The 144,179-nt window shown below is 49.2% G+C and overlaps 3 protein-coding genes across 3 annotated transcripts in view; 2 read left to right on the top strand and 1 right to left on the bottom strand.

Moving 5' to 3' along the window:
• LOC144141131 (bone morphogenetic protein 2-like) overlaps positions 1–4,676 on the top strand; it is a gene marked incomplete in the record, with an annotated part of 400,398 nt that extends 395,722 nt beyond the window's left edge. The window contains 1 exon segment of the mRNA XM_077672664.1: positions 764–4,676. Within this exon segment, the coding sequence (XP_077528790.1) occupies positions 764–1,263 (500 nt within the window).
• Positions 4,677–56,253: 51,577 nt separating this feature from the next.
• Positions 56,254–87,141, top strand: LOC144156305 (uncharacterized). Its single transcript, XM_077688283.1, has 5 exons — positions 56,254–56,307; positions 71,568–71,732; positions 72,357–72,450; positions 75,077–75,246; positions 84,506–87,141. The coding sequence occupies exons 1-5, from the start codon at positions 56,254–56,256 to the stop codon at positions 84,590–84,592; spliced, it is 570 nt and encodes a 189-aa protein (XP_077544409.1). The 3' UTR covers positions 84,593–87,141.
• A 13,777-nt stretch (positions 87,142–100,918) lies between these two features.
• LOC144156301 (uncharacterized) lies at positions 100,919–111,216 on the bottom strand. Its single transcript, XM_077688269.1, has 6 exons — positions 111,147–111,216; positions 106,950–107,062; positions 105,508–105,531; positions 105,383–105,418; positions 103,616–104,008; positions 100,919–101,445 (listed from the first exon to the last, which is right to left on the bottom strand). The coding sequence occupies exons 1-6, from the start codon at positions 111,214–111,216 to the stop codon at positions 100,969–100,971; spliced, it is 1,113 nt and encodes a 370-aa protein (XP_077544395.1). The 3' UTR covers positions 100,919–100,968.
• Positions 111,217–144,179: the final 32,963 nt, after the last annotated feature.

Here is a 144,179-nt window from a genome sequence, read left to right as displayed (position 1 = left end):
TAGCGCTTCTTTTGTGGGTAGACGCGCGTGTGTGTTCGTGTTCAGCTATGGGATTTGAATCCGGGTCTGCACAATAGCAGCCGAATGCGGTACCGCTGCGATATCTCCGCATGTTACCAGCGGTAGAAGAATAGTTCTTGCCGTCTTTCGTTCCTTCGTGGCACATCCCCACTTTCGGTATTGCCCGAGAATGAGGAGCTTCGAGGGGCAATGTGCCCGCTCCACAAAATTCACAAAACAATGAATTGGACACCTAAGCATTGTAGAATAGTGCGAGCCGCCTGACACCTGAACGTGATGGCATGTGAGCACAACAGGTACACACCAGCTGCATAGAACCCCGCATTCTAGGGAAGCTGTAGCGCCTCCCAGTCTGCTTGCTGACGTAATTCGCGCGGTTAGACGAAGAAACGCTAGCGGTAGAAAGGGACGCAAAACACAGTGTAGCAGGGAAAAAAACGCGGTCGAAGGAATTCGCGGCTAAAGATAAAGAAATTCATGCGAGGTAGAAAACACAAATGCGATGTAGCAGTGAAGAAGCTGTTAGTAAGCATCGCCAGGCATTCGCCTTCAAAGCACGTAAGCAGACTTAAGTGCTCCGAGAAATTTTTGGAACATGGGCGCTATAAAGAGTTTCGCAACTCACTGTAATTAGTTACTCTGGCTGGAATTGGTTACAGGAAAATTGGAGTTGTAAAGTTATGTGTAATTGGTTGCTATGCCTATTTATTCCCTTCTGACGAACTCTGTTATTGGTTCACAGGCGCAACCGGAGGATCGCTTCCAGCGCAAGCCACGAGCGCGAGCCTGCCTGGCGCGGTCAGCACCAGCGATGAGTTACCCACGCCGACAACGAACCCGCGCAGTGTGCGCGCGGCTCCCCAGGGCTCGTCACCTGGCCCCGGGGGCAAGCCTTCATCGGGAGGCAAGGTTCATGACGAGCCGTTCGGTTGCACACGACACGAGATGTACGTGGACTTCGAGCAGATCGGCTGGTCCAGCTGGATCATCTCGCCCAAAGGGTACAACGCGTACCACTGCAAAGGCCAGTGCTACTTCCCACTGGGCCAGAACCAGTGGCCCACCAACCACGCCACCGTGCAGAGCATCGTGAACGAGCTGAGCCTCACGGCCGGCGTGGGCGCGCCCTGCTGCGTGCCCAACAAGCTCTACTCGATCAGCCTCCTGTACTTCGACGAGAACGAGAACGTGGTGCTGAAGCAGTACGACGACATGGTGGCCGCTAGCTGCGGATGCCACTGAACGCACGCTCGACCCACGCACATGCACAGACAGGGCCATCGCAGCCGGTGTTAAGAACACCCAATCCTTTTTCCGACCCTGACTTTGAGACATGCTAAGCGCTGATGAATGGACTGAAAACAGGCTGTTTCAGCGCTTGACCGTGAGAAGGTTCGTTAATTTGGCAGTCTCTTCTTTCGGTTTTTACACCAGACAGGTAGCTCGTGCGTGTTAAGTGATGCGAGCCCCAGTGGACTTTTCTGGATACCCTTCTGTCCTTGTGTGTGACTCAACCCCTGCGTGATTTTGTGTCATCAAGTGTGTGCACGACGTGAGCTGGACGTTTGTTTCAATCTTTGTGCCGGACGGACAGCCCCTTACAAGTCTGATGTTCTGGGTGTCTTCTAGAAAACTGATCTGGGTGACGACTCTATAGTCGCCGTACTCCTCAACCGGCATGGACGTGCGAGTTCCTTTTTCGCTGTTTGGTTCTAGGGCGCTTGGAACAAGTCGTGTCCCGATCAGGAATGTCGTCACATTTGTGGCGGTCTGCGTGCAGTCGGTGTAGCAAAGGCCCGATATTTGAGCTGACTTTTTCGGTGGTTTGCTTCACTGAAAAAAAAAAGCCAGGCTGTGATGCGTTTAGACACTGTTCGCGTTGCTTTCGTTAACACCGCTTTGTCCGTGTGCAGCGGTGTCGAGCTGTGGTAGTTGCATTTCAAAAATCAACTACTAACGGCTGAACCCTTGAATCCTTGCACTGATAGGCAGTGTCAAGAGAAGTTGGTCGACCGGGAAAAAGGCGTGAATAGCATGATTATCATTGAGGCCCTTAGTGAGTGAGCTCTTAACGCGAAGTCTTTGTGCGGTTGTGACGACAAATGTTTGAGCACTTGCAGGTTGCCTGTCTAGCTTGGTTTTGCGCAGGTTAACTGCACCAGCCTGAGATATCTGCAAAGTAAAGACGAATACTTACTGTTTTTAGACGTTCTTATATACGAAAGTGTCGGATAATTATTGGCGCTGTTGCGCTACGCTATGCAGCTAAGAGGGCATCTCGACACTTTACAGTGTTTCTTGTTTAATGGTATGTGTTTTAAATAGTTACGTATCCTCCCCTCTTGCGCAAGTCGGAAAGCACCGATATTCGAAAACAAAGTTCATATAGATCCTCGAATAACTCGCTATAGTGTTCGTAACAGTTACTTAATTTAAATGATCGCCATGTAGAGAAACCTGGTTCTTAAACTCGGGTTAAGAGTGGCTCTCAACCCGCGTTACACGTCCAGGACAAGTTTTGCGGACGCGTCTCTTCCAGAGCAAGGTTCGCCAAAATCTTTTTCCTTCTGTAGAACAGCGACTCCTCATTTTGTGTCCGCATTGCGTCGCCTTAATTACCGGCGCCTGTGTGACTCTTATGACCGGCGCTACCAGTAAATGAGGACTCGTAGAGTCAGTCCGCTGGATGCCAAGGTACGAACATTGATTCTTTGCTGCATGCTTCGGCTCTCATCAAGTTTCCCGTCGGTGTTCGAGACGGGGCTTCATGTCGGCTTTGCCATCATGTTCTTGCATCTCCTGCGGTTCGTGTCTGGTTTTGCAGTAGGGTACTTAAATATTTTATGGGCATCCAGGCTACCCTACCAAACAAATGGAAAATCCGGGAATTGGCGTTAGATAAAAGAAAAAAATATGTATTGCTTAGTTTCCTATCACTGTTTTGACGCCATTATGGTTTTCGTGGTAACCAGCTTTCATCCGGGTAGAAATATCGCTAACGTTTGCGGAACCTATTTTGGCATTTTAAGGAGAAAGTGGAGAACCACACACAAGTAGTAGTGCTTATACACCCACTTCCCAGAGTGAAAATGTGTTTACGTTTGTTCACGTGTCAGGCAGTGTGCAAAAAAACAAAAAAGAAATCCTTTTATTTCTACTGCCCTGAGGGATACTGTGCTCCCTGAATGTCGTTTATTTTTCCCTGACCCATCGAGCAGGACTTGCACTGCAGTGGGTTTTGTGCCATAAAGCTGTTAACAAACTCACTTTTGTATACATGTATAAACGAAGAAATATTCTTTTCTTTTTTTTTTTGCTCCAGTGGCGGAAAGCAGTTACGATAGCATGAAAGCTAGTGAACATCGCTTGACCTGATGTACCTGCCTCTGGAGAGGTGCCACGAGTCACCGATTGCGCGTGTGATGTTGAGTTCGAAATACGAGTCGTGGAAGCAAGCTGAGGCGGTTCAAGCTTCCTTCTCGGTTATACAGTGTTTAGTACATCATGAACGGGGCGATTTCATTTACTTTGTGGACATGGGATGAAGCCCGCTAGAACGCTTGGGCGGCACTCGTGTCTTAAGAATCCATAGATACGTCAACTTCACACTTTTTTTTTACCGCTTTAGAAGTGTACAGAGTTCGCTGAATATTTGTTGAAGAATTCAACAGCAGGAAGATAAATTAGGTAACCTCGGCTTCTACTCTGGGGCTCACTGATGCTTTTTTAAGTCAGTTTTTTCTATGAACAGTTGTGGCGTGGAATCCAAACCTAGCACTAGCAATGCCTCCGTTACAATGACAGACTAGAAGCAAAATCCTGTATACAATGCGTATCTTGTGAATTGGTGCAGGAGGCGGTTACGCGGCCTCCCGATTCTGCTCTACGCTAAAGCTCTCACGCTTAACGGTAGGTTCGAACGAGGCATTTTCGTGACTTTCGATGCTCGTTTCTCAAATAACATGCAAGCGGTGTACAAGTGTATATTCTGCCTTGAATCTGACCCGTTAGCCTTTATAGCTCGGGTAAAGACTGGACATGGCTCAGTGCAGAATTCCGGCATGTCGACAGGCCCCAACTGAATACAGGGCCCAACTTTCTGAGAATATCGCGCGGTTTTTTCGTGGCACACAGAACTGATTGAGAAAGAATTCAGCACCCTCTCGTTGCGTCATAATTCGTGGGGGCTCCACCATGCTGACCCCAAGGAGCCAGGTTTGCCAAAATCTCGGGTCTTTCTACCCAAGAGGTCCAACGTGCGAGAGTTGCGCGAAATTGTATTATTGCCTATACAGACGTATAGAAAAGCTTCTTCGAAGAATGTCGTCGTAAGCTGAAGGTGGCCATGTAATTTTGTTGGGCACGGAACATGTTCCTGCATAGGGAGACAAGGGTCGTTCAACCTTAGGAGAAACCTAACAAATACCAAAGTGCGTAATGGGGCTGTGAAGACAACAAAAACAGTTTTATTCAAGATATTTAGCATTTTATAGCTACCTCGAAGCTCGTCAGGCAGCAAAACGATGCTTTATTCACTGAGAAGTGTAACAACTGAAGCCAAAATTTCTAGTTTCCCGCTGCATCGGATCTTTTGTGACGTAAGCAGTGATGTATTGTAGGTATGTACCGAAAACGGATAGTTAATAGACATCTTTAGCATAGCGTCTAGCGTACGCTAACGCTACGGCGGCGGGTGCCGAGACCCGACTGGGCAGGGGCGCATTCGTTCCGCGGGTGCGGGCGCCCATGCCTCACCGAACCCGCGCATTCGTTCCGGTGAGAGGCGACCTCCTCGCCGTCCCTGCGAGCGCATGCGCAGTCGCGTCCCGGAAACCCGCCGCCGTAGCGTTAGTTTACGCTAGCCGCTATGCTAAAAACTCCCTAATAGCTTGACTCCACGGGGCATCCAGACGTTGCAATTCAACAGGAACCGGAACTCAGCTTTCCTTCGGGCAAGAACTTTTTTAAGCCGGAGGGCATGCGATAATGCGCTCGGTCGCCACCGGCCTTCCTAAATGGTGCAGCGATGCCTCTCGGCGATGGTTGTTGCTCAGTTTACTTCTACTTCTGGTCGGACCTGTGCATCCCGCATCTCGTTACGGTGCATATAAAAATCGTTTCATAAACATTGGGTATTTCTGGACAAATAGGGTAACGTAAGGGGCAGTGTCGCTTATGCCAGTCGGCTGGTGTAGTGCCAGACATGCCGAGTCCAAAAAATTGTCTTCACCACGGATGTGTTTCGCACGTAGGCCGGTGGTAGTTCCGTATACGGGGTGGGCTTACGTCTTCGTTTAGAACTTCTATTGTTTGCCCACCATTCTTACGGAAATAAAAAGAATATGCACTCAATTTCAAGCAAAAACATTTCTTCTTGCAAGCTTATAATCCCTGTTTTATTTGCATTTTATTTTGTCGGCTCAGCCAGTCGCAGAGTCGGCTGTATTGCACCGTAACTATAGTGGGGGAAAATAGCTGGGGATTACCGCGCGTAGTCTCCTTTTTCGTCATTTTGTAGCTTATTTGAGTGAAGTTTAGGTTAAAAGTTGTATCAGGTATATTTTAAAGAGACGATCTTTCGAATGCAGAAAAACGTATTTCGGCCTCATGGCCCCTTTTTATACTTTGAGCCGATGGATGGAATTTTGCACTATGCACGACACGCAACGAGCAAAGAAAGCTTATTATATTCCTTTTTAGGCAACATTGGCTCAAAGCCACGACGGTGAATGAAGAAGGGTGGCAGTAAAGCGCTTTTTTCCCATTGCCACCCCCTATGCCCCTTACGGGTGTCATGATGGGCGTAATGGGCTGTTGTCGGGAACTGCAAATGGCCACCTTAACTCTTCCTTCCTCTGTTGCGAGGCTGACTTCTCTCTATCACTAAAGTTCTCTCTGTCTCTTTCTCCCTCTCGCTTTCTTTAAGTTTTAATGCAGAAGCTCGTCGGAAATATTTTATTTTCTGACAATACAGAGCGTTAATCCACCCAGCGCTTGCTTGACTACCTTCTTAAAACAAAAATCTTGTTCAGATTAGCCCCAGGACAACCAAGTACGATTGCGTGCATAACTGAAGTTTTTTTTTTTTTTTTTTTTTTTTTTTTCCCGCGCACTACTGGTGGGGTCGCACGAAATTTGTAATCTTCTATGGACAGTGGTGACATCACTTTGTATTTCCGGGCGCTCAAAATGCCGGAAGAACTGATAGAAAAGCGCTACGTCATTCGGCGCTGATAGTGTGTGTAAAAAGTGTTCTTAGTGATTACTGTCAAGCCTTTTGAAGCGCTGTAATATATATGTCCTTGCGCGTCCTTGGTTAAACCTGTACATGGGAATGCATGTACTTCCAACCTCCATTGGTCTACTTTGGCTTCTTGCCTCTCATCTTACATGGGAGTCGAAATACTGTCATACGGACGGACTTAAGGTACTGAACCCTGAATTTACTCGAATATACTGTTCTGAACAGCCTCCCAATATGCTTCTATAGATCCATGAGAGCGAAACAGCGTGTCAACGTGTTGTAAGAATTAATGTTTTTTGCTAACAATATCTGCACACAAAGGGAATTGCTGCAGTATGAGTCTGCATCGTTCTGCAGGCCGTTAAAGAACATTGTTGTCCGATGCACATTCCCTTTATTTCCCTCGAACAGTTCTGTGCCTGCAAAATGGAGTTTTTTTTTTGTTTGTTTTTTTTTTTATGGTCAGTCGTTTCTGAGTGCGGGTCCTGCCATCAGTGACAAGATGTGACAAGTTGTTTGATCGGGCTTTTGAAAATGCTTTCCTATTAGAAGTGAAATATGCATGATACCCTTTAGCAACAGTAATACTGCACCTAAGCCCCGGTTAGCAGCACTCTGTTAACCACGTGTAAGTTATTCGGATGGCAAAGGTTGGCAATGTAAGGTACGCCCACCAACTTCAGCTCTGAAAGAGTACGTCTTGCATAAAGATTATCATCACTACAATCTGGAAAGTTCCAGCCAGAGGTCAGGCCAGTTGCTAAGTGTAAGGTTCTTAAAATAAATCTGTGGCACTCTCTAACACTCACCCCTCTGTAGACAAGTGTGCATTGCTTTTGCGTGCTCTCAGAATTTTGAATTGTCAATCTTACTGGTTGACGTAGTGTACAGATAGCATGGCTTACGTGTACCGTGGCGTCTCTGTACCCGATGTGCGGTTCTTCCTTCACCTCTCAAGCACACGAAGACTCCGGTTTCTCCCGGAGATTGTGTATATTTCTATATAGCTGTCTAGAAACGTAGCGCCCACTGCAAAACGCTCGCCCAGTGCGACTTCTGCCTTCCATATTTGTGTGTGAGCGATCATTGAACATTTCGACTTCCTGCATGCACGTTCCCCAATCGACTCTGAGATCCAAATAAAGACCAACAAACATTCAGTGCTCGCTTGGTTTCTCTTTTCTTGCATAGTATGCCGGCTTGTGGTTCTTGATTTGAACTTCAATTTGTGCGTATACCTGCGTGTGTGCTTTGCTGCTTTTGCGACACTTGTGTTTGGCATCCCTAGAGCCACTAACTGCGCAATGTGGTTACTTTTACTGAGGTGGCCGGCACAACCAAAATACCCGGGCATCTAGAAAAACTAGCGTGTGTAATAATTGGTGTTTCTCTCGCTAACCTTAGTAAGGACTCCCTGAAACTTTGAGGAATCTTCTGGATGCAGCCGCCTTAACCCACAATTGAAACGCGGCCGTGCTGGCCTGTGGAGCCGATTCGCTGCTGGTTTGCCCGGGCACACCAGCACTGCTAGCTAGCGCATTACATTGCTCAATATACGCTCGCCTGGACACTTTCCTGCATTATCTGAAAGCTGGCAGATCAAAGGGGGAATCTGAGGCACTCAGTATACATATTTTGTCTTGCTTAGGCAAAGCTTGCAACGACCTGAAGGGATCTCAACATGTCAGGACGTAACAATCATACTAGGAATGGAAACTCGCGACATCAACATGTGAGTGTAAAATGCGCGGAACAGGAAGCCCTCAGAGAGTTATGGCAAAGTGGAGAACCGGTCAACGCCACAGCGCATGAACGAAGGCGGGGAAACTGGTTGTGCGCTTACGCACGTGCGCCGACCCTGTACCGGGCGCCCTATCAAGGTCGATTTTCCACTCTAGTTTAACTTTATATCAGACTGGCGCGAACTCCCCGGATCATGAAGATTCAGAATACGGGGTACCGAGTACAGGGACAAACAAAAAGTGAGAATCGGGTTCTGCTGCCCACCTGCAACACGTACTTAAATCACAAGGCTTCGCTTAATGGTGTCACAAAGCACACGTCTGGTGTTGAAGCTCATGGCGTACGTATCCCGAAGCGCACAAGCATCCAATCCCACGGACCAGCCCCCTTAATTCTACGAGCAAAAAAAGGTTACCAACACAGGACACACGTACAAGAAATGTAAGGCCGGGAACACAGAATCAGCATGGGATAGGGAAGGGAATTTATCCCTTCATTAAGCGTGCCATGTGACGTAAGTGGGTAAGGATATATGCGGGCGCCGCGGCACCTTTCCGAGTGTAACGAGATATGTACATACTTTATTATTGCATCCTGTGTGGAGTTAGATTACTTTTTTCGGCCTCCGAACCACGATTACAGCAGTTTTCTGCCCGACGGGGCGTACATCAGCTTAACACCTCTATTCTACAGTTCATATCACAAACTTCGTGCAGCGGGGCAGAAACTACAAGGCGAACCGAGCCAGTGCCATCTGCCCGGCAGTGGGCGGGACGGTTCTTTCGGGGCCACAACTCCCATCCTCGCTTTTCTTCAGCTTGCCTCCGTAGAATGTGGCGATGAGTCAGACGCGCTTATTCGCTGGATCTGTTTCGAGCCTTGTAGCCTCCACAGTGCTGGGCGTAGCTTGTTAAATGAACTACAGAATCGCTGTTGCGCCTGTTTACGAACATCGCGGCTATTCGATTCCCAGGATCGTATTCACTGCGCCTATTTCGTGGGGAGCCCGCGAACCCCACGGGAACCTCACGATAGCCCACGCCATAGAGGTGTATGGGGAAAACGAATGCCGGACTGCTTCTCGGGGAGTCCGCAGTGAGTCCGAGACTAAATCGAATAGCCGCAGTATCTGCTCGCTTCAGCACCACCGACACTGCTCCTAGAATTCCCCACACTGCGGTCAACAGTAACGACGCTGCTTAAGTGACCTTTTTAATCGAGTGACGTCACTGGCGTTAAATCAGACCGCATAAAATGTAGGGCGCCACGAGGTACGCCTGGCGCGACGGTACGCATGCATTCATAAGGAACCTATTAGAACAACTCATGCTAACGCGCTGAGCTCATTCTACTTCTGCTCAATTGTCCTGACTCACCAACACGCGTCACTAAAGATACGACCCCAGATCTATTTTTCTTGGGTACCCGCCGTGGTGGCTATATGGCTATTGTTGCAATAACGAGCCCAAGGGCGCGGGTTCGTTCCAGGCCACGGGAACTGTTTTTTTGGTGGAGGCGAAAAACGAAAACGCCAGTCTGTCGAGATTCGGCGCGCGTTGAGATCCCCAGATGGTCGAAATTAATCTCGAGCCCTTCACTACGGCGCGCCCAATCGCCCAGGTGTAGCCAGCCAAAACTTAAAAACGGCCAAAATTTGAAAAATTTTTGTTACTCCTCCTGGGATTCCCAGGTCCTTCTAGTTTTTCTGGTTCTCCTTGGTTCCTGGTTCCTCACGTAAGAAAACACTGGCTCTGATCACGGCCTTATCGTACTGAAATGAAAAATCACAACTACATTGCTAAGACGGGGGTAGCTTACCGACTTACCGAAAGGTGTTAAGACCGAAGAGCACTAGTACGGCCTCTGTCGTCGAACTGCCGTGACTGGCGAATGGCTTCAAGAGGAGAGTTGCTTGCGTTCCGACGGCGAGAAGATAGAGGCCAAATTTAAGCTTTTTAATCCATGGCAAGAAGAGACAAATTATAATACAGCACACTGGGTTGCGATAACATGAACACACAAACCGCCAGAGTAACGTTCTCAAACTCCCTCCCTAAAGCACTGCCATGAATCGCCGATGTTGGAGCTTCGCCAAGTCGCGGCAATGCGTTACCCTCCGTAACAGCGGTCTAATACGCCTCAAAATGGAGTTTTTAGAGCAGAGTCGAGCACAAACAAGCAAAAACAACTCCCAGTGGCTGAAAGAGTGATGAAGCATAAGCCCAGAGCAACGGTTCTGGGCCGACGTGCATGCACAGGAGGGTCCTTTCCATGCCGCAGAGACTTATTTGACCGCGCAACAAGCGGCACGTCCAAAGCCATGGATGAAAGAAAGCTTTGGAGAGGTCGCGGTGGCCACTGGCGCATTGGGAGAAGTGAGGAGGAACTCACTTGGTATTTACGCTCTCAGAAGGCCACTGGCAACGGTGTCGCAGCAACGGCGGTGAAGGCTGGCCAACCGAGGCCTTTACGGCACAGCGCGGCTCAGCCGATACCCAATGGTCGGCAGGCGCAGTCAGGGCCACGGTGTAAGGTATAGTTTAGGTGAGGACACAGCTTACAAAAAAAAAAACGTTTACTCGTTGTTTTAATAAACTCGCCAAACTGTCGCCGCTGAGACCGTCGACGGAAGCGCCCTCCAGCGGCAGAGAAAAGAGGCTGCCCGAGCGCCGCCCGCTCGGAGGTGTTCAGATCTCTTCGGCTCTTTGTAGGGCCTTCTCGGCAGTTTCCGTAACCCCTCGTCTGCCCGATGTCTGCTCGCCGCCGCTTGGCCGGTTTCGCCAGCCAAGACGATAATTAAAAAAAAAAAAAAAAGCCGTGCGAAAGCCTTTGCGTTCGCTCCAGTCTTTCAACGTGTTCTAGGCGCGTGTTTTGAGTCGGTAACAGTCAAAAGAAGGTATAAAACACTATAACGACAGGAATGTGTGCCGCGCAGCCGTTGAGCACTCGCACAAGTGAGATTTTATGCTTGCGCAACGAAAAAATTGGGTGCAAATGCCTTTTTGAGTACGTACTGCAACGGCGGGCAAGAAAACGTGACATTATTTAACGTTCCCTGCGATCCTAAACGAATGAATGCGTGCTCTGTAGCCATCCACAGCAGAAAATGATGTTACTTGCGGTCAGCATTTCTCTGAGAGTGCGGTTGCGCGAAAGGATATTGTTCGGGGCTTGAAGGGGAAGTACTACTGAAAGCCGAAGAGGTCAGCACTCGCAAACGATGCATTGCCGTCGATTTTACCCTTGTCTACAGCCCTCCAGCTACTCCGTAGAAGCAGCGGCAAAGAGGAAGCGTCCGCAGCCGGAACAACGCCCCGACATACAAGGAAAATGGCACAGTTTCTGAAATGGATTAAACTAGCGGCGAGTACGCTGATGTTTCTTCGTCGTAAATGACGTTGCACAACTGGGGTAAGTTCACGCACGAAGCAGCGGAGACCAATCGATGGTGTCAAACTAACTGCCAGTGTCTAATGTTCAGAGGAGCTGCGCGCGTGTCTAAAGGAACTTCGGACGCCCGAACTCTCGTAGACGTTTAAGCAATGCGATAAATTACGCTTTAAGATCGAGTTGTGTGAGCTCACATGGTAAGCTCACACAAACAACCTTGTTTTACACGCTTGCCGCTGGTGCCTGCGGACCACCTTGCTTCGGAGAGTCGTCGGTGAAGTCACTCGAAGCCTAGGAAGCTGCGAAGCTTATTTAAGAGTTCTGCCACCAGATGTCCTTTCAATCAAAGGTCCACGCGCGGTGCTGCGGTGCCACCAACTCTTACAGATTTTCGTGCTACTGTGTCCACACCTAAAAGTGTATCTTACACCGTGTTCAGGGATGATGACCTAGGGCAAGCAAAGGCGGTGAAGTTGGCGCGTGAGCGCTAAATGCAAGCAATAAAAGACGCAGCCTAAAATGTCGTTTCGGGCTTCAGTATAGGTGACGTCGCGGTGCTGGCAACGGTAGCTCGCAAACGCCCGTTACAGGGTCTCGTAACAGTTGTTTTGTAACAATGGTCATTTCCTCCAAGTTCATTAACCCCAGTCAACCCTTGTCGCCATGGATAGATGATCTCATCCATATTGCTAATTCAACAATAAAAACAGTAACTACCACATCCACACATGTGCGGCCGACCCGAAACTCTTAAGAGATTGGGAAAGTCGACGTAGCCGGACCAATCCTTGGAAGCAACGGTGGTACAAAACGAAACTTCACCTCATAGTCGCTGTTCTTAATCAAGAAGCAACGGAGTACGCCAACCACATTTCTAAAGAAAATTAATTGCATCAGTGTGAATGCCTACAAGGAACCTGGCACCCAAACGAATTCGGCTCCTGCTCCACTGACTCTCATACAAAAGGTGCGAATCTCTTCCCCCACTGACTCGAACTCCTCATTTGTTGGAGGGCTCTTCTCAAGACTCCATGCCTTTCTTAAAAACTAAATATCCCCACAAAGCTACAGATTTTACTCCCCCTCTCTACACGGGCCAACCAAATCCGGACCTTGAAAGAGATTTCCGACTTCACGAACTTCTCCCACCCCTTTCCGAATGCAACAAAACAGCACCCAGGCCCCGATCATGCAACCTATCGCCTCTTAGCCAACTGGGATGATGACTCTAAGTAGCATTTTTTTGCAGCGCATAAACACACATAAGAAATACAGCCACCTCCCACCCCAATAAAAAAAACCCCAAAGATTCTTTTTATCACGAGTCCCCTGATCTCGACAATTTTCGTCATATTTCTCTAACCTCTCCTCTGGGTGGAACGCATATAACTCGGACTTGTACAAACCTACCCAGAAGACGAAGATCTCAACTCCAAACCGTATATGGCTGTAGAAAACATCTGATATGCAGAATACCCTCGTTCGCCTAAAGGCAGACATTTTCATCGTAGACTCCCGAAATTCCCCTCATACTATTTTTGCATTGGACCCAAAAAGAGCATTCGATAGCGCCTTTCATTTTGTCATCATCTCCCGTCTCAATGGAAGGGGCTGTGACCTCCGTACTTACTCCTACTTTGCTGATTTCCCCACACATACCCTAGCATTCTGAGCCGTCCCTCCACTCGAACCTCCAGTGGAGGAGGCTCTTGAAATTGATTTGCCCATGCATTAGCATTGCGTAATCCTAACCTCAGCCGAGATGAAGAATCAAATGGAGTAGATGAGGAGCTAAGAATACGGCCCAAGGAGTGACAATACTAAATGCATAGATACTGTATACTAAAGGCCCCTTTCTTTCCTCGTTACTTTTTAAACCTCCCTCCTTAGCCCGCCTCGAGAGCTTCAAGCTATCCTGATATTTATCACTCTGTTTATGCGGATGACATTGCTATTGGGACCAACACAGGTTCCTCAGGGGAAATTAAAAGCATACATTAAAGAGCCACTGATGCTGTAGAACAATGCGGGCGATCGATTAGTCTTTGTTGAGCATGTCAGAAATCTTACCTCTACATAGTTCAAAAAATCTCGCCGCTACCAAAGAAGACTCAAATCAAATTACCGCCGATCGACATCTCATGTCTTAGTGTTTCACGAAAGATACTTCGTGCTAATATCCAGGCCAACATACGGAACAATCAGCCCATATCCATGCTCACCACCGCCTTTATCCAAGTCACGCAAATGCTCCACCGCATCTACAACCGACATCGCGGCGTGAAGGATCCCGATCGTCACCACCTTTGCGGGGCGTTGCTCATATCATGGATGACCTACATCGAACCCTACCTTACTCTCACAAAAGGTGACACTGAATCCACCGGTCGCCTCTCCCGCAACGCCGTCTAAATAGTTTTGAACACCCAAGTCTACTGCGATGACTACTGCGATGACTAAACTACTGCGTGAGGCATCCACAACTCGGTCTCAGTACTCTTAAAGATCGATCTTCCGAATCAAGGTCCTGGCCATACTCAAACATCATCAGAACTGGCACTTCTACAAGACCTTCGCATGTCAATCTCTCAAATCACGGGTACTAAACCCCCTTCCAATCGTTGCTGTCAATTTGTTCGTATCCACCCCTGCCCAAAAACAAGCATCCTACTTCACATCTCGGTCGTCGCCCGCTTGTAGCCAAGTCTATGGATGTATTGTAGCCAAGACTATGAATATGGATTACAGTACAAATCCCTATGCACCAAGGCCTGCCCTTAAGCCCGTACTACATGGAGCGATTTCGCCGGCGAATTCGCTGGTGCGGCGTTGCTCGTGCGGCAAAACCCCATTTTTTCGTTGCTGCGGCAAAGTGCCAAACATTTGAACCGGTGGAGCAAACGCCGCTCGTGCGGCATGTGCGGCGTAGAGGGGCCGGACCTGCGGCCAATAGGAGCACAGCTCGGCACCACTTGCACACTTGGAAACCAGATGGCGTTGCTTGTATGAGCGCGACAAAAGCGTTTGTCGCGCTCATACAAGCGTTTGTCAAAAAAACGTTTGTCTTTTCTGCTGTGTGTGCGTATATTGATAAAGAATTGGCGATTCTTATATAAAACCGCAAATAAATTTATATTTACCGCAAACCAGGCAGAAACAACTTGCCAAGAAAGTAAAATAAAACCACCCTTGTTAAAATCACAACAACCTTTCCTGGTGGCAAACTTAATTCAGTCTGCAAACAAGGCGCATCTGAAATGCGAAAATCGCGGCGTTCGCAGGCCCCATGTAGACGACAATTCCAGGCATTGCGAACTTCGCAAGTACGAATGTTCGTTCCAGCGGATTCGCAGGCGAAATTCGCTCCATGTAGAACGGGCTTCACTCTCATCCCTATACTCACGTGGCCATGATAACCACCGAGGACCATATTCTCACCTGCGCCTCACTCAAGCCGACATCTACTGAGCCGCGAAGACTTTGCCGTGGCCTTCACCATTATTCGAACTCCCACAGCGATCATAATGACGGACTGCCCAGCTAGCTGCCTGCCGTAGGTTCCTAGCGGGTAACGCATCCCCTGCCAACCAGAAGTTCCTCAGTCAACACGCTAACGTCTGGTATACAGACCTCCTGTGTACACCGGGACACTGCTCACTAACGGGCAATGACTTCGCCCATAAGAAAGCCTGAGAACTTTCCTCACAGGCTTTTGAGGGAACACCGAGTCTCATTCTTGTAATCACATTCCAAGATGTAATCCAACATTACCGCTTCTAAGACGTCATTTTTCTCTTGCCCAAAGTTTACCAAAAAAGAAGTCATATTCCGAGGACTTAAAACCATCAGCTGTTGCATACCCAACTTGGCCACATCGCTTGTAATTATTAGTTGTTGTAGTCAAAGGAAAAGGGAAGGAAATGAATTGGGGATATTATTCAACCAATCCGGGAAACAGCCAGAAAAGGGACACAATACCCGATCTCACCTAGACTCGTCACTGTCCTAATGGGACGTGGGTCTGCCGCTAAGAAAATCTCGGTAGTGACCATTACCTCATCACGCTTCAACGAGGGGTGGCCAAACTGACCGACTGGCCGTCCTTCCGGAAAGATAAAGCCGCGCCACCACCCATTCATAAAAATCTTTCCGCTTGGACAGAGGGCCTTGAACAAAAAGCTAGGCAACACATTAAAGACATAATACTAACTGATGACCATCCTACTGTCGACAGACACCTACTCTACATCTGAAGAGCTCGCAGAAGCATCACCGAACGGTGAAAGACCCACAGGCACAACAGTAAACTCCGCAAAAGTGTCGCGCATCTTTTCCTTCAGGCACGAGAGTACGCAGCCGCGCTGTACAAGCAAAACTGGCACTCAACCTGTGACCAACCCAAAGGCATTCTAGGCACCAACAAGGCTTGGCACCTGCTCCACCCCCTGCTCGACAGTACCAATTCGCGTTCTCAAAGCAATCGACAAATACAATGACTTATACACAGCAGCTCCCTCCATCCTCGAGATCGCCTTCCCACCATCCAAACCAACATTTGTTGCTCACCCACGACATTTCCTCCTCCCCCCATTCAAAATTATACCTCTCGCCCTAACTCTACCCTCGATGCCCGTTCAACATGGACGAGTTGCAATCCATCCATGCCAAGCTCAAACGTGCTCTGCACCAGGCAAGGACCGCATCCCGAACTCCATCCGCCGTAACCTAGTTGTAGCAATGATTCTAGCAAAGAGGTGTAGCAATGATTCTATATCTAGGATGTCCAGCTGCACATCCTATATCTAGAATCATTGCTACAACTCTTTAACCAACACTGGGAAACAGGAACCCTACCGGATCAAAGGCGACATTTGGAAGTACCACTTATTTCCAAACCACACAAACCCATTTCGAAAACATCCCTCCGTCCTATCGCATTGGCTTCACGCATCGGGAAGTTACTAAAACACCTGCTACACCAACGTTGTACTCGACAAAAGTTGTCCACGCAAAATGCCCTTCTATAACTCAAAGAACAGGTGCTTAAAGGGGCCATGCAGAGAAAATGCAAGTTTCGTTCATTCGAAAGATTTAGTGTTTATTAGTGCCGCTGGCGCTTGTCCGGCACCAAACGATGCTTTATTCACTGAGAAATTAAACAATTTCAGCATACATTTTGACGCTCTCGCTGAATCGTGTGTTTCGTGACTTCTGCGATTACGTATCCCGAGCAAGCACTGTGGCGAACGTATACGCAACGCCGCCTGTATCATAGAGTTTCTTACAATATACACTAGAGAGGAACCTGGCGGTATTGTCTATGCGGCTCACATCAAGGCCGTCTGTGTCATCATGGACCGCCATTAGATAATGCGCTCGCCTAAATTTCAACATTGGCTTGGATTGAAACGTTTTGGTGACCGCAAATTTAAACAAAGTTCCACGGAAACGCGAAAAATAGTGTGCAGTTATGTAAGTGGAAAATAAAACAGGCTGTTTTAAAACTAAAAAAAAGGAGGTAAAGCGTATTTTTGCCGAAACGTTTGTTCCTGCTATTTTGCAGCCCACGGTGGTAGTTACGAACAATGTTAATATTTGGGGGGGAGAGGGGGGGACTCATTATAGACTCTTTTTATTAACTTTACCATTATTTCAAATAATAAGTTGTTTGAAGAGTTTGGAAAGTTTCTGCAGCGTGCCTATGAAAACGTCACCTTCATGGTGAACCGGTGCACCGACCGTCAGCTGCAGTTTAACAAGAAAAAAGGAAACGTAGCGTCAAACAGTCATGGACGATGACAAGATAGGACGGATTCCGGCGCCCGTATCGTATCTGTTGTATCTTGTCTTCGTCGAAGTACCTTTTAAATGCAGAGCATTTCTTAGCCTCGCCTGTTCCTGCGTCGGATGGTGTCAACAGTTTCGCGTCCGCAGCAGGTGCGCCTCTCCTTCCCTCCTCTCTCTCAACAGCAGCTGGCGCGCGCATGCGTCGTAGTCAGCCCGTTCGCTCCGTCGCGGTCCCGGCGTAACAGGTGCGTGATAGCAGCGCGGTGGGGCGTGGAATGGCGCGCGCTGCTTGCGCATGCGCGCTCTCCCCCCCGTACTGCTCTCCCTCTACTGCGCGCGCTGCAAATATAGCGGCTAGCGGTCGCTCGTGTTTCAGTCACTGCGTTGCTCCTTCCTTCCTTGGTTGACGCTCGTGCCCACGTTTACTTGTGTCTGCTACTCCAGCATCACGGAAGAAGCGATGGAAGCAACACTGCCTTCAATCAGTACTGAGGCCCCAATGCTCTGCATTTACTCGTGTTCCCCTCGCGGGAAGGCGCGGGAATTTTTTTTTTATTTTTTTCGTCGTCTGCAAATTTTGCGGCGGCATATTACCCGCTCAGTCATACGTCCTTCGACTGCGGCATGACCAACGTCAGGTGCGATCACGCACTGCCTGCTGTTTCACCGAACACGGCTACCACAGAACAGGAACTGACAGGAAGGATTTCGGATTCCTCGTAGCTCGTAGACGTGTTAATGCATAGTAAAGAAAGCAAATCCCCAAAAACGCATAAGAATCCAATTGTCATGCCAAGCCCAAGCCATAAATCTCCACGACGACATGGATTACCAGGCGCAGTTTCCTCTCTAGTACACTTACTAAGAAACTCTATGGTATACGTATGCGGACTAGGTCCGCAGCGAACAGGTGACGCTTCGTTTCCTGTCAGCCTCCTAGCCGGCGCCAACATATCTCTCGGGACCACTGTCCAATCCCGTTTGTTTTAACAACGTGTGTGCTTAAATTATTACTTCCGAAGTGGAACATTACCAGAAAATTCAGCTCAGCTGTGCCCCACGTTGCCTAGCAACCGCCTACAAGAACACCGAACCGAACCACGTAACCTTATCGCACCCCACTCGCGCAGGGCGGAGTCTGCGGCATGTGTGCGCTCCGCTCTCCTCTCTCCGAGTCACGGTGCGTGTGGGCTTGCGCCACGTGAGGAGCGCTCAAAAATACCAGGGAAAATTAGCGCGTGCAGGTGAGCGTGCGCCTCATGAGGAGCGCCTGACATTGGCCATCTCGACCTTCGAGAACACTCTACCCAGCGTTCGTGGCGTGATCTCTCGGAAGCTCTACTTCTCGTCAGTTCACGTGAGTTCACGCCTGTTCGTGCGCACAGGAAAGGTCGCGCTACGGACGCCGAGGTTGCAAAGCCGGTTGCCGTCGGTTATAGTGCGTGCTAATGCGGTCCACTTCAGGAGAGATGTGAAAGCCGGCGGACAAAATGATTCTGGTCTGCCAGTCATGGAGAACTTTCAGCAGAAAGTTCAGAAAGCCATGTGAGGTGCAACATCCGGGTCCCCAACGAAGGGAGGTGCCTCCAGCTCTGCTGTTTCGCCTGCCTTTCACCACTAGTGCAAGCTGCGCCATTTTTTTTACCGGATTTGTGCCTGGATAATTTTTTTTTTCGTTGGCAGTACTCATTTCGTGAAACATTGGGTATGCTCGAGTGGCTGGAGAGAATGTCGCTTATGCCAGTTGCCGAGTGTATGCTGAACGTGCCGGACGGCTGTGCAGCAATAACCGTCATAGTGCGCGCAGTACGCACTGGTACTTCTATGTTTACCTCTGCATCCGTAACTTCCATTCTTTACCCCACCATTCTTACGGCTTTTAAAATAACATGCATTAATCTTAAGCGGAAACAGCTCGGTCTGCCAGCTTATAGCACCTGTGTTACTTGCGTTGGATTTTACCGGCCGCCGGTTCTAGTGCGGGAAATAAACCAGTGGGTCGCATGACCATTATAGCTTATTTGAGTTAAATTCGTGTTAAAAGTGGTGTCCGTGTTATAATAACGAAGCAATATTTCGAATGAACCAAGGTTGCATGTTGTCTGCATGGCCCCTTTAACTATCGCAGCCGTACAACGCCGTGGCCCTTCTTAGCCCTTGATGTAAAAGGTGCCTTTGACAACGTTACACACCAAGCAATTTTGGATAACCTCAGCAATACCAACTGCGACCCCCGAACCTAAATTAGGTCAAAGCATTTCTCAGCGATCGCACAGCAACCATGAAGCTCGGACCATTCATCTCACCAACACCACGTGGACGCCTCGGGGGTTAGTCGTCTCTTCCCTGCTCTTTAATATCACCCTAATACAGCTACCGGAAAAACGAGCCAAGATACCCAACCTCCGGCACGCATTATCGGTTATCGGTTATCGATTACCTAACCCTCTGGGCCACCTCTGGCTCCAGCGGTGAACAGGACGGTCTCCAACAGGCCGCAGACGAAACCACCTCCTCCCTTCGCCCCAGAGGCCTTACTTGCGAACCAGCTTAATGCGCCCTTGTCATCCTCAGGGCACGGTCTAGAGGACGCGCTCCCTTACCAACCCCTCATCCGAAAGAATCTCTGGGCAGCCAATGCCCTTAGCGCCTACTCTCCGGATCCTAAGAGTCCCCTTCCATCGCGACTGCATCGAAGCAGCACTCCTACAGATCTTCACTTCAGCGAATTCCTACCACAAAGCGGCCTTCAAGCTGGGAGGCATAAGTCACACCCCCTAAGGAGCTTGAAGAGCTCTATTGGGACACGCTAGTGAACCACATTAAAATACACAAGTCCCTGTGACCCTACCAAGAAACCAAGCAGTTTTTTGACAAAGGCTAAAAAATTCTCTCTCTCTCTCTCTAATCCCTAACACAACTGACTAGCCTCATACGCAGGATACGCAGTCCGAATCATGGCATAACGGAACGGAAAACACGCCGACAAGTACAAATTCTCTAACTTAGCAGGAAAACACTGTTCACACAGTACCTTAACCATCTTGCAACATGAAGTCACCAATCTTAATGCCCTAATCCGCAAGGACTACAAGATGGTACTCAGTCTTCCCACCTATGCGTCCAGCGAAAAATTGCTTCAACTGGACCTACACAACACCCTTGCTGAGCATATCGAGGCACAACTCACTTCTCAACTGCAAAGGCTAGCACAGATCCCAGCATGTCAGGCAGTGCTACAAGTGCTGGGATGTCCGCCACCAAATCTTGCGGAGTAGCCACAACGTCTCCCGCCCACCATCAGGCCAAGACTGGGCGTAGCTCCCATTCCACAGCATGTGCACCCCACCAACTATCGAGGCCGGCGGGAGGCACGAGTCCGCTACCTCAACAATAAATATGAGGTGGACCCTCAGGTTCGCTGTACGGACGTTGCCAATGACCTCACATCATCACACACCACCCTTGTCGCTCTCAGCTCTGCAGGGCAGATTGCAACTGCGGCTACATACCGCTTATGCAAGTTCCACACTGCCGAAGCACGAGTAATCGCCCACGCCGCCACAACCCACTAAAGCCTTCCCTCCATGGCCATCATCTGCGACTGTAGGCAGGCTCATCGCCTCTAGCAAGCAGGCCTAGCCCATTGTCAGGCCACCCCCCTCCTACACTGGCTGCCTGTAGATCTCACCATAACACTCATCTGGACACTTGGACACGCTCGGCTTGGCTCCCTGGGAACGAAGGGGCGCATGCTGCCGCCCGAGGCCTTCACTCCCGGGCATTACCTTCCCAGGATTCGGTTAGCCGGACGCTTCAGTTATTCCCCCAAACTGTTTCACACCCCTCTACACCAGCCCTAACGCCATTCTGTCGCACTTCGCCCACACACGCACATACCCTCCCGCTCATCACACCCTCATCAAGTGCCAATCTTACGTCTACCGCCGACTACAAACGGGCACATTCTTCAATCACGCCATCCTACATCACATTGCCTCCCCCCGACTCCCCTTCCTTCAATCAGTCGCAAGATGGGACGAGTTAAACAGCATCTTCGACCAGGAAGCCTATTTCAGAGTCATTCCTCCATGAGAACGTCCTTCTCTAGGAGTAATGCAACAACGACCCCGTCTACATGCCAATTGTAATGGCAGATAACTTTTGATTAAAAAGATTTGCCAAGACAAGGCAGATGATAGAATAGACATCTACACACGCTGCTGTACATGAAAACACAGCGGCCATCGTGTCCGACGCCCCCCTGCTAGGCAGATCACGTCAAATTGACAATGTGCATGGTCTTGTTGAAGAAGCTGAGCTCTTCGGTATCCTTGGAGCCTTGCAACACATACAAAACAATACATCTAATATTCTGTCTCAGAAATATTACATGGCCGCAAGTGTTACCTCATTTGAACTCCTGCGCAGGGTCATTCTCCCTGCTTCGGTATGTGCCTCTATCCGCACGCTGGGCAAGAGAAGAAGACAAGGTTGAGGTGCTAGCGCGGCAAATTGTTAGCATCACTGTACCCACTATTAACCCACTTCTATTTTCCCTTACTTTGAATTCATAAGCTTCTTCAACAATGAAACCACAATCAGACTTGGCCAATTTCCCAGAGTGAATACGAGGCATTCTTGGTGTGCTCCAAGCAAGCAAACAACCAGCTCTTGTTCGCTCTCACCGTCAGCTTCAGTGCTGTCTGTCGGTTTTCCTGGCGAAGTTAATACGTTTTCTTTGCCTTTTACTTGTGACAATATTATCACTGACTCATATGTTGCTCGTTGAGAACTAAATCCCCCCTTACCGCCAAATTCGACGTCAATGCGACACTTCGAACAATTCAAGAATTACGCTGCGAAAATGTTCGCTTCCGCATGGTCTAAATCCCGGCCCACACTGGGAACCACAGGTAACCACCAGCTGGCATGCACTACCGCCCGGGCGTGTATTTGTAACCCTCCTATGGTGGGTACCTTTTCTGTGTCAGCATGTGAAGAGCCTGACCCTCCACAAGCGAATGCATCTATTCCTTTTTAGACCCAGCGATATCGAAAGTAAAAGATGATGACTAGGAAGCGGCTTATTCACGAATCCCCACCCGGATCCATTTCCTTTCTGAATTGTTCGAGTAGGCAGGGAGAAATCTTCGCGAATAAGGTCTACGCAAACTCAGTATTTACTCCAGATGTCATCCATAAATGGACTCATCCGCATTTTGACACTCTCCCTAAATGTCCCTTTCGTCAATCGCACTGGGACCCTAACCTTTATCATCTATAGAGTATGAGAGAGAATAGACATTGTTGGAATCCAAGGGTCGCGATACACACACCTAGCCTCACCTCCAAGACGGGTAGCATGCTCAGGTATATATTCAGGGCTCCGAACCTCAGCGGAAGGGAAGAGGGGGAGGGTTGAGCGAGGGGCAATAAACTTCGTCTATACTATGCGTTTTTCAATAGTCATATCAATTATGTCACCTCGGTGTTCGACTGCTCCAAATCTGAGGAGGCTAGAATCAACACACTCATGCGTCGAAGCATCAAAACGTGTGCTGGGTGTGCCTGTCAGAACCAGCCCGGAAAATATCATGCAGCTGGGCATGAACAACACCCTCTCGGAGGTGGTAGAGGGTCAGCAGATGGCCGAGGAGGTGCGCCTCTCGTCCTAGTGGGCCGGCAGGTGCATCCTGGAATCAATTGGCTGCGGCCCAATGGTGGTAAATGAACGTAAGGTGTCAATTTCACCTTCAGTAAGGGATACATTTAAGCTCCACCCACAATACATTGTAGGGCGCAGCAAGTGTCGGGCTCGATCTTTATTAAACTCTGTCGCCGGCAGTCGGGAGCTCGCGATTTTCGTCGACGCGGCTCAGCACGGCCGCTCGGATTGCTTTGTAGCGGTATCCGTTTACCACCGGGGCAGGATGCTCAACTCCGCGGCGATGGTCTCCTCGGCGGTGGCTGAACAGGTCGCCATCGCCTTAGCCATAAAGGATCCATTGAGTCCGAATATCTTTACGGACTCGCTGGCTGTGGTTCGAGCTTTTGCCTCGGGGTCGATCTCGCGGGAGGCTGCGGCCATCCTCGGTTGCGAGGGGCGCTGGACATCACGCCATGAAATGGTACCCTGCCCATATGTGGGCCAGCGTTCATTCCGACGTTCCCAACGTCTAAGAGTTGGCCCATGATCATGCGCGTGCATTACCTCACTGTGGCGATGCCGGTTAATCCGCGGGCGGGGACGCCGAAAGATTCAGGGAACTGCTTGTAACATTTCACGAGGTCGTTGTTCACTATCTTCTCTCTCGGAGGGTCTACCCACCCCATCATCCAAAGCTGACTCGGTCTTAGTCGTCAGCATTAAGAATGCTCCATACTGAGTCCTTCCCTTCGCGGGGCAGGTTCAGTCCCTTTGGCCCCAAAATTTAACCGCACTGTCCGGGCTGCGGAGAAGCGTATTGCTCCTTAGATCACATGCTCTGGCAATGCCCTGCGTTACGCGACGCTGCGTTTAATAAAAAACTTGGCTCCAATCCACGCTGTGAAGGTGGTTGGACTGCGAAGAAAAAAACGACCACCACAACGATTGCCCATGCGACGTAACTTGAATTCACACACGTGGCTCTACAAAGAGTGAAACCAGAGATGACTTAGCGCAGCAGCGACGGCAGAAAGAAAACGGAGAGTAGCGTCTGGCGAAGGGTGAGGAGAATGGCGGCACGCGCGGCTATGGCGTCATCTCTCTCACTGCCTATCTCCACTCTTGTTTCATGTGTCACCGCCAAAAAGTGTCGTCCCCGCCCTCCCGCTCACCAGACGTTGTTCCGTTCGCGGCTAATCCAAACCACGTGAACTCTGTTATGACACATTATGCAGTCTGCACTTCACACGAGGGCTTTGAATGGGCGCAGGTGGTAGATCCTCCGCTGTGCTCGTTGAGTGCATCGCTCTCTCCCGTCTCCTCGTGTGGGCGTAGCTTATACGGTAAGACGACAGGCTGGGTTACTCTATTTGGGTCCAGATTCGATTACTGGCAGTGCCAGTCATTTCTTTTGTTTCTTCGCGGGAGTTTTCTGCTGACGCCGATGGTCGCGACATACCCCTTGGCTGGTAGAGTTATACTGTTTCGCAGTAAAATGTGGATTGGGAGGCAGCCCTCAAAAGCGGTGACCTCTCCGTCACGGCCTTCCTGTTCCTATACATGGGAGTGGCCCGCAACTTAATTCCTCAGCACCTAAATAAAAGTTCTTTGCTTGCCTGTCTATCTGTCTGTCTGTCTGTCTGTCTGTCTGTCTGTCTGTCTGTCTGTCTGTCTGTCTGTCTGTCTGCCTGCCTGTCTGTCTGTCTGTTTGTTTTATTAAGAACGCATTGAAGTCTTCGGGGTGGCTTCACTTTGCCGGGGGTCAAAATTAACTGCTCGTTTCCCACGTCCTCCCGGATAAGGTATAACACTTACCAAAAGTTCGCAGTGACACAACGCTACTCGAAGGAATTGTGCCATTTTTTTTAGAAAATGGTCTTTCTAAAGTATATACGTGAACAAAGACCCCTTCTTCAGTTCATCCTTTCGAATAACTCTAAGTGAAAGAGCGCAAACGGGACAACGTTTGTAGTGCCCCTCAGCATAATTTCATTGAAGTAATGGGCACAAACAGGACCACCGTTACAGGGTTCCCCAATGTGTTTATATGAACTCAAGCGCAGTATACAAAACCTGAATATGACTTTCCAATGGTCCATGTGCTATCCCCCCCCCCCTTCCTTTTAACAGCAGAGCTGCTCTAGAGCTGGCCTTGACGACAGTCTTTGCTGGTATCGTGTCCCGCTACTTCAGAAGCAGGTTTCTCCGTCCCAAAAAACCGCTCCCCAGTATAGAAAAATTAAAGCCGTTCCACTCAATGTGAAAGCCGCCCGAAGTGCAGAGCAGGGATTCGCCATAATGGGCTGTAGCGACGTTATCCGCTCACTGCTACCACCCAATGCAATTCATATTTCCCGCCTTTGCAGTGAAACTGCGCCAACAGGAGTTCTGTTCTTTTTGGGCTTGATTTTCCTCCCGCACGTGCCGGCGTTGCACTGCCACTTTTTTTCGCTTACTATCGTAAAAACCAACCCAACGAGCGTTTCGAACTAAATGAACGACGGCACTGCCGGGTAATTACGTATACTGTACCTACAGTTTTCTTTGCGCTAAACAACGGGGAGATGTATGACAAGCGCCAGCGGTTAATGAGTTTCGAACGCTTATGACTATATAAACCGCTTGGCTTTCGAAGCTTCTAGGTTACGCCGCGACGACGGATTACCGTGTGACTGTACTTGGGTCCAGCGAGCGAGCTGCGACGAGAAGGCGAGCCCCTGAAGGGGTCTGCGCTTAAAGATAAAAAATGGTCCTAGTGCCTTCATAATTCTCTATAAGACGGCTTGTATTGCCCCTAAGGAATGTCTTCCCTGCAGTGCATTGGTGTTTGGAGGTGAGGCTCACTTTAATTGCATCAGTGTATGCTTAGTCTTTGCAAGCTGACTTTCTCACACTGCCTGTTGCGCAGTGAAGCATGGCCACCTGCGGAGGGAGTATGATTACAGAAAACGACTCTAACTCTTGGGTTACCAAAAGTATCGCGGAAAAAATTATGTGACAATAAGCCGCAAAGACGACCGTATCATTATGCTGAGTTTCATTTACTTGTCTCAACAAGTTAGTTTCCAGTGAAGTTGTGAACGTTACTAAATTACAATTTGCTGTGAATACATGGCCATATTACATAAGAAATGTCGTTGCAGAGAACGGCAGGAGCTGTTGTTTTACCGGAACTGTCAGGAAACAAACTGTCTGACAATTAGCCGCCAAGACGACTTTAACATTAGGCACAAGAAAGAACTCGAAGCTAAATGGTATCTTCGTAAAGACAACGCACAGTTCTGCTGCTTAAGCATACTTCACACTGGGTGGAACTGGGTTTAATTTTTATTCCTGCTTTCTCACCTTTCCCACCTTTTCTCATTAATGTCAATCAATCAATCAATCAATCAATCAATCAATCAATCAATCAATCAATCAATCAATCAATCAATCAATCAATCAATCAATCAATCAATCAATTTAAAGCAGACTTTACTCCAATACACAAAAGCAATGTACGAAAGCCAACATTATTTATTGATCCAGCCAGTGAGTAGTGGAGTTAACTGCTGCAGTCAAACCCGGTTATAGGGAACTGCGATATGCGCCACGATTAGATTGATATATCTCATAGTTCGATATAGCCGATCCCACCTATAACGAGTTTATTCTCACGAGTTCGCAATACGCGGGAATCCCCTTGCCATCCGCGCATGCAGAAACGAACAGAATAAGGCAAGTCATTACCACACAGAAAACAATCTATTTATTGAAAATAATAAAGCTACTCTCTGCCTTAACGCCTTAACTGCCTACTTCCAAAAAAAAAAAGCGGTGATTTTTGTTTTCCTTTTCGTTTTGGCAGCGTCAACTAGCACAGCATTTTTTACACGACACATTGTTTGCACCAGTTCGAGTCTGTGTCCTTCAATATCGAAGAAGTATTGGCGGAGGACATCGCCTGCCCAAAGCACTTCATTAAGCGTTGGACGCCTTTCACTCGCGACATCCTCTGCCTCCTCGGTGCTTTTCATCAGCATTACGACGGTGCTGCTGACGGTGCCCGCATCCGAGGGGCTTACAGTGACGGCAACGTCGTCGTCGACACTCAGGAAACCTTCGAAGGACACTCCTTTCGGCACAGCATCGGGAAGGTTGGCGAGCTGCCGTCTTGGGCCGGACTCACTGACTGGACGGGTTCCGTCGTGAGTTCTGCGCGTCGGAAACAGTTACGGAAAGTGTCGGGCGTCGTGTCACTCCATACGAGGCACAATGTCTCAGTCGCGGCTTTTGCTCAGTGGTCGCGGCCAATAAACATCTCAATCACCGCAACGAGACCATGCATTTTGGCGGCCATTCTAGGCATGCCGAGTTCGATATATCAGATGTGAAGTTCGTTATAAGGAATATGTTTCGCGTGTATTTCCGTAACTAATTTATTTTTGTTCGATATATAGCATGATTCGCTCTATCCGGGTTCGTTATAATCGGGTTTGACTGTATACACTGAGCGGCTTTAGTGTTGGCCTCACTAATAAAACTAATGCATTGCTATGAAAACAGTTCCCCAGAGGAAGTCTTAGTAGTCATATCAAAATGTGATGGCCTCAAGGTCAATTATTGATTTTCCTCTGGACGTAGCCCTATAGTGCATACGCATGAAAGTCTGGCCCATACTTAACCTGATCAGAAGTTCTTAGTAGAGCGATAATTTTCACAGTAAGCGCTAAATTAGTGGACCTTTGCCGAAATTTTGCGTTCTTCGGGGATAGGGGACCAAAGCTTCTGTAGAGGAGAGTATCGCTTGTGTTAGCTTAAAGAGAATTTCTAAAACGCAGCAACGAGTATACAAAACGCGGTAGTGGTGGATAATATTTTGTTTACTATGAAAATAAAGGCCTAATTCTATAGAACTATTACTAGCAACGCAATTATACCGCCGCCCGTAACGTTCAAAATTATACGCGATTTTCACCCCCCTTATTAAGAAAACCTTGGCACGGTTCGTCCCAAATTCGTAATAGAAAATGAATTACAGATCTGTGTTTGGAGCCGTGCTGAGACACCTTGATTTGTAGTGATGCATGTAATATTCATCATTTAGTGAAACGCATTCGAATTTAATGAAAATGATAAGCCCATTTCAAATTTCATTCCCGCTGTTTTCTGCTACTGGGAAAGCTTTTAGCGTGTGAGGCGATCACAAGACCCTTGACAGAAATATCGTGACAGTAAACTAAGTTTGAAGAGTGCTTTCTATCAGCTCTCATCGAGAATTAATGCATCGCGGTGAGGAAACAAATGATTGCGCTGTTTTTCTCTGCTCTAGCGAGCCGTAGATAGAGGTGTGCGCCGAGACGTCGGCGCGCCGCCGCCGACTGTTCTGGCCGCGCCGCCGCCGCCGACACTAACTGATCGGCGCGCCGCCGCCGCCGCCGCCGACGTATTGTTTCGGCGTGATCGGCGCGGCATTTACGTATATAGAATAAAAATGACTTTTAAAAATTAATCCAGCTTTGTTTGAGATTTCGTGTTTTGTTCAAATTTTTTTTCATGCCTCGGGCATTTTTCAATGTCACGTAGGAGAATAATGAAGCAACAGAAAACAAAAGCAACCCTGCTCTCCGCTCATCTGCGCATGCGTGTCGTCTCTAGCCAGAGCAACGTGGGATTGCCTAACTACTCTTTCGCGCAAAATGGCGCAACGAGAAGCAGCGGCCTCTGCTACGGTAGCCACGGCCTCGAAACGCCGGAATGACGGCTTGAGGGTCGCGTGTACTGAGGTTGCGGATGGAATCGGCGACATATCTGCAACTTGTTGCGAGGAAGAAATTCCTGGCCCCGATGTGTTTAAGATGCCGATTGGAAGTTTTCGGATTGTTCCTTTGCATTCGAAGGGGAAGTCTAGTTTTGTTTGGAAACATTTTGGACGCCTAGCATACATCACGGGGGGAAAGCAGAAGACAGTTGGAACGGAGTACTACTGCAAGAGCTGCTTGACCAACTCCTCAAAGAAGGAAGACTCAAAGCCTTTCGAATCGTAAGTAGCGCTCCTTTGTTTCTCTAAGTAACTGAACCGTTGGCTGGCGCCTCGTAGGAATTGTGAAATTTGTGAGACTTAATACCGTGCAGTGCGCTCCTCAGCTGTTGTGCTCGCGAGACCGGCTGCCGTTTTCGCGACCGTACATCAGGACGCCCGTCTAGAGTTCAGAGTTCACATTTAGATTTCTTGATTTAGATTTCTTAGATCTTTTTCTGACCACGCTGTTTTAGGTTGTCATGGTTGCTGTTTTTATTTCAGAGAACTTCGAGCTCGTATCGTTGACCCTGAGCACGAGACACATGACCGAGAGGCATACAGGCGCTGCCATCATGAATGAGTTTCAAAGGTGCCTCGAAGAATTCAACATGGTGGGAAAGGAAGTTTGTGCAGTCACTGACGCCGGCTCGAACATGAAGCGCGCAGCGAGTCTCGCATGCACGGAACATCACCTGTGTGTTGGGCACGGCCTACACAACTTGGTCATCAAGGACGGATTTGGAAGCGTCCCAAGACTCCACGATTTGCTGGTCAACTGCCGTGACATTGTGAAGACTGTGCATTGTTGTGGGACCCGTCCATTGTTGTGGGCGGGTCCCACGCAGTACATGCATATTTCAATACCGTTCTCACGTAGGTTTGGGGGAACTCTTTGGTGTTTCTACGCAGAAATGAAAACTTGAAAGTGAACATTTCGACATACTTCTCAGTTCAGAATGAAATGAAAACATGCGACAGGCTTTTGAAGCTATAAAAATCAACATGCAGATGCCAGCACAGTGCCGGAGTAAGGAAAACACCTAGATACTTAAATTCACCAACAGTTTGCAACGAGTACCCGTCTATAGCGTAAAAATTTTTCGAGGCATTTCTTTTCTTCGTAAAACACATGTGTACATGTTTTTTTCAGGTTTAATGACATGTGCCGCTTGTGACACCACAGCTGAATGTTGTCCAAATCGCGTTGGATGTAGCGGAACGATTTTTTTAATGGCTGGCCTTTTTTTAATTTGCGGTTCCGGTTTCGGCGCCGCCGGCGCCGCCGCCGCCAACAAAAATTGGCCGTGCGCCGCCGCCGATGAATACCCGGCGCCGCGCCGCCGACGCCGCCGCCGCCGACAAAAAACGACCACCACGCCGCCGCCGGTCAAAACCGACACGGCGCACACCTCTAGCCGTAGAGTGCTAGCGCAATCTAGCGACGAGAAGGCAACGTCGCCGAAAACGTTGGCACCCGTATTGACTAGGGAGCGCTGCATGCATGCATGCCTGCCCAAGGGAGCCCACATGTCGCGCGCCTGCCAGGAGCGTCGTGTAGGCTGCATAACCTGCCCGAGGACATTTTTAGGGTGGCCCGGTGGCGTGTTAGTTTGAGGTATCCTGGTGGCAGGGGTACCGCAAGGGACGACGAAGGAAAGGTAAAAAGGAACGTGACCGACGGCATCTAAATAAAGCGCTTGCTACCTGCTGAACATTGAGTTTCATACGAATATATACTAGAGAGAAATCTGGCGCCACTGTCTAGGGGAGCCGCGCTTCAGCGAGCGTGCCGTCATGTACCGGCATCATGGAGGAAAAAAAAGCTTAGGAGAGGCCCCCAGCTATACGCCTCGAGCTTCGCGATCGCTGCGCCGCCTGCCGCCGCTTCTCCGCGGCGCTTGCGGGATGTCCGCAGCGCAGCTGATAGCGGCCCATGCAGTGTTTTGGTTCTCTTTCGCTTCTTTTTGCCTTTCCGTGCCCTAAACATCGTGTTATTCTGATGTCTGTAAGCAAATAGTACGTTTATGGCACTTTAAAAAACAGCTGCGTCCTGATTAGAGTTGTAAGAGTGCTCGAAAGCCGACAAGAGCTAACCGGGGACGCGGTACTGCGCGCTTCTTCGCCGCTCTTACGGGCGTCGGCGACGGCAGCGGCATATCACCACTGTCACCTCCGAATATCTCAGGCGCAAGTGAATTCTATTGACGCCTCGTTTAGTCCTGATATTGGCACAGTGAGAGGTAGGTTTCGTTTTGCAGCGCGGACAACAAATCCAGTCTTGTTTTGAATGTATACATCGTCCAAAAATATCATTCGGGGAGGTGATTACCTAATATACCTGGCAATAACTTGTGCGTTTTATAAAAATAGAGGCCATGCGAACATGTTAAGTATATTCCAAGTATATGGGTCGTTAAATATGTGCCCACTCCCGCCTGGATAATGGACCGAGGGGAGTTAATGAAACCACGGAGAAATAAATGGTCTGCCAAGTCTGGAAGCAATGTAATAGCTCGTGCGAGAATAAAAAAAAAACAGTGCAGCTTCGCAAATCCTACAGACATATTCGTCTTGCCTCAAGCAAGGTTGAACTCACTAGACCAACTAGATTCGAAATGTACTGATGTTTTCCAAGGCGGGGGAGGGGGGGGGGGAGGAGGAGGAGGGGCGCTTAAAGTTAACTATCGTTGTGTACAAATGCGGAGCGAAATCAAGGAAAGACCGTTTTAGAAAATCACACACAAGCTGCACGTTCACCTTTGTTTTGTTTTTCGACTTTAACGAGCAGGGGATCACTCGGCGGACACAATTTTTGAAGTACAGTAAGGAAGTTCACAGGCGATAAAAGCTGTCGTTGGATTGAGTAGGGTCCCCTGATTTCACTTTTGTGCTAAATTCAGCAGGCACCCTGTTTCATATGATGATGTTTCGAAAAAGCGTTTAGTCACGGCCGCAGATATAAGCGGAGGATATATGTAACCGATCACTGTTTGGGGAAGCTCACCTGGCGACAAGACGACCCAGCCGTAAATTCTTGGTGCTGACTCCCGCATGTAATTTTGCATTATCAATATTACTTATAATTATTGCGTGGAATGACCGTGATATTCATGACACATTGGCTTGTTCAGGGTAGTGATCAATATCCGAGCTATGAAGCGTAACTGGCGGGCTGTCAGGTATGAGTGCTCCGCTAGATTATGAAACCACACGAAACCGGTTTACATTGAAGTGTAAAGCCGTAGAATGAGCATTTGAACGAACGCTGCTTACGGAGTTACTGTTAGTAAATTTCAGGGAAGTGTAATTACAATCAGATCCATGATATATCCCGATTTCGTGACGCCAGCTTGTGACACACACCTGGCGCTTATGCGGACCGAATGTACCACAGTAAGATCGCGTCAGAAGCATTTACACTTCCGTAAATGCACCACATTTGTGAACAGAGTGACTGCTCCACATAAATATGTATTTCCAACGCATACAAACGGAAAATATCAGTCGCGAACGTGCCTCAAAAGCAACGGCGACAGTGGTGAGCGGGCCGGCAACTCCCGCGACTGCTTTCGAAACGGGCCGCTAGGGGGATTTCAGTGGCGCCCCTACAGGCAGCGCTCGAGGCGTATACCCGCGCATTGGTAAAAGTGTGGAGGAAGTCACGTGTTTTCGGCGGCCATTTGAAGTCGCGTTAGCAACGGCGTCCTAGCAACAGCCCGCCCGCTGTTCGCCAGTCATGGAGGAAAGGCAGCGCCTGCCTTGTCGTCCGATTGCGAAGATTGCTGCTTCGCTTTGCTGCGCTGTGGTCTTGCGGAACTCGAAAAGGATGCTGCGAGTTGCGACAGCTGCGCCGATGTGAATATGTCATTTAATTTCTACTTGCAAGTGCACCTTGTACCGCGTCAAGCTATTGCTCCGGTCGCGATCACGACGCGCCTATTGAAGTGCAGATATCGTGAACGCGCCGTCCCGTCGTACGCGCGGACACCCGTCAGGTAGATTTTCGGGAAGTGATACACGGTGTGCAGTACGTAGGCGACTTGCAACCGAACGATTCGCAACTCAATTTTTTGGTTATCGCCGCTGCAATATATAGTTTGCTAGGCCGGCAATGCGCGGCAGTGCCTTTGCAACTGTTACAGGTAGATTCCCAGTTGATATAATTCCATCGTCCTATTACCTTAGTAGGTGTCCGTCTGTTGACTGGAAGAGTGCTGGATCTGGAATCTGGATCTTTTTGTGGTCTCGCTCTGGATTTCGCTTTTCAACGCTTCATACTGCGAGGTTAGTGTATGAACGTTTTCAACTGATATCACCTTGAATTTATTGACACTGAGACAAGTTGAAACTTGGCGAAAAAAAGTTTATTGACGCCACCCACCCTCTCATTTTTTTTTACTCAATAAAACGTTTTGCCTCCTCCTCCTCCTCCTCCTCCTCCTTCGCAAAAAATTCTATCGAAGGCACGCGAACAACGGTAAAAACATTCCACAATTTTTTAGCGTGAAATCTGCATGAAGTACTGCTTACCTATATATATAGAACGGCCGTTTAATTGACTAGTCATCTCTGGGATTGCCAGTGAAACTGCAACGCAAACTTGGGCACTTTCCAGTCCGGTAGCCGCACGGCGTTCGCCCACTGTTTGCGGCGTTCTCCATCGCTTGGGAACCTATAAACGGCGGCGATTGCAAACAAACACTCTAAGAACTCGAGGAGTGCTGGGCACTCTGTCTAGGAGTAAAAACTTTTGTCCCATATTTCACTCTCTTTGGAAGCATTGGGCGACTCTTCCGAGGAGTAGCGCGTGGCGACCGAACGAGAGGCGAAACACTCCCCGTGGGATTTACTTTCTATTTCGAAGCGGAGTACTGGAACCCTGTGTGGGAATTGCAATGCCATCTCCAAGGCAGCGTTCCGTCACTCCCTTTAGGCGTAAATAAGCTCTATTGGCGGCGTTCCCGCATACTGCAGACGAGTACTACTACTCTCTCTTGGAAACCATCTCGTTACGCCTCAAGAGCGTTCTGCTATTCCCCGCGAGGCAGCGTGCTTTCGCTCCGCCTGCTACTAGACCCCCCCCCCCCCCTTCCCCACGATGGTACTATAGGCAGTTACAAGCAAACAAAACAGGACAAGCTATTTTGAAACATGCAAAAGAAGAAAAAACAAGCTCAGACTTTATTTTTCAAAATACCACAACAATCGGTTCATTCTGCAATTTAACACAAAATGCAATTTATTGGGAATTAAAATATCACGGCATAAAAACGGTTCCTACTCCACATGCACACAGGAGACGTAGCGCCTATTTAGGATACATCCAAGAAAAATTCACAAATAAAAATGCAGCAAAGCAATTGAAAACACTCAAATACAAACATTAAATTATGACGATAAAAATGACATTAACATCCACAAATAAAAAGGTACTGGCATTAGCACGAAAAGCGTCAGTAGAAATACAGCAGTGGGAGAATAGTTAACAGTATTAACATAAAACAAAATGGCCTTAGTACATCAGTGAGTGCTTCACATGGACTGGAAAAGCCAGCTCTTATTTAGCACACATAAAAAATATTTACAAATAAATTTTGCGAAAGAAAAATCTGGGACTAAAACAATTCAGCGTGGATTACTATTAACGCATTACAAGGTGCACTCAACACAAAGATACAAAGCCATTGACATGGCAACTTTGCAACGGATATATTTTGGTGGTACAATAGGAAACCGCAGGAAACATTCCCACTGGGTTTTTTAGGCGGGTGGTTCTAAAATGAGGATGCGCTAGTAAGATTTAAAAAGGCATAACTTGGTATTAAAAACAAACACGTTCGAGCTGACTGCTTCATAATGTTGGTGGCGGCCTTCAGAACAGTACCGACCAGGGCACCGTGCTTGAGCCAAAGTAACGTCTACAGAAGCAAGAAGGTGCGCTTCGCCTTTGAAGCGTATTACACAATGAACGGCCAAAACACAGACAGCAGCAATGGGAACCCATCCACGATGTCCAAGGGTGTGAGGAGAAGTGTCTTGAATGCGACGGCCACTCCTGCTGACGCCTCGGGGTTCTCTCTCTTTCTCTCAAAAAAAAAAAAGAATCTTCGGGCAAATAGCGTCTTCCCGTGGTTTCCTACATAGACAGAAAGAGGGGGACAGCAAAGATAAGTTCTACAATGAAAAAAATATTAACGAGTTTGACAACGTTAAATTAAGTTTATTGGGTGATAGATTAGTTTTTGCGCCGAGAGCACGCACTGAACCCGTATTGGAATGCCATACTGCTTGGCGCAGTAACCAGTCTAGATGCGGATGTGGTGACCTTGGATGCCACCACGCTCATTGTACCACTTGGCCAATGTCATGTCAGACAGCGCGCCCTACAGCTGTCTGCCTACGCACTGCGCCCCAAACCCATTAGTGCTTACGTGTCCGTAGCTTCAACTGTTTACCCCGCTATCGTTCCCGGTATAAAAACATTGCACACAATTTAAGGAAACATAACTCTTTTTGTAAGGTTATAATCCCTGAATAATTTGCATTGGATTTTGTCCTCAGCCGACTGCAACGTAGGGCCAATTATACGTTCACAAGACTAGCGTGGAAAAGTTGCTAATGGGTCACATAGCTACTGTTTTCTTCATTCTCGAGTACGCTTCGTTGCATGCACGCTGCAGATCGCAACATTTGATGAGAACCAATAGGCTCGTTATTGAACGATCAGAACGCTCGAACGCTCGAGCGACGGCGACAACCGACGCGAAAAAAGTAATGTAATGGGTACAACAAACAGTGTGGGCGACATAGACAAACGAAAAAAAGTAATGCATTGCTGCCAATGCCCTTCGTCGTCGTTGCTGCCGCTCGCTTGTGGGCTGCTTCTGTCCGGGAATAAACCCGCGACGGCGACGGCCCGTCGCCGCTGCCGCCGCCGTCAGCGGCCTGTGTAAAAAATTTTCGCTTGTCTGTGTCGCACACAATACCTGTTTGCCGTACACACTGAGTGAGGTTTCTCGCGTCGCTCATCGCCTTAGACGCTTGTAATTACCCCTTAACAGTGCGGTGAGTACGCCCCGAAAAGTCCCATTTCCGTCCATCCTGCCCTCAAGCAAAACGTAAAAAAACTTGTCTGAACAGCATTTCAGTCTGCTGCTGTACGCGCGGCGGTCACTAAAATTATTGTAATTTAGTGACTACCACGCGCTAGACGCGCTCCTATCACTCAGCCTATTGTACGCAATTCTTTGGAGCCGCGCAGGTAGCCACAGCTACTGCACGGCCGCCACTCTAACCCTAGCCGCCGAGCTAAGAGTACAGCGTAGCGCTACGACTACTCGCGCGACCATGCTTCCTACCTGCGAAAACATTCCGCAAGGATACCAACACTTCACGAATCAAAGGGATTGAAACGGTGCAAGAATCGACGCTGTTTGCACACGGGTACAAAAGCCGCCCTTCAAAACTAAGCAACGGTCAAAATCAGTCACGAAAACGTTAGGACTAACCGCTTCCGCGGACCGAAGTACCGAGAGTAACTTTGCTTCGTTAAATACACAAGACAAGAATACGAGGTTAACTAATGGCTTACCTCTACTTCCCGCCAGCGTTTCTTCGTCCGGTAGATAAATCCAAGGTCGTAATAGCTGCGAAAGATCACAAGCTCAAGGCGCGAAGCCTGCGACGGCCGCGGATACAGTCCGGCCATACCGCGCGCATCGCTACACAGTGCGCATAGTTCCGAAATCCGCCTCAGCGCTGTCGCCGCTGTGATGTTCGTCCGACAGAAAAACTAGTACCACGCTCGCACGCACGCACGCACGAATGAACGAATATACGATTTGCTCGCGTGTGCATGATGGCGCGTTGACGCACAAGCGGCCAGCAGTTAGCCAACACGCGTCGTATACTGTGTCGAAGCAAGTATGACGATAAGGGCAGTCCAACTTCCCATGTTGCACGAAGCGTCTGCTTGAAAGCCCACTTAGTTCGTAGCACATTGACATCACGGTCTGGCGCGGCCTGTAAGTCGCCCGTCCGGCCTTGGCCGGTTCACCGCCTGTGTAGGTTTTTGCAGAACACGCGCACTCCGTGGCTCGCTGAAGGTGCCTTTCTCACGCTTGCTCGGGCGGTTCGCGTTACCTGATCCCCCGGATGTATGACGCGTTACGTATAGTGGTCCACGCCTGCGCCGCCGCGGGGGGGGGTCATCATTTCTCTTTGCTTAATAAAGGCGCTTGAGTTCCAGCAACCGATCGGTGTGTACGCTTTTATCGTCGCTCGTCAGCCGACGAGATAGTTTTCACCGTAGAGGGTGTATTTGAGATGCCCTCGCAGTGATATCGCCTGTTCGTCACACTCTGATCTTGCAGATAGGCCCCGTATTGCTGTTAATACCAGTTATGTATACGGATTTCCTTTATTTAACCTAATAAAAGCTATCGTATGTACATGCCTATCTCGGCGACACTAGCCACGGTTGTTGGGTCGGGTTCGTGTTGCGCTTGCAGCTTGAGCTATCAGAAGAGCGCGGACTTCACTTCTTGCAACACCATTTTTATCAATCGATCTCAGATTTACAATCCGTTTTTTTTTAGCTCGACTAGGCGCGGGACAAGCGTACGTCTATCAAACTCTTTCAAAGCGACCGCCTGCAGCGGTCCGTAGATTAGTTCCTTCGGTTTGCCGCCTGCCGCCACTGAACGCTGCGAGCAATCGTTACACGAATTCATATTCTTGCACGTTTAGAATGCGCGGCAGAAGTAATCGGGCGCTTTTTACACAACCGCTTTATATAATCTATTCGTATGCAAATAAAACATCGCTGATGAGTTGGTGTGCGCAGATGGCAGGAGTGCATCTCCATGCTTACTCCCGCACTGGACAAGAATGAAATTGCAATTCTACTCTTCGTACTGGAGATGGGAGACGATGCGCAGGTTTACTCTTCACTGGTGCGGGAGCAGAACTGGGGCTGCACTCCGCCGCGCACGAGAAGAGTACGCGGTCAGTTTTGCTCTCCTCCTCATGGGGAGCGAGCATTGCATCCAACTTCCCGCAGCTTTCGAGGGGAGTCCACCAACGCTTGCAAGAGTACAATGACGGTTGGACTCTTCAACTGCTCCCCCGATTTCTTAGAGTGAAGGATGAATGCACACCCATGTACAGCAATACTTGTCAGCGGAATGATGCACTAACCGGTGGAAAGTGACGCCCAATTCCTTGGGTACCGATCGCGACTTGCAGCCTGGCACCGAGCATTGCGGCATTGTTAGAGCGAGCCGCTTCGCAAACCTGCTGCGGCCACACTGAAGACGTGTAACAGTGTAACCGCGCGTTTAGGTTCACGGTCACGCGCTGCAAAACGGCCTTCTACCTGCCTATCAGCTGATTTCCGCCGGCTCGGCGCTGGCAGATGCAGACGACAAGAGAGGCGATACAGGACGGAGGAGGCGGAGAAGGTGCACCGAGAGAGAGAGGCAAAAAGAATCCGCCAATGGCATGGAGGGCCGATGGTCCGCCATTCGACTTACAGAAATGGCGTTTCCGGCTGCGCTGGGTGTGACATCAGGGCATGGAGGAAAAAAAAGCTTAGGAGAGGCCCCCAGCCATGGAGGAAAGAAAAGGTTAGGAGAGGCCCTGACGTCACATTTGTGAAGCCGAGTGCCGCCATGACTTGAGCCCACGGAGCCCAGCACTCTATCCCATCATCCTTTGCTGTCTCCGGTTTGATTTGACTAACATGGCGTCGCCCTGCCCTCCCGCTTCGAAGCGAAAACAGCTTTGTCGCTAATTCCTCGGTGCGATGTCGTCTTCTAAGCTGTTGATTTCGCCTTCAATTTGCCCATTCTAACCCTTACCCAAAGTTTCAATCGAAAAATGGCCTTCGTTTTTGAGATAGAAGGACGATTTTTCAGCTCTTAAGCCTGGCAAAGTAGCGTTTGTCGTCGTCATAACAACAGGCTCGCGGGATGGCGAACGCAGACGCCTCCGACGGCAGAGTTTTCAAACTGGCCTAATTTAAAAACGTTTGTCGTAGCGACTGCGTCGGTTTGCAAGCGTAGCGAGGCAGCCACATACCAAGCGCCTTAAAAATTTGGCCGTTCTATTCGCCCAAATTTGGCCACCGCAGTTGTAAACAAGTAAGCAACATTGTCTATGGGCTCAAGAAAATTCACGTGACTTCCTCCACACTTTTCGCAATGCATTGGGATGCTAGGGGCCTCTCCTGAGTATTCTTTCCTCCATGCCCCCAGCTATCCCCGCGCATTGGCAAAAGTGTGGAGGAAGTCACGTGTTTTCGGCGGCCATTGGAAGTCGCGTTAGCAACGGCGTCCTAGCAACAGCCCGCCCGCCGTTCGCCAGTCATGGAGGAAAGGCAGCGCCTGCCTTGTCGTCCGATTGCGAAGATTGCTGCTTCGCTTTGCTGCGCTGTGGTCTTGCGGAACTCAAAAAGGATGCTGCGAGTTGCGACAGCTGCGCCGATGTGAATATGTCATGTAATTTCTACTTGCAAGTGCACCTTGTACCGCGTCAAGCTATTGCTCCGGTCGCGATCACGACGCGCCTATTGAAGTGCAGATATCGTGAACGCGCCGTCCCGTCGTACGCGCGGACACCCGTCTGGTAGATTTTCGGGAAGTGATACACGGTGTGCAGTACGTACGCGACTTGCAACCGAACGATTCGCAACTCGATTTTTTGGTTATCGCCGCTGCAATATATAGTTTGCTAGGCCGGCAATGCGCGGCAGTGCTTTTGCAACTGTTACAAGGTAGATTCCCAGTTGATATAATTCCATCGTCCTATTACCTTAGTAGGTGTCCGTCTGTTGACTAAAAGAGTGCTGGATCTGAAATCTGGATCTTTTTGTGGTCTCGCTCTGGATTTCGCTTTTCAACGCTTCATACTGCGAGAGTGTATGAACGTTTTCAACTGATATCACCTCGAATTTATTGACACTGAGACAAGTTGAAACTTGGCGAAAAAAAGTTTATTGTCGCCACCCACCCTCTCATTTTTTTTTTACTCAATAAAACGTTTTGCCTCCTCCTCCTGCTCCTCCTCCTCCTCCTTCGCAAAAAATTCTATCGAAGGCACGCGAACAACGGTAAAAACATTCCACAATTTTTTAGCGTGAAATCTGCATCAAGTACTGCTTACATATATATATAGAACGGCCGTTTAATTGACTAGTCATCTCTGGGATTGCCAGTGAAACTGCAACGCAAACTTGGGCACTTTCCAGTCCGGTAGCCGCACGGCGTTCGCCCACTGCTTGCGGCGTTCTCCATCGCTTGGGAACCTATAAACGGCGGCGATTGCAAACAAAGGATGAATGCACACCAATGTACAGCAATACTTGTCAGCGGAATGATGCACTAACCGGCGGAAAGTGACGCCCAATTCCTTGGGTACCGATCGCGACTTGCAGCCTGGCACCGAGCATTGCGGCATTGTTAGAGCGAGCCGCTTCGCAAACCTGCTGCGGCCACACTGAAGACGTGTAACAGGGTAACCGCGCGTTTAGGTTCACGGTCACGCGCTGCAAAACGGCCTTCTACCTGCCTATCAGCTGATTTCCGCCGGCTCGTCGCTGGCAGATGCAGACGACAAGAGAGGCGATACAGGACGGAGGAGGCGGAGAAGGTGCACCGAGAGAGAGAGGCAAAAAGAGTCCGCCAATGGCATGGAGGGCCAATGGTCCGCCATTCGACTTACAGAAATGGCGTTTCCGGCTGCGCTGGGTGTGACGTCAGGGCCTCTCCTAAGCTTTTCTTTCCTCCATGCATCAGGGCCTCTCCTAAGCTTTTCTTTCCTCCATGACCGGCATCCATGTGTACCGGGCAGGCACGTTCCACTTGTCCTTGGCATGGCTCACGAACAGGCTGAAAAGTTGGCTTTGGCTGCAAAAATGCAACAATATTACTGCAAAAAATTAAGCGAGTTTGTTCTGTTATTATGAAGCTCCAGAAAGATTTATTTGTCAGGGATTATTTAGAAGCTTCATAGAAGATGAACAAAATTACGCCCATCTTTCCGCGAGGGAACACTGATGTGATGCGACGCATCGGGGGGATCAATTGGTCGTAACGTTGCCTTGAGCGTTTGCGCTGACGCTGGTATTGGATTGTATCAGCCCACTCGCTGAAGGGACCATCGCTTCCATCACGTCTTCATCGGAAGAGTCAAGTCAAGCACGGAGTCGTCAAGAGAGAGAGAGACTAAACATGTTTATTGTTTCTTATTAAAGAGTCCTTAGGGTGGCCTCCTCATTCCAGGAGTCCATTGGCACGGGCCGCGTCTTCTGCCCTCTCCACCAACTTGCGCTGGACGTCGAGGGAAGAGCTGGCCAAGGCGCTCTCCCAAAGCTCATAGGTGTGGAAGGGATTGGGCGGGTCAAGTGGGCTTTGTGTACAGCCGCCGACCATGTGAAAAAGTGTTCCAAACTCCCCGCAGAAGCGGCACAAACGGGGATACAGGGTGGGGGCTATGTGGTGGTTTCTGCTAGGGTGGGGGTAAGTATTAGTTTGCAGGGCACGAAGTATTCTATCGTGACCCTTGGGTAGTTGCTTGTGCGGTGGGGCGTACGTTTGTCTTTGGAGCCGATAGTGCGTTGTAACCTCATGAAACGAGACTAGAGGAAGCGGACGCAGATCTTCTTCTTCAGGTGCTCGCCCGGTCAATTCTCGAGCTGTGAGATGGGCAATCTCGTTCCCTGAGAGTCCAATGTGCGCAGGCGCCCAGATTATCTTGGCGGGTCTTCTTAGTGGCTTCTGTTAAAGTATTTTAAGTGCAATTTTGTGTATTCTCCAGCTGGAAAAGTTGCGACAAGCCTGTTGAGAGTCAGTAATTACGGTCTCAACCTGAGTTTGGGTAAGCGCTAAGGCAATGGCCGCTTCCTCGGCGAGTAGAGGGTTGGCTCGGTCCAGTGATACGCTGGTGCGGTGCTCTTGGCCTATAATAACTGTTGCTACTGAGGCCCGCCTTCCGGGATAGAGGGCCGCGTCCGTGTACGCCACGGCAGGATGGCTTCCATACCGCTTTGAGATAGCACGGGCTCTTGCTTCTCTGCGGTCGGCGTGATGCACTGGGTGCATGTTTCGCGGTAGCACAGGTACTGTAATGTGGTGCCTGATATCATGCGGGATGTCTGTGACTTGGGGTGTTGGGTGTTGAAGCGGAATCGATAGTCCAAGTCTCGAAAGGATGGATCTGCCGGTTTCTGTAGTGCCTAATCTTGCCCTCTGATGGGATAGATGTGCCTCTATGAGTTCATCAGCTGTATTGTTGAGTCCGAGACGAAGCAGTTTGTCTGTCGAGGTGCTGACTGGTAGGCTCAGAGCCTGCTTGTAGGCTTTTCGTATAATGGTGTCCAGTTTCTTCAATTCCGTTGTTGAGAGCAGAGCATAGGGTATTGCGTAAGTGATCCGCGAGATGACGAACGCCTGCACGAGTCGGAGTCGTCAAGCAAAGGCACCCGGCGTCGAACGAGAGCGAGCGCTGACTGAGCGCTTTATATTCACAGCGCCTGAAGGAGAGGAGACAGCGGAGGAGAGTCGCGCATGCGCGCACTTGCGCGCCGGAGCAGACGCGAACGGAGCGAAGCGCGCGCACGCAGCTGTTGTTTATGATAATGAGACGGAGTGAGTGTTGCGCACAGCTGTCGGAGAGAAGAGCGGAGGAGAGGCGCGCATGCGCAGGTGGCGTGCGGACGCCGCCGACGCCGACGCCGATGCAGGAGGGACATGCCTCAGAGCAAGAGATGCGTCGCATCTAAAAAAACAATGTTACCCCTTTTGGCTTCGAGACGAAAAAGAAGCCATGTGGCTAACCAAGCCAAGGAGGCAAGGAACGTCGCTAGCTGCAATGGCGCCGCCCACGGCGGCCCGGGAATGCAGCGCCAGATTTCCCTGTAGTATATATTAGTCTTTCCCTGTAGTATATATTACCTCTGTCTTTGCAAGAGTGGTAGAACGTTATGTGTGACAGTTTACCTGATGCCAGTTTTTTTTTAACTTGTCTTTTACTTTGGTTCTAAATAGTGCTATCGTTGTGCACATGATATTGTCTTCTATTCTTGTGGGTTTCTGATCTAGCCCTTCAAGGGGCCATGCAGACAAAACACCACTTTGGTTGGTTCGAAAGATTGCCTTGTTAGAATCATCCTGACCCCCTTTTAACGTAAACTTCGCTGAAATAAACTACATAATTAGGAAAAAAGGAATCGCCATGCGACCCACTAGCTCATTTCCCGCGACAGAACATATGATGTCATATGCGACAGCACTGCGATTGGTTGAGGTCGGCAAAAGCAAATGCAAATTTGCAGGTCTTATAAGCTTGGCGAACGAGCTATTTGCGCTCACATTTAGGACAAATTCTTTTTCTAGCAGTAAGCATGATGGGGTAAGCAGGGAAGTTACAAAGTACACGTAGACATAGAAGTACCGATGCGTGCTGCTATTGGTACTGCGTGAACTATACTGGTTTAGCTGCACAGCACTGCGGCGCGTTGGGGTTGTCTCAGACGACACTGGCCGTTTGGCGTAAGGGACGGTGTCTTATGTGACCATATTTGTCGAGCGAACACCAAGTTTCCCGAAACGTTTATTTTCTACGCGAGCAAAAAGAAGCCAAGTACAAATACGGCCAAAAACAAAGGCAGAAAACCGCCCACCGCAGTATGGTGGCGCCATCTTGGTTGACTAACGGTAAACAAGGCTCCCCAGCACATATAAGATCATTGCATACGTCACGAAAACACATGATTTGGCAGGAGAATAAAAATTTCAACGTAAATTGATTAATTTGACAGTGAATAAATCATCGTTCGCTTCCGTAGAAGCGCCGGGGGCACGACAAAACATGAAATCTTGCGAATAAAACAAACTTGTATTTTGTCTGCTTGGCCCCTTTAATAGTGCCCCTTCAAACTCCGCATATCGACCAAGCTGCCTACAAGACGTCGCTGCTCAGCCTGTCCATGTGCAAGTAAGCAGAATAAAATATTTCCGATTCGCAGCAGTTAACTCGTTTCTGTGTGTAGCTAAAATACCAACTTGTATTATTTTCCTTGCAGTGTCATGCCATTTTGTAGTCATGAAAGTGAAAACCTGATTTGCCCGAGTGCTTTTAGATGCGATCGCATCTCATTCACTCGCCTTGTCCCTGCGAGAACTTACATCGAGGCGGGCACCTGGCCCATCGAGATGCGGGCCTTGCAGACGGGGCTGCGGCACATCCAGCGTCTGCTGGCCGTACGTGACGGGGCTCCGCTCCTGCAGAGGTTCCGTAGCCGGCCCAACTCGCACATGGGAGCGCTGCTCACTATCTTCGAGGAGGGCATCGAGGTTCCGAACCGACCCTGTCTGGAGCCGCCACAACCAGACACCGGGGAGGCCCTGCAGATCACCACGACCCTCCGTGGGGTCCGCAACAAGCGGACCACACCACCCCAGGCCATCCGCCAAGAGGCGGCCGTCCTGCTGCAGGACGAGCTGAGCAGCTACCTGCATCTCTTCACGGACGGCTCCGTCAAGCACAGCACGTGCGAGGGGGCGGCTGCGTGCGTGGTGCCTGAGCTGGGAGCCAGCCGGAGCTGCCGCCTGCCCTTCCCCACTTCCTCCACACGGGCGGAGCTGCCAGCACTGCACCTGGCCGCCGACCTCCTCCTCGAAAGGGGGCCTCATAACCACCCCGGGGCGGTCATCCTCACGGACTCCAGGACTGCCCTGCTGCGGCTGCACGCGGCCGATCAACCCACCAACAGCAGCGGCTACCCGGAGCGCTCCCTTGCAATCAAGCTGCGCACTGTGGCCTCCCGAGGCTGCGACCTGCGGCTCCACTGGCTGCCGGGCCACAGTTGCATCCGGGGCAACGAAGACGCCGACGCCCGCGCCAGGGAGGCCCACCAGGAGGGCACCCCAGTCTCCGAAGACGTCACCGCGTTCGACGAGGCCCGCACTGCCCTGGCCCGCATGGTGCAGACGATGCACCCCGACCCTCGGGTCGTGAGCGGCCTGGCGCACAGACCGTTGCCCGCACGCATCAGCAGGGACGCCCGCTGCCTGCTTCTCCGCATGCGGCTGAACTGCTGCAATGTGGCGGAGCGTCTGCACCGACACGGCCGCAAGGACTCCCCTACATGTGCGGACTGTTCCGAACTGGAGACGCTCGAGCACCTACTCTGCTTCTGCCCCCACCACGCGGGCCCGAGAGCAGAGCTCCACCGAGCGCTCCAGCGTCGAGGCCTTCCCAGCGCCGACATGGAGGACCTTCTGTTCCCGAAGGGACCGGCGGCAACCCAACGGGAAGTGTTCACTTATCTGCTTCACTTCCTGGAGACGACCGGCCTCACGCAGCGGCTGTAGCCCGGAGTGCAGTGATTGACTGGTGTGCCCGGACTGACAGCGTTCTAGGACTGACAGCTCTCTTTATACCTTTCTCTCCCTCTCTCTCTCTTTCTACTTTATCCTATCGCTCCCCCTCTACTTCCCTTCCCCTGCACTGGGTCGTATGCAGGTGAGCTCCCTGCCGAGCTCAAAATATCCCCAGTGAATTTCCTTTCATTTTCCCGTCGCAAACCACAACCACCACAACCACCCTGCATCCATCCGGCGTTGTCGGCGTCCACCCCTCCCCCATTCTCCTCGCCGCGCCAGCTGCGCTCTCCGCCGCTCCCCCCTCTCCTCTCCGATAGCGAACACTCTCGCGAGGGGCATTGGATTGGATTCGATTGGCTTGGCTTGGCTTGGCTTGGATTGGATTGGATTGGATTGGACTGGCTTGGCTTGGCTTGGATTGGATTTGGATTGGATTTGGATTGGATTAGATTAAAGTGGATTGTATTGGATTGTGTTGCGTCATAGCCACGGCAGACGCACTGGCGCCGGCGCATGTGCAGTACTCTCTCTCGCCGCGGTCTCCTCTCCTTCGGGCGCGCTGCGCATATAACCGGTGTGCCGCTCTCCGGCGGCCTTTCGGTCGACGGTTGCTCTCCGATTGCGCTTGAACCCCCTCAGCGTCGCATCACACCACGGTTCCCGCGAGGGGAGGTGGGCGTAATTTTCTTTCAATTTTCTCAAGATAACTAAAGGTTTTCCGAGAGCCACCGAATGTCAGGCGATTATTCTGTTTACACTACAAATAAGCTCCTAAGGTTATAAAGGGAAATACACGATAACAATGAATTGGCAGCCCTTTGCAGCCTTAAAGCTATATGACTGTGTTATGCCGGAAGCATAACACGGGTTTTCTGCGGGGAATCCAATCCATGGTTTGAGGCGCCGTGGCATCTCACTCCACTTTTTACTCGTGTGAGGACTGCGCTCATGATTGACTATGGTGGAGGGACTTCATGACGTTAATGCGTAATACCGTACGTCTTACGGGCTGACCAGCGCCGTAAGTGCGGAGATATGAAGTCGCACTGAAGAAGTGAAGACTTCATTCTTGCACACAACTGAGTCGGCAGGAACACTCCATGTATGACCTAATTACTGTGTGCTTACGCGCACTTTTTTACCAATTGGAAATGTGTTCATAGACCTTTCAATTGAGACGGAGAAATCGTTCAGCAGGAATGAAGCTGCATTTGGTGCCGAAATAAGACTCGGAAAGAAAAACGCGCCCTATTCATTCAAGCCGTTCAATAACGGGACCCTCGTTTGGCGGAAGCGCCCGACGTGGTGAACGTGCGGACATCCAGGATTGTCCGTGCTCTGTGGACAGGCAGCTCACGTACTCTCGGTCATCATGGTAACCCGAACACAACATCAGTGCCCAGTAGGCTCGCGGCGGTTTAACCCGTGCAATGGTAAGTGATTTGTTGCGAGATTGAGAGTGCTAAGTGGCCGTCCGGTCGCACCGGTATTTTCTTATTGTGCCTGTCTACTATTGTTCTGCAAAAATTGCGCAAAAATGAAAATAGCGACAGAAACGCACAGATATCGCTGGTGCGCAACGTCCAGAGTGTTTTTTGGAGGCTGTATCGTAGCAATAGGGGTCAAATTCTAGACAACGCAATAGTGGAATTTCGTTGCTCTTTTAAGAGAAAACGAAGGAGTTATTAGGAGACGTCACCTTCCGTTTACTATACCTTCGGCTTCTCTGTCATTTAGACGGTGATACCAAGCGTGATTTTCGGGCTAACGCTGCAACGGGAAAAGAAGGGCTTCAGATGGGCATGCAGTGAGGATTGGCATAAAGGACGCCGCGACACGTGTGTTTTAGCAGTAAGGACTGCATTCGGCTGAATGTGCCGGAATGCCAGCAATGTCACGAATAAGAGTGCAACGTGCGTTTTAAAACAAAATTGTAAGAAGTGTACATCAATTGCTTAACCCGGGAGTTTCGGCACAATAATTTCGTGGCGGCGAATTTACCGGGACCAGTAATAGAATATATGAATCCGTGCACACCAGCAAGATAGGACTGCTCAAAGTTGCACCGCCTCATGCCAGATGCCTTTCGCAATACATACGAATATTGGAAATGTGTAGAACATTTCAATTGCACCGAAGCACAGCCAAGGCGAATCAGGCATGCGTCAGTGGTGGGAACAGGCTTGAAGTATTCATCAACGAAAGTCGCTCGGGTTAGTTCACATCATTCGGCAATAGGTGCTATCGGAATGGAGAAATGATTTAGCAGATAGCTGTGATCTAATAACAACCATTATACATACGCCATTCTAACAATATATATTGTTCGAACGAGTAATACAATAAACCATGAGCATTACTGGCCATAAGTCCATGTCTGCCACTGTTCGCCTTATCGCATCTATATTTTAAAAAAAGTGTTTAACGCGCCGCAGCTACACCTGGCCTATAATGCGTGCTGTAGTGTAGGGCTCCAGATTAATATGGTAATCTGGGGATCTTTAACGTGCGCCGGTCTCGCATCTTCCCTTACGTTCAATAACAGCCTTAGTAAACGTTCTTGAGCAGCTGCATAAACATGAAGTATGTCTTCTATATGTGCCGTCTATGTGTAGTTCGCTAACGTACGCTGTCGGGCTAGTTGGTAAATCCTTTTCAACTTTGGTCAAGTTGCGAAGCATTGACACAAACAGACAAGGTAGGCGATCGAGCGCCTCTCTTCTGCTTTTTCTATTTGTGTGTCAACGCTCTGCGTCCCGGATAGTGTTGAAAATGTCTGCTTAGTACCAAAGCTTCAGAGGTGAACATGGCGAACTATTTTACTACTTTCACCCAAGCTTTCTTTGTTCTCCACGACAGAATTAGCCGATGGTTGTCATGTGCGGATAAAAAATAAAAATGAAGAGAGACTACACCAGGTGCCTGAACAATATACGCAGTTTTTTTTTTTGCATGCGTATATTTCGGGGGGGGGGGGGGCATGCATTCTTTTCATAACGATTTAAAACCTGGAAGCCCTTGAGCTCTATTCTCGCATACAAACATGTGGCTGTCTGTTTTCCTTCCCCCTCGTATGCATCTTACTGTGTGTGTAAGATGTCTGTGTAACACATCAACCCACACTCGAACCACTCGATTGAGGAGGATCGCCGACTAACCGCATTGAGCCATGTAATTTCGACAGCTAAATACCAGCACAACGGGCATTTCATCGGTAGCGGCATGAAGCCTAGCTGTGAGTGCACGCCCCCCTTTTTCTGCCAGCAAACCGTGCACGCATAAACCGGCAACCGGTGGTGCCGTATGCTTGGCGTGAAAGACACCGGTGAAAATGCCGCTCGGGAGGCCTTCCAAGCTGAAAAATAAATATGGGCTCAAGCCAGCGTTTCTACTGGGAAAGTTTCTCTTCTACCAGGAGGGATTCGCAGCTACTTGGAAGAGTGAATTTGAGTGGAAAAGGTGACGGCGGGTTTCGGTTGTTTTAGGGGCAGCCCTTTGGCCCCGTTACCTGGGGTTCGCGGGAGCGGCATCTGTTTATGTCCGCGTAACCGAGTGAGCGAACGCAGTAACGACAAAAGAAAAAATCCGGAGAGGAGCGTCTAGCGAAGGGTGAAGTGTAGTACGACACGTGCGGCTATGGCATCATCTCTCTCACTGCCTTTCCCTCACACTTTTCATGAGCCTCCACCAAGGAGCGCCCTCCCCCTGACACTTTTCCCAGACGCTGTTTCATTCTCCGCTAATCTAAACCACGTGACGTTTGCGCGGGAGGTTCAAACACGATTTGCAATATGCTGGCTGGCGGCGGCGGCGCACTGCGAGGTAGCAGCAGAGTAGCGCACGCCGCCGTACGTTCGCTGATCACGCGAACGCTTCCTGAGACGCAGCAGAAATGCTCCATGACCGAGAAGACTGCAGCTCGCACTGCGCACAATTTCGCGTTAGGGAGTGTAGTAATCGTCAGTGCATTTCTTTTACGTCCATCCGTACTTCTGTTCATTTTTCGCAATCATCTGATAACCGCACTACCGCCGTTAGCTGCCGACTGGGCAACTTTCCAAAGGGTCATCGGTGGAGGCGAAGGTGAAAATATTTGTGAAACAGGTGTCAGCGGTGGAGAGGAGGAGCGCCCCGGAGCGGCGCCGCGTAAATCGATGACACCAGAATGAAAACTGGGGGGGGGGGGGGGGGGTTAGACACACACTGCTTTGCAGTAAAAAAAGGCGAAAAACCGGTCTGCAGTGATCCTATTGACTGTCGACTGGTGGCGGTCGCTGGTGCGGTTGCTACCAACGCTTCCGCAGGAGACGCCCGTCACGTAAAACCTCAGCGCACACAAGTTTCTCCTCGGCGGTCATGGAACGAAAGCCGCCTCAAAGTTGTCGCCCGGGGGGTCGATCGCCAGATGACTGCACAGCCGAGGCACAGTACTTTTGGAGAGACGAAAACGAGGTAGAAATTCTTGATTGATTGTGGGGTTTAACGCGCCGACGCAACGCAGGCGATGAGGCGCGCCGTAGTGGAGGGCTCCGGATTAATTTTGACCACCTGGGGATCTTTATCGTGCGCCGAAATCTCGTACACACGGGCGTTTTTGCTTTTCGCCTCCATCAGAAAAGCGGCCGCCGCGGCCGGGAATCGAACCCGCGACCTCGTGCTCAACAGCGCAACGCCTTAGCCACTGAGCCACCGCGGCGGGTGAGGTAGAAATTCTTCCTCCGCTAAAGAAAAAGAGATCTTCCGGGAGAGAATTATGCCTGCTACGGTGACCGTGAACAATTAACCCCACCGCAGCAGCTGCCTTTAAGAGCCTCACGAGTTCAACACGGCCGTACAATATCAATTCCGCGTTTATTCCGAGTTCTCGTGTCAACCAAACACACCAAGCTCATTTGTGGGCGCGGCGTAGCGACCGAAGCCCCACCCAACGATGGCGTCGACTTCGCCCGTGGGGTAGTGTCGCAACAACGAAGTCACTTGCATTTGATGCTCCAGTAACAAAGCTTAAGTCCCCAGGCCACCATCAGTCAATATTGCCACAGTCGAGGGGGCCTTCGGTACGAATGAAGAGTTCGCTAGTCCGAACGATAGGAGCGGCCAAGACGACAAGACTACAACGCGTCTTCATACACAGTGAAAACACAATCGATGACAGATGACACGATTTCAACGTCTAAAATTTCCTCCTCAATGTCCATACACGCTCATTACATGCTACATTGGGGCGATTTCTGATACTACGCCCGTCGTCCGCACGCAATCAGTCGGCCACGTTTGACAGAGTCGGGAGAAGGGCGCGTTCCTCCTTTGCTTACTTGATTTGGGGGTGCACTGAAGCCACCCTCAAACTAAGTAGGAAACAGAATTTACTGGAAGAACAGAACACCGAAAAAATCGAAGCTGTCCCGCGCCGCTTTTAGAGGGCAAAGCTTTGAAAAAGGCTGTGGCCAGGCAGGAGTTTTAATGAAAATAGTGGGCTTATCTACTTTACCCAACGGAGTGCATATTGCAACTCGATTCGAGACGGCGCAGCACGCGGATGTTTGCACAAGTCGGGCTTTTTCACCGTGAGCGGCCTCAATTGGGCGCGCTGATAATGTCAAGCCTGCTCCGCGCGATTGCGCCGGTTTCGCTCGACGTATATCGGATGCTGCACGATCACTACTTTGTTAACTCGAGCAGCTGGAAACTGGGTAATGGGCCGGCTCGGGCCTTCTGGGATATCGCCGCAGATTCATGTGTAAAGCTTTGAAAGCGCCCCTGGCGAGCAGGGATGGCAGCAGCACGACTTCGTTTGAGTCGGCTATAGGGCGAGAGTTAGAACATCGAGATGGGCCCGGCGGATCTGCCCACATACCCTCGCTATCTTGATTGATTGATTGATTGTAGGGTTAACGAGCCGACGTAACGCAGGCAATGGGGTGCGCCGTAGTGGAGTGCTCCGGATTAATTTCGACCACCCGGTGACCTTTAACATGCGCCGAAATCTCGCACACACGGGCATTTTTAATTGATTGATTGTAGGGTTTAACGCGCCGACGCAACGCAGGCGATGAGGCGCGCCGTAGTTGAGGGCTCCGGAGTAATTTTGACCACCTGGGGGCCTTTAACGTGCGCCGAAATCTCGAACACACGGGCGTTTTTGCTTTTCGCCTCCATAAAAAAAGCGGCCGCTGCGGCCGGGAATCGAACCCGCGACCTCGTGCTCAGCAGCGCAACGCCTTAGGCACTGAGCCACCGTGACTTTTTTTTTTTTTTTCCCTTTATTGCCGGGTTTGGACATCAACTAAAACAAAAAGGCATGAACAACAAGGGTAAAACCGCTAACGCTATGGTCGCTAGCGTAGCTCAAATTAAAAACGCGGCATGTTCAATACTTTTTCCACCTCCAAAATCCAGTCCGGTACACACGGCTGTACCTTCCACACTTCTACTATCCGTCTGACGTTCTCGCAGAAGTACTGCCTCGCTGGCCTGGCATCGATATCACTGTTGCGGAAAGCCATGCGAGACCTCCATATGCCGTGCAAGACCAAAAGCATTAACACATCATAAGGTACACCATTACAGTCTTCTACACACAGGAACCGTATGCCGTGACAATCAAGAGGGAAATCCTTTTTCAGGGTACGCTGTAGCACGTCCCAAAGAAAGACCGCGTCCCAGCAATCCAGGAACACATGTTCAATTGTTTCGGGCTTCTTACACAGGGTACAGTCCACACCCCACGGGACAAATAGGCCCTTCTCCTGCATCCACGTTTTCACAGGTAAAACACCGGCGTGCAATTTAAAGAAAAAGGATTTGACACCAGGTGGAACCGCCATTGCTTTGACCCGTTTCAGTACATCTTGGCCAGTTCCTGCACGGTACAACGTTCTATACAGTGGAACTGGCAAACAAACATCAAGGAGATCTCTATACAACTTTTTCTTCTGTACATTGCACAAGTATTCCATGGAAAATCGTGCGCACAAAAATTGAGCCGCTTGGACAACTTCACGCAAATACCCATGAATACCGCCGGCTAATGGTTGGGTTGAACTAACAACATACTGTGGTAAGACCCTGCCCAAGCGTACCTGAATAACGGTGCGTAAGAAAGGATCTTGCACCTCGCGCAGAAAAAAAAAGGCGGTTTACAACTTGACGCAGAAAAAGATGTGCCAGTGACAGACCCCCGGAGCGGACACGTCGAAACAAGTTCGTGCGACTCGTCCGCTCCCAAGTAGACCCCCAAATAAATACGGCAAACACGCGGTGCAGCCTTTGCACATTTGCTCGCGCACAGTGGAGCACTTGCATCACGTACCACACTTTAGCCGCGAAAAACAGATTACACGCTGTCGCGCGAGCGAACATTGACAGCATTTTTCCTTTCCCTTCCCACTTTTCCGTCCTATTGCGCAGCTCTGTCACCTGCCTTCGCCAGTAAGGATCGCTATCGCGGTAGTTTTCTAGTGGCACACCGAGATACTTCGGAGGCGTCTGTTCCCAGCTTATACCTCCGTATATGCTTGGTGTCGCATCCCAGTTACCATGCCACAGGCCCAAGCATTTTTTCCAGTTGACAGAGCTTCCGGTACAATAACAGAATCTTTTAAGTATCTTAACGGCCTCCCCTATGCTGCTTCTGTCTTCAAAAAAAAGAGCGATGTCATCGGCGTACGCAAGCACGCGCACTTCGCATGACTGCAACCGAAAACCGCGTATACCGACACTGTTCTTAATGCTCAAACAAAAGGTCTCTATAAATAAACAGAAAAGTAAGGGCGAAAGAGGACACCCTTGACGTACCGAACGTGACACTTTTACTGGAGTGCTGAGTGCCTTGTTTATAACAAGACTTGTGGTGCACTCCTTATACGACATACGCACTCCATCAGTAATAACCTTTCCAACGTTGACGTGCTCTAGAATAGCAAGCAACAGTTCATGTGAGACCTGGTCAAAAGCTTTTTCCAGGTCGATCTGAAGGAGGGCCACAGCGGACTGCATGCAATCGCAGCATTCTAAAATGCTTCGAGTTACATGGATGTTGGTTGTAATTGAGCGACCTTTTATTCCACAGGTTTGGTGTTGCCCTACCAAGTCTTTCATCACAGTCTGTAGTCTTTTAGCGAGTACCTTCATTAATATCTTGTAGTCTACATTTGTTAAAGTTATGGGTCTATACGCGTTTACGCTCATCAACTCCCTTGCATCCTCCGTTTTTGGGATGAGCACAGTATGAGATTTCGAAAAGGATGGGGGCAAAGTTTTAAGTTCATAGGCCTCTGCATATAATGCACAAAGGATGGGGCTGAGTTCATCTACGAAAGCCTTGTAAAAGGCTCCACACAAACCATCAGGGCCTGGGGTTTTACCCGGACTTAGCTCAGAAATCGCTTGCTTTACCTCATCGATTGAAATAGAGGCCTCAAGATATGTCCTCATTTCATCTTCTACAACAGGCAGTAACGTCATGAAATCCTCCTTAAAAACATTCGGGTCTATGGGATGACGTGCAAACAACTTATTATAGAACTCGAAAAACGCGCGCTTAATTACTTGCTGGTCCTTAGACACCGCACCCTTATATTCAATATCAGTTATCATGTTTCTGTTTGCATATCGTTTCTCCGAACTGATGGCCCTCTTAGTGGGGGCTTCACCCAAAAGCAATTTCTCCGCCCTCGCTCGCACTAATGCGCCATGATACCTTTCTTCTTCCATGGCCTCCAACTGGGCTTTCAGTGATTTAATGTCCTCTTTAAAAAGCCCTGGTGATTCGCACTCCAATTCTGTAAGCTTTTTTAAATTTTCACGAATCACCTTTTCGTTTTTCATTTTATTATTTCTGAGGACACTAGACCTTTCTAGTGCCGTTATCTTAACGTTCTGCTTGAACATTTCCCACTGGAAAGTCAAGCTTGTCTCACTCCCATCTATTTTTTCCATCATCCCTTTTACATCTGCTACAAATTGTTCATCTTGTACTAGCTTACTATTCATCTTCCACAAATCCCAGTTAAACTTTGACGCTTTCTTCTCGGGCCTGCCGAGTGAAAACGAAACAAGGCAATGATCGCTAAAGGATATAGGAAGGACAGCGTACTGGCAGCACTCAGGCACAAGTTCTAGCGAGACGTATGCTCTATCCAGCCGGGCATGGCTGGCACCCTGGAAGTGTGTAAACTGCACCTGATGTGCGCCACTAATTAAGTTCCCCACATCCTCCAAGCCAAAATCAGCCATAATTTCATCCAGTACTACAGTACTTCCGTCACGAAAGGGGGTGGTGCTCGATTTATCGCGAGCGGCACACACACAATTGAAATCTCCCAGCACAATAAGAGCACGTTCTGTGCCGAGCCAAGCGCGACACTCTTCAAAAAACCCTTTTCGTTCATCGACCCTTATCGGCGCATACACACAAATGACCCGCCATTCTTTCGACGCAAAAACAAGATCACACACCACCATCCGCCCCCTCGTATCGGATGTGACGGCTTGAACCGTCGCCCCAATACTCTGGCGAATTAACAAGAGGCACCCAGCTGAAAAGCCCACTGCATGGCTTACACAAACTTGATAACGTGCACAAAAACTACGTACCATACGCTGAGTATTTTCTTCGCTTTCAACTTTCGTTTCTTGCAAAGCCACTATATCAAGGTCTTGCTCATTTATAATACGGTACAGCTGACTTTGTCGCTTGCGGTCGGCTAATCCACGCACGTTGAGAGTGGCAACACGCAACGTTAAGTGGGGTGTGACTGAAGACATTTTGTTCCTAAATGAAGAATATATTCAACTTACGGCGTTCACACACACACACACACCCACACACACACACACACACACACACACACACACGCAACCACACGCAAAAAAGAAAACCGTCGACTTATAAGATACTCAAAACGGAAAAAAAACCCTCCCTCCCTCTGCCCTAAACACCCAAAAAAGAAAAACCCAGCGAGCCGACGACCATCCCTAGAGCATAACCTGAACTTTTTTGTTTTAAGTGACACAAAGACTTTCGAACGGCATCTTAGCAGTCCAGAAAAAGTGGTGACAAGTAGCGTGTTCTTACGGGCTCTTTGATGCCGCTGGTCCTCTGTCGTAGGGCGTGCTCGGCTTTGGCTTGAAGCTCGAGCGCCTCGACGAAGTCCCCGTTGCAGACACCTTCACAGGTCCAGATCCGTCCCCACCTCCCTGCACCCCCACTTTCTCCTGGCGTGGCCTTTTCGGCAAAGCTTGGTCGTCGTCGTCTCCATTTGAGAAGTCCGCTCCCTGAAGGGGAAGGAAATTTTCTGCACCGGGCACCTTGTCCTCGACGTTCACCGGGCCTCCACCTTCGGCATCACCCGTCTGGATGTCGCTCTGCTCGGGTTGCACGGCACTGGCCAAGGCGGGAAACTCGACCAGGGCCTCCACTTTTTTATCAGAGTTCTCCTTTTGTTGCGGTGCAGCTGCCACCCCAGGGTCGTTGCCGCCCCCTGCTGCCACCTCCTCTGTCTCCCCCTCGTCCATAATATACTCGGTCTGTTCCGGGTCTCCTCGCGGTCCGGCCACCTTCGCGTACGTTCGCACGCACTCGCTCGCTTCATGCCCGAAACGGTGGCAGAGTGTGCAGCGCGGCACCTTACAGTCTCGCCTCATGTGCCCCGTGCCGGAGCAGCGCAGGCACTGCGGGGCCCTGCCAGGTACGACAACGAGCGCCTGCTCACCTGCAACACGGAGCTGGTGCGGCAAATCGTCGGCTCTCACGCCCGAGTTCAGCCTGAGCGTCACCGACCGCGTCGTCGAGCCTTTGTCCTGCACGCCCCTGACGCGCCAGCGCTCCCGGGACACGTCAATGACTCGGCCGTACGGTGCCAACGCCGCGCGAACGTCGTCGTCCGGAACATTGTGAAGGAGCCAGTGTATCTTGAGGCGCACGTCTTGATTTGCGGGGTCGATGACGATACACCGGCGCTCCTTGACCCTGACGTCGTCGCACGAGAGCATCCTCTTAACCCCGGCGTCGTCCTTGAAGGTGACGGCCCACACATGATTCATCTGATACGCCCCCCAGGCAACCACCTCGGGGAGCAGAGTCAGATGAGCCAACATGTCCCGGAATTCTTCCACTCGATAAGGCCGAGCACGTACGTCAGCATGAATAAAAACTGTGTTCAAAACACATCGTCCTGTAGGTAACGTAGGCAGTGAAACTGGGTAATCGTCAGCGTCCTGTTCAAAAAGCCTGTTTCCGCGACCAGTCATGGTCGCACTAACCGCTCCAGCGGAGCCAAGCATCCTGCGGCCGCTCACGAGCGTAACCGGAAGCAGAAATGCACTGAGCCACCGTGACGGGTACCCTCGCTATCTTCGGCGCATCTATTCATTGGTCGCGCTGTCATGCAATTTCACCCGGTCCGGCCATAGAGTTTCTTAGTGAGTATACTAAAGAGGAAACTGCACCTCGAGATACATGTCGTCGTGGGGGGTTATGGCTTGGACTTGGCATGACAATTGGATTCTTAAGCGGTTTTCTTTTTGCATTTGCTTGCTTCCCTATGCATTAACACGTCTACGAGCTACGAGATAGCTGAAATCCTCCCTGTTCTGTGGTAGCTGTGAGTTGTGGCAACTGCGTGTTCGGTGGAAGAGCAGGCAGTGCGTGATCATACCAAACGTTGGTCACGCCGAAGTCGAAATAACGTACGACTGAGCGGGTAATATGTCGCTGCGAACGTTGTAGCTGTCGAAAAGAAACCGCACGTAGTTTGACGAAGACCAGATGCGACAGATACGGGCGCCTGTATCCGTCCTATATATCTTGTCGTCGTCCACGAATGTTTAACGCCACGTTTTAGATGCGGAGTACTTAAGGACCGCACAATGTCCGTCCGGGCCCGTGCGTATAGCATTTACAATCACAAAAAATCACACAGGCACCCGCACCGGCACCGGCACCAGCACCAGCAGGATTCGAACATGTGTCTGGTAGACCAGACACAGTTACCGTTAGTCGTCTTACCCATTGGCCTACGACTGTGAGTAGTACCCGAGAGTCAAACGGCTTACTCCCTCGCCTGTAACGGTGTGGAGTACCTTAGTTAGGACCTCTCAATGTCTCTCCGCGTCCATCCGTGCACACACCACCATCAAGCGAAAATCAAGCGAAATTGGATTTTAGCCGTGAGTTGCAGTTTCATTTAGGTAGTAATCAAGGTGCAACTCACGGTTCAAATCGAATGACGGTCGGGGCGCAAATAGGATGTCACTCGGGGCGCAACTTCGATGTCATTTCGAGTCCCAGTACTCCGCATCCTCGCCATCATCCACGGAGCGGAGATGCTGCCATTATTTTTTTTTCAAGTAGGAACGAACTCGCTCAGCAACAAGTTTAAAATTTTTAAACTGTCCCTGACGGTCGGTGCACCGGTTCACCACAAAGTCGATGTTTTTATAGGAACTCTCAAAAACGTTTCCAAGCTCTTCAAAAACCTTATCATTACACATAACGGTAAAAATAATAACATAAGAGTCTCTAATCAGTTTTCCCCAAAATATCAACGTTGTTGTTAACTACCAGCTCGGCCGCAGATTAGTAGGCACAACAGTTTCGGGGAAAATACGCTTTACGTAATTCCATTTTTCTTAGCTTCAAAACAGCCTGTTTTATTTTTACTTATATAATAACACACTCTTCTTTGCGTTTTTGTGGCACTGTGTTCGAATATACGGCCACTTAAACGTTTCAATCCAAGCCAATTACGAAACTATGGCGAGCGCACGGTACAGTTAAACCTGGCTATAACGAAGTTGACAAAAGTTCGCAATTTTTTCGTTAAATCCAGGTTTTCGTTACATGCAGGTAACGATCGCGTGAATGAAGCAGAAACAAAACAAGAATGCTAGACATCAATGGAAATGCTTTGAAGGATTTATTTCACAGTGAAAACCGTGATTTACGCCTGCTGCTCTCGCTCGAGCTTAGGCACTGCACGGCGCTCCAAAAATGTGAGGTCACTGACTCCCGTTTCACAAACGTCACTTATGTATCACTTTTACCTTTTCACCATTTTTGGTTCCAAACGTGTTTCAAGAACCAAACTTATGCTGGATGCTCTAACTGAACTTGATGCTGTTTTTTGCACTCAATATTGTTGAGGGTGCTAGCTGGGATAGTGTGTCGGGCGGTGGCGGCATTTCAAAATGCGAGCTTCTCTTGAAAAGAGAATTTTGTTTTGTTTTTCTGGCAGCACAACTTATAAATGGCGAACCGACACCACCGATATCAGTGAACAGTAGACGCGCAACTACACGCCGACAGGCAGGACTAGCACTTCAAAACGTAGGTCTCTAACCGGCACCGCACACACACACACACACATGGAAACGCACGGTGGTTTGCGGTACGGGCGAAAAAAAAAATGACGTGCAGTTACTCTTGCCACCTGATGTCAAGCTATACAAGCAAAGGCTAAAGTTACCTATGGTATGGTGCCAGCCGCTCTGTTTATAACCACCATCATCATTATCATCATCATCAGCAGCAGCAGCATGACGAATTTTGTTTTTGACGATTCCAGACGTTTTCGTACCTTCTGGCTCCTTAAAGTAGGGCTACTAGTCGGTAAATTAGTTCATTTCTCCAGCCGATTTTCCGTAAAAGTGCAAAAACAATGACAGATCAGTTGAGGGAGTTCGTTAGATGAAGGTTAATCGCCGCAACGCCTTCGTTACATAGAGATCGCAAATGCATGGGCTGCTATGGGGGTAGCAACGGGGAATTGAAAAACTTTGTTATATCGAGGAACTCGTTACATAGAGGTTCGTTGCATTCAGGTTTTACTATATTATGGTGGCCCATGACGACACAGATGGCCTTGAAATGAGCCACACTGACGCTAGCGCCAGATTCCTCTCTAGTGTTTATTATAGGAAATTCTATTGCTTGTATTCACTGGGGAGGCGCGCATGCAGGCAACCATGTAAGTGCGCCGTCACTCGTTACGTCGGGCTCCGCGGGATGGCGGTACTTGTCCGTGCTAAGCATATGACTGTGTTGCACGTTACAAACTCTACCTCACCGAACGCAAAGTATTGCCTCGAGTACAATGTGAGTGCGATTAACAGCATCTCTGTTGACGCCACCGTTGAGAATCGGGTTGAAACGGAGCAGACGACGCACGGCGGTGTTTTTTTTTTTTTCTTCGGCGTGCGGGCTCCGTGGCGCACGCCGCGCCATGTCTGTGGCGCATCGGTCATGTCTGTGGCGGTTCCCAGTGTTACCAAGCGAAGAAATTGAGAGCTAAGCTTTTCATCTAATACCACCTATACGTCCGGCCACCGCTCTCGTGCTCCGTTTAACTTTTAGAGCATCTGTATTATCGGGCTAATTGTGACCCGGAACGCTCATTAGTATTCACCGCTTTATAAAACATTTGTCTGGTACTCTGGTTAAAGACAAACACGCATTAGGAGCACAATGTCCTAATAAATACAGCCTTGTACTAACGTTTATGCGAATAGTCCTTGTTTTGACGATATAATCGGCTGAATACTAATGAGTGTATCAGGTCATAGTGAGCGCGATAGCACACCCATCGATGCACCAGCTACGCTGTTTTTCCACCGTTAATCTACCTTAATCCTCTTAAATATGCCTTAGAATCACCTTAATACATCCTAATTTACCTTAATCCCTGCCATGATTCATTCTTACTCTAATTCATCTTACTCCGCGAAATTATATCTTCATCCGCCTTAATTCCATCTTACTACCCAGTATTATAAATCACTAATCGAACATTAACCTATTTTCATTTGTAATCATTATTCAACGATCATATTCAACATATTCCTTACCAATCCTTAGTATCAATTACTAATCAATGATTAATTAACTTCTCATCTGCAATCACGTGTCATTAGATGCAATTAATTGTGGCCTGACAGGTGTTAATTTCATGCACCAGGCTAACCCTTGAAAATGGAGGCATTATTAGCTTGAAAATGACGGCTGCTTTTGGGGCAAAAAATTTCCCCGACCTTCGGCGCCGCGAAATGTCGGTGAATTTGCAGCAGGCGCAGTTCATCGAAAATCTCCGGCGTAGTCTTGCTTGTCTTTCAGCTTCTGTGTAGGCAGCGTAGCAGCAGCATGAATAGTAATTCTAGAAAAAGTAGCTCCAGCGAGCCCGAGGCCGAGGTTGCAGTTTACCTGCCGCGGTCGCTCAGTGGCTAAGGCGTTGCGCTGCTGAGCACGAGGTCGCGGGTTCGATTCCCGGCCGTGGCGGCCGCTTTTCTGATGGAGGCGAAAAGCAAAAACGCCCGTGTGTACGAGATTTCGCCGCACGTTAAAGATCCCCAGGTGGTAAAAATTAATCCGGAGCCCTCCACTACGGCGCGCCTCATCGCCTGCGTTGCGTCGGCGCGTTAAACCCTAAAATCAATCAAGGTTGCAGCTTGTAGGTGACTTAGGCACGCGGCTCGGCAACAAACCTAACCAAAAGAGATACTTTCGCGAAAGAATTTGATGAGAGATGCTTGTACCTTCAGTGAACATATCGTTCGCAATGGTATTGGTTGCGTACAGCTGAGCAAGCCTGGCGGACGCACTGTTGTGGCAATTTCTTTTTATCGGGTTCCGAGCACTTCGGTACGGGGCAGTGGCTCAAAAAATATCCCAAAGATAACTGCTGTTCTCACCGCAAGCATTGACCGCGGACGGCTGCCATACCCAACTTCGCCTTTTGTGGGGCTTGTAAACCACTCCGACTGCGCACCTTCAAGCGTGGCGCTCCAGATTTGGTGAAAATACGCGGCCGCTGAATAGGCTGCCGTTGATTAGTGATCTCTTCGCTGGAAAAAGAATTACGCAAGAATGACGGCGCTTCCACGCACGGCATGACCCTGTTGGAGCTGCTTTATGCAAATTCGAGCCTTCTCTGTGAACGTTTGCACATCTAAAGGGGAGATTCATCACGTAATAAGAAAGCTCTCGATGTAAAGCGAAAGTCGACAGAATTTTCGCTTGTTTCCATAAAAGAAAAAAGCTCGAAAATGAACAATGCTAGTCTATAATCGCTATCTATAAAGCCGGTCGTGGTTTTTGATTGATTGATTGCTAGTAGTAAACCCTTTGAAACGGGATGATGACGTGGCATCTTGCCAAGAAAAAAAAACTAATATATCTATTTTTTATACTGTTCGTTTAATACTAGCGCTATTCTAATGGCAGGCACAAAATACTTTTTTTTTACTGGTTCAGGTGGCAGCTGTCCTAGGCATTATTCCCCTCTCTGCTTTTCGTCCGCCAGCATTCCAATCTTCTTGAAGTCGCCTCGACAGCCTTGAAGTTAACTTCCTCTGTGCTACTCTTAAATCCTAAGGCTTCTGGAAGCCGAATGTTTCCCTCATGTACATTTGGATGGATACCCTCGCATTTCTAACACTATGTGCCGCATAGTTTCTGTTTCTTTTCCGCAGTGCACGCACACCCCATCGTTTTGTGTATAGTTCCCCACAAAGCTGCAGATGGCATCTGCATCTGGGCCTCAGGCAAAAACCGCCGAAACATTCGTGCCGTACTTCAGAGAGCGATCCGGGCGATGCGAAAGTATCTGAGATGCTGCGGGTTGATCTTTTCCCCTCAGAAGTGTGCAGCGATTGCGTTTACTCGGCGTGACGTTCACGATATACGCTCAGTGTGGAAGGTACGCAGATACCCTATGTCAAATGCCACAAATTTCTCGGCGTCGTCTTTGACCGCTCGATGTCTTGGACTCCCCATATTCGGCAGTTGAAAGAAAGGCTTTTGTCTTTTGTGCGCATCTTGCGCATGCGGAGTGGACAATCTTGGGGATGCTCCGTGTCCTCTCTTCTTGGACTCTATCAAGCACTCTTTCTCGGCCTTTTACGCTACAGCCTGCCGGCCCTGGATCAACTGTCTTCTACAAATTTGAAGGTCATAGATTCAGTGCTGGCGAGAGCTCTACGCGTGTGCCTGGGTCTTCCCAAATGCACGTCGACAATTGGAACACTGTGGGAAGCTCGGTGCTTCTCTGCGTCAGTGCTTCAACATCAAGAGTGCCTTCGAACGTCACTACGCCACGTCACTCGGTGCCATGCGCATCATCTGGCAGCCACCACTGCATCCCATGTAAAAGACTTGCTTCCAGCAAATTTCCAGCGACCTGTGAAGCCAGCATTGCCACTGTGGATACTTGAATAACGACAATTCCCGGAATAAGCAAAAAGTCGTCCATGCCTGCACCTGCACTGAAGTTTTTCACACTTGAGTATTTATTTACAGCGTACGCAAGCCACACCCACGTTTATGCGGATGGCTCAGTGACCGAAGAATCATCTGCCATTGGCGTGTGGATTCCGTCGGTCAAGTGCACAATCAGGAAAAAACTGAGCCATAAAACATCATCCACCGCTACTGAGCTAGCGGCTGTAAGGGATGCCCTTCATTTCATTGGTGCACATCAAGCTCGACGATGGGTGATCTTCTTAGACTCACGGGGTGCTTTGAAAGCTCTAAGAAGGCTGTCCAACCACTGCAGTCAGCTTATGTGTGAAATCAGTGAAATCCACACAGCGGGAGTGCGCGCGGGCCATTACATTGTGCTTCAATGGCTTCCTGGTCATTCGGGAATAGAAGGAAATATAATATCTGATGCAGCCGCCAGCGCTGGCCACTCTCTGCGTAACACGACACAGCTCCCTTTCTCTCGAGAGGATGGTTGTGCCCTTATCTATCGAACTGGTTGGAGAGTGCAAATGTTGAAGGGGCAGCACCCTCGCTGCGGATATCCACCTCTACATGGAATTGACCCTTTCTGTAAATTCCGTGTTCCACCCGACCTAAGCAAAGCGTCTGAAGGTGTACTGCATCGTTTGCGTCTCAACGTGGCTTACACCCGAAGCTTCAAGTTCAAAATAGGGTGGGAGGATTCACCACTGTGCCCCACGTGCGCTGTGCGTGAGACTACCGAGCACCTGTTGTGTATATGCCCGCGATTTTCCGCTGCGCGACTTACAGCGGCGAGTCTCGTGTTTGACGCGGAGCAAGCCTTCAGTTGTGTCATTTTCTTGGACCCTGGGACAACAACAATGACTCATATTTAGGGACAAAAATTCTTCTGCGTTTTTTGCGAGATTCAGGACTACACAAAACTTCGTAATTCTTCCATTGTGCGCATGGCTACGTCTGTACGCGTTTGCGTCGTTGTGTACGCTTTGACTCCTTTTTCTTGTTAGGCGCTCTGCGCTTCCGGGGCTCCATTCGCTCAATTTTGCTTTTCTTTTCCTTAACTTTATTTCGAGTTTTTTCCTTGCACTACATTGCGTGCCATTTTTATTTAACTTTTTTTTCTCTCTATTGCTGCTTTCCCGATCTCTCACATTCACTTCACTTCATTGTAATCATCCCCATCTGGCGTAGGCTAGCAGAGCTGAGCTCTCCAGCCCACATTAAAGAGTTCTCTCTCTCTCTCTCTCTCCCCACAAAGCTCTTAGTTCCCAAGCAACCTGCTCTAGCCTCAAAAGGCAAAGCACAACCCTTGGAATAATCGTAGAAATTCTCCTTTGTGATGTCCGATTTCTCAGCACTTTACATCTCTAACGAGATATTAGTTTCAATTTTTTTCTCGCGAGGAATCCTGAGTTCTTTGGGCCTGGTACCACAAACACCACAATACACGTGACTTGTTGCCATTCCGTCGCCTCTGAGAAATGTCACCAGAGTGTCCACAATGCCTAGGCGAATTTACCCCATCTACAAGGAACGCCATGAGGCAAGAGCGAAGGCCCTTGCCAAACAACACCCGCCGGGGTCTCCTGTGGTATACACCGATGCCGCCCCATATCAAGACAGGAATGCATCGGTACAAGCGGTGGTCGACTCCAAGGGGAGCCCCATCGCTACAGCATCTGTAAGCTGCACTTCCTGCAGAGGGGCAGAGGAAATGACAATCGGTCTAGCCATAGCCCACAGCCGGTCTCCGCATCTTAACATCATAACCGATTCTAAATCGGTCGTACTACATTTTTTTTTAAACGGCAGGGTATCATCTAGAACCTTGGCAACCCTGTAGCAAGGGCCCACACCTCATAGCCGGACCTTCCGCATCATCTGGTCACCGGCACGTTCTGGCCTGATGGGAAATGAGAGAGCCAATGAGACTGCTCGATATATGGTTCGCCGAGAGCCTCATAGGACCCCTGAAGATATCCCGCAACCTTTCGGCTATAAGGACGGCCTCCATACTTTCGACGATATCCTTGACCATTTCCGCCAAGATAGGGCAGCTTTTCCACTACCGCATCCATCGCTCAGTCGAAGTCCTTCTCAGGCAGCTCCAAACATCATCATTCCCCACTCCACATCTCATGTCCATCATATATCCTGGCGAATATAAGGACGCTTGCCCCTTCTGTTCTGTGGAACGAGCATCACTTCACCACATCATTTGGTCATGTCCATTAATACCCGCATCATGTAGAAGAAATCAGCCCATCCTTCATAACATATCATCCTTAACAGAGTGGGGGGCTGCCATCTCTAGCCCGGCTCCCCACGTGCAAGAAGCCCTCGCTCAGTTGGCTGAAGACCTCGAGCTCCAAAACAATGGGAGCCCCGCTGTCTAGATGACTGGGTGAACAGCTCAGTGGTGCAATCACCACAACTTTTGGGCAAAATAAAGTTACTACTACTACTACTACTACTACTACTACTACTACTACTACTACTACTACTACTACTACTACTACTACTACTACTACTACTACTATCTGCCTTGCTTCTTTATTGGTTCCCTTGGCTGTCTTTGATTATCCACTGTTTTTTTATTTCATTGTTTCCCTTTTAGTTTTTTTTAACCACGGCGTGTCCACACTTTTCAAGTATAGGCACCTAAAAACTTTAGCTGCCCACCTAAGTTGATTCATTGCTATCAACCTGCTGTCAAAACATATTGTACTCTCAATTTCTCGAACTTCAAACGACGCCCAGCCCATATCTCCCTTGTTAGTTGTTTTACCACGCGCTCTTAAGGCCAAGGGGCCTACCGTTCTCTGGTTTACTTCTAGGCGTGCTACATCATCTGATTTTAAACAGAGTACTGAATTTGCAAATGTGAGACCCGGAACCATTACTCCTTTCCTCATTGCTCTCACTACTTCATTGTTTTTATGCCCCCACAGAGCTCTATGCTTCATTCTAGCTGCGTTTCGCTTTCCCTTACCCTTATGTTGCTCTTCGTGAGTTCTAAAGTAGTTATCCCCTTCGTTTATCCATACCCCCAAGTATTTATATTCCGTGACTCTGGGTAATTCGCCATGCTGAATTGACACTGAGACAGCGCTTGTGTCATTGAAAACCCATTCCCCATTTTTCAGGGATAAAACTTAACCCGAGGTCAGTGACTTCGTGGCCTCTAATATTTATAAGCCGTTGCATATCGGTTTGGTTATCAGCTAAAAGAACAACGCCGTCTGCGTATAACATTCCCAGAATACGCTGTTGTACCATTTCGCCTTGCAACATATGAACCCAAACACACCGCCCGCTACCACCACCGTGAAGCGAACGCACGCACCACAGAATGCGTCGGGAACAGTCTTGGTTGATCTTGCTGGTACATTCCTTCCTTGTATACCTTTAAAACGTCAAGGCCGTCACTTTTTGGAAAATGCACGCGACAGGCCACGTTTTATATATCAGAGCTCGCTGTCTCCCTGCTCGTCCACCGGGAGTAGCGGCCATTTTGACGACTGCCCTCTCGTTTGCGCCGAGGTCACTCGAGAGGCTTGCCCTCTAACTCCGCTCATAGACGGAGCGTCTCCCGGTATGATTCTCCTCAGCCGGAGTTTTCTTGCAGGTTATGGGCTTAAATCCGTCCTCGGTCGGAGCAATGGCATGTTATCGCTTCGTATTTACACCGTCATTTGGTTGGCGGAGCATTTAGGCGTATAGTGCCGTATACACTCCGCAGTACGGAGTACTTTGTACTACTGGAGGAATGACCGGAACATACACCCACTGAAACTCCCCATCCGCCTTGTTTTCATTTAGTGTGCACGGCGCAGCCGTGGCAGTTTGGCTGAACATGCCTCGAAGTATAGTCCTAGATATGAACTGATGTGTAGGAACTGCTGTGACTTTTACGTTGATTTCCGTGCCAGAACTCCGGTGACTGAACCTTGTGACGTGAACATCAGTATGGCGAGCTTTTGGTGCGTTGGACCTTGTTTTTCATGAACTTGTGTGCGGTCCACTTTCTTTCTTTAAGAGCACGTTGCCTATATCCAGTATCTTGCCGACCCGTGTAGTAGCTAACTACAGCGGGTCCAAGCTGTTACTCGATTTAATAAATTCTTTTTTCTGCGAAATCGTGGGGCCGCATGTCTTCGCGCCCGACCACAACGGGCGATGTTCCCACTGCTGTGGTGTGTACGGTTGATCATCATGCGTCACTTAGAGTACGAGTTGGCAGCTCTAGGTGAAGACGCCTTCCTGTTACGAGGGTCCACGTGGTTCATAGTGGTCAGGAACAACATTCTCAACATATATATATATATAGTACCGTATTGAGTTTCAGCTAATTTCTGAACTCTTTCTTTGAACGCCTGGGAAATTTCGGTGGATTGGTTTTTCAGTAGCTTGTTTCCCCACCACAAATCTTTGTGTATGTGTGTTGAATGCCCGGACTATTTGGAAAGTGGTTGTTTTTTTTTTTTTCTGTATTTAAAGCAGCACTGTAACCACTTATCGCTGCGCCCTGATATATGATTTGTAATAAATTCCCTTTTTACACGTTATGCCGCTACTTCGCCTGATTGCGGCCATGGCTAGACATCGTGACAGCGAACGAGCTACGACGACAAAGCAGGACCCTAAAGTGCTCTACACTTAAAATTGGGGCAGCTTCGCACTATCGGCGCAAAGACTGGGCAAACCGCGAAGCTGGCGGCCCCACTTAGCTTTATTTTTGGTTCGGCTAAGTTCATGCGTGGTTATGCTTCGAGACTCGGTCAAGTTTTCTGCGTGGTGTCATCGTTAGCCCCCAAAGAGCAATGAGAACTGGGCCAATTAAGTACAGTGCACGCGTGCCCACCGGCAATGCGTTGAAGTTCCTAGAGTAGCGGAGGGCGCAGCGGGACGAGCGTTTTCTTAAAATTTTGGTGCTCATTCTGTGGCCACCGTTCGGCTTGTGGGATCTGGCATGCGGGACGCTAATTAAGAATTTGATTAACGTTATCGCTTTTCGGCATTTTGGATTCTTTCCTTTTGGCATTAACTCTTCTATTTGCACCGTCAAAACTGCACCACTTGTCGCAACAAGCGATAGAGGGAGCCACCCTGCGACGCATTTCTAAAGCCGTGCTTACATCAGTTGTACCGCGCCTCCCCGCGCCCGCGACGCGTTTCCAAAGCCGTGCGTGCACCCATGGCCTCCGCGATCAGCTACCGGCGGCGCGCCACCGGCAGCAAATCGCGGAGGCCACGGTGCACCATTCGTATCGCGCGTCCGACAGGTGGCGAAACCAGCCCCGCCCGAGCGCAACAAGGCAAAGCTACGGTGAAGCGCTGCCGGCGTGCGTGATGAAGTCATCGCTCGGCGAGATTTTCTTGTGCACGCTCGCCGGCCCAAGCACCAGCTGAAACAGCATCGCGGTTAAAAAGCGATTCATAACAGCCCTCTGCTTCGCTGGTGGCAAGTGACGTACTCCTGCTTTGCAAATTTGAAGGAAGCCAAGGTTGTAAATTCGCCAAGCGTTCTTTTCAGTGAGCAGCTTTCTTCTATCAGGCTTGGTGAACATAATACAGACTAGCGCAGGTTTAATCCCCTAGGAACAGCTTCTGGGTGATAACACTAGCGCCTTGCTACTGGAGTGTTTTGCGTGAAAAAAAAAAAAACTCAGGAAAGCTCACACTAACGCGTAAGACTTGAAGGTAGCGAAGCTTTACGCAACCTTCACGACCATCACAAACGTTTAAGTCCATGATTTCAGACGATTTCCTTCTGCTTCGCTGCTGCAAGAACCTTTATTCCATCATTGCTGCTTTAAGTGTGAGCTTCCTTCATTTTTTCGGAAGTGATAATCATTGCACATCGTACGCTATGACGTGTCCTTCTCGTTCCGAACAAGTGTTGCCAGGATCACGACGAACGCTGGAGTCTTTATCGTTCCGAGCAAGTGTTGTCACGATTACGGCGAACGCTAAAGTTTTTTGGGGGAGGCCAATCTTGGCCAGTCTCCCTTAGTGGGTATTGCTTGGCTTGAGGAACGTGCGCAGGGGACGCTGGGCGGTCGTCGCGAGGCACGCACACACGAGCGCTAGGCATTTTCTCCGCGAGGCCCGTGCTCACGGGCGCGCGCTCGGCAATTTCTTGGTATTTTTAAATGCGAACACGAAAAACTACGATTTGCTAAGCAGGGGTACTATTCCAGAAGGCCCGAGTTTGAGCGAAACTCGGGCAAGGCGGAGCTGTGGTGATAATAATGAGGTCATGAAAAAATTTCGGGGAAGGGTTAAAACGCTTTAAAAACGCGATTCATGCTATTTGCTGATTATTGAGGTGACGTAATCGGTCCAGGGCAGCGCGCTCCAAGGATGCGCGATTAGGGCGTGGCACATCTTTCAGGGCTTTCTCTCGCTCCACTGCGGCACTGGTGGCTACTGGGGGCAAGCACATCAAACTCCTTTATTTTATTGTAGTTTTACTTTATTAATCTGTACTTCCCTACAATGTTCATTTTATTTTTTATTCCAGGCGTTCATATGAGCTTTTTGTTTGAAAATTTTCGTCCTAAGAAGTAGCTTCTGCCGTCGGTGGTAGACAGTGCCATCACGTGAGTATGGCCGACTGGCAAAAAAAGAAACCGGGTGATAGAAGCGCGCCACATTCAAAACAGTTGCTCATATTACGTTATCGAAACCGTCCGCTTTTCGACACAAAATTTCCTCGGAGCGGTCCAGTCTGCCTACGTGCTTTTGAGGCGTAAGCCTGGCGATACGTACTAGCAACTTTTTTCTAATACATTGTACTTGTGCCTTTTTTCTCGTTTTCGTTTCTTTGTCTTTTGGAACGGATTAATTTAAACGACGTGTTTTCGTCAGTTTCTTCTACTCCATTTGTTCGTCTTAGTGTGCAAGCAGACTGGAACACGCCACAGCCTCCCTGGAATCGGAATTCTGTGAGGGTGGTGTGCACCTGTCCTACTCCCGTGACATCACGTTCAGGCGTCCCTCTGCACGCATTATTCTACAACTGTTACTTTGCAAATTCACAGTGTTATGAATTTTGCGAACCAGGCACGTTAGTTCCTCGAAGCTCCCAATTTCGGGCCAATCCCACAAGTGGCCATGTTTTACGAAGAAGATTAGCAACAAGGGCAACTACTTTTCAGATTTGTTTTGCTCTTCACCGCTTTTGTTCGAAGAAGCTATCCACATTCGTTTTTTTTTTTTTTTCATAGAGTTCAATCTCCTCATAACCCTCTTTTCTTTCGGGCCCCTTCCACTCCCGCTTACCCTCCCTTTGGCGTCACGCGGTTACTTTAATTCTTAGCTCTCCCCTTTACCCGCTTTTCATGTTCTGCTTCCTGCCATACGGCGGTGACGCTGAACAAAACCCGTTGAAATGTGTAAAAATAACCTCTGACAATAAGCACGCGCCGTTGATTGTATTGCAGCGAGGATAATGAACAGATGTAACGGGCAATCGGGGTATGCGCCGCACCAGCATCAATCATGTGGAAGAGAAAGGTAGGATTATGTCCTATCCAGTCGCGAGGATATGCGCCAAAGACGTGTCAGGGGAATAAGATGAACCTCATCAGGTGCATGCGCGAGAAACGAGCTGTGTTATCTCAACGCTCGGACCTGCGTTCCTATGGGATTCACCCTTGCGAATAAACCACCTCAACCGGCTATTGGTGCGTCGACTATCTCCTTGACAGTATATGTACTACGTATAAGCTGTCGTGCCAGTAATATTTTCACAAGAATGTGGGTCACGCAACCCCTCGAGGGAATCTGTCTGCCGCGCTGATAAACAAAACGCACAGTCATGCAACGCTTCGTTCGAAACTGTTTTGCGAGCAGACGATAACTGAAGCGCACGCTCTAGCTGCAGACGGATAGACGCGCGGTAGGAACCTGCGAAAGGCATGTCCGCCAAATCACCTAAAAGAAAGGCGAGGTCTTCGAAACACGTCTCCACTGATCGTATTTCGCAAACACTGGTTGACGGTCGACTGGCGGTGGTCGATGCTACGGTCGCCACCAACGCTTCTGTAGAAGCTGCCCGCCGCGTTAAACCGCAGCGCACACTACACTTGCTTTTCGACGGTCATGGAGCGAAAGCCGCCTCTAAGTCGTCACAAACGGGGGTCTGTCGCCAGACGACTGCACAACCATGCAATGCACAGCCCTTTTCGAGAGCTAAAAATGAGCTCCTAATTCCTGCTTCGTTTAAAAGACCTGTCGGGGTAGAAATATGCCTGCTACGGCGACCATAAAAATACACCACGCCGCAGCAACGGCCACCACGGGCGCCCCGAGTTCAACTCGGCCGTGCAAAACCATGCCCGAGTTTCCTCCGAGTGCTAATGTCAGTCAAACACACCCAGCCCATTCGTGGAGGCGGGATAGCAACCGAAGCCACACCCACTCATGCGCCCACTTTGTGTGGACGTAGCGTCGTAGCCACGAAGTCGTCATTTGATGCCCGCTGGCAGCAACAAGAACTTAGCACAAAACAAAAATGAAGTCCCCAGGCTACCGTCAGCCAATGGTGCCACAGTCGCGGAGTTTTCGGTCCGAACTGGAGTTCACTATTGTATGAGCCGACAGGAGAGGTCAAGAGGACACGATTTTACCACGGGAGCCTTCTTCATACACCGTGAAAACGCAGTCGATGTGACACAACTTCAACGTCTAAAACGTGCTCAAGCAAGTGCTCAAAACGTGCGCAAACACTCAAACAAGCCGTAAACAAAAGCCATATTTGATGGTCTGCAGCAGGGTGCGTTCCGTTCGCTACAGTGGACCCCTTTGATTACTTGGGTTGTGCTTGCGCAGAGCTGCACTGGGACCACCCTCAAGCCAAGTAGGAAACATAATTCAGTGGAAGAACGGAACACCGAGAAAAGCAGACCGCCCCGCGCCGGGCTTGGCCAACAGCGAGGCTGGGGATTTCAAAGTAGCAGTGGGGTTATCTAGTTTATGCTAGGGAATGAGTATTGCATATCGATTTCAGATGGTGCTGCATGCGGAAGACAGCACAAACCGTACTTTATCAACGTAAGCGGCCCCAGTACAGGGTGTTGAATATACCAGGCGTGCTGCGCGCAATTCCGGCGGTTTCGCTCGAGGCGTTTCCAATGCTCCACTATCTATACTTTTATAACCGAAGAAGCTGGAAACTTGGTAGTAGACGAACCTCGGGCCTTCTGGAATAGCGCCCCAGCTTCGCTGTTAAAAATTAGGGTGATGCCGAACGGATGTAGCTTTTCTGGCTGTTGCAATTTTGAGCAAGGCCTGTTCGTGCCGCTGCTGAAACAACGCAGGACAAGGGATGGCTGTCGTTCCTGACGGTGTGCCTGGCGTGCGGGGCCGCGTTGTACCAGGCCGAGGTTGAGCGGGATCGTTGGGTGACCTCGCAGGCCATCACGCTCAAGGCGGGCGCCGGTGACGCCTTCCGCTTCGTCACCACATCGGAGTACATGAGCAAGGTGCGTAGACCGTAGCGCTCCCCAAAGCTCCCTGTCCACCTTAACTGGTGGAATGTTCTCGAAATAAAGGTAATCGTATTGTGGCTAGAACGGTGCTCTTCAATTTTGGAAGCATCTGATTCCAAAAGCTGATTTTGGAAGCAGCTGATGAGGCACAGTCTCGTATCCTACACACCAATAGAAAATTCTAGGTGCTTGTCGAAAGAATAAAGCATGCCATGCACAGAAATTTTACCACAGGGCCCTGAAACACCCTGTGCCATTTCTACTAGGTGAACTCCCACATAAAAGGGCTAGCCCAGTACGTCATTAGTTTTCTCCCTGAAGAAATTGGTGGAATAGTTTTGAGTGAAAAGCATGGTAAACATTCAAAAGTGCGTTTTCTCAAATTTTGTTTTTGTATTTAGAGTTACCAAGACAAGGCGCGAGCAGTGAGCCACGCTGAGCCCCATTCCAGACAGGAGGAGCCCGTGACCACTCGATGTTCCTGTGTCGTATATTACTCTTTTCTGCTACGCGTCAGTGCTCACTGGAAAACTCTCGCCTGAATGTCTTGTGAGCGTCACCACTGTTACCTCATTCAATATTTGCTGTGTTTATTTTTGTTTGTTTTTTTGTCTGCAGTGGCTACCGTTCGTAAGCTCCGTACGTGAGGCCGATGGGAGACGCATGTCAGTCGGAAAAGAGTACCGTGCGACGTACGATTTGCCCCTTCTCGGTGAGATTTTGTGCGCTCATGTATGTGTTATTCACATGAACATTTCTGCATTTGCGGCAACGTAAGGGGATAGGTTGACTAAAATTTACAATGTTAAGTCTAGACTGCCTTCGCCTTGCCCATACTTGACCACATAATAACTGATTTCAGAAAGAGTATACTTACCGCATTTTGCCGATTCTAGGTGCTTTCCTTCCGAACCTGTGATACTCGCAGTGGGGAAGGGTGCTTGTAGTCCAATCCAGTTCTGCCGTAGATTTAAACTTCCTGTTATTTTTCTCTTAGCCAAACGTGGACCAAAGTGTCGGTGTAAATGTTTGCGACCCTTCCAGGTCGCATAGCAATCATTGCTAGCGCATGAGTAAGGTGAGGGTGTCAGCGTTAATAGTTACTTTAGCAGCACACTTGGCAGCCATGGCGATCGCAGGTATCTATACCTTGCTGAATTTAATGTATGATGTATTGTATAATGTATTACCGTCATCATCGTCTTATAGTGGCCGTAGGCCGTATCGGAGGGCATACCTACGGCTGTGTGAATTATTACTCTTGGGCCATATGCCTGCAGTTTTTGCTAACCGGATTCACTGTAAAAGAAGAAAAGCTCAATTCACAATAAAAGAAAAAAAATTCCCTATAAAAGAATAAAAACTATGACAAGCGTCTGCTTGCCAGGGTTTTGAAATTATACCAGTTTTTGTTAGACCGATGTGCTCGCTCTTTGCTGTCTGTTAGTTTTTTAAAGACGCTAGTCTTTCTTGGGCTTCAATTTTGGTATGTCTGTATGTCTGTTTGTATGTCTGTCTGTCTGTCTGTCTGTATGTGACTCGATTCAGCCACCCGGCCAAAGTAAAATAGGTATTGCGCAATAGTCTTATATACTCACAGTCAAATGTAAACGTCTAAGCCCGGTTTATATGTTCATACTTGCCAACTTTGTTGGACAAGAACAAGACATAACGGAAATAAAAGACAGCAAATTAGTACACAAGGTATATTTACAGTGTTCCTTTATTACAAAATGCATGGATGCTGGGTTTTTCGATAGCAAGTGATATTCCACATCTACTGCAGAAAACCGCCGCCTGCTGTTGCCCGCGCCACCTTCTGAAGGCATATGAAAAATCACGCGGCAACAGCAAGGAAAGGTTCCACTAGCTAGGTTCAACGGTCTGCTTGGAACGCACGTGGAGCACGGCCACGCGGTTCTATAACCTTTGAAGTCGGCCGCCTCGATTAACGCGCGTCTCCGCCGTACTGCAGCGCTGGCATCGAGGAACCCGGCCGATAGCAGTGGAACGCGGTAAATTCAAATCGCCTTGAGCAAACCTTTAGTGTGTTTACCTTCGGATGAGCGCGACGGTACAGGAACAGCATAAGAGGTGAGCGGGAAAGCAAAGGGGGGCATTTCCTTGGCAAATGTCTACAAAGACTATCGCCTTTTGACGACATTTGCAACGAAAGGAGCAGATACGCGGCAAATTTTTTTTATATTCGGAATTTGTCTAACATTTGCACTCATTAAAGAAAAAAATGTAACTAAGTTATACTCTCTCTCCGTGTGCATCCCGTTGACTTTCTTGATTAATTTATTTGTTGTCTAAGTGTGATATGTCCGTGTTGATTGTGTCTCTATGTCGTGCTTCGCGCTCAGCCGATCCACATTGTCACGCGTAGCTTTTCACTAGGTTTTGCATGGCCAGTTAGTAAAAACACTAAGTATCTAGTGTTTTCTGTGACAAGTAACTGGTTAGGGTTGTGTTAGTAAATGTACCACCTTTTTTGTAGAGTGTGTCCTGCCGCTACGTTACATTTTTGGTGGAGTGTGCGGGTCGATCATCCCCATCCTGGCCACAGATTCGCGCCGTCTCGGCCTGGACGCGATTATCGATGGTGCATGGACCATGTCGGGCAGCCACAGCCCCGCCGCGACCACAGTTCGACCACGTCCCCCGCCGCGTGCCGCCATGCAGCCCGTGAGACTCCGATCAAGACCTGCCAAGACCAGCACTGACGATACGAAGAGCACATGCTTCCCCAACACTCTCGTGCGACGTGGCTTCAACAACCTTCGACGCTTCGTCGCCGCTGAAGACATCGGTGTTGCGGGGCCAGGCATCACCAAGCACGTCATCGTCATTTGTGGCGACAAGGGATTCCTCACTGTATATTGCCATCGCATTGCCCAACCGCATCCCAATCTTCACCTCGCGGCGGCTTCGACCTGGACGGTCGCCCTTGACCGGGGAGTGATGTCACGAGACACATAGGCGGGCAATGTCCCCTACTGTCGTGGCTTAAGACAGAAGACGATGAGGACGCCGAAGAAGTGACTGCGTCCTTGTGCCCGCTTTTTTATGGCTGCCATGTGTATACTGTAAATAGATAGTTAATCATTCTTCGCTATGGTTCGTGTCATCTGCCCTGCCGCCACATTACAATATGTGTAATTTCCGGATGGTACTGCCATTTCATCACATTGGGTACCCCACTTATGGGGAGCTCAAGTAGCTGCCTGGTCGGATCGTGTTGACAGCGCCCATTATATGAATAGGGAACGCTGCACCACAACCCCGATAGAATGGACTGGGCAAGCAAATTTGAACCCCTTTTCTCGTTGGTGCAGGCGAACGTGACATGATGTACAGGGTGGTCGAGTACGTGCCGCAGCGGCGAATAGCTGTGGAGAGCGACTCGTGGCTACAGCCCCGTGTTGAATTCCGCTTTGAGCCTGGCGAAGGACAGTGCCGAATGGAGGTGGTGGTATCCTTTCGCCGCTGCAGCTACCTCTTCCAGGTGAGCGGCTCATCAGCGGAGAAGCCAGCACGACGTAGTATGTCGCGTCTATACACCATTTTCCTTGCTAGAGATGGGCGCCGCCATTTGCTTTTTCTGACCGGACGCTAGCGCCGTCTATGAAGCGACCGCCGGAACTTCCGCGCTGGGCTGTTAAGTGCTCCGTTCTTTCCGTGCGTCTGCTCGGTACCCGTGCATTACCAAGTGAACCGTAGTGGTTTGGCGTTAAGTTAGCGGTTGCAGTGCTTGTGTGTGTGTGTTCTGTTTTGTTTTCATCATCTGCGGACGGATTTTAGGTCTTCATTTGCTGCCAGAGCGGAAAATGCCGCTCCCGGCTGTTGCGAGCAGCAGTAGCAGTGTAGTGGTGGTGCCGGTGGTTCTCCGCAGTTCCGTGATGCAAACGTACCGGTATGGCACCGACTGACATAGAAATCGATATCGGGGAGTAAATACGTGTTTTCAATGCCACCGTGCTCGTTATGTTCACCGATTAGTCATGTTTACGGCAGCGCGGACGTCGAATGCGAAGCGCGCACAGCATATGTGGGTCACGGTGATCCGTGGTCGCGATGGACTTTCGACGAGGCGATTGCTACGCTGTTGATATTGCAATGTAATATAATCTTACTTAACTAGACTTATGACGGTTACTGACGAAACGAAATTACCTGGGCGGAAAAATAACGCGACTGCACAACCAGACAAATTACTATTCGAAGGTTGAGCAGAAGGGTCGACGTTCGGGCGAGTTAATTCTGGTTGATCATGATCGTGATTATGATATCCTAACTCAGCGCAGCGCATGTGGCCTGTCGCTCGGAGCCCACATTTGTGAAACCGCTGCTTGCACCACAAATGCTTTACGCGACCAGCAGTAACTGTTTTGTAATTGTAATTAGATTCCGTGACAACGCAAAAGGATTAGAAGCTTTTCCTTTGGCCGCGTTGTGAACAGGTTGAGCTATTTTCCAAATGCAGCGTTCACGCGTATCTCGAGCTTCGTTTCCACATTGGGCTGCCTGCTTATCCTGCTATCGACCAGCAGTGTGCGAAGGAGAAAGTTATCCTTTCATATCGTTTGGCAGTGTAATGCGTTGGCCTGAAAAAAAGTAAACAAAACGCCGTGATTTTAAAGGTTAGATTCGATGAAAAGGGTATTGTTTAATGCCAATCGGCTGTAATGACCAAACAATATATGGTATTTTAAATTGACTACAAGGAACCAGAAGTTATTGTAATGTTGTATTGTATCGGCGCTCGTGAAAGATCCTCAGGTGGTCAAAATTAACCCGGAGCCCTCCACTACGGCGCGCCTCATCACCCAGAAGCGTCGGGGCTTTAAACACCATAATGAATCAATTAATCAATCAACCAATCAATCAATGCTGTATGGTAAAGGATAAAGTTGCTTCTAACATTTCAGGGGGTTCCGTTCCCTGTCGCAGCTTTGCGTGTGATAAATGGATTTTGCTCCGTCTGCTTGCCGTCCAAGTGCACCCAACAAACCCTGGAGTTGGTCGTTGGTACAAAGTCTTTGCGATTTATCAGCGGCATCCACCAATATCTCAACTCGGTGTGTGTTGGGAAGCGATGCAGCAAAAAAACGCCGCAACCGCACTGCATTTTCTCCAGGCAGTGTCGTGCACATGCGTGCTGTCAGCGACTGTTTCTCGCTTTCTCTGGTTGTTCAATAACCCACCACCGCGCAGTGCTGACCAAGTGACGTTTGCGCCTTGAACGGCATCGCAGCATTGGCTAAAACAGTTGAAAGTTCCGCAAAAACTAAGCACGCGGTGCAAAATACCCCCTGTATACGCAGCGGAGCATACCGCGCCGAGCGATGTTAACAGCCCAGCGCGCACAGGCAACACTGGTCGGCCGCCGAGAGAACTGGTTTGAGAGTATTTTCCTCCTTTCCCGGCTGCTTATGGAAAATGGTGTATAGACCAGTCCATCGGGCGAGGGGGAAACGTACTCTCGCACTCAGCGGTCGCAGCGCGCGGACCGCCTTTCCCCCCTCTCTGGAGTGTGCGCGCCGATCACGGCGGGCCCGCGCGGCTGCTCCTTCGCCTTGACTACGCGTTGTAGGCATCGCGCGTGTGGGTTTACCACTAATTTACGCATTATTTTAATAAAATGCTTCTAATAAATGAGCCGTACTAGCAGCTTCTGAGTCGAGCACGGTAACATTTTTGGCAATTTTGTTCTGCTGAGCTCTTTCTGTGCACCTACTTTGGAGTAGTGGCAGAAAATTCTACCTTCTTTCCAAACTAAAATGGGTCACTGAAACTTGCCTGTGCCGCAGATGGTGTTAGCTCAATCTCCACCGTTGCTGTGGTCACACTGCGGCATACCCAGCTCCGAAGTATTACATGGGTTGGCCTTGGGGATTTTCACAGTGTCTACTACCCCCCTAAGATGTCCTATTCTCCAGCCAATCTGGGGGAAGGGGGAGGGGGGTTATTGAAGGGGGATTCCGCCTTCTTTCTTCCCCCATTCCCGACTCTGAGAAACTAAAGTTGTTCACTCACTCACTCCAGCCAAGAGTTCAGTCTATTATCCAAATGTGATGTCTCTTTGTCAGCGACATGAAACTAAGCAACGCAAAAGCGAACGCTTGTCTGGTTGACCAACGGCGGAAGCTTAATAAGTCCTTATATGACGCTTTCAAGGAGCCGTGTTGCCTATTTTATTTATGTTGTACATTAGTTGCAGGGCTAAACTGTGCTGCAGAGCAGTTTGGAATTCTAGAGAGAGGAAGTTTTGTTTATAGTTGGCGGTAGTGGCGGCTGAGGGGGAGGTGTTGATATATCGATGAGATTGAATACAAACTGTATAATATGCCAAATACTTACTAAGTTCACCAAAAACTACCTGTATTACACCCTGCAGGGATATGAAGCCACAAGTCTGTTACACTGACACGCGCTTCCGCTTGTTGCCGATTAGCGCCGAGCGTATCACGGTTGGAGCGTGTTAACAAACATGAGTTTTTGCAGTAAAGCGATCGAAATACCAGCTATACGCGATCCCAGGCACACACACGCAAACAAAAAAAATGTGACGAAATATTGCAAACATATGTTCGACACGGCATCGTTACGCAGAGCGGACCACGCTATATCGAAGCGAATTTCAGCTCCACCGTGGCCTCAAAAGACGCCAATTTAAGCCAGATCGCTTAAACTGGTCCTATGCAACAACTTTCCTATTTAAAGTATCTTACGTAAAAGAACGCATAACGCGCTACAACGAAAAATTCACCAAGACGCCGCTGGCGACTATGCGCCGCGGAGCAAACGCTTAAGCCAGAAAATCGGCCAGCTACCAGACGGCGCTGCGCACGCAAGATGGCGGCGCCCTCGTTGGAATGGTCGATACGCCTCGAGCTTCGCGATCGCTGCGCCGCCTGCCGCCGCCTCTACGCGGTGTTTACGCGATGAGCGCTGCGTGGCTGATACGGGAGACAGAGAGAGAGAAAGCTCTTTATCAGAGGAAAGCAGAGAGGTCTGCCGGCATGTTAACCCCTACATGCTACTCTGCGGGGTGGGTAGGAGGGAATAAAGTTGCAATAGGAAGTAAGGCGGAAGGGAGAGAAGAAAGAAGGAAATAAGAGAAGTGAAAAAAAAAAAAAAAGGAGGTCGCGTGAAGAAGGGCTTGCGTTCGGGCTAGTTGGTATTCCATAACGTTCATCTTAAGCGCATAAAAAACACACGGTCCGTTTCCGTGAGTTTTTTATGCGCTTAAGATGAACGTTAAGGAGGTAGAGCGTGTGTTGGTTACCGTCAGTTCGGTGTTTTGGTTCTACTTTGCTCTTTTTTGCCTTTCCGCGCCCTAAACAACTTGCTGTGGTGACGTATCTAAGCAAATAGTACGTTTGGGACACTCCAAAAAACAGCTGCGTCTTGGTATACAGTGCTCGAACGCCAACAAGATCTATCCGGCAACGCGGTTCTATGCGCTTCTGGGCTGCTCTTACGGGCGTCGGCGACGGCAGCAGCATATCACCACTGTCACCTCCCAATACTTCAGGCAAAGTGAATTCTATTGTAGTCTCGGTTAGACCTGATACTGGCACAGTGAGGGGCTGATTTAGTTTTGCAGCACGGACAACAAATGCGGCTTGGTTTCGAATATATACGTTGTAGAAAAATTTGTTTCGGGGATGCGATTACCATAAACCTGACAAAATCTTGTGCCTTTTATCGGAATATAGGCCACACAAATATGTTAAGTATATTCCAAGGCTCTGCGTCGTCACGTATGTGCACACTCACGCCCTATAGGAAGAGCCAAGTAAAATTAATGAAGCCACGGAATAATTGCCTGCTGGTCGGAAGAAACAGAATAGGTCGTACGGGAATGCAAAACCCAGTGAAACTTCCGAAATGCTAAAGAAGTTCGCTTAAACGCAAGCCACGTAGGAATAACCAGACCCATTAGATGCGAAATGCACTGCTATACGGCGGACATGGGGGAGGGGGAGGGGAGACTTAACTCTCGTTGTGTACGAATGCGAAGCGAAATCGAGAAATGAACGTTTTAGTAGTCACACACAGAAGCTCCGCGTTCAATTCCCTTTTGTTTTTTGGCTTCAACGAACAGCTGATCACTCGGCGGGTGTATTTTTTGAAGGATAGGGTAGGCAGTTTACAAGCGATAAAATGTGTCGTTGGAAGAGTGCGGTATTAATCACAGGATTAACATGGTTGGCCACAGAATGTAGTAATGTCATACTTATTATACTAAACTATCTAGGAGACCCATAAGTGCACCCAAAGTGATATCATTAAGTATTCGACGTACTTGCTATAAAATTCGTAAAGAGACTACCGTAGTTCAACCGGCCGTGCCAGAAAAGGCTTTCGATAGCTGCGTACGTATGGCGTGATAACACGTAGCGCTTGAGGGCTTTGCCATCATTAAATTGATTGAGCGGAGATTATGTGTCAGTGCAAAAAATTATCCGTGGTCGACAGGTGTCACGGTGGTGGAATTACGATATTTCCAAAGCATGTGGTCTCCTTAGCTCGTAAGGAAGGAATTCCCAAATCGTATCTCCACGATCGCCCCCAATCACGTCTCATGGTTGCCTTCTTCTCCGTGACACGTACCTACTACGCCCGTTTCTGATGGCAGCCTCCCAACTGCGAAGCTGTGGATGTGCACGTGTGTAGAGATCTCTCGCCACCTCGTTGCGTGTCGCCGTGTTAAATGCACAGCTCTGCCCTCAGTGTTGCACCTGGTCAATGAGGCGCGGGTTTGTGCTAGATTCTACAGGCTCCCTGTGTCATAATACTATGTTTCGACGAAGCCTTGAGTCGCGGGCGCGGATTACTCTATAAGCCCGACTACGCGCTGCTCGCGGAGGATATACGTAGCAGATGATGAATGTTTGCCGACGCTCACCTCAGGACAACCGATCGACCCAGCATTAAATATTAGATGCGACTGCATCTCATTCACTCGCCTTGTCCCTCCCTACGGCGTTGTCCACACCCCTCCCCCGTACACTATAAAAAAATATTAGTTAGTGGCACCCGGTTTCGATCCCACGACCCTGTGGGCGGAACGCGAGGTACATGGTGCTCTTCCCACTGCGCCACAAAACTGAGAGAGAATCAAATGCTACGAACGCGCCTTATATCCTTGACTCATTCAAACTACGTCAAGATGCTACTGATACAACGCATGATGGGGCAATGATTAACACTTGCAATAAAAGAAAAGAAGCTCCCACTTACAGCAACAATGATGGAGTAAAGGTCGTTGCGACAGCGAAGCCCCAAGCATACCACTGAGAGAGATTGACCAAGATTGGCCAATAAAACATAATAATAATCATAAAACATAATAATCATACGCGTTCCCGACACGTTTCACGCGATTTCAGAATCAATCCAACGGAAACACCAAGTGAACCCCACGATGCGTCGCATCTACACAGGCTTCCCCTCGCGGGGAGGTGGGCGCAATTTTTTTTTATCGTGTGTGTATCCCCGAGTATAATTTTGCATCGTCCATCGCACTTACTTTGTAGAATGCTCGTGAAACTTATGCCACATTGCTTTTCCAGGGTAGTGATGAACATCTGAGGTATGACATTGGCAAGCGTAACTGCCACGCTGTCAGGTATGAGCGCTCCGCTAGATTATGTAAGCGCACAAAACCAATTTACATCATTGTGTATAGCCGTAGCATGACCATCTGAGGAATTCTGCTTAGGCCCACTGTTAGTAAATTTTAGGGCAGTGGAGTTACAATCAGCTCCGTGCATATGCCAGTTTCGCGACGCCGGCCTGTGGCACACAGCTGGCGCTTGTACAGACCGAATTAACCACACTAAGATCGCGTCAGAAATATTTATACTCCCGTAAATGCACCACATTTGCGAACAGAGTGACTGCTCCACATAAATATGTATTTCCAACGCATACAAACGGTAAATCTCACTCGTGAACGTGCCGCAAAAGCAGCTGCGACAGTGGGCAGCGAGCCGGAGTCTCCCGCGGCTGCTTTCGAAACAGGCTACTAGGGGGATTTCAGTGGCTTGCCAAATTATAGTCACCTGTCCAATTATCTTAATGGTGCTGAATGCTATTCTGGGAAGCTCCATGCTATTAGAAGAACGTTGCTGGCGCTAAACTAAAAGCGGGTTGGCGAAAAATTGGCGCAGCTTGCACTAGTGGTACAAGGCTGGAGAAAGTGACGCACCCCTCCGTCTAATGACGGCGATGCTGGAATGCGAAGCTTTCGCGTGAGGCATTCCTATGTTGATACGAAAACCTACAGCAGGCTTCACCTGTGAGACGGTATATTTTTTTTTTTTTATTGCGGAAGTTTGCTAATCAGCATAAGGGGAAACTGTATATTTGAGGCAGAGTACGCTTTACAGGCGGAAGTTGGCTTTGCTGCTAACTTCCGCCTGTGGACTACCGAAGCCATCAGTGAGACACAGGAAGCTTCGCTTTAAGAAGCTTCGACCGTGTCGGAATGGCGCATCGGATAAACGTCGGCCCCATAAGCGAGGGATACAGGTTCGACTCTGACCGCAGGTATCGTTTTTTTTTCCTTTTGCACTTCAACCACGGTCATCATCATAGTCCGAGAAATTTCGCTTTCTGCAGTGGGTTTTGAGGTGGACTGTAGACGCCATCAATGAGACATAGAAAACTTCGCTTTAAAACAGCAGAGCTGGCGACCCCTCACCCTTCGGCAGAGGCCCGGCTGTTGTACCTCAAATTTATTTCCGAGCTTGCCGCTGAAAGTTCTCTATGACTGGCAGGCCCGGATCGTTTCGTCCGCAAGCTTTCACATCTCTCCCAAAGTGGACCGCGTTAGCACGCGCTAGAACCCGCGGCCGAGTCCAAATCCAACACCTGCGCTACGAACCCAAAGGAAATGCTGTGCTGCCGAAATACGATAATAGCTCAATCGGATAGGCGCCGGTTTCATACCGCGAGGGACGCAGGCACGATTTCGAGCATGGGAAGCGCTTCTTTTTTTTCTTTCTGTAAACATTATTGTTCTCCGCAGGTGCTACGCCCGCACTCCTCGGACCTTTGGGATGGCCCGGTCGTTAGGTTGCCGGTGTCACGGCTTAGAGGCCCCGGGTTTGATTCCCGAAGCCACCCAAACCACATTTTTTGTCTCGAGGTCTCGAGGTGTTTTGGTGCTACGGACGGACACTCGGCCTAAACTGTTCTGCTGTTAAAAAAAGTTTGTGGCGCGCAAGCGCAATATTTTGCGTGTGATAAACGCTAGCTGGCGGTAAAATAAAACTCTCTATTAGAGTGTTTTAGAATAGCGGGTAGCGCACGCTACCCTATAGCGGCGGCAGGCGCCGGTACCCGACTGCGCATGCACGCGTTCGTTGCGGGGACGGACGGCCGCCACTTCGCGCCCCCACGCGGATTCTCAGTCGGGTCAAAGTACCCGGCGCTGCTAGCGTAACGCTACCCGTTATGCTGATGCACTCCATTGTCGCGAACGCGTGCACTAGCGATTGCGCACGTGAAATCACATCATTTGCAACCCTATTTAGGCCCTCTAAGAAGGAGCGATGACGACAACAAGTTTGGTTCATTGCGGAGGTTGCCTTACCCGATAACACTGATGGCAATTTTATTGCAATCTATAAGAAAACAGATGAAGCAGTGACTGCGCCCCAGCCATTTTTAGGAGACCTCTTTATGACGTCACAGAATTTTGTCTGCGTTTGGCGGCCCCCGACCAAAGTTAACGCCAGGAAACTCGAATGAGTAATTGTAGTGGGGTCTCTAGTTCTGTTTGATTGTATCGCGTACTTGAATGCTGACGTGCAATTCACACAGTAGTGACTACGTTTTTATTGCTGGCTTCTATTGCGTGATTGCTTGCTATATCGCGTCGCTGCAGCGCTAATTTCGGTAGTTTTTTAAAATACTTTGAGCGTTATTTCTTTTGTTAAAAAATGTCCTCCGCGTCTGGAATAAAGCATAATAAGATAGCAAAGGACAGTTCTTTCAAACAGTACCGCGTTGTGTTTGGTCTTCAGGGCCCCTTTGAGGACGCTTGTGATGCGCGCATTGTGGGAACTTGCCGAGGGCATGTTTTTTGTTTCTTATTTTCAAGCCGAGCCTGTTTGTACAGCATTTCCGCGCCCGCAAAACTATTCTTTAGCGCTGTACTAGATTCGCCTCATTGACCAGGTTCAACACTGAGGGCAGAGCTGTGCATTTAACACGGCGACACGCAACCAGGTGGCGAGCACACGTGCACATCCACAGCTTCGCAGTTGGGAGGCTGCCATCAGAAACGGGCGTAGTAGGTGTCACGGAGAAGAAGGCAACCATGAGACTTGATTGGGGGCGATCTTGGAGATACGATTTGGGAATTCCTTCCTTACGAGCTAAGGAGACCACATGCTTTCGAAATATCGTAAACCCACCACCGTGACACCTGTCGACCACGGATAATGTTTTGCACTGAACACATAATCTCCGCTAAATCAATTTTTAGATTCATAGCGGATTTCTTAATGATGCCAAAGCCCTTAAGCGCTACGTGTTATCACGCCATACGTACGCAGCTATCGAAAGCCTTTTCTGGCACGGCCGCTTGAACTACTGTAGTCTCTTCACGAAATACTGAATGATGTCACTTTGGGTGCACTTATGGGTCTCCTAGATAGTTTAGTATAATAAGTATGGCATTGCTACATTCTGTGGCCAGCCACGTCAATCCTGTGCCCCGTCGTTTGTCTTTTCTCTGCTCGCAGTACACGCTGAGTCCAGTGCTGCACTTCGTGAGCAACCAGCAGCTGCAGCGATCCCTGTTCCTGCTCAGAATGGTCTTCCCGCAATGACTAGGCGATGGGAGACCCCGCCGTCCCAGGAGCGAGTCCAAGTCGCATGTTGTGCACATGCCCGGGCTGGTGTTTCGGGCTTGAGAACGAGAACGTTTCCGACATAGCGCACGCAGCTGCGTCGTTGGAATGTACGCTTCGAACACTATACTCCCTATCTCGGTTGCGGCAGGCGCGTGCACGTTAAAGGCTTACTGCACTCAAATTTCACCTAGGCCAAACTTAATTTGAACGTACGGTACGTACCACAAACGAACTGAGACGTGATTGGTAGCCCCGCCTGCCCGCGGATCGCGCAAACAGCCATGAAGCGGAAGTGACATTGCAGCCGGCTGCGTGCTTTGTCCTCCGGACAGCCGGGAGGGCCAGTCGAACTCCCCTGAGCGCGCTTCTCCTACGGCTGCAGTGCGCGCAAAGCGTTTGCGCGCAGGTTGGCTCCGACCAGCCGGCCCCTCACTCGGCTAGCTCGCCAACTGCAACGTCACTTTAGCCTGGGCCGCGCTCTTCTCAATTTCGGTTTCAAAATGACTTATTTTTGCTGTTCCTTTTGCCGTGCATGCGCGTATTTCAGCGGTCATATCTTGTATCGTATAGTCTTTTCAGGCAGACTATACGAAAATGGGGTTTTCAAGAGGTCAAAATTTTCAGTACAGTTGGCCTTTACAGGACTACTGAAGTGCTTGTAAAATGGGATAAAAATCATTGTTTTGCAAATAATACAATGGCCAGGGGTTAGAAAATTTAGGGGATCGCAACTCTCTTTGTTCCCCAAACGTCTTGCCCATTTTCCCGATCAACATTGTGGGCTATGACGATAGCTTAGCTTAGTACGTAGATTTCGCGCGTTGTTAGAAAGAAATGAATTCAGCTGGACAGCATGAAGCGTTCTGTGCGCGCGGAAGCGCTCCGCACATACGCCGGCAGTGCATGCCGGTACGGCGCACGAATCGGCTCGAACCCGGCGCAGGCCATCGCCCTAACCGATCGGCGCTGCTGTCCAGAATGCAAGCAATCACGAAAAAGAAGGTACACATGCGAGGAACTCAAGGATAGTGTGGCGAAGAGTTGTGCTGGGGATTCTCATCTGGGGTGATTCTAAAAGCGGGGACCAAATTTGAGCGGAGATGCATTGCTAAGCCTACACTTCTCTGCGCCGACTGGCCGCGGAAGCTGGTGAGCGAGCCGGCACCATGCAGCACCAGCCCGAGCACGCGATGCCGCGAGGGGCCGACGGATGCCGCTACCGGCGCGCAAGAATCAACAGAGCACCGATCGCTACAATGAAAATCACCATTAAAATAAAGTTCCACATGCGAGACAGGGGGTTGATAGTGTGGTGAAAAACTCTGTAAGAGATTGTCATTCACAATAGTAGTGACAGCAGGGACCCAATATCTGCCTCAATGCTAAGCCTAAAGCTCCCAACATCCGAGCAACCGGGCAACCCAAGCCGGCCGCGAGCTGTTCGGTAAAATGCTCTTCTAAAACTCCTCGCGCGCGAGCGTGCTACGTTTGGTTCCGCTAACTTTTTGGAGGCCCTAACGCTCGGTTCCCCTATCGTAAAACTGCGTATATGCCCCAATGCCAAGCCTAACATTCTCTACGCTGAACTGCGTATATGCCGCAGCTCCAAACCTTACGTTCTCTACGCTGACCGTCCACGGAGCGACCCGGCCCCAGCACCTCCGCGCGACGCGGCGACCGGCGACCGCATCGTTGGTGACTGCGCGCATGAATCGACTCAGGCTTCTGCCCACAGCAGGATTTAGCAAGCGCGACGAAGTTTTACTAGACTGCGCTTGAATGTTGCATACACGGGACATTACCTCAACGAAATCCAGCAGGCATCTTCACCTTTTTGCGCCACATGCGACACACGAGAGGACATCCATCACGTTATATGCGTGCGTTTGGATCCAAGTACATCGTGCCCAGGCAGAATCTCATATTATGTTGGTGCACTCCGCTTGGGCTGTTTTGGGTCCTTGGTAGGGTGCTAGTCAGGTGCACGTTCAACCAAAGCTCTCTTGGAGTTTCTTGGAAGCACAGAACCAGACAGAGTTTTGCGAAAAAAAATTTTGTCTGACAAAATTTTTTGCGCACCTTCCGACATCTCTTCATTTTTATAATTCTTTTTTGCGTAGAAAGCCAGCGCGACGGGTCGACTAACATCGCCGTTAACCATTAAATCTAATCTCTCTCTCTCTCTCTCTCGTTGCCGCCTGTCCGAATGTACAAGAAAAGGAATGATGTTTTGAAAAATTGTGTTAGGAATTGCGATGAGCGCTAGTAGATAAAGCGACGATCGACAGTTGGCTGCATCGGGGTTGCCTGTACACATGAATCAATGCAGGCCGTGGACCATATCTCGTTGCCACTTGCCCCAATGCAAAAAACAAAGTTACACACGCGAGAAAGCGGTGAAAGTTCCCTTCTCTGCATCCAAGAATCCGAAGTCACCCGCGAGTCGTTGGGGGAAAACCCCTTTCTAAAGCGGTAGACACATGTGCTCCCGAGCAATCCGGTTCCCGACGCGGCGCGGCAAAACATCGACCAGATTGGACGCGTGCGAGAGTATCGAAAAAACTTCAAAGCGCACAAATAGACGGGGACAAAGAGGAGGGACACACACACGCGCTTTAAGCGCGTGTGTGTGTTCCTCCTCTTTGTCTCCGTCTATGTCTCCGTCTATTTGTGCGCTTTGAAGTTTTTTCGATATCATGCACCAACTAGCCCAACTTGCGGTATTGCGTGCGACAGTAGCCGATGCGGCGGTTCATCCGACAGCCAAACCGGTTCTCGGGACGGAGACGCGTAGGGGCACGCGTCCTTTACCGCTCATGTGTTCGAGTCTTAATGGGGCTATAAAGACAAAATGCAAGTTTGTTTTAAGTGTGAATACACTTTATAAGCGACCCCAAACCATCCACCGCCGGCGGCGGCGTCGGCGTCCGCAGTGCTCCTCTATACGCCTCGAGATTCGCGATCGCTGCGCCGCCTGCCGCCGCTTCTCCGCGGCGTTTGCGGGATTAGCGCTGGGTGGCTGATAGGTGGTCATGCAGTGTTTTGGTTCTCTTTCGCTTCTCTTTGCCTTTCCGCGCACTAAACAACTTGTTATGGTGACGTCTGTAAGCTAACTGCATGTTTAGGGCACTTAAAAAAAAACAGCTGCGTCTTGGTAGAGCGCTCTAACGCCAACAACCCGGGGAGGCGGTTCTGCGCGCGTCTTGGCCGCTCTTGCGGGCGTCGGCGACGGCAGCAGCATATCACCGCTGTCACCTTCGAACACGTCAGCACAAGTGAATTCTATTTATTGTCGCCTCGTTTAGACCTGATATTGGCACTGTAAGAGGTTGGTTCGTTTTGCAGCGCAGACAACAAATGCGGCTTTGCTTCGAATATGTACGTCGTAGAAAACTATGTTTCGGGCATGTGATAACCCAACAGCTGACAAAAACTTGTGCCTTTTATGGGAATAAGCCACGCGAAAATGTTAAGTACACTCAAAGGCTGTGCATTGTCAGATATGTGCCCACTCATGCCCTATAGTAAGAACCAAGGTATATGTTAATGAAACCACGCGAAAATGAATGGTCTGCAAGTCAGAAATAGAATAGTCGTGGGAATGAAAAAAAAACCGAGTGCAGCTTCTGAAATGCTAAAGACGTTTGTTTGAGCAAGGTAGTATTCACCAGACCAACTAGATGCGAAATGCACTATTTCGCTAGACATGGCGGGGGGGGGGGGGGGGGGGGGTGAGGAGGAGGACGGAGGACGCTCAACTATCCTTCAACGACTGAACGTTTCAACGACTGAACGTTTTAGTAATCACACACACAAGCTGCGTGTTCACTTTTCGTTTGTTTTTCGCCTTCAACGAACGGCTGATCTCTCGGCGGACGCATTTTTTTGAGGAATACAGGGTAGGCAGTTCACAAGCGATACGAAGTGTCGTTGGAAGAGTTGATTGATTGATTGATTGCAGGGTTTAACGCGCTGACGCAATGGAGACGATGAGGCACGCCGTAGTGGAGGGCTCCGGATTAATTTGGACCACCTGGAGATCCTTAACGTGCGCCGAAATCTCGTACACACGGGCTCGTTGGAAGAGTGTCGTATCTGATAAGGGTCTCTGATTTCGGTTTATGCTAGATTCTGCAGTCTCCCTGTGTCATATGACGATGTTTCGAAGAAGAGTTTGGTCACGGACGCGGATTACTCTATAAGCCCATCTTCGCGCTTCTCGTGGAGGATAAATGTAACAGATGAATCTTTGCGAGCGCTCACCTCGGAACAAGACGACCCATCATTAAATTTGTCGTCGTGTGCTGACTCCGGGGTGTAATTTTGCATTATCCATCGTACTTCTTTGGTACAATGTTTGTGAAATTTATGCCGCCACATTGGCTTGTTCATGGTACTGATCAATATCTGATATGTGATATTGGCAGGCGGAACTTACGTGCTGTCAGGTATGAGTGCTCCGCTGGATTTTGCAAGTGCACAAAGTCGATCTACATCATAGTGTGTATGGCCGCATACGGAGACACTGCCACTAAACTTCAGGGCAGCGTGATTGCAATCAGCTGCATGCAAATGCTGGCTTCGGGACGCCGGCCTGTGACACACGCCCGGCGCTCATATAGATCTCACTAAGATCGCGTCATAAACGTTTATACTCTCGTGAACAAACCACGCTTGCAAACAGAGTGCCTGCTCCACGTTATTCGATATTTAGAACGCGGACAAACGGTAAATCGCTATCTTGAACGAGCCAAAAAGCAACGGTGACAGGGCCGAACGGGCCGGAGACTCCCGCGCCTGCTTTCGAAACAGGCCGCTAGGGGGATTTCAGTGGCGCCCCTACAGGCCGCGCTCGAGGCGTATAAAGGAACAGCATCCGGCGCCAGGTTTCGATCCGCGGACTTTGCGGCCGCAGCGCGACGCTCTACCGATCAAGCCACGGACGCGACGGTGATATCAGTGTTGACGCGCCTTATATCTTTAACGCATTCAAACTACGTCGTCAGCGGCGTGCGTTGGCGACTCAGCGGCGTTATAGCGGCTTGATAACTGCGTGGTGTACACGTGATACTACAAACCCGATGGAAGAGATGGAAGAGAAGGCGGCGAGGCGGTGGGCTGCGGGGGCCGAGCGCAAGCGCCGCAAGCGGGCCGACAACCGTGCATTCGCACTTTCACATTCTCCCCCTCGGGGAAATGCGGGGGAATTTTTATTCGAAAGATTTCACGTTTTATAGTTTCCCCAGCGCTTGTCCAGATGCAAACGATGTTTTATTCACTGAGGAATTAATCTATTTAAGCTAAAATTTTGATTTTCCCGCTAAATCCTGTGTTTTCGTGGTCTGCAATGACATCATAGGAACCGACCCTCTGCAGCCGATTGCGAAGCCTCGTTTACCGTTAGTGAACCTAGATGGCGCCACAATACGTTGCAAGCCGTTTTCTGCCTCTGGTTTATTTTTGACCGTATTTGAAGCTTGCGGATTTTGTTCAGCCAGAAAATAATTGTTTCGTGAAACATAGTGCTCGCTCGAGAAATATGGTCACGTAAGACACCGTTGCTTGCGTCAGTCGGCCAGTGTCGTCTTAGACTACCCCAAAGCCCCGCAGTCCGGTACAGATAAAACAAGTATCGTGAGCGCAGTACCAACAGCAGTACGCATCGGTACTTCCATGTTTACGTGTGATTTCGTAACTTCCACTGTATGGCCCACGATTATTGCAGTTTTAAAAGAATGTGCTCTAAATGTAAGCGCAAATAGCTCGTTTGGCAAGATTATAATCTCTGCCTAATTTGCGTTTTCTTTTGCTGGCCTCCGCCAATCGCAGAGCTGGCCGGTATGACATGATAGGTTCTGTTGCGGGAAATGAGCGGGTGGGTCGCATGGCCATTCCCTTTTTTGCTAAGTACATAGCTTATCTGAGCGAAGTTTACGTTAAAAGTGAGGTCAGTATGATTCTAACAACGCAATCGTTTGAATGAACCAAACTTGTGTTTTGTCTTCATGGCCCCTTTAAAGCTTGTTGCGAGCGAACTTGTTGCGTTTGTTTCCGTCAGGCTCCCCTATTCTAAGGGTGTGCGTCTTCCATTCCCCAGAAGACTTTCTGGCCCGTATCTGAACGGGAACAAAATGCACTCATGAGGCCTAGCGGTCAACGCAGCATCGGGACTTCCAAATATGACGCCATCTACCACCGGCCAATTGCAAAAGGCATCCAGGGCATCCAGGCTCGCGCTCCACGGCAGAGGTTGTTTGTTTTGATGACAAAAGAGGGTTTGGGTGTTTTTACAGATGAAATGAACATGTTTTTCGAATTCAGCATGACGAAAACGAAAGTAATTCCCCCAACAAGTTTCTTTTAAAAGCTCTTCAGCAGCCCTTTAAGGCGTACTTCGCTGCCTTGTTCGCATTCTGAAGTATGAGAAACAAAGGAATTGCCATCAATGAGAAATATTCGGTGGCACCTTGACATAATGAAAATATAGAAATGCAGGAAGCTGAGCCGTACGCAGGACTACATTTCGAGGGGGGGAGTAGGGCTAACCCCGAAAAAAAAGGTGGGTGTAAGAAATGATAGAAGAAAAAAGAAAAAAAAAATTCTCCCACCTCTCCTCGCGGGAACCCCTGTGTAGATGCGACGCATAGGGGGTTCCGTTGTTGTTTCCGTTAGGCTGATTCTCCTATCGCGTGAAACGTGCCGTGAACCCCCTGCCGCGGCTATGACGCAACGTGGCGCGGCTATGACGCAACACAATCCAACACAATCCACTTTAATCCAATCCAATCCAAATCCAATCCAAGCCAAGCCAATCCAATCGAATCCAATCCAATGCCCCTCGCGAGAGAGTGTTCGCTATCGGAGAGGAGAGGGGGTGAGCGGTGGAGAGCGCAGCTCGCGCGGCGAGGAGAATGGGGGAGGGGTGTGGACGGACAACAACAACGCCGTATGGAGGGACAAGGCGAGTGAATGAGATGCAGTCGCATCTAAAACAAGACAACACAATAAAATTGGGAAACGTGGACACAGACCAAGTTCAAAATAAAAACAAAGAAAACGCTTCGGAATACCATGCGCGTGCACCGCATGACCTTCTCATTATTTGGTTAATTTATTTTCCCTTCAGGACATTGCATCAGCGTGGAAGACGCTTAAGCTTCGTCTTTGCAGTGAAACGCAATAGCGGAGCAGGAACAGATGTAGATTTGTCATCCGCTCTTGCAGAAGACGACTCCGAAGAGCGCCCCGCACGGGTAGGCGAAACCTCACCCATCAGACATTGGACTTTCTTGGGGCCTAGCGGTGGCCCCCATTTCCTTTAAACAAACGATAGATTTAGCATACCGTGTGCTCCGTGCATACAGTGCGTAACGTGCATACCATGCTCACCGGGACCCCACTGCGCTTACGCTCGCGGGCACGGCGACGGCGGCCACCTCTCACCGGAACCAATGCGCCGGCATGGCGAAGGCCGGCCGACGGAATTAAGCCGAATTGGTGACTGTTGTTGTGTGAGCACATCTCTAAGCCGGCTAAGGTTTTGCTTAGAATGCTACGGAGGAATAATAATTGGTAGGCAAATCATGATATTAATGACTTCATGTATTCACCCCTTCCCCACAGGCAAAAGTTTCGGAGGGCAGCGTCCACCCCACCCCCCTTACCGCCCCTGCGTGCGCCGTTGATAGGCAGAAACTCCATCAGTCAAGAATACCAGGAATGCAACAGAAGTACTGGTTTCTACATGTTTGTTATACAATAATGCTTTTAATTGCTTGAATAAGCAAAGTGAAGGGAAGGGGGAAGTGCATCCCTAGGAAAGTTTTTAACCCACAACCTGCGGGTTACACGTACAACGCTCTTACTGATGGAGTTATGAGGTGGCTGTATGTCCCTCCATTCGCTGGGGAACTTATGCTTGTGTAAATACTCCCTGCTTCCGAGGGTGGTAGCCAGTGCCGCTGTGACAACGCAGGGATAAAAGGATCTTTTGTTTAACCCCCTGTCGTGAGTAACCCATGGCACCATCACAGCCTTAACCAAGGCCCATGATTTGCATGCATCTTGTCATAGTTGGTAAACAGGGGCTCATGGAATGGATACGGGAAGGGAATATTACAGGGAACAATTTCAAATACCTGATTGAAAGAGGGACTTGTTTTCTCCTTCATACAGCTTAATAACTAAAATTTTGTGCTCAGTGATGTTTCAGTTTTTTGCTAAATGACCTATAATAGAACTTGCGTAGATTCCTTCAATGCATTTTTAATTTAAAAGGTAAAAGAGGCCGATCTGTAGAGAAACCTTCTCGAAAGTCGAAGTGACACGTGGAGAGTGTGAAAAAACGTCAGATCCAGGCTCGCCTTTCCGTAGTGATGGAGTGATGGGAAGAGAGAAAGAGGGGGATATGAGCTCTCTATCTATCCCTACAAGGGCGTGAGAACAACTTCTTAGATAAACGGGTATGTCCTATTAGGAGGTCCCGTTGCAGCCTGACATTAAGACTTCTTTCTGTATATAACCCCATGTATATTTTTCAGACACTAATAAAATTGATTGATTGATTAAAAGCGAATATACTTTTCGCACTGCGAATAAGCCAGGCACATGCTGTGTGTTGTACAAGCAATAATTTACTGGAATTGTGATACACTGCTGCGACTTTTTTGGGGGGTGGGGGTTGGGGGAGGGGGTGTATTTACTATTATTCTTGGCGATTCAGTGGTTTCGATACACAGCGGTACAGATTGCTCCGATATACAGCATGAGAAGAGCCTATTCGCAAACACTTTTACCTTCCTAGCTGAGTTTATCGGTGAAGATCGTACTTATCCGAGTGCTGGCGACCAATGCAGCACGAAAGCTTATCGTAGTCTTCCAACAATTCCTATCTTGCGTCTTCCGAAACCGAATTTTAGTATCACCTTCCACCACCAGAGTTTTCTGTCTTCTCCTGCGTCTTATCTTCGCCATCGGTAACACTTCGGTTACACGGGTGATCTGCCTATTTGCGGCTCAAACTTCATGGGGTAGTCTGACAACAATGGGAAGAACATTGCGTTTGAAATAGTGTTAAAGGGGCCCTGCAGTACCTACCATCGACTACTAGGAATGTATTTTGGGGTAAAGTCTATTGTCCCAGCAATCTCATCCCGCAATAATTATGAAAATCCGTTCATATATCACCGAAACTATGCGCGATGAGAAATCACGCATAATCGTTCCCTCTCAACTCGACCGTGGACAACGCAACGAAAGCTGCGCGCTCTCTCCCGGAGAGGGGGGCAACTCGCGGCGTTCTCTTCCGCGGCCTTCGATATATCACTGGCCGGTGAGTTTTCCCCTTTTCTCCGCAACGTGGAGGGGTCTATTTCCGGTCTGGTGCCACAAAATAGCAGGCATAGGAGCCTGCTCGCAAGCAAGCGCTCTGGCTGGCAGGGCGTTTTTGAAGCAATAAACGTTTGTCGTCGAGTGGTCTGGTTGAAAGGGAAATATTGAGCTCATCACTCAAGATCCGCGCGCACTCAAAACATAAAAGAAACGGCAAAACTGTGCCTACAGGTTCAGGCATAGAAGAGGTTGGTACACAGCACCGACGACGGCGGATCGTCACAGGAAATGCGAGAAATTAGCTGCGAAGTTGACCATGACAGCCGATCGGACAGCCATGGCCTCAATGACGTCGTTTCGGCCATGCCATGGGCGCATAATGAGGAGAACTGAAGAGAGCGCGGTTGATTTTTCCGCGTGTTTCACAGCGATTTGCGCGCTCACCGCTTCACGTGCACGTGAAATATTTGGCTCAGGTATCTCTAGTGTAAGCAAGCGTCGCGCAGGTTTACTTGCACTGCTCAAAGAGTGTTGCAGGGTCCCTTTAAACACTTGCGATCACTTTTGTGCTGCCCTCATGATCTGCTACAGGCAAGTCTATGTGCGGTTTCGACTCTCCACTAAGAATAAAAAATGGCTGCAAGTATGTTTCAATGCCGACTCAGTCAGAGCACAAAGTGCATGAAAAATACAAATTGGGTGCAAGAGAGTAAAGGCGGTGGACATTTTTCTTCCAGCGCGCCTTTTTTTTACATTATCGGTTCGCATGCAACCCCCGTGCATGAGTATTCCTACTGGAACGCCTGCCCGTCCTATGGGCACAGTACCCCTCCACAAAAAAAAAAAAAAAAAAAAACCGCTTTTACATGATTGTTTGCGAAAGGTCAAACATGGTGGGAATGCATTTTTCATGTTATCAGTGTGTTTTCTTCAGATCTGTATTCCAAAAAAAAATTTCTCGAATCGTCCTTCACACTGCAAACTGAATGAGAAATAAAGTCATTCATTCATTCACTCATTCATTCACTCATTGCATTATAATTACATTAATAATGCCACAGTGGTGGCTCAGTGGTATACTCGGTGACAACTTAAGAACCGCACCGGAAGTTGCCGCTGTGCCTTATCACGGATGTTTCTCCGCGCGGCGCAAGTACGGCGCTACTGGGAATATTTTGAACACGGCGTTAGCCGTTCCTGTGATTTTTTGGACTTAATATGCTTATAAACGACTCCAGTGACGACAAACAAACTGCATGAAACAAGGAAGACGATATCACGCATTCATAGCAAACCCCTTTCAAAACGCGCGCGCACTGACGTCACGGGTCCGGCGCATTGGCGGAGTGATACACTACATGAGGTAATGCCGTTCTTGAGTTGTAATCGAGTATAGTAGGGGCTGCTGGGCTGAGTACAGGTCGTAAGTCTGATTTGCGGCTTAATTTGAACTTCACAATTCCCTTTTGGCCAATATTTAGGCGCAAGTTAAACGAACATGTAGAAATTCGGTACGGCGCGACTAATTCCCGAGATCGTGTGCTCAGGTTCAACGGCGCGATAAAGCCAATTCAACATCTTGTATAAACGGCACCAGTACTTGCTAATTAACTACGGGAGCATCGGATCATTTAATTTGCACAGCGCATTCGAGGGCGAATGACTTAGCTAGCCGCTGGTACGATTCAACTCACCGCTACACTATAGTTCATACCACAAGCTATGTGCAGCACTGTTGAGGCTACATTGTTGTCAACAGACCGCCCTCTCAGGGCGCCTTTCCGCGAAGGGAGCGACAAAAGGCGCCGGGACCATGCAGTTCCACTTGCCGAGAGGGGAGAAGGGAATGTCCTTGCAGGACCCCCTTCACGGCGAGTTAGGCGCCCTTAGTGGGTGCACTGTTGAGAACAATGTAGCCTTCACAGTGCTGCACCTAGCTTGTGGAATGAACTATAGTGTCGCGTGCTGCAAGTGTTGCGTAGTGCTCCTTTGTTTTGTGGCAGCGCCAGCCTTCCTGGAACATGTTACTACGTGCGCCCGCCGCGCAGGCCCAATGGTGTTGACTCAAGTCGTCGGAGCTAGAAAATATAAAAACAAACTGTTCCTGCAGAGACATGCACCGGCGAAGCGGACGCTTTTCACCGAGATCTTCTCCCCCCCTATCTCAGACTGAACGCGCTCCACTACTACCGGCCCTCGCGAATTCTGGGAAGAGTGTTTCTGTGTGTTTGCACTGTTTTCGTGCCGCGTGCAAAAGCACTAGGAAAGCGTCGGAGCAGTTACTGCATGTGTGCTAATGGCCACAGAGAGCCGTTAGCACTTTCTGTGGCCGTTGGCAGACCGCATCGGGCTTCTGTTAGGAGCGCTGTCGTGTTTTAAGCTCGCCCGAAAGGGGGCTGTTCCTGTATCGCTGGTCTTCATCTTCTGTTCGTGCTTCTGCTGGTCGCTCGAGCACCACGCTACCACACATGACGGAGGCGACGGTGCCCGGTTCGGGGACGCCTTCCCAAATGTAATGCCGCACCTGCAGCTTCGTGCTGAAGAGAAACGAGAACGATTCCTCCGCGCGAGGAACAAACCTAGTTTTCCAGATCGCTCCGCGCTGATAGCTTGGCGAAACTAGCGCTTCGGACCCATGTGTCCAGGACGTATTATTACCGACTCTCGCTCACAGGCGCCCCTGCTCTTTCCCACGCGCAACAGTGACTTGTCGGATGAGGGCCTGCGCTCCCTTGCGTGAATCTCTCAGCAAACATCTTCCAGCAATTAGCACAAAAGGGAGGTCCAGTATTTGGTAGTAGAGAGAAAAAAAGTGTCAGGCGCATTAAATGCTCAAGGGCAAAGCGTACCAATAGCGTCACTTGCACAAATGTGCGCTGTGCATGATTGCAATGAAGAAATCAAGAAGTTCGTTTAAATATTTAATGCCAAGAAAATCACTGCAGATTACTGGGAGGTCGTAGTCAGCCAGGGCGAAGGGTAAACTACCGTGCTCTGCGCCACTTTTTCCCCTCCTCAAACTGTAGAACCATTGTCTCCTTCTCGCGGGAACTGGGGAAAGCGTATGCGCCAACTTCTGACTTCCCTCCTGTACGGCGCTTAAAGTGAACGCGACAACTCTCAGTAGGCGTCCACTTTACCGTCTCCGAGCCGTCATGCGGTGGCATTATATTAATTCTCATTTGAGAGGTTGCGAAATAAACGGGCGCGGCAAGCACAGCGCCAGGAGGGGAAAGCAACTGGACCCGATGCCTCAGCTGTTCGCGGTAGCAGCAAGGTAGGGAGCGCGAACTTGAACCATGACTTCATGTAGCGCAAAAAAAAAAACAAAAAAAAAAACGACAGAGGACACAGGGAGGCGACGGGCACACAGGGAGGCGACGGGCACTAGTGCTTGTGCCCGTCACCTCCCTGTGTCCTCTGTCTTTTTTTTTTTGCGCTACACGAACTCATGGATTACCGCTATCAACTAGTCCAAACCCAGACTCTGGTAAGCGAACTTGAAGTTGTGGATTGTCCGTCCCCCGCTCAACATGGTTGCCCCAGGTTCATTTTTGGTCACCGACTGAGATGTATGCCAGCCTACGACGAAAAATTCGTCAATATCTGCGTACCTACGCCCTAAGCGTTACATTTGTCTTCCGCCTTCCTATGCTCTTTAGGACGATCTGTCTTTTCAACCAAAACGCTCGATAGACCCCAGGTCTCTGCGTCATACCTCAGTACCAGAAGTAAGCGTTAATTGATTACCATTATCTCCAAGGACAGATGTGGCGTACACTATACTTTATTTGAAAGCGCTTGTTCAACGAACCCCAATCGACAGTCACTGTATGCTTTGAAAATATCCATATTGTGAGCATCCTTGGTCAATCTACCGGTACCGGTTGGCAGTCGCTCTTGGTGTGGACCTTCGCACTGCCTTCAGTGCTTCCTCTTCATCTGTACATTATCATCATCATTAGCGACGTGCTCCAGCACTTCGTCCTTATCTCTGTAAATACCCATCATGGCGTGTACTCGCTCGTTCCTCGCTCGAGCCTCGGAATAAACAGTCGCCCTGAACATCGACTTCTCCAGTGAACCCTGTCCTCTCAAGTGGTGGAGGGTGCGTCTCGGTGCCGCTTCGTACCTCTTCGGTCTCACTCCTGGAGCTGCGGTCCGGTCACTGGTGGATAGTGACGGCGGTCGATCACTTGACCAGATACGCTGAAACTGCACCTATACGCTCCGGGACCACTACAGAAGTCGCCGAATTCATCCTACATCACATAAGTTTGCGCCATGGTGCACCGCGCATACTTCTTAGCGACCGAGGGCGGACCTTCTTGGCAACCATTGTTGCGGAGCTCGTACGTGCCTCCAACATTGTGCACAAGGCTACTTCTGGTAGCCATCCCCAGGTAAACGGCTTAACCGAACGTTTCCACCGAACCCTTTCTGATATGATCTCTATGTATATAAGCCCCCACCATCGCAACTGGGACATTATCCTCCCCTTTGTCACCTTTGCTTATAACACTGCACTTCAGCGTACTACTGGCTACTCTCCGTTTTTTCTTATCTTCGGCCGCTGACCTTTTCCGCTCCTGTTGCCTCCGACGCACCATCTCATGAGATGGTGCGTCGCATACTGCCGAGAACAAGCACGCTTGCACACTTAAGCTCATCAGCAAGTCAGGAAGGCAAGATGCGACTCGACACATTCCTCCGTTCGTTTTTCACCCTGTTGATGATGTGCTCCTCTGGACCCCCGAACGGAAGCCCGGTCTTTGTTAGAAGTTCCTTCAGCGTTTCCTCGGCCCCTACGTCGTCCTGGAACAGACTACTCCAGGTAATTACCGCATAGCACCGATAGGCCCCGTCACAGACCGTCGTTGCCGTGGCGTCGAAATAGTCCATGTATCTCGTCTCAAGCCCTTCAGACAATGTACTCCAGAGTGACTCGCAGCCAGGCGGCCGACTCCGTAAGGGGGGGGGGGGGGGAGTGTGGGCATCCTTGCTCAATCTACCGGTACCGGTTGGCAGAGTCGCTCTTGGTGGGGGGCCTTCGCACTGCCTTCAGTGCTTCCTCTTCATCTGTACATTATCATCATCATTAGCGAACGTGCTCCAGCACTTCGTCCTTATCTCTGTAAATACTCATCATCATGGTATGTACTCGCTCGTTCCTCGCTCGAGCCTGGGAATAAATGGCCGCCCTGAACATCGACCTCTCCGGTGAACCCTGCCCTCTCAATATTTATTTTCCGTCACGACGCAACTGAATGACCGACCATTGGCCAAATCCGTCAATTACTAGTCTTAGAACATGATTAACGTCAAAAATGTACTTTGGGGTGTAGAATGCCGCAATGCAAGCTTGACGTTTTGTTTTCCGTGATACCACAGCGCAGTTCACAATTTTATTCAACGCGTCCCACAACTGTCCTCTTACGCCGCAATCAACACTGCAAGCGTCGGGAAAAGCTTTTCGTAGTCGCTGATTGAGAAAGTGAGTCTCGCCTACGCCGCGGATGCGATCGGAAAACAAAGTGAAAACAAGTATAGGCTTACACAGTGCCAAAAACCCTTCGTTTATAATACGTATCCAGGAAAGAGACAGTTTTTATGCGCGTCTTTATTTACAGTGATAACGATATTGGTGAGCTCCGCCGATTTGTGCATGCCAAAGTGTAGAACAAATCGCGCGGGGATGGGACGAAAAAGTAAGTGAAAATTTTCCTTTAAAAACTGCTCCTTGTATTGCCTCCCTTTCTTGATCGTACAGTCCTTTTGCCGTTCCTTCTACAACTTTACAATCATACCTTGGTTCACTTTTAATCCTGGGACACCGCCAATGTGGAGCATATTCATTGCTCCTAAACTTTGCAGCTTCACGCAGATGTCACATCCGCGTATTATGTGACCCTCTCCGGCTCTTGAACTGCCATTTTATGCACGTGTTAATGCTTACTTTCGGACTACATATACGCTCTAAGACACTCCGGTGGGACCGCTTAACCACAACGCAGACGTTTCGCTTATCACTTATGAAAGGCGAGCAAAGAGGGACAAAGGGGGCGGCCAGTAGAGCCTGTGACATTTCAGCTCTGCAATTTCACATTGTGTCTCTGAAAGAGGCGACGACGTTTCAAGCAAACCATCCACGCCTTCAGCAACAGCCCCGGCCAGCTGTGCACGCTGATGGGCCTGATTGAATGAAATGGCTCCTCGAACAACAGCTCCTAACGGTTTGACATGCTCCGATCTCACGGTGTATATGTGCAGCCAGGGGAGCATTTATTTTCCCCCTAAGGAACTGTGCAATTAACTAATCAGGGAGCTATACAGTCGAGAGAATAGCGACTTACGAAAGCGTGCGCCGTTAGACCGCTAGTATAATAGACCTGATCCTCGCTGGCGTTATATGGTCAACCTATTGACCTAATTGTGAATTCCTGTCACTATTGTAAGGCTTCCAAGGAGCCACAAAGACGTCAATAACGCAATGTTTCGGTTGACAAAGGGAGGGCCTAACTCGGAGGGTCCGGAGTTTGCCCGCACCAGCATAAGTCCCATTGGGAGTGTCTGAAAGAGCGCATGCAACTCAGAAACAAAAACAGAGTCACCGGCGTCCCATTCGGAAGTCACGGGAGCAGTTCGACGCTCTGATGAAGGACGGAGTGCTAAAAAATGAACTAGTCATTATGGTTACGTTCTTCTGATTCTATGCTTCACAGATGCACAGCACTGCCCTGAAGTATAGCCACGCGAGCTTGTCGACGTTTCCGAACATGATGAAGTCTTCCAGGAGGACGTAACACCGCCCCCACTCTCACGGGAATCACAAAAACGAGTTCTTCCGTCATAGTTCGTACAAAGCAATGGCTACCAGGAGTGGCGCGCACCTCCGAATGGTCACGTCAGATGAAGTAATGCTGAATTTCTTGCTTCTGAAGAGTTATGAGCTTAATTATGTCTGCTCCTGCCGATACACAAAGAATGCTCATCAGAGTAAAGGAAGTATACGGTAGGCTCGCCTAGCCCCTCCTCCTGAAGAGTTGTCCGATGAATTTGTTGATACCCACGGGTGGGGTTTGCCCTCCGAGGCCTCCCCGGACATTCCAGTTGGCCGGGTTGACCAGCTTCAGAGAACCGCGCACCAAGTCAGACATGGCGAGCATGCCGTTATTGACAGCTAACTGAAAACCGTCGTACGCCTGCAGCAGGTCCTGTCCCGCTATAGGAAGTGTGCCGTTGGTAGAATTGCCGGCACTGCCTGTAGAAGAGAGCGCGACTGAGGCGTTCCTCAGGTTTTGGGAGAGCGCAGTCACGAACTCTCTCAGTGGTCGGGTGCTCTCCGCTCCTTGTGTTGCGACCCGGCGCATCACTCCCGGCAGCGAGCCAGTCAGATTGCGCACCAGTAGGGTCAGGTTGCCCATCGTCTGCTCGGTCAGCCTCGCGACATCTGTCCTGGGAAGTGACCGGGTCACGTTCTGGATGTTCTTTAGATCCTCCTGCGGGCAGGGGGGAATTCACTTCAAAATTTATAATCAGCCTACAGAAGCGTCGTAAGGCTTCTGTGTACATTCATTCAAAGCAAAGCTCAAGAGTTTTATGCAGCAGAAATATATCCCCATATACGTACATTTTTTTTATTGCTTCCCCACCTTTATACGTGATCGCCCACTATTGTACACACCGCGGCTATTTAGACAAGGTATTAGGCACCTATTAGGCTCAGACAAGAAGACATCTAGGGTCCAACCTAAAACTACGTGGCATGGAACAGGTCACGGGCTACACCTATTTTGGGAGTGTCAACAAACTTATTTGGCGCTCTTTGGCCAAGTTGCCCTTGCACCAATAAACAACGCATACAACAACAAGTGTAACTAAATGAAGCTGCATAAGCAGGCCACATGAATACCCGCTAAGCTACCGAGACATGTGATTGATTATGATACATTGATCAGAAAACGAAGCAAAACTCCATGTACTTTTAGTCTACCAAACACAGCCTACACACTGAATGTTTTGCACCATAATTCTTTCAATACCATGTCGGATAGGTGGGGTTAAGGTGTTTGAAGGCGTGAACGCCCATTGAATCCAAAGGGCAAAGACCCTGTGGTAACAAACTGAACTGCGGTTTTTTTAAGTGTACCGGAAGGTTGTCAATGGGTGTAGATTAGATGATTCCGTTGGGCCATGGATTTTGTGTTAGTAATACGTGATCAGTAGAGCGACTGATCACGTAATACATATGATTTGTCGCATCACCAACCGACACCGAGGTATGAAATAAAAAGATACTTTTCGGCTCGATCAGGCCTTTGTCATCTCCCGCCTCGCTTACGTCACACCATGCATTGTCCTGACTCAAACCGACACCGACAAACTCAATAGACTCACCCGGAACGCAACCAAACAAGCTTTGTGTCTCCCGATGAGTAAGTCTATACTTCCAAACTACTCAGCATGATGCTCCACATAACATAGAGGAGCTCATCGACGGGCACCTTTCCAGTCAACGCCTTCGACTCGCCCAAAACCATAGCAAGCCGTGCGATCATTCAACATATCAAGGGCAGTCACCCGGGTCAGTTACCCAGATAAGCAAACTATGCTGGCAGTGACAACCCCTAGGAACGCCCTAATCACCAGTGCCTCAATTCGGAAAACCTCCTACCCGGACGCTGATGAATTTTTTATAGCTATTGCGCTTGCCCTTGCCTAACCAACCTCCAGGATTATACTGACTGATTCTCAAGCCGCCTGCAGCAGGCTCCTGTCGGGACGGGTGGCCCCCTCCACACTGCGACTTCTGAAGCAACATCCGCCTGCCCATCGGGTGGACATTGTTTGGGTCGACTCCCGCCCACTATGCATTGAGGGGCAATAATTTTGCTCATAAACCGGCTCGAGAACTCTCTCACCGAGCCGCTGAGACCGGGAGGGTTTCCGTACCTCTTCCTCGTCACCTACCAAGAAACCACCCAGTACAATCGAACCATGAGACAGACCTTCCCTAATCCTTCCAGATATCTATGCGAAATCCTAGAATTCACACTCAGACAGATTCAAAGAGGCACTTTTCCCCGCCCATGTCCGTATGCATTTACTACTTCCTACACAGTACACACCCCAATGTAAATTCTGCCAGGAACCTGGAACTCTGAACCAAAATATTCGACTGCGCAAAAAAATCTCAGTCCTTACGCCCCTGACCAGTACTTTTCCACTGAGCAGTGGGAGATACTGCTGCCCAGCTGTCGATCTGAGGACCAGCTCGTGCTTGTTAGCACTTCAACGGCATCCCGGACAGCAAATGGGCTCCTGGACCGTGGAAACATTCTCACGTTATTTCTTAATAAAGTGTTTCCTCCCTTCTCCCCTTTTTACACAAGGTTTATAAAGACTTGAAATGGTCGATAATGGCCCGTCTGAAGACGATTGTGTGGTCACGGGAAACTTTCAAAGTAGGTTTAAATCCTGCAGCATTCCATGTTTGCTGACTCACTTGTATATACTACGATTCGTACACCTATAGCAGGAAATTAGCGCTGAAATGTTTGATTTTTGCAACGAGCCGATCGGCACTGGGACATTATTTTCATCTTGTTGTTATAAAAGCAAGCAGCATACAGATTAGCGTTTACAGATTACAGTTCTTGTGCACCTTACCTGGAAGCGGTGCATGAGCTGGTTTGCCGTGGGTGTCATCGCATTGACACCGGCTGTGGCGAGCCCGTTGAACGTTTGTAGCGTGCGGTTGAAGTTGTGCACCACCGTTTGCAGGGCAGCGCCCGACGTCACCGTCTTCGACATGTTTCGGAAAGCTTCGCTAGCCGACTGTAGCGTGCGTTGCAAGGGTTCGATACTGGCGCCGGTGCCGGCAGGGGGAAGGCGCAGGCGCTGGAAACTGTTTTGCAATGCCTCCAGGTTTTTGACGATGTTCCCATTGAGCCGATGCAGCGAAGAAAGGTTTCGCAGGGCAGCACCCAGCTCACCAACATCCCGGATGCGAAAATGGTCCGTGATGTTCGTCTGGACTCGGTCGTAAAGGTCCCGGGCGCACTGCATATGCAGGATACTTGTTAGGTGGCAGTGTGTGCAAAAATGCGTCTGAAAACATGTGCGTGCATATTTCTGCGCGTGTGTGTGTGCGGTGTACCACTACTCCTCCCTGGTTAAGTAAATTAAGGTTATGCTATGTGCCATTGCCACGAAGAACTGCTTTCAGTCCCTTATTTTTCCGCAACAGCTCACCTCATAGCGCAACACCTTGTTAGCAGTTATAATTTGGTTTGTATTGCGAATGATTAGTAAGTGACAGCTTTGAGACATGTATTTGGTATTCACTATGGTTGAAGAGGCCTAAGCTGTATTCGTGCCGTGGATTGTGTAAAGTGGTGGTGATGACGATGCTTTTTCTGGAATGTCTAAAATTACAGTTTCAGTGCCTCCGTAAATACATCCCGTTTGATCAAAATGGCATTTTAGCCTTCAATGGATTTTGCTCAAAGCAAGTTCTTTCTATTTTGTATTTCCGTCGGGAAACCTAACGTCATGGTGTGGTTATGTGTCATTCTTTTCTGGGGAGGAGGAACTTACGCTTTCGCGCTTTTATTTTGTGCGCCATCATCTTAGATCAACTGTCGCGATAGTAGATTCCAGTATTGTGGGAGGCGGGGGGGTCATGAACCAGCCCACCAATCTCCGTGGGCTGCCCTTGACCGTTTCAGTGGAGTACGCAACCCCCAACTCATTAGCGGCTTTTGTGCACACCATGACTTGTGCACACTTGCCTTTATTCGACGGTGGTGCACATCTAGCTCGAAATATTAGCGTAGTATATGTCCAACGACATAGACGTTGATTTTTAATTTTATTAATGCAGATGATGCAAAACCAATGTGTCAAGTGCAGAGAATGACACCTTGGCTACCCCTTGAAATGTCTAAATTCAGTTTTCAACACGTGTATTGCATGTCACCATTAGAGGAAAAGCGGGGAAACCACCTGAGGAGCCCTGATTGAGCATTGACAAGTTTGGCAAATAGTGGACATATGTAATGCTTTATCTAAACGGCTATGCAGACAATAGATAATGTATAACAAAATTTTCTTAATTAATGTACATGCTTGCGCATGGTACATGACGAAGCAGTGCCTGCTTTTGGACGCTCATTCCAAGCCAACGTCATTGCTGTTGCCGAGATTCGGGTTGCGGGTGATGTGTGCGCATTCCTGAGCTTGTGGTTCAGGTTTACGGAACTTGAGGGGTGACAGTGTCAACTCACATTTATCAGTTGGTTGCAACTTATATGCTAGTACCGGTCCAGCAGCTGTACGCAAACTACCTAGCGTGACAACAAGGCGTCAGCAACGCCATAAATCCACGACAAAACCAGTGTGGTACACTCTAAGGAAGAAGCATTTGGCACTCACCTTATTGAATTGCACGATGTCGACGGAGTTGTTTCCCTGCGGTACAAGCGAGTGGCAAACAGTTGAGGCATGTGGCCCCACCGTGGCAGTGTATAAATGCACCATCGACAGCAGTTGCTACTTACCCGGGTCGCTCCTCCCTGGAGGCACTGTGTAATGAAAAAACAATTATTGGAGGCAGCGCCGTGGGCTTCCAGAAATGAAGACGCATGCGTGGGAACGAACTGTAATCAGCAAGCAGGAGTGGACACAGTTTAACTGTTTCATAATAGCGCAGAACGCCCGTACTGTTTGCATGCTGCGTAATCTTTGCTTAGAAAAGACGCCCTTCTCACTCAATAACCAAGACAAGAGCATTGTAAATTGCGTAATTGCTTATACTGAGGGTCAGAACATGCTGTACCGATCAACACTAACGCCTACCCCATGTGCAAACAGCTAGGGCTAAATCGGCCCCAATTCGTCGCCTGTTAGTCCGCCCGGAATTTATTACACGGTTTTAAGGTCGTTATAAACGCATAAAATAAATGAGCAAATAACAGGGTGTTGTTTTAGTTGCACCACTTTTTTATAAAGGGGTCGAAAGTTATATGCGTAGAGTGAACGCTGAAGTATCTGGCGTCGACTAGACAGCGCAACGATTTTCACAGTAACCTGTATGGCTGACAAAAATTTCTCCATAATTTTTAAATAAATGCTAAATAAGTAAGATTACTGGTTTGAAGGCACATACTACGACTTGCAAATTGGAGACAGCTAAGACGTGAAGCTCAGCTGAACCCCATTTTAAAGACGCCATGAAGACAAAATACAACTTTGTTCAGTATGAAGTAATTAACCTTTGGTAACTCACTAACCTCAGTTCTAGACACGAAAGACGTGTTTTAAAAGGGAGGAGCTTTGGGCCGGTATTCGCTGTCTACCACGCGTAATCATGCGACTGGCAATTAAAATTAGCAGTTCGATATCTCGGAGTACGCACGCGATAGAATTCTGCCAAATGCAACTGCGTAGAAACAAGATGGCGTCTTACTCTTCAATACAAATATGCCTGCTTACTGCAGCCGCTAAAAAAGTTAATTATTCAATTTTAATAATTGAGCCGCCAACATCAATAGTTACCCCCTCATTGTGTGTACCCCTGGACGCATAACATCCTTGTAGAGGTGGTCTTCAAGTAAAACTAAGCACCTAATTTAAAAAAATAAACCTGTCGATTTAATTTTTATCACCCTGTATATCCTATAGCCATTATTCTATGAACACATTTTAAACTAATAATGCTTTTGTCGTCTTCAGAACACGATAAAATTTGTACGGAAAAAAATATTCCAAGGCCAGAACAAAATAACTTGGACATCTGGCTGCCTTCAGGTTCATGCGCAATGAATCCAACTTCGTAGTGGAGTTAAAACTCCCTTCTGTGACGGGGGTGCTTGGGAGGGCTATGCGTCAAACAATGTGACGGTCACTTCAATTGTGGAACGTGTTCTGGGTTGGGACGTCCCTCGCTAACATACGCACTCGTTGGCAGCCCAGTGTGCCATTTTTGAAACAATTTCTGTACCTTTGAAAAGTTTTGGAAGCCGTTAGTGGTGATCTGGAAGCTCGTCCCGTTGGCGAGCCGAATGTTGTACTTGTGGGAGCCCGCATCTTCTTTCGCCTTCTCTGCAGGTGAGTCTGGAAAAAAAGAAATGATTAAAAACAAATAGATTACCCTCCGACAACTGGTGGCGAAGTGCTCCTGCTTACCAGCCAATATTTTGTTCTGTGCTAAAAAACTGCCTTCCCCCGCATTTTATCGAATATATACTGCTAGAAAAGGGCGCGTGTGTCGTTATTTTAGTTTTCAGCATCTGTAAAGAACAGGCACTGTTATGTATGTTGCTAGTTGTATCACAAGCAAGGAAATCTTTAAGCTCCTCATTAAACTCTAAAATCGCACTAAGTTAGCTCAATGTTCTGTTCTCTTGCCAATTATGAACAATTTTAGCACGAAAGAGGACAAGCGTAAAACGCTTTGTCGCTATTGCGTACAAGTGAAACTTGTTCGAAAAATGCACAGTAGTTTGTGTCATTGTTCTTTCACATATTTATAACGTTTCTCACGAAACTCTTTGCAATGTAACGTCTAAAATTTAGCAAGAAACACAAAATTGCAAGGAACTCTGTAATAAATAACAATGCTTTGCTCCATTAGTAAGAACGCGTTGTGTTGTTAGGATGCCAGCTGTAGAGAGCAACGACGATTTTGCTAGTAACGCTGGAAACTATCGCGTGCTTCGCAGGTTCTTGCCCACAAATTTCTTGATTTTTGCATGTCGATCAACCAAAGAGAGGTATGCCCAAGGTGAGGAATAGCGAAATACAAGGGCTTGCGGCCTGCTGATTCGGTTCCTAATGTTGAAGCCACATTTATTCTGCGTCGTAGGACGGCTACAGTATTTATTTAATAAATGATTCTCGCACATTTTCTTCACCCTCTATTCACTGAAATCGGCTGATATAAATTTCGAGTGAATTCGTTTTTTATCGGCATTTCAATGGTGTCAATATGTAGGATCTTGCACGAGTAATGTGACAGAAGTTACAGGCAGGTAATATTCTGGTGCACTAGTCGCTTTTACGATCAGGGAATGCTGTGACTACGACCTAGCTCTGGATTAGCTACGGTGAAACGCTAATCACGCAAAATATCAAATAAAAAACACCCATATATTTGGTAATTATCGGCTGTACACCTCTGAAGATACATAGAGTCGCGGCTAGAACTTGAATCACTAAACTTCAGTTTATTCTCTATCACTCCACAAAGAGCAGCGTTTTTTTTTTTCAGTTCTGTTCGATGAAAGTAGAACTGAATTACCAGTATTAGTGTGCTACTCCTGTAAGAGTAAACATATATGAGTTTGTATTTTGCAGCCAACAAAGTGAAGTTATAAGGGCTTTTTTAAACAAAACACTGCGGCACGCAAAAAGTCCACACAAAAAGAAGTGTTAACCTCTTCTTTCTTGACAGGCTTTTTTTTTCGTGGAATAAACTTAGCATGTGAAAGAAGTGCTTACACCAGAAAGCGCGGCACTTCTCGCAACCTAAATGTTGCACAACTTCCTTTTCCGAAATTCCTCGGGGCACTTTAAGCCATGCTTACGTTGTGTGAAGGTGAAATCATTGTGGCTGGAAAATAACGCATAAAGAGGGCAGAGAAAAGGAGCGCTTGTGTACGTCGCTTCTTCTCTCTGTCGTATTTTCGCGCTGTTATGGCATGGCACGTACCAACCAGCCCAAGTACAAACGCTGTTGCATCATGGATTCCTCTGGTGATAATGCTCCTTGTTTGCGTCTCTTTCTTCGCTTTCGATCCTCAGTCAATTGGCGGGAATAACTTCGACAGGCGCACTGGCGACAGTTCACGACTCAGCTTCCCCAGATTCAGTGTTCTCCGTCACTGGGGTTCCCCTGTTCTAATCATGGACTGTCACGTTCACTCGTCACGCGGTATCACGCCAGTGCCGCACGCACCTGCCGAGCTCTTGTTCCACCGCTGACAAGCTGGACACTGTTACACCACTGACAACCGAGTGCGCTACGACCGCGCTACAGCGCGGTCGTAGCGCACTCGGTTTCTTGGAGACTCGTATTCGAATCCAATACGAGCTCAAATGTGTTTTTACTATTTACAGCAGCGAACATACAATATGACTGGCAACAACAATGTCAATTTTTCGCACAATGGGGCGCTTAGGCCTTTCGCCTTAAAAATTATACCTTAAGACCCTGAAACACTATTTTCAGAGAGGGAGAATAAACTTTATTCAGTTTGCCAACTGTGTCGCTTAGTCGTTGGCCGGGGGCCCTTGGGCTCTGGCAGCGTCCTCAGCCAGCTGGACGACCTAAAGTTGATCTTGCGGGCAGGAGCTGAGCATCAGGGTTTCCCACTGCTCACTGGTAGTGATTGTGCGGCCATTTGTGATCGCCTGCGCACATTGCCATTACATGTGCGCCATGTCCTCTCGTTCCTGACATCTATGACACGCGGGGAAGTAGCGCCCTGGGTAGCAATAGTCAATAGCTATACACAAGTGGGTTTGGATACGAGTGGGTCTGTAGGAGTCGCCAGACCAGCAAATGCCGCTTACTGAGGGATGGGTGCGCGGGTGGGAAGCGGGCCCGGCCTAAACGGTAACGACCGGTGATGTCGCTGTATGACAATAGAGAGTTTTAGCAGTCCGTCTGTTCCGTCGTGTACGTGGTTACCGTGTTGACCGGGACCCGTCTGGGCCCTTGTGCATTCGTCGCGGTAGGGGGATTAGTTCCGCGGGCCGGCCTTCGCCATGTCCGCGCATTCGTTACGATGGGGTGCGCCCCCTCGCCCTTCCGTGCCTGCAGGAGCAGTCGGGTCCCGGTCAACACGGTAACTACGTACACGACGGAACAGACGGACTGCTAAAACTCTCTAATAGCCTGTCCCTGCCTGACATGGGGACTAGTTCCGCATCGGAGGGGCCGTCCGCTCGATCGGTAAAGCCTCGAGCGGCTTCGTGGGCAGACTCGTTGCCTGCAAGGCAGGAGTGGGCGGTGGTCCATATTAAGTTGACCCTCCCTGTCCGGTTTTCGAGGTGGAGACCAGAAATTAGGATTGCAGACGCCTCCCTTAATATGTATCCTCGTGAGAAATCTAGCATCGCTGATTTTGAGTCGCTGATGATTGTCTAGGTTTTTGTGGAGGCAACCATGGCTACAGCAATGGCTGCCTCTTCTCCAACAACCGAGTCTCTCGTGCGTATAGAGCAGGAGGCGATGGTGTTACCCTGATGGTTTACCACCGCTATGGTCATTGCTTCGCGACCAGCGTAATCGGCCACGTCCGCGCAAGCAACCTTCTCGACGTTCGCACTATTTTCAACTTTTTCTTTTGTAACCGTTAAATTATTTCATAATGTAGTCAACTAGCCGATCCAGTATTTAGAATAGGGGGTCAAAAATTACCGTTTTACGTCCATCAGATTACTTAGAAACCTGCTCAAAAGTTTTTGTTTTCTCTTTTTGGATCCTTGACTTGTTTGCGCGCTCGAATGACGTCATTCGAGCGATTGTCGTTCCTATTGGCCGGCTTCCATTCATTTGCAGCAATAAAAGAATTCGATAAGCAGTTTAAAGAAAATAGCAGCGGAAGCAAAGCCAAAATTAGAAAACGTATCTGCGGCGACCGCAAATCACGTAGTGCCGCCCTATGGTGGCTATAACTGGCAGTGCTTCCAGGCCCGATGGAAACAGTGAAAGCGCTTATCGGAAGGGTTGCAGAATTCTCTTAAATAGAACTTCCGTTATTGTTCATAAACCAGTGTGTAAAGTAGTAGGCGGTCACGAACGAATGCCTTTCCTTTTGCTGTACGCTAATTATAACTTAACTGAACGTCCAATAATTACAGAAAAACACCTGCAGCGCATGAACGTCACTTTGACTTGGGCACAAGACTATAGTTTCGTCTTACGCAAAAATGCGCCACGTGAATAAATTGAACTTTGTGAGGAGTTATTTCAAATGGATTTTTGGGAAGTCCTCTCACTAAAAGCGTACTGTCGCGCCGAGATAAGTGGGAGTGGGATAATGCAAGCAGCGTACCACAAACCAACAAAGAAAGGAACGAGTAAACAATAATGGTGAGGTAAACATATTTAAATCAGTAATGGAAGGGTACCGGGGGACATCCCCGGTGCACGATACAGAAAAATTGAATACTAAACACGATGGCCACTCACCAGCTGTGGACTGGACAATGAGGATGGCAGCTACGAAGCCGAACAGGATAATATGTGTGAACGCAGCCATGGTGCCGGTTTTATCTGCAAGCAGTATTGTCTAAAGTGAGTCCAGAGGGACAAGCTGACAGTTCGTGGGTTTCAACAGAGCAAAAACACACACTGAGTAAGAACTAAAGAGTAAGACATATCTGGACGAAGCACGGGGTTGTGGGTTCTGTTGGTGTCCTCTTCTTCCCTTAGTCTCAGTTTATTTTACAGCACAATCCTTTAGGGTCCAATTACCCAAATAAAGAGGCCCATGATCCGTTGAAAAAACGCAACCTCGTGTACGTACCTACAAAGTGACCGCCGGACGAGGGCAATTAGTAAAGGCGTGACACAGCTGGTCATCTCTAAAGCCACTTTCAAATCAATCAATCAATCAATCAATCAATCAATCAATCAATCAATAAATCAATCAATCAATCAATCAATCAATCAATCAATCAATCAATCAATCAATCAATCAATAGCGTGCCCAAGAACTGCCGAAGGGCCTTAAGGGGGGATCATAAATTTAAAAAAAAATGGGCCGCGTATCTGGTCACTTCGCCGCAAATGTCGTCGAAAGACGGCAGTCGTCTGCCGCCCCTGCCACGTAAATGCCTCCTTCTCACCCCCGCCCACCTATTATGCCCTTCCCCTCCTGTCGCGTTTCCTCACACGCTAAACACGGTGGAGGTTTGCTCAAGTCAATTCAATTTCGCCGCGTTTCACCGCTCGCGCTCCATTTATTGTAATCTTCCGTTGCTGTTGGACTTGAATGCCACCTTGAGGTCTAGGCTAGGGCGTGAGTCATTCGGAGTTCTGGGTGAGAAAATCGTTTTCAACGTGTTTTTTTTTTCAAGCGCAAAAATCAGCACACATCTATTGCAATCACAGAACACTGCTAGAACTAGTTATGTATTGATGTTTTGCCTCAAATATGCTCAATGTTTTCTTTTTGCTCAACAATGTTGCCAAGCATAGGCGTGCGCATAAAGGAGGAGGGGCCGGTGCCTCCACTCTTGATCATCTTGGGGGGAGGGCACCAAATTTCCCCCATACCTTTACTCAATCGAACCTGTCCCGTAGGGTTATGACCACGCTTGTGTTTTCATGATAACGGCAGCCGAAGCACAATCATGTTACCTTCCGAAAGCTGTTTCCCGCATGTAACTTGTACGACGAGGTGTACCTGGTGTTTGGAAGTCGATCTCAACTGTGTATTTTATACTCGGAAGGAAAACCTGATGTGTTGTAGCATCTATGTTTGGTAATAATTAAATATGCTATAGGTCTTTCCTGTACATTTTGTTTGTTCTATATTCTCGTGCTTGTAAGCGTTGAATATGTCTATGTGTTTTTAAATTGTGTTCACGTTCTTTGCGTGAATGTTGCGTACGCCTTATATGACTATTTTCACTGTGTGCAGGTGCGTTTTGCGTTTGCCTTGTTAGTCAACTACATTGTATCTAATAGCTGGGTCACTTTGAGACAACCTTCTCATTGTTCCGTTTTTAAGGTAATTTTTTTTTCTTGAATACATAAAGCTTTTTCAGTAAATAATCAGTTGGAATCAGCGTTCGTCCTGTGTCCCTGTTCTTCGTCCCCGTGTCTCGTCTCGCGCTGCTTATCATCAGTATGGACAACCAACTAACCCAGCCAGCCACCTTACTGAATAACATTTCAAGTTTTGTATTTTTTGCAGTTTACAACAGGCAGATGTGTCGTATGTTTTTGAGCTTTAGGGAGAACGGAAGTTCTTTCGTCTGCGCGTTGTGAAACTGATGCAGCATTCGCGCAGGGACTTGCTCCCCTTGCCGATGTTCCACATGAAAGTAAAAACTTCTGTTCAGAAATATTTTGTATGTGTTGCAATGCCATCTCATTGAGATAAAAATTTTATAACCATTCCTCCTATTTGCACTGCGTTCTCACGGTTAGGCCTTCAGTGGGGAAAGGTCGGGAGTTTCCGGCGGAGGGGGGGAGGGGGGGGGCGCTGCGGTAAGACTGCGCCCCCCCCCCTAATCTAGAACCTTGCGCACGCGTATGTTGACAAGTACCACGTATGGTACCGGATTTAGTGGTTTGCAAAGGTTCTGCCTATATAAACTTCTCGCTAAATGTTTTTATAACTTTTGGCCGCGTGGCTGAATCGACAGACAGACAGACAGACAGACAGACAGACAGACAGACAGACAGACAGACGGACAGACCGAAATTTCCACGTTCAAAAAGCCTAAGAAAACCTAACGTCTTTAAAAGCAAACAATATGTACGCGCGCGTGCACCGACACCAGCGCGCACAAGCGAGTTATTCTCCGAGCGCGAAGCTGATTTAAAGGGTGTTATCGGAGGTGAGGAGGAGGAGGAAAACTTTTATTCATATAAAATAAGAGCGCTGTGAGTGGAGTCCTCAGTCCAGGACCCCAGAAGAGCTTGCTGCCGCCTTCGCCCTCTCGATGAGCCGAAGCTCACGGTCAGGATCTGAGCTGGCCAGCTCTCACTCCCACTGCTCTAAAGTTGTATTTCGTATTCTGTCTATATTCTTGGTGACGTCGACAATGTTTCCGCCTCCCCCGTCTAAACTCTAACACCATACTCTTCTAGTTTGTTTCTATATCTCAATAAGTTGGGAGCGGGTTCACATTTTCCTCAATGTCAGTGGGGTCTTCTGTTATCTGTCCCGGAGTCACCGACCGCTCGCGCAGCGAGAAGTAGCCTTATTACGCATTCGCTTGCAAGGTCAGTGACATCTTGAAAGGTCATTCATCGCGTCGCAAGTGACCTTCAGCCGCTGGCACCCAAGGCACGCCTTTCTTTCTTTTCACTTAGCACGCTGGGAGCCTCCTTGCTGTGGTACGACCGACTAGGTGAGGGTATAACAGCTGCTTCGATCCGGGTGAGCTGTCCGTGCGTTGATTCAGCGCGAGCGAAAGGATGAATCCAATAATCAATCAGATATATCTAGGTGGCAGGCTGAGAAATCTCAAGCAAAAGCAAACTTTAACGAAACAGTGTGTGCATAGTCTTTGCTTTCACTTGTGATAGTTAGGTTTAGAACAGCTAAACCTGAGCAGTTTTTGTCGAAATAAATTCGAATGACGAGTGGAAAGGGGAATCTTTAGGTTACACGCGAACTATCCGTGGTGGGTTCGAGGCTGAATTGAAGCTGTACAGTTTGGTAAGGGTTTTCAGTCAAAATATTTCATCGGTAAGCCCCTTTCTCTATGAGGATTTCTTTATAGGAGTAATCGAGATGATCTATTAACTTCGCCTGGTATTCTTTGAGTATAATAACAGCGTCGCACTTTTAGCCTAAACTTCTTTAGGGGCTGTTCAAGCGTTGCAAGAAACCCAAAGCTGGATGTTTGATTTCAAGAATGCATTTTTCTTACCTTCACCGCACGGGCACAAAACTAGTGGAGATTGGAGTTTGTTCTATGTTAACGGTCCTAGCTTTGCAATATTAGGGTACAGAAAAGAAAATCGCTGCAGCTGCGAGAAAGCACAGCGAAGGTATTTTTCGTTATTTAATGACAATAACAACTGTTCTTTTCTTCCATAACTCAGATCCCTTGAAATTCCTCACATTATACATGCTTGAGCACGAGAACGCGCCAATTGAGTAAAACTCATCATTTAAAACATCAGAAATAAAATATATAAAACCACGAGTACGGATTCCTGGGCGAGTTGGTGTTGCTTTGCACAAACATTCGTAGCGCTTGCGGACAAGGACAAGAAAGGAGAGGCACCACGCAGCGCTCCGTGGTGTCTCTCCTGTCTTGTCCTTGTCCGCATGCGCTAATAATGTTTGTGCAATATAAAACTACGTTGCATTTTATTCATGCCAACTAAAGACACAAGTTAAGAGAAAACGCTTCGTCAATAGATTGCGAGCAACAAAGAAAATAAACTGAGAAAAAAAAAGCGAGACAATTTCAAACACTGAAGGCGGTCAAGAAGGTACAGCCCACGTTTCCGTGAGTCTTAGCAAGCAACACCGCTGAGAGCAAACGACGCAGCAGTGCAGAGCGCGCAATAACGACCAACAGACGGGACTGTGCACAGAGCACACGAAAGACTCCTGTCACCCCCCCTTGTATATCTTGCTGCACAGTGAGGCTGATGGCACACGTAAGGGGCGGGTCGCATTGACATAACCTTTTTGTGTGTTGTGTTTTCCACGGGCGGCAGCGTCCGCCAGAAAGCGTGTCGACGTGGGCCGCACACTTCGCCGCAGAAAGTGATTGTGTAAAGAACTTCGCGAGCGAAAAAAAAAAAAAAAAAGCCGGCATGGGTCGACTGAGTCAACTTCTTGTTCAAAGGCCTCGTATGCACACACATGGCCGGACTACTGGAGAAGCGGCAGGCGCACAAAGCGCCCGCCCAAGAAAAAAGCGCGGGACGTTCTCGTCCAGACGGGCCTTGGACGGTGACGTTCCTGTTCACTGGATGTCAGAAGATAAAAAGCGCTGGGCACACGCCGAGGCCAAATTTTATGCACGGGCTTCCGCATATGATTTCCAAGCAGTGAGGGAAAAAGTGAGGATTGGTAAACACGCGGGCAACGCTGCGTTCACGCAAGCAGAAAAACTAAGCCAAGCTGTCAGAAGGCGTTTCCTTGCGCTGTGAACGAGCTGTGGCAAACTGCAACGACGGTTTTGAAGGCGTTTGAGTTTACCACTTGCCGCTATAGTTGTTGATATTTTCGTTGTGCACCCGCATGTGCCTTACCTAACAGCGCGCACAAGCCGGGAAACAAAACGGGGCGCAAATTTTCCTTCCGTTATCGTCCCGTTGTGCGTGCAGGTAGAACCCGGCGATGCCCGAGTGGGCCACTATACTAATTATCTGAATGGGCATAACACTTGTTATTTATTACTTGTGATGATTATGTAATCCTCGATGGACTTGTGCACAATTAGGGACTCCTGCCTGCTTTCCATACATGGACTCCTCCCGGAGGCGTGGGGTTATAGGAAACGCCTTGAACTCATGTTTTATACGAAATATTCCAAAAACAAATTGTAGCAAGATAGTGCGCTAAAACTGCTACTCACGGGAAGTATTATGTGGTAGGTGTAAAGAATACGCATCACTCAGTTTTATGTTAAATAACACGGCCTCCTACGGGAGGTGTGTGGTTGCAAAAAATCCCAACAGATGGCGACCGCTATGCAACGCGGGCAAATTGAACTGAATTTCACTTCGAGAGGAGTGTTTTTTTTTAATCTCGCTTTCCGGTTTATAGGTTTCATGGCACATCATCCCCAAATTAGTTTATGGACAACTTAATAGACAGCATGTATATAGTCCAAAACGAATTGATTATATCAACGTGCTGAATTGTTATTGAGAAATTCCTAAAAACAGGCAATTTATCGAAAATTTTCATCTCCCTATTACATGGGTGTTATGGAAAAATCTTCTAAAACATTTTTTACACATTTATATTGCTTACCTATATCAACAAAAATTTCTTCGATATCTCAACTGGCCTGCGATAAAAACAAAAATTTGTGGATCAAACTTTTAGCGCTTCTAGCTCTCTCAGAGGTGTAATTTTTGAAAAACTCAGCAATATAAAGGTCTTACACTATAATAGCAATGCGGTTCCCCAATTTTTAATTTGTACAACCAGTAGTTTGGCTTGGCGTTCACAACAAATGTTAGAGAGAAAGAATGCATTTAATGGTAAAAGCGAGGTTAACATTTGGGGCATGTCATGGGTGGAATTTAAAAAGGGCCCATCTCCCCGCGAAGGAGACTCGAGTAAATGCGTCGCATAGGGGGTGGGTGTATTGCGTTAACGTTTAGTGTTTGGGGAGTTGGTGGTAGTGAATGCATTGTATCAGCAGCTTCTTGACGTAGTTTGAATGAGTCAAGGATATAAGGCGCGTTCGTAGCCTCTCATTCTGTGTCGGTTTTGTGGCGCAGTGGGAAGAGCACCATGTACCTCGCGTTCCGCCCACAGGTAGTGAATGCGTTGTATCAGCAGCTTCTTGACGTAGTTTGAATGAGTCAAGGATATAAGGCGCGTTCGTAGCCTTCCATTCTGTGTCGGCTTTGTGGCGCAGTGGTTAGAGCACCATGTACCTTGCGTTCCACCAGCAGGGTCGTGGGATCGAAACCAGGCGCCGGTAAGTATTGTTTTTTTTATATAGTGTAGGGGTAGGGGTGCGGACCTGTTGTTGAGAGCGAGGAGGGTAGCGTGATGTGGGAGAGGAGGAGTGGGGGAGAGGGCGCACCTGGAACGGCTGTTGCGGACGCCGAGGCACGCCAACGCCGACAACGCCGGGTGACATCGTGAGTTAAAGAAATGCTCTGCATTTAAAGGGACACTGAAGTGATTTGTAAACAATGCGGGATTACGAGCGCAAGTTGTAGTCCGGAGTCCCTAGGCTCTGTTTCGACCACTCTGAGCGCGTTTACGCGAATTTATTTAGTAGAAAAATCAATTCGAAAATGCTGTCCTCCTCTCTGCACTCTCACCCATTTTCTTTGGCGTTTTCCTGTGACGTCAGCAGGAGAGGAGCTGGAAATTGGCTGCGCTACTGCACGGCTCGCCGACCTTCCGCGACCGAGTCAGTCGGCCCAACGTTTAGTCCGCCGGCCGCCGACGGGTCATGGCAATACGCTTGATCAGTTGAAACTAAGCCACAACACGTTTGTGAATGGAAGAATGTGCCTTTCTTTACTTCGTTAGTTTGTACTCTGTATCTAGCTCCAAGTCAAGAACGCTTCACACAAGCGCTGCACAGGCGACGCTTCGCTGACTGGTACGCCAGTAGGAAAATATAAGGCCTCTTGAAGGGGTAGAAGAGTCAGCGAAGTCAATATAGGTACTAAGGAAATAAAATCAACTGATATTTTTACCGTACAGCGTAAACCTAGGGTGCGGGAAGCACTTTTTTGCGCTGGGCGAACAAGCACAGCGGTCAGCAGCACGACTACGCATCTGCGAACGCTTTTCCGTCTAAGAAATGCAATTGCTAGACGTGAGCTATTGTGGAAACTCGGGGGACGCTTACTGCCCAAGCGCAATACAACAAATAGTCACCTAAGCTGCTTGAAATACTAAAACTAAATGAAAGTGTAAACTGGTTATACATTATATACCTTATATTTCCACCCGCCGCAGCCCTCTCGGCCGTGGCCGTGTGGTTTGGTGCGCTAGGTACATCATCGCAAGTGTTTCGCCCGTCACAAGTTCGAATCCCCGCGGGCACAAGCTTTTTTTTGTTTTATAAGGTAACTTTTTCGTTTTTTGCCGATGTTTTCTATACTGAATTCGCCTTTTTTTGGGCCCCAACATTCACTGCTCCACGAACTAGTCCGCAGAACTCGCGCAGCCTGGCACTGGCGCGCTAGCGAGTTCTCGTTGGCATGCTGTTGCCATAAGCACCGACTGCTTGCGGGCAGTGGGCCCAGGCCAGAATCAACAGACCCTTGGCCTGGTGCGAACACGCTTTTTACGATACAGGCATGAGTGAGGCAAGCTCCAAATATGGGGGAAAAGCGCATGCAGTTGTGCGTCTCGGGGACGCGGAGGGCGTTTCATGCACGCGTAGGCCTCGGCTAGTGAATGCTACGATTTCAAGCCGTCCTGGGAGGCTTATCTTATGCATTTTACAGCCGACAACATGGCAGAAGCGCGGTACTACGATCACTGGGATATTGAGAATGCCCATCCAACGACGCCATCGGATGTCAAACATGTTGTTTTACAGAACCGAAACCGAAACCAAAACTTGTTTGATTGCTAACCTTGGGCATCGTCCAATCACGGTGCCCCCTCCTCTCAACGTCACAGCTTAGTTGGTGCGGCCGCCGCAAACCGCGCATGGTAGTTTTCCTTCTTTCGCGCTTTGTAAAATAATTACCGATTTGTCAACCGGATAAACGATGAAAAGTGTGCTAATTTGAGCCAGTCTATGCAGTGCAAGCAAAAACGGGAGCTTGACAAATTCACTTCAGTGTCCCTTTAAAAAAAAATCCGTTTCGCCCTTTTAGGTTGCAGAACTGGAGGCAGCGCTAAGTAAGGAACGCGATGAACGGAGGGCCGTTGAGGGAAAGTTAGAAGCAGCTGAAAGGAAGCTAGAAAGGAGCGTCATTTCGCCAACAAATGACGAACACCTCGGCTCATGCAGCGAAGCGGAGGCATGCTCCGAGGTGACACCGGGGGTGAAAGCAACGAAAGGCAACAGCTACTCCCACGTGCTACAAGATAGGACAGCAAAACCAGTCGATAAGCCGGGTACCAGTAAAGAGCGGCACGTGGCAGATGATAGCGTAGTAATAATTGCGGGTGACTCTAACATGAAGAGGAGCAGTGCCATAGTGGAAAGGGTAAAGGGGGATAAGCGTGCGAAGGTGGGGTGTTTCCCAGGTCAAACGATGCAGACGGTGATGACTGCAGCGAAGGGGCAGCTGGCCTTGTCTAGTAAAGCTAGAAACCTTGAGGTGATTGCCGCGGGGCTTAACGATGTTCTGAAGGGAGGGGAGGGAAAACTTGGCCAGGAGATAGCGAAGGGGGTAAAGGACCTGGGGGCGACTGCCCGAAATGTGCTCATTGCAGTCTGCACCGTGCCGGAGGTGATGAAGCAGGGCGTGCACACCGAATGGGCAGTACTCGCTGCTAACAGCGAGATCGTGAGGAGCGGCAGGGAACTTGGGCTTGAAGTGATAGACGTGAACGGGGTAGTGGGCAGCATCGGATATAGGCAAGCTTTTCAGTGGGACGGGATTCACAGCCCCAGGCTAGGAAACAAGGTGGAGTGGCGCTTAGGTGGGAGAGTGGTAGCTTTTTAGGGGGCCCCGCGCAGCTAAGGAAGGCAAACTAGGAGACAAAGTGGAAGCGAGGGACACATGCACACTCAACGCTGTGAGGCAGCCAGGCCTAGAGATAAACGGAGAACCTACAGACGTAACTGAGAACGTTGACAGAATCGATTTAAGTGGAAACAATGGAGCAAACAATTTTGTAAAAGACAAAAATAGTCCCCGTAAGCACAAAGGGAAAAACAAATGCAATAAATATTTAATCAGCTACATAAATATTTAGGGAGGCAGAAAGCCTGATAAGTGGGTGGAAATTCAAAAGCAACTTGAACGGGAAGGAATAGACGTGTACGCTTTAGCCGAGACTCACCTCCGGGACGTAGAAGCCCCACCTATCATAGACAATTATGTCTGGGAAGGTTGCAACAGGACCACAGGAATGAAGAAAGGGGGCGGTGTTGGCATGCTCATTAAACAAGGGTCCAACTGGCAGAGAGTGCATGAAAGCTGTAAAGAGCATCTATGGGTAAAAATACATGGTTAGGAGTGGTGTATCTGTGGACCGGAAGTAGTGCTAGGGAGGAAAATGAGGAAATGGTAAACTGTTTGAGAAGAGATATAAACGAGTTAAAAGATTCGGGCGAAATAATCATAGTTGGAGATATGAATGCCCATATAGAAGGTTTGGATGAATACACAGACCACAACGTATCTCTAGTGATAGATCTATGTCAGGAAAACCGGCTTGTAATATTAAACACGGAAAGCAAGTGTGACGGACAAATAACGTGGGAAAGCGGTAACAGACAGTCCAGAATAGACTACAGTTTAGTATCCGAGACAGTATACGGAAGGCTGCGGGAAATGAGGATAGATGAAAATGGAACAGACAGCTTAGGAAGTGACCACAAGCGGTTTAGCTTGCACTTTGGAGGCGCAACCCGGGAAAATGTAGAATTAGGTACAATAGGAGGAACTAATTTGAATAATGAGCAGTTAAAGATCATCGCTGATAGGTTGGAAGATGAAATCAATAAATACCCAGGCAAAAATTGGGATTACGACGAAATGATTGCGTTCATAAAGGGTAAGATGAATGAAGCAAACCAACGAAACCGATAGAAAGGGAAGAGAAAGCCGAGAAGCTGGTGGAATAAGGAAATAAAAGAGGCTATTGACCAGCGAAGGAAGGCGTCGAGAGAACATAGATAAGCAAAAAGAAATGGTACGGAACCGGAGGTAGTGAAGGAGAAATGGGATATCTACCGGGGGAAAAACTAGAAGTGCAGAAAATGGTGCAAGCAAAGATCAAGCAGAAAAGTGAGCAATGGATGGCAGAAATACGGAAGAAGGACAAAAGCGCATCCAAGAAGTTTTAGAACAATGTAAAATCACTAAGCTCAAAAAACGGTAACCATCAAAAATTCCTGATTGATGAGGAAGGGGAACATTTAGAAAGAGAGCACGCGTTGGCGCATATTCATCGAGTGATTAGTGAGAAGTTCAGGACAATAGTGGTAGGAAAACCTGCACCGATAACATCAGCGCCACAGAAGACTGCGGAAAGGGAAATAAGTTTGAGCAACCTTGATTGGAAAAAAGCAGAGCAAAAGGTTTCCCCCCAGACAGCAGTGGGCCCGGACGGAATACCAATGCAACTGGTAAACGTGCTTGGACCTAAAAGTAAGGAATCGTTTATGAGGGCAATAGATACGATGATAGAAACCAAACAAATACCAGAGGACTGGCTCCAAAGTAGGATGAATTTATTATGTAAAGGCAGAGGAGACAAAGGCAGTATTGATTCATACAGACCACTCACAGTAACGTCAGTGGTGTATAGATTCGTAATGAAGGCGATAAAATCAGAAATTCCAGCATGGATGGAAGAAAATGAAATACTTGGGAACTGAGATCGCCGCCAGGGGGCCGACACAGGCACTCGAGCCTTGTTTCGACTCCCGTTTCCAACGCCCTGCCTGCGATCTATCGATGATCCCGACCTAACCAGCACCTCTACTGGTCGTCGGAAGTCATCCGGACTCGATTGACACCCTGTGAGCCCATCTCCGACCGACGGGAGCATCAACAAGCCACCCCTCCAGTTCGACCACGCCGGCGCCGCAACTAGGCCTTGTTGCGACCGAGCGGGGGCATCCGATCCTTACTCCGTGGCCTCCAACATACGATGGGTAGCGTGTATGAAGCGAGCGGCCAGCCGGTGTTGCAGCCGTGAAGAGAAGTCCAGAGCAGTAGGATAACGTAACTGTTTACTTCATGGCGAGAGGTGAGCCGAAGCCAAAAAAACATACAATGCCCTGACGGGCGAGGTTACAATACAGGACACGAGCAGAGCGACCGCATGGATTCGCTGCTCAGAAAGGAATGAATATCAGCGTTTGTGCTGCTTCTTTTATACCCAAAAAACGCCCCCAAGAGTAATACGCCACGAAATCATAGACACACACACGCACAGTCTTTCCAAGATCGCGAGTCATCTTCGCCCCTTGTGGCGTCCGAGAGAGGGGGGAGAGTGTCCTTGAAAGGTACCGGGGTCGCGCTATCAACTCTGATCGCGCTGATAGCGAAACGTCTAAGCCGGGTAGGTCAAGGCAGGTGCCTGAAGGGTGTGGCGCTGGCAGCTGCCGGAAGCACGTTGCAAAGCGAGGTGATTGACCCGGCATGGCGAGACACGAAGTACGATTCACCGACACGTGGGCGCACATGGTCGATTCCCACGTGGTCGCTGATGCGGAAAAACACGTGTTGCTGGCCGATTCGTAACAGCTTCTCCGCCGGGGGTCCGAGATCCCGATGGATAAGGGTCTTCAACCGTTGTCCGGAGGGATGCTTTCGCAGGGAAGTGCTCAGCAGACGCTCGACTCCAGGCCTGGGCTGTACGACACCGTGCTGGAGCTTCACAGGGCCGATCACTGGACGAGAAGTGGCTCCCCAAGAACGTCTCTGGATTGGTCAGGCAAGCAACAGAACAACACAGCAAGACACAACCGCATCGCCAGCAAGTGCGAAGACAAATCCACACTGAAGATCTACCAGGCTTTTTGTTGCGAAAAAAATACGCTAATAACTATCTACACTATTTATATTTTAGCCCAGCAGTACTTTAGACAAGTGCACAAACCTGAAAGGTGACATTTCGCGTGATTGGAAATGTCCCATACACACAAAAAAAACGTAATCATAAAGGCGAAACCTGCTTCAGGAAAAACAAAGAAATTTGAGAAAGTCAGGCGTCAACAGGCCACTTCTCGCGCCGAGAGCTGCGATTTGAGCTCTCGTCAATGCCTTGAGCCTTTCCCTTTCTGTACCGCACTTTAGTTGCAGCCGTTCTCTCAACGCTGCTACGACCGCGTGAAATGACACCGGTCGTCTTGTTCGACATAGGTCGAGCGCGCGGAGGAGCGAGCGGGACTTTCCCCCGTTCGTACGTTATGCGCGCACTGCTTCTAGGCGGCGTTCCCTCGGCGCGATGCGAGCTCACGGCTTTGCTCGCACTGAAACACGCGCCACAATTACGCGCTGAAGTTTTTGCTACCTCCTCGTTGCTCGCCTTTTTACGAACGCGTTTGGCAAACGAACCTCGGAACGCGTTTACGTTCACTCCTCTAGGCTGGTCGGTTCCAGACTTCGGTTCAGCCACAGGCGGCACCGGAACCTTAACTAGCTCAGCTAATGTTGGCCTATCGACGGGAGCATCAGCTGGGAGTGAAACGGGCATGACGAGCCCATTAGACACCTTGCAGTTCCCAACAGTCACTACCTCGTCGTCCCTCGCGCTTTCAGCGACAGCCTCAGCACGCGAAGACCGAAGCGCGTTTCCGTTTTCCTTCCTTCCTACCAGAACCGCACTACACCTAGGCTGCCCTGTCTCAAAAGACGGCTCAGTTGCCCGCGAACTGCGCGCGTTCGGGTCGACAGCCGTTTTCAAGGATTCCAGTGATCTAGCGCACTCCGAACATGGCGACGAAACATCTCCGCTGAGCGGAGGGGCTTTACACACAGTGTACTTACGCTGCCCTCCGTCGCGAGCCTCTGGAAATGCCCAATCATCGCTTTCGGTCTGAGTTTCGCCATTCCTCACAGAGGTGGCGACCCCATCGTTACTCGAGCTCTTCGCAGCGAGCCCCGCTGGTTCTTTCCTCGGCAGTTTCTCAAAATTGTACCCCTTTTCCCTTAACAGCTGATCTGACCTGTTCGAGAATAGGTACCTGTACTCCGGCAGAAGTTGTGGGGATACTGCTGCCTGCGTCACAAGTTCACCAAACGGACCTCCGATGCTGACCTTAGCAATCGGCAGACGAACGTTTCGTGTACCTACGGCTGGCTTCACCCAAACACACTTCCCTGTTAGGTGATCCGGTTCAACGTACGAAGGGTGGACCATGTCTACCGTCGCCGCGGAGTCACGAAGAACTCGGCATGGTTTACTATTGACGACTAGCTCCCGTACGTACGGCTCTAGAAACTGCCTGCTGTCCTCACTCTGATCTAGTACGTGAAAGACTAGTTTTCCCTTCTTACAACTGGCAGCAAAATGTCCCGTCTCGCCGCAGTTGTAACATGCAGCCTGTCTGCGCGCTTCGAAAGCTTTCTTTCTGCGCTGGTCCTCAGCGTCTGCTGCTCTCTCTTCGTTATCGTGGCCAGTTTCTCTATCCACGAGAACGACTTCCCTTGCTCCACCGTCTTCCCGGGGAGCTCTGCCTTTCGGCCCTGACTTATCAGGCCTTGGCCTGAACTCTTTTTGGCCGTCTTTCGGTCCCTGCGCACCTCGACGTGCGACAAACTCGTCGGCTAGCTGAGCTGCCTGATCCACAGTACTTACCCCTGGCCTATCTTGCACCCAGAGTCTCAGGTTCTCTGGTAGACGGCGGTAAAACTGCTCAAGACCGAAGCACTCAACTACTTTGTCGTGCTCTCCGAAAGCTTCTGCCTCTTTGAGCCACTCTTCCATATTGGCCTTAAGCTTGTAGGCGAACTCCGAGTACGACTCGCCCCTAGCTTTCTCGGCTTCACGGAACTTCTGGCGAAACGCTTCTGCTGACAGCCTGTACTTACGCAGGAGGCTAGACTTGACTTTCTGGTAGTCCTCCGCCTCCTCCTTTGGCAAGCGGGCCATCACGTCGGATGCCTCACCTGGCAAAAGCGTAAGCAGCTTTTGCGGCCATGAGTCTCGGCTAAACTGGGCCCTCTCACACGTACGCTCGAAGTTGACCAAAAAAAGACCGATGTCTTCTCCTACCTTGTAGGGTCGCATTAGGTCACACATTCGCAACGTAGGTCGCTCAGTCGCCGCAGACTGCACGCTGCTGCCACTCTGACGTCTAGGTCGAGACGCCTCGACGTCTAGACGCTTCATTTCTAGCTCATGCTGTCGCTTTCTTTCCTCCTGCTCGAGTAGGAGTCTTTCATGCTCTCGTCTCTTTTCCTCCTGTTGTTCCTGTTTCTGCCTCTCGAGCTCCTGTTCTCGCTTTTTCTCCTCGCGTTCCTGTTCGCGCTTTCTTTCCTCGCGTTCCTGTTCTCGCTTTTTTTCCTCGCGTTCCTCACGCTGGCGCTCAGCCTCTGCAGCCTGACGTTTAGCGGTCTCCCTGTCATTGATCAGCTCAATGCACTCGGACAGCTCGTCATCGTCAGCCCCAACAGCGAGTATAGCCTCTATCAGCTCTGGCTTTCTCAGCGCGTCCGTAACATCCAAGCGCAACTCTTTTGCAAGCTCCAACAACTGCGGTTTTTTCAACGCTTTCAAATTCATGGCCGGTCTAGAGTACTGCTTTCCCACTGTTCCAAAAAATGATTTGCGCGAATAACCCACGCGACAAAACAGACCCCTACCAGCTATCCTCAGAAGCCTGGTAAAACTCAGTGAAGAAAAGTCCCGCACTCACCCTTGACCGCCGTGAATTCTGCGAAGTCCGAAGCCGCCTTGACGTCCGTGGTGTTGGGTCTCGCACCGCTGGCTCCAGGTGTCACGAAGTTGTCATCCGACCGCTGCCAACCAGTTGTTGCGACCGAGCGGGGGCACCCGATCCTTACTCCGTGGCCTCCAACATACGATGGGTAGCGTGTATGAAGCGAGCGGCCAGCCGGTGTTGCAGCCGTGAAGAGAAGTCCAGAGCAGTAGGATAACGTAACTGTTTACTTCATGGCGAGAGGTGAGCCGAAGCCAAAAAAACATACAATGCCCTGACGGGCGAGGTTACAATACAGGACACGAGCAGAGCGACCGCATGGATTCGCTGCTCAGACAGGAATGAATATCAGCGTTTGTGCTGCTTCTTTTATACCCAATAAACGCCCCCAAGAGTAATACGCCACGAAATCATAGACACACACACGCACAGTCTTTCCAAGATCGCGAGTCATCTTCGCCCCTTGTGGCGTCCGAGAGAGGGGGGAGAGTGTCCTTGAAAGGTACCGGGGTCGCGCTATCAACTCTGATCGCGCTGATAGCGAAACGTCTAAGCCGGGTAGGTCAAGGCAGGTGCCTGAAGGGTGTGGCTCTGGCAGCTGCCGGAAGCACGTTGCAAAGCGAGGTGATTGACCCGGCATGGCGAGACACGAAGTACGATTCACCGACACGTGGGCGCACATGGTCGATTCCCACGTGGTCGCTGATGCGGAAAAACACGTGTTGCTGGCCGATTCGTAACAGCCTACTTTCCAGGCCTGGCGCGAGCGGCTGCCTCCCCGCCGCCCCGCTGTCGGAGAGCACGCTCCTCTGCGTGCCTGCTGCCACGTCTCCCCAACCGCCGACGAATGTTTCTCCGAGAATGGCTACAGCGCTTACTCCTGGCGTAATCGCACCACCACAACCAACCGACCAGGAAGCCTCCAACCCTGCGAACAACCAGGCCGCAGCAATGGACTTCGACCCCCTTAGTGGTCGTACCGTGCCACCCCAAAATCCGTGGATACAAGTCATCAAATCGCGGCAGCGGCCATCCTTGACTCACAACGAGGTACTTCCTTCCAATGCCACGAAGCGCCCTGCATCTGCCCGCCCAATACCCCCTCCGCGGTTCCCCCAAACCTACCACGTCACGGTTTTCCGCCCCCATGGTGGTCTCCGAGTCAGTGACTGGCCCACCTCAGAATTGGCTCGCAGCCTGGCAACCGCCAGCCACATGTCAGACCTGCAATTCCGCAAGGAAGTCACTCTCCAAGCCCAGCCGGGGCCCAACCTCATTGTCGCCGGCACTCCGGATCCTTACCTGGCCGATCGACTATCCCAACTCGCCACTATAACCCTTCGGGGAACCGACTACGCCGTTTCCGCCTACATGAAGCCACCACCCGGTACCTCCAGGGGCGTTATTCATGGCATCCCGGAGAACACCACGAATGACCAGCTGCTCGAACTCACGGCTACCAACCGCCATATTTGATTCACGCCCGGATGATGGGTAACACAAGATCTGCACTGCTCACCTTCAACGGGCCACGCGTACCATACTACATTAAATTTGACTGCGAACTAGTGCGTTGCCGCCCCTATCGTCGTGACGTCCAAACTTGCAAGTGTTGTGGCGACATCGGCCACCGTCATGACGTGTGCCCCCAACCCGACCAGCCACGCTGCCCGGCTTGCGGCATCTCCAACCCCCCTCCGGATCACCCATGCGTTCCACGCTGCAAGTTGTGTGAAGGCCCTCACCTCACGGCCCACAAGGACTGTCCCAAGCGCCTGCTTCCCACCCCAGCTCCACGAAAGCCTCGCAGCCAGCCCAGCCACCAACCTCTTCCGGCCTACTGTACTGAAGATTTCCCGGAGCTACATACCCCACCGACGGACGCCCGCTCCAAGTCCCATCATAATCTTCAAACACAGGTGAGCTGGTCAGCCGCACTTCGCAACACTCCCACTGCTCCCAACCCAATCCCCTCCCACCCCTCACAACCTCTCCCCCCTGTCCCCCCTACTTACGAATCAGTGCTAAAGGAACTCAAAGAACAACAACAACGTTTTCAAACACAACTTGACACTCTCACCAAGAAGATTGAGGCCCTCGTTGCGTCCCCTCTCCCCACACCTGTCGCACCAGTCGTGCCCACATCTGACCAGATAAACGCCACCATCGACAGCAAGCTAGTCGATGTCTTAAAGCAACTCATGGACGCCCAAAGAGAGAGTCTGGCCCCCTTATGCTCTGGCATTCAGGCGCTCACTGACCGACAGAACAAGTTAGAACAGGCTATCCAGGGCATACATGACACCCTGGCGTCCTCCCACCCGACCAAGAAGCTCAAGCATCACCCCTATCATGACTAGCGCACCGGAGGCCTTCCTCGTCGTATATCAATGGAATTGTCGATCTCTCAGTAGTAAGCGACACCAGCTAGCCCTCCTTACCCAACAGGACCCGCCAGATGTCATCGCTCTTCAAGAAGCAAATACTCCTGCCCCTCGCTTGCCACAAAACAACGCCTTCACCCAGGACCCGCAAAACCGCACAGCCACCCTTGTACTGAATGTATGTACTAAATATCTACAGCCCTCCCACCAGCAGTCTTCACACCATCGAGGCGCTCTTGCATGAAGCTACACTCAAGGCCAATGACAACCCGCTGCTTCTCCTTGGTGATTTTAATGCCCCGCATACGGCTTGGGGATATATGCGCGCTTCGAAGAAGGGTACGGCTCTGTTACGCGCCACCCAAAATCATCAGGTAGTCCTGCAAAATGACCTTACAGTCGCCACCCGGACCGGTAACAGTGTCACGCGTGACACCACACCCGATTTAACATTTACAAAAAACATTCGAAATATCACGTGGTCATGCTTGGATGAAACTCTCGGCAGCGACCATCAGATCATCTCCATCCGAATTCCGACCTCGAAGAAGTCTCCTCGGAAGGGCACTGCCCGCCTAACCAATTGGTCCGCGTTTCGAGATGACGTCACTCCTCTACCACCCATAGATCAAAATCTTGATGAATGGACACTGGAGCTTGAAAAGCGGGTCAATAAGCACACCCAAGAAATCGCACTCACTGACAGTACACCAGCCGCGGACCCCCACCTTATGCACATCTGGGAAGCTCGACGAAGCCTGTCAAAACGTTGGAAACGCCAGAAACACAATCGTTCCTTGAAAAAACGCATAGCCCATCTAACACAGCTAGCACAGACCTACGCTGCTGATCTTCAACGACAGAATTGGCACTCTTTTTGCGACAAGCTCCAAGGCACTCTGCACACGAAGAAAACCTGGCATCTGCTTCGGTCCCTCCTCAACGACACCACTACCAGGCGACAAACAAACCATAAAATACACCAGTTGATTCGGAACAGCTCGCTGTCTTCTCAAGACCTCCTGAGGTCTATCCAACTCCACCTTTTTGGAGACCCAGCCTCTTATCCGACCTACCCGGAAACACATTACACCGGCCAGGCAAATGATGAGTTGGACGCACCTTTTATCCTCGCCGAGCTCCATGCTGTACTTGCCCGCTTGAAACGAAATACTGCACCAGGCAAAGGTCAGATAACATATCGCATTCTCCGAAACCTGGACGAAGACACCCTGCAGGCGCTCCTGGACCTGTACAACCGCCACTGGGTTGAAGGCACCTTACCTGAACAATGGAAATATTCGGACATCACTCTAATCCCAAAGCCAAACAAGCCCGTCTCCCCCATGACCCTTCGGCCCATCTCCCTGACGTCCTGCCTCGGGAAACTTTTCGAACACCTGGTCCATCAACGTTTATCTACGTACTTGGAAGATCACAATCTGTATCCATTAACAATGTTCGGGTTTCGACAGCATCTCTCTACGCAAGACGTACTAATTCAGCTCAAGGAACAGGTCCTAGATCATCTGAGCAGAGCCACTCCTAGGGCCATCTTAACACTTGACGTCAAGGGAGCGTTCGATACGGTTACACATCAAGCCATTTTGGAAAACCTCAACACGACCAATTGCGGCATCAAGACTTTCCACTTCGTAAAAGCTTTTCTCCGAAACCGGACCGCAACACTGCGACTTGGGCCCCTTCGATCCCCCATCTTCCACACTCCGCCCAAGAGCACCCAACAAGGCTACGTTAATTCGCCATTGTTATTTAATATTGCCCTCCTTCACCTTCCAAGTCGCCTACAAGCTATCCCCGGTCTCCAGCACGCTCTTTACGCGGACGATTTGACCATTTGGACAACGCAGGGCTCCAGCGGCGCACAACAAGACGCTCTCCAACAAGCGATCGACACAACTATCGACTATCTCTCGCCCAGAGGTTTGACATGCGAACCTAACAAATCGGCTCTCCTAGTCCTTCGCGCCCGCACGCGAGGTCGGCCTCCTGTGGCTACTCCCGATCCGCAAGTTACCATCCAGGGCTCACATATTCCCCAAGTCCCCACTCTCCGTATATTGGGTGTGCCTATCCACTACGATGGTTCCGGCGCCACCCTCCTGCCGCAGCTACAGAAAACGGTCACACAGCTCACTCACCTAATACGGCGAATAAGAGGATCCACTCACGGCCTCAAAGAACAAGACACCTGCCGCTTGGTCCAAGCACTGCTGGTCAGCCGTATAACCTACGGAACTCCTTTTGTCAACCTAAAACCACAGGAAATCAACAAGCTGGATGCTCTAATACGGAAAACGTACAAAGCTGCCCTTGGACTCCCAACTTATACTTCCAATGCGCGTCTGCTTCACCTCGGCCTGCACAACACGCTCAGCGAACTACTAGAAGCACAGCGGACGTCCCACCTCCATCGCCTCGCCCTCACTCCCTCAGGTAGACGCGTTCTCCAAAACATTGGCCGGCCCTCCCCTTCCCCTCAACACGAACTCCAACGCATCCCCCTGTCCATTCGTCAACGCCTGAAGGTTAGCCCGGTACCCAAACACATGCACTCATCTTTCAATCGAGGACGTCGCGAAGCCAGAGTGAAGATGCTTGATAAACGGTACGGCGCCGACTCTCAAACCCGATATACGGATATTGCTACAACTCCCGACCGCACGCGCACCACCCTAGTTACTGTGGACTCGAACGGACATCTGGCCACAGCCGTCACCTATCACCCTCCTCCACACCACAGTCTCTCCAACCACCAAGCTCACATATATCGGCGTCTACAAACAGAAACCTTCTACAACCACACTATCCTCTCCCACATATCTCCGTCCATTTTCCCCCACAACTGCCCACAATGTGACATCCCTCTCACAACCTACCACCTTGTGTATTCATGTCCCCACCACCCCCACCCCATTCACTCCCCCTCCCTTGAGCAGTGGGAGTCTGCGCTGACCAGCTCGGCGCCGGAGCATCAAATCGCCCTGGTGCAACGAGCCCTGGATTCGGCGCAGGCTCGCGGCCTCCTGGACGTAGGAGGCTGACCACGTCCCTTTCCAGCTCCCTTGGCTGCTCAATAAAAAATGTTTTTTACCACCACCACCACTTGGGAACTGCAGAATGGATTTAGACAAGACAGGCGGCTGGTTGACAATTTGTTCGTGATAACGCAATGCATTGAAATTGCGAAAGCACAGAATAGACAACTATGGATTACGTTCTTGGACATTAAAGGGGCATATGACAACGTAAACAGAGAACGGCTGTGGAGAATGCTGAAACTCCAGGGATTAGATGACGACAGTTCCTTATAGCAATCTATAAAGACAATAGAGTTCACCTTACTTGGGAAGGACAGAAATGCGCCCAGCAGGTCAACATCCATCAGGGAGTGAAACAGGGATGCCCTTTGAGCCCAATACTGTTCATGCTTTACATGGCAGGGTTAGAAAAAAAACTGGAAAAAAGTCAAGTAGGGTTTAGCCTAACTCATATGCTGCAAGGTGAAGTGGTACGACAGCATATTCCGGGAATGTTATACGCAGACGACATTCTTCTTTTAGCTGATAACCAAACCGGTATGCAGCGGATAATAAATATTAGCGGCCAGGAAGCCACCGACCTCGGTTTAAATTTCAGTGCAGAAAAATCAGGAATAATGGTTTTAAATGACGCTACCACTGACGTAGTGCCTATCCAGCAAGGCGAATTACCTAGAGTGAAGGAATATAAATATTTGGGAGTGTGGATAAACGAAGGGGATAACTACTTAAGAACTGACGAGGAGCAACTTAAGGTTAAGGGAAAGCGAAACGCAGCTATAATGAAGCATAGAGCTCTGTGGGGGTATAACAAATATGAAGCAGTAAGAGGAATGCGGAAAGGAGTAATGGTTCCGGGTCTCACGTTTGCGAATGCTGTACTCTTCTTAAAATCAGACGTTCTATCAGGCCTTGAAGTAAACCAGAGAACGGTAGGACGTTTGGCCTTAGGCGCGCATGGAAAAACAACTAACGAAGCAGTTCAGGGAGATATGGGCTGGGCGTCGTTTGAAGTTAGAGAAGCTCAGAGTAAAATATGCTTTGAGCTGATGTTGAGGACAATGGATATACGAAGGTGGGCAGCTAAGGTTTTTAGGCACCTATACTTGAAAAGCGTGGACACGCAGTGGTTAAGAAAGACTAGAAGGCTAACGATGAAATACGGAAGAACAGTGGAGAATCCAAAACAGCCAAGGTAACCAAAAAAGAGGCAAGGCAGATTGAAACGAATAAATGGAGGGAAAATATGGAAGCTAAAACGTCGTTAGAGATGTACAGGGCTGAGAAATTGAACATCAGAAAGGAAAATTTCTACGATAATTCCCAGGGCAGTGCTTTGCTTTTTGAGGCTAGAGCAGGTTGCCTGCGAACTAAGAGTTTTGTGGGGAAGTATTCACAAAATGATGGGGTATGCGTGGTCTGCGGAAAAGAAACAGAAACTATGCGGCACATAGTGTTAGAATGTGAGGGTATCCATCCAAATCTACATGAAGGGAATAATGGGCTTCCAGAAGCCCTAGGATTTAAGGGTATCACAGAGGAAGTTAACTTCAAGGCTGTCGAGGGGTCGAAAAGAAGATTAGAATGCTGGTGGACGAAAAGCAGAGAGGGGAATATTGCCTAGGACAGTTACCACCTGTAACAGGGGAAAAAAGTATTTCGTGCCTAGTAAGCTTTAGTGCCTTCCCTAAGCAGCGCTATTATTAAACCAAGAGTGTAAAACAGGGTTATATTAGTCCTTTTTGGTAAGATGACATGTCATCACCCCGCTTCAAAGGGGAAACCAATAGCAATCATCATCATCATCATCAGCGGCTTCGCACGGCGAAATCCTAAAAATTGGTCTTGTGAATTTCTATGAGTAACATTTACTAGAAAATCCGAATTGGATAAATAAATCAATGAAACATTTATTTGAGGACCCTTAACAACCCCCCATTTGTTCCGAAATGCATGCAGAATCGCCCCAACAGTGCTGGTTAGCGCGAAACCGTAAAAATACTTCTTAGATATACTTAATGGCTACACATATGAGCAAAAGGCGCTTCTATATGTTAACGGGTGAGCGAGATAACCCCGATTTTACGAAAACACATTGTCCAGGCTTTTCTTAGGTTAGGAGTACGATTTCGAAAAATCCCGCCTTAGTGAGCCCCTACGCGTTGACACAAATGTACCAGTGTTGCGGAATGGGCGTCCCCATTCCATTCCAATTCCATTCCGGGGAATGACAATTCGCCTAAATTCCATTCCTTTCAATTCCTCGGAATGCCAAAAGATCGCCCATTCCCATTCCGGGAATGGCCGGTCAGTTCGATTCCATTCCTCTAATTCCTCTCCGTTTTATCGGGTGATTATCAAGTTACCAATGAACCCACCATTAAGCTTATGTTATTACACTCGTTAAGAACTGCTAAAACACGCAAAACACGTCCCCAAGGTCAAGGGATAGGGGCTTTGTGGCTGATTTCGTGCAGTGCGATCACCCCACCAATTCCCACAGGGGCAGTTCTCCAGATAGTTATTATTGTATTCCCATGGTCAGCATGTCTTTACGAGTTGTGGTGTTTTCATATTGTTTAAGCCTGAATGTGTTAATGCTAAAGTGACGACATGTTCTTTTTGTACTGACAAAAGTATGGTTGAAGACGACATATTCTTTAAACGCGTATTACACGCGTAGTAGTTTGCACGAGTATGGAGCGGTCGTGAGTATGGTTAGAACTACACTTTTGTTAACGCGGAACAGAACCTCTGGATCTGCTGGTATCAGTTGGAAGAGTTACCGCTCCAGCACCTTGTCCTGCCTTGGCACCAAATACGGATCACGGGCCGCAGAGGTCGTCAGCTCTCACGGATGTCAAGCGCGCGTTCAAAGCATGGATAGGTTGAGAACTTTCTGTGTTTGCGTGTGTGCAGGCTTTCAATGTCGCCCTTGCCGAAAAGCTTAGTTACGTGCGTCAGGTATCATCCACTGCACACGATCGAAAGTTCAGGCTGCGCTTAGAGTATGCGCGACCTTTGTATGGGTGTCTCGGTGGGAACCAATGCGCCGTGATAATTTTTTTCTCTCGTTAGTGTATACTGGGATAGTGCACTTGTTCGTATACTAATTTGCGTCTTGTTTTTTTTTTCTTTTACAAATTGGGAGATCGTTCACACTTTTACACCACGTAACCGTTGAATCTAGCTAAATAAAGAAGGACTTATACCCCTGACACACGGGCGCCTAAAAGGCCTTTGCAGAGAAGGACTGCTACCGAAACGGCGTTTGCCGCGATGACACACGACAAAGGAGAATCTCCTTCACCGCAGCGGGCATTTCCCGTAAGGGGGGTTCGCCCATCTCCTTTCCCGAACGAAAAGGAGCAGCTAGCGGAGCAGCCTCGTAAGCAGGCACTTGCAAATCATAAGCTTCTCAGAACTTAGTGCGACCAAATGCGATTTTATAATACTTTCACAAATTCTTAAAACTGCAATGAAATTAAATTCCACTAAACAAGCCCAATCGTAATGTATTTTTGTAAACATCTGCCCACAGTTGCCAGATTAGGCACCGAACATAGGCTTAAAAAGCACTCCATCGTTGCTGTTTAATACAAATATGTGAAATTAGCCATTTATTTTTCTAAACAACAATAAAACGCACGGTTTCTCTCTAAAATATTGAAGAAGACCTATTAGCCGCACTTTATTTTTGTTGTTGTGCATGCTTTTTTCACAGAACTGCTAGCGCCACTTTAATGGTGTGTCAGTTACGGGCACTACATAAAGGAGATCGGCGGTTGCTGTGTGTCAGGAGCGCCACTGATTTCCACAAAATGTCTTTTGATGGGGCAAAAGGGGTTTAGTTTAAAGGAGGTCTAGCGTTGCCGTGTGTCACAGGTATTAGAGAATGCGTTGCGACCTCGGGCTCAGCAAAAACTGAGTTCAAGGCCTGTATAACTCATTGTACAACTTAGGCCTGTATAACTAATTTGATGAGTTGCATGCAGTGGAATAGCAATGTAGGTTCCCCCAACTGTCCTCTGGTCTGGGCGATCAACCGAAAAAAAAGTAAAGAAAAATGATAACGATAATAATAGAAGGACACGTTCGGCAGTCGGCCAGTCTAGTGTTGCGGAAATCCCTACACCAGAAAAAGTGCTTAGGTGCCCTCGTTCATTGATTGTAGGGTTTAACGCGCCGACGCAACGCAGGCGATGAGGCGAGCTGTAGTGGAGCGCTCCGGATTAATTTTGACCACCTGGGGATCTTCAACGTGCGCCAAAACCTCGTACACACAGGCGTTTTTGCTTTTCTGCTCCATCATAAATGCGGCCACCGTGGCCGGGAATCGAACCCTTGACCTCGTGCTCAGCATCGCGATTAGATGTCCTCGTGAATTTTATATGCTGCAATAAAGGTTTCAAGCTGCAGTGAAAGGTAAAAAAAAAGCTTTATTTTGGTTTCATTCATCAAATTACGTAACAAAATGGTATCAGCTAAATGGGTGCTTCGCCATACAGTTCTCAAAACACGAAGTGTAAATGACGGCAGCTTCAACGATCAGTTCTAAAAACAAAAAAAAAAGCAAAATAAAACAGTTGCCTTCTGCCTGTACGTGGCGCTTGACAAACATGAGCTGCTTAAAAGACGTATTTGACAGCCGGTTTCGCTTTGCTGTCAATATCAGGGATGCCGTGGAAAACACGCGTTCCACGTCATCTGACGTCGAATTTACACTGAAAACTGCCCTTGAGAATCGGGAAAGCAAGGGAAAGCGGATAGCGTTCGCTTTCAAATAGGTCGAACCATTTCGGAACAAAGCTTGCAGCGTGAAGCTTGTTTTTTTTTTTCTTCACGTGTAATATAAAAAAACTGTTTCCAATGTACCATGTTGGCGGACGTATTGTGCGTACGTGAGCCGCTGGGCGCAGGAGCAAATGTGCGGTAGTGCGCTATGAAATCGGTGCTTATTTCCCATAAAACGCTAGGAAGAAGAGGGGAGGGTGTTAAGTTCGGGCTCCGCATGTAATTAATGAAGGCCGCCGGTGGCCCATGTATTGGCGTCACCTCCGCTGGTAGCTACGATCAAGTGTCCCTTTCATGTAGCCGCACGAACGTCAAGTTCGGAGCCGCGGAGAGCGTGTGTTGTGCCCGTCCTTTTGTGTGTCAAAGGACGGGGGCGATTAGCCTGCGTCGCAGGTGGCTGGGTCATTCGGCATAACAAGCTGACGGGAAGCCAGGTTATCGTATCTCTTAGTGTTGAAAGCGCGCGCGGTGTAAGTTTGGAAATCTTCGACTCCGGCGGCGGCGTGGGTCGTTGACGGGTCAATCGCCTCGGAGACCTCCGAGTGGGCCTGAAGCGCGTCTTCCGGTGGGACTGGCGGCAGGCCGCGGCGCCCTTCGTCTGGGAGGGAATTAGCAACCTTCAGTGTCCTGCGCGTCGCGGGACAATGGGAGCGTCGCGGGAGGCGCCGCGCGGAGGGAGGTCAGCCGCGCGAGGACCGCTCCGGGCCCTCGGCTTGGCTGTTGTTTGTGCAGATGCCGCCCGCTGAACGTAATGGATGGTTCACTTTAGGCCGCAGATGTCCTGTATTTTCTGGCCGGGTGTAACAGCGTGCGTATGAAACGCACTTTGAGTGCATAAGAGAGAGAGGGTTGGGTCACGTGACCGCAGGTGGGGACACATGTGTGATTGGCTGGTTCCTGTGGCCAATCAATGGGTTGAGTGCATAAGAGAGAGAGGGTTGGGTCACGTGACCGCAGGTGGGGACACATGTGTTATTGGCTGGTTCCTGTGGCCAATCAATGGGTTTCTATTAATTGTTTAAAGGGTTTTTCTCTCTTTCTTGAACGCCCCCTTTTTGGAGGCGGGGTTTTTGCTATCAAAACCGGCGTGTTGGGTTTTTGTCGAGGGTCGGTCGAGAGGGGATCTAGTTTAGTATAGATCTCGGCCGAACAGGCTGCTGCTGTCAGAGTGACAATGTAGCCGTCACTCTGACCTGATGTAAAGTTGGAGTTTTGTAAATAATGTAAATAAACCTAATATCTAGCAAGGAAGGCAGTCCTCATCCCTCACCCGCTCCAAGCATCGGTCGTCGGTCATCGGAGCGAGTCGAGATCGTCCTCTCGGCTCGCACATAAAAAAAACATCACTATTTCGTCTCCATCAGTTCGCCAAGAAGATGGAGAGGCGAAATTTAACTGAGGGGTATTACAGAAAGTGAAGGGGGAAGCATCGCCCAGCTTGTACAGTATGAGCGTGCTCCTAAATCAATCATTGGGCTTCTTTTGTACCCTACAGGCGCCAGCGCGGCGGCAGTGCCAACAAGAGACCCCTCCCTCCTCCCCTCCTTTCAGGCGCCAGGTGTGCGGTTACTTAAGTCTTACATCCAGCATGGGGAAGCAGAAGTCGCCATCAAAGCTCTACTTGCTGTCTCGAGAATTATTTATTATATTTTTGTCGGTTGCAGTAGCGACTGTTCAGGAGACGGAGAGCTTCTTCTTTGTAGCTTTCCTCTTTAGCCGTACGGCTGCATTCAGGTGTATGTCAAACTTTCATTCATAGAAACTTACTCCACCTTGGGGATATCCCCTAAATCTGGTCGATTAACACCTGTTCTTCACTTCGAGTTGTTGATCAATTCGCTCTCGCGCTACAAACTGCTAGCCTCCTGGTTAGCTCAGTTGGTAGAGCGACTGCTCCGGTTAAACGGTGGTCCCGGGTTCAAATCCTGGACCGAGACGAATTTTTCTTCAACTGCGAAGTTTCTGAGAAAGCTGCACAGCTTTCCTTTGTAGCCGTATGGCTGCATTCAAGTAAATGTCAAGCTTTCCTTCATTGAAACTTACTCCACCTTGGGAATTTCCCCTAAATCTGGTCGATTAAGAGCTTCTTCTATATGGTGAGAGGTTCGTTTGTGCCACGAGCTGTTCCCTGATTTTGCAGACGCTCCCTAGAACAGAGCGAACGAGGCCTTTATTCGGCCGCTAATTGCCGCGTCGGAGCTGGGAGGCGCAGCCGTGGCCGCAGTTCCTATTTCATGGGCTCTCCTGTTTCGGGTGGATCCCCGAACCAATATTTTAGGCCTTCGTCGACGCTTCTTCGGGCAAAGGCGTCCATGTGTCTAGACAGGAGGGACAGTATTGCAAACGTTCCTGGGGGAGAACTGGGGAGCGCGAGGTGAGATGGGGCGTAAGCTGATATGTGGAAGTTTGCAATGAACATAAGCACGGCGTCAGCGTCCCGCTGACGGGAAGGATGGATGCGAGTCGCCGAAGGTTCCAGAAGCAAAAAACAAAAGTTGAGGGGGGGGGGCGGAAACAGCTCGCAGCCGGGGCGGATGCGCCGCCAAGGTAAAAAATCACAAGGCCCAGGTAGTGGGAGAGAACGGGGGAGGGGGGATGCCTCCGCGGTAGTTCCCCACCACGCATACCAACGGCTGAGAGCTGCGGTTATTACGCGGAGAATCGCGACGAATGTCGTAGCAGCGCTGTATATAAGGGCAGAATTGTAGTAGGGTCGCTGCTTATATATATACCATGCTTGAAACCAGCCAATCGATTTTAACAGTACTGTGTTTGATAAATTGAAGGCTCCGGTTTTCTGATGTTTGAACTTGGGCTGGTGGGTTCTTTTGCGTGTTTATGCATATTTTGACAAAAACCGCGCGCAGAAGAAAAAAGTACATGTACTTTATTTTGGGAAAATACATGTAATTCCATTCCCATTCTATTACGGGCAAAATGCACTTAATTCCATTCCCATTCCATTCATTCAAGTATTGTCGCCATTGCATTCCCATTCCATTCCGTGGTCACGAAAATGTGGAATGATTCCGGATTCATTCCGATTCCGGTCTGGTAACTCCGCAACACTGAAATGTACTCCCGAAATTTCAATTATCTAGGCCTAGCTATCTTGGCTGGGCGTTGATGCGTGAGTGAGTGAGTGAGTGAGTGAGTGAGTGAGTGAGTGAGTGAGTGAGTGAGTGAGTGAGTGAGTGAATGAGTGAGTGAGTGAGTGAGTGAGTGAGTGAGTGAGTGAGTGAGTGAGTGAGTGAGCCAGTCAGTCAGTCAGTCAGTCAGTCAGTCAGTCAGTCAGTCAGTCGGGCACTTCTCTTTATAGGTATAGATGGTAAACCAGCTAGCCGATAATTCCACGGTAACCTCACCTGAATCCTGGTGAAAAACATTTAACACGTGCTCACGCTAATTGTATGAGGTGATGCTACACCGGTGGGTCCAACGCTTAACATCCTAGTAGGCCATAGAATGAAACAAAATATATATTTACTCATCTAGCCATTTTATTTCTGTTTGGTCAAACGATTAAGGTTCACCATAACGCGTAGTGAAGGTGCATTTAGGATTAAAGCCTATAGGTTTCTCGTTCTCCTGGCAAACCAGTCGAACGGCAGTTGGGTGCAAGTTATACGAGCACCACAGCAAAGGAACGCTATCAGGTTCACCATCCTCCATCGAGAGCCAGAGGGCCCCTTTCGTCATCGAGACTGGCGCGAACGGACACAGCGACTTTCCCCGTTACCACAGGAGCACATCCCTGAAGGGGAGCCGCCGGTAGAGCAGTGTAAGTCGCACCTGCTGGTCCATCTCTGCTCACGCATCAAATCCACGGGGGGCGAGCAGTGGGTGATCGTACACCATAAACTAATCTCGCTGCGCCACATCCACTAGCACTCGATCCAAACCCATGAACTGCAGGCGATCCGCATGTGTATCAACCGAGCACTCGTGCCAATGGCGGATACTTTGCCTACTCGCAGAGAAGCAGGCTTCGCTCCTCTGTGGCGAATCTCCGCTAGAGATGTAGTTCAACACCACCTTCTCTCACGGCAGGGGTGGTACTTCAAACTAAATTTGCCAGAGTCAATAAGGATATTTGTTCCTCGTGATTACCACCCCTACTACGGCCGGCCAACATGCCTCGCAGTTTTGGATGACCCTTATTAGTCTAACTTCACCCCCTTTCGGAGGATCCGCCGTCTCTCAGCGGGAACCTCGAGGAAGGAAGGGCCACCCGGGGAGACAGTTCTGCAGAACTCCCCGTAACTCTACACCCTGGCGCCCAAGTGATTGGGTTACAACGACTCATGATTTCACTCGGCCGCCGACCATAACGCATTGGTGGCCTTTTCCCCGCATCCGGTTACAGGGGCTCGCGACACTCCCCGGCCCTACGGCAACCATACGTGATAACTGTACAACGTGGGTGTAGTGGTCACCCGGGAAGCCGGCCCTGCGGAATTTCCCGTAACTCTGCACCCTAGCCCCCAGGAAATTGGATTGCAAGGGCTCATCACTTCCCTCGGCTGCCCATCAACTCGCATTGTGGGCCCCTCCGTTACAGGGGTTCGCAAAATCATCGGCCCCATGATTCTGTAAAATGAACAGTACGACATGGGTGCAGTAGTTACCGCGCAACACTGAACCCCGGCCTCCTCTCACGCTGTATTACAGGGGCGCGTTAGTTCCCCTAGCCAACGGGTGTTCACACTTCCCAAGCTTCCGCAAGGGAGACGAGAGAGTGATAGTTACTCCCGCTGAAGTTGATGCATTTTTGAAGCCGCACCATTCTATAGGGGCGATTTCCCGTACAAGCCGGGTCAACTATATATACCCAAGCAATGTAGTGCAATGCAAGGGCACTTGCCGGCATGTGCCGCACAGCCATCGTGGGCTTTCCGCGTCGTTATTTTTTTTATTCACTCATGCAAAACACAATGCTAGTCTATAATCAATACTGTTGTACTTCTTTAATTTAAGCTAGGGGTTTCTTTCAACTCTACACATCAAGATTAGCGAAGTGCGATTCAATTTCAGTGTCTGCTACGGCTACATGTGCGGTATGATGTGCTTTATTATTCCTCATTTTCTTTTTCTCCTGCGGGAAAATTCGGAACTCAAATGTCGTTCGTTGCCATTAAGCTATTGATTGATTGATTGATTGATTGATTGATTGATTGATTGATTGATTGATTGATTGATTGTGAGGTTTAACGCGCCGACGCTTCACAGGCGATGAGGCGTGCCGTAGTGGAGGGCTCCGGTTTAATTTTGACCACCTGGGGATCTCTAACGTGCGCCAAAATCTCGACACACGCGCGTTTTTGCTTTTCGTCTCCATCAGAAAAGCGGCCGCCGAGGCCGGGAATCGAGCCCGCGTCCACCAGTTAATCTGTGGGATTTATAAGGCTATTTATTATCTGCAAAGGGGTCAACGTTTCGTTAGCACGCGCTTAACTGTCACATCGTTCCCCAAAATAAAATTGGTTCAATCATAATAATTTATATCATCATCTTTACCATAAACAGCCCACTTGTGTGCACTAGTACTCGCAAAAAGGCCTCTTCTATGCTCCCTGGGCCGCTCCTATCCTGCAATGCCCTAGTCTATTCTTTGCATCCGATTTTTCTCATTCATCCCTCTGTACAGCTATTGATCCTCTTCTACTACTGGGATGGTCAACGTGCTTGTCAGTTCTAAGCCCAACATGTGCAGCCCGTCCACTCATTGCTGTTCATTTGAGCTATGAAGACTTCCCAATGAGTTCGTCCTCTAATACGAGACGCTCGTTTCCCATTCATACACGCTACTCCCATCTTTCTTCCCATTTCTTGTTCGGGTGATTTGGGTTTCTTCACGTACGTCGCCATGTTTGTGTCCCATCATAAGTCATCATTGGAATAATGCATCAGCTGTATACGTTTCTTTTCAGAGATGGGGGGGCCATAGTCTTCACCATTTCGTCGTTCTTGCCCCATGCCTCCATTACATAATAATTCTAAGCCAGAATTTTTTTCATTGTTCGAATCACCGCTAATTACTTTTACAAGACAGTTACATTTACCCACCTCTCCATGTATTTCACTACTTGATTCCTGGGACACCAAGCGTACAGGAAACGCTATTTATGTTTCCAACAACCGAATCTGAAGTGGTATCAATGTTTTCAAACCTCCGATCAAGTAAATCCAGGGATAAAGACGGTTTTCAAATTCAACCGTTTAAATTTGTAATAGACCTGTTGGCCCGACACTGGTACATATCTATAACCTATGTCTCAGTACTGGCGTCTTCCCAAAACAAAAGCAAATTGCAAAGGTAATGCCCTACACAAAAGTGGTTCTGTTTCTGACTTTTCTAACTACAGACCGGTATCTATTCTTCCAGTATTATCTAAAGCACCAGAGAAAATTATAAATTGCAGGTTATCTAACTTTTTAAGTAAGCACTCTGTGCTTTTCGATTGCCAGTTCGGATTTAGAAAAGAGAGATCCACTGAAATGGCATTAACGAAACAAAAAGAAATTATAATAAACGCATTTGAAGAAACGCTCCTTGTTGTCGGCATATACGTAGATTTATCCAAGGCATTTTACCTGATTGATCACTATGTCTTATTTCACAAGCTAGGTCACTATGGAATTCGGGGAATTGGCCCTGCTTTAATACAGTCATACCTAATGTACCGTAGGCAAATGGTGTGTTTTAATGAAACCTTGTCAGACGATGGGTCCATCACGTCTGGTGTACCACAGGGCAGCATCATGGGGCCTTTGTTGTTTCTGGTATATCTAAATGATATTTTTGATATCCCTTTTCTAGTTCATCTCCGCAGCTTACGCTGATGATATTACAATGCTTGCCACAGGAAACACACTAGCTGAGTTATCACTCTGTGGCAACCAATTTTTGAAATATTTGCGTTGCTGGTGCAGTAGAAATCGTCTTAAGGTTAATACATATAAAACGAAAGCTCTGATATATAGAACAAAAAATAGGGTAGTAAGTGGTGACATTGAATTGCTTTTGGGAAATGACGATTGACATCGTGTCCAGTATAAAATCTCTCGGTGTCGTATTCTCTGAGACGCTGAATTGGGATATGCAGGTTGACAGTGTTAGGGCTAAAATGAACAAATGAAATGGCTTGTTATGTAAACATAGGTTAACACTTCCCACACAAGTTAAACTGCTCATTTACAACGCATATATTGTACCTGTGATCACTTATTGCCACACGGTTTGGGGAACGACGACGAAGTCTAATAAACAACGCCTTCTTGTTGCGCAAAAAAGAGCAATAAGGCTGATAGCTAATATACCGTGGAATGCTCACACAGAAGAATACTTCAGGCAGTATAATATCCTTAGAGTAACTACGCGCCTGGTTCGAAGCCTGCGGGCCCCACCAAGTCAACTGCACCCCTTTAGCTCAATTGCACTCAGCACGAACACGACTGACCTACACGTCGCTAACGCCTTCTGTAAGAAAATTACCACGGCGCCGACACCTGTACCACCATCATCTTCGCCCCAGAGCGAGGATTCCCCAGCGATGTCGTGTGCCATGGACGTTCCATTCTCAATGGCAGAACTGCTGGCTGCACTGGCCTCCATCAAAAAATCCACGTGCCCAGGTCCGGACGACGTCAGCTATACAACCCTTTCGCATTTAGGCGAAAAGGGGAAAGGCTGCCTTCTAAACGTTCTTAACCGCTCATGGGAGATCGGCCGACTAGAGCCGAAATGGAAACACGCCCGCATTGCGCCAGTTCTAAAGCCAGGGAAAATTCCAACGGCCATAGAGAGTCTTACCGTCCCATAGCCCTCCTGAGCTGTGTCGGCAAACTGATGGAGAAGATGGTGCTGTATCGCTTGGACTGGGATTCGACAGTCAGAAATGTATACCGCCACAGATGTCTGGCTTCCGCAAGGGCCTTAGCAGCATCGATAATGCCATTGCCCTTGCAACCAGCATAAAACAAGCTAAATATCGGCGGAACATCATCATTGCCGTATTCCTGGACATCAAATCAGCCTATGAATGCATAGCGCAT

The sequence above is a fragment of the Haemaphysalis longicornis genome, unplaced genomic scaffold (genome assembly GCF_048455015.1).
Source record: "Haemaphysalis longicornis isolate Haplotype H1 unplaced genomic scaffold, Haemaphysalis longicornis Haplotype H1 scaffold_1, whole genome shotgun sequence".
Classification (NCBI taxonomy): Eukaryota; Metazoa; Arthropoda; class Arachnida; order Ixodida; family Ixodidae; genus Haemaphysalis; species Haemaphysalis longicornis.
This window is presented reverse-complemented; position numbering and strand designations above follow the sequence as displayed.

Bases quoted from the DNA above. Each gene is read 5' to 3' on its own strand.
- LOC144156305 (XM_077688283.1), top strand. From the start codon at position 56,254: ATGGTCGCACTAACCGCTCCAGCGGAGCCAAGCATCCTGCGGCCGCTC. The intron at 56,308-71,567 runs GTAACCGGAAGC...GAAACAACGCAG, and splicing joins TCCTGCGGCCGCTCACGAGC to GACAAGGGATGGCTGTCGTT. The intron at 75,247-84,505 runs GTGAGCGGCTCA...CTCTGCTCGCAG, and splicing joins GCTGCAGCTACCTCTTCCAG to TACACGCTGAGTCCAGTGCT.
- LOC144156301 (XM_077688269.1), bottom strand. From the start codon at position 111,216: ATGGCTGCGTTCACACATATTATCCTGTTCGGCTTCGTAGCTGCCATC. The intron at 105,419-105,507 runs GTAAGTAGCAAC...CTTGTACCGCAG, and splicing joins TCCAGGGAGGAGCGACCCGG to GGAAACAACTCCGTCGACAT. The intron at 101,446-103,615 runs GTAAGGTGCACA...CCCTGCCCGCAG, and splicing joins AGCTCATGCACCGCTTCCAG to GAGGATCTAAAGAACATCCA.